Here is a 144179-nt window from a genome sequence, read left to right as displayed (position 1 = left end):
AAGGATCCATGTGCTGCTGAGAAGAAAGTGTATTCACTCATTGATGGATGGAATATTCTATATATGTCTGTTAAGTCTAAGTTATTGATTGTATTATTGAGTTCTATGATTTCTTTATATAGTTTCCGTCTGGAAGATCCGTCCAGTGGTGACAGTGGTGTGTTAAAGTCACCCAGAGTTATTGTGTTGTGGTCTGTTTGATTCCTGGAATTGAGAAGGATTTGTTTGATGTACATGGATGCACTGTTGTTTGGAGCATAAATATTTGTGATTGTTATGTCTTCCTGATTTATGGTTTCCTTAATCAGTATGAAATGTTCTTCTTTATTTTCCTTCTGACTAACTTTGACTTGAAGTCCCCTTTACTTAATATGAGGATGGAAACACCTGCATTTTTATGGAGTCCATGTGCGTGGTAGGTTTTTTCCCATCCTTTCACCTTTAGTCTGTGGATGTTTTTTCTGTGAGATGAGTCTCTTGAAGGCAGCATATTATGGGGTCTTTCTTTTGAATCCAATCTGCCAGTCCATGTCTTTTGATTGATAAGTTTAGGTTGTTAACATTCAGGGTTATTATTGAGATATGATTTGTATTCCCAGTCATTTGGGCTTATTTTTGGTTTTTAACTTGACTTGGTTTCTCCTTTGAGTGGTTTTTCTCTAAGGTAGTTCCTCCCTTTCTGACCTACGTTGTTGATTTTCATTTCCTCCTCATGGAATATTTTGCTGAGAATGTTCTGTAGCCCAGGTTTTCTATTTGTAAATTCATTTAACTTTTGTTTATCATGGAAGGATTTTATTTTATCTTCAAATCTAAAGATTAGTTTTGCTGTGTACAAGATTCTTGGTTGGCAACCATGTTCTTTTAGAGCTTGAAATATGTTGTTCCCGGCCCTTCTAGCTTTTAGGGTCAGGACTGAGAAATTTGCTGATATCTGTTTTGGTTTCCCCTGATATGTAATCTGATGCTTTTCTCTTGCAGTCTTTAAAATTCTATCTTTATTTTGTATGTTAGGCATTTTCATTATAATGTGCCTTGGTGTGGATCTGCTATAATTTTGTGTATTTGGTGTTCTGTAAGCCTCTTGTATTTGATTTTTCCATTTCATTCATAAGGTTTGGGAAATTTTCTGATATTATTTGTTAGTTCCTTTGGTTTGTATCTCTGTGCCTTTCTCAATCCCAATAATTCTTAAATTTGGTCTTTTCATGATATCCCATAGTTCTTGGAGGTTCCATTTATGATTTCTTAACATCTTCTCTGTTTGGGCAACTTGATTTTCAAGATTAAATATTTTGTTTTCATTGTCTGAGGTTCTGTCTTCCAAGTGATCTAGTCTGTTGGTAATGCTTTCTATTGAGTTTTTATTTGGTTTATTGTTTTCTTCATTTCAAGGATTTCTGTTTGAGTTTTTTTTTGAGAATCTCTATCTCTTTGTTGAAGTGATCTTTTGCTTCCTGCAGTTGCTCTTTTAACTGTTTATTGGAGTAATCATTCATTGCCTGCATTTGCTGTCTTATCTCATCCTTTGCTTCATGGATCATTTTAATTTTGTACATTCTGAACTCCTTTTCTGACATGTCTTCTACCATGCTGTCATTGAATTCTATTAACATAGAATCTTGGTGGTTAGGGAACACTCTGTTCCCTAGTTTTTTCATGTCGTTCCTGCATAGGCTTAAAGTGATCCTGTAGGTTTCCAAAACTTCTTCTTTAAGGGGGAGATCAATTTTAGCAGCACCTGGTACAGACAATATGCAGCCCTAAACCTAATAGCCTTTATGAAGATATAACAGTATTATCATAATAAACAGAGAGGCTGAGTTCAATTATTATCTACAGTATAACCAATAGATTTGTGGTGAAGTCTACAGTTTCTCATGGTGGACAAAGAGGATGGGGAGGAGTTTAGGATGTAACTGTTAATGGATAAGAAAAGAGTACTAGATTGTAAGAATAGTGAAAGCAGAATCAAAAGAAGTTGATTGTTAGCATGAGAAAAGGGTGAAAGAGACTCTGAGGGAACAGTAAACAAAAGGAAAATAGAGCTATAAATATAAAGAAATAAAAACTTAAAAATTTAAAAAGGAGAAAAAAATTGACACTCTAACAGTCATGTACTATTCAAACCTCCCAGTCTTCAGTAGCCTGATGCATGGGAGGTACCTGACAATGAGCTTCCAGTCTCCAGCAGGTGTCTCAGGGTGGGAGTTGCCCCATCTAAAGATGGCAGCTTTCTGTTTCCAGGATAATCCAAGATGACCACACAGGCTTCCAAATGTGTTTGCAAATGGGTAGCTGCAACACAGGTGCCAGGGAACGGGTGCCAAGTCTGTGTGGAGTGCAGGCAGGCCAGGGATCATGAACATGGGCCGCAGTCAGGTCGGGGGTCCTAAAGGCTCCCTGTGGTCAGGTTGGCCCATAGTCTTAACAGTTCCAGAATTGTCCTAAAGTACAAGTCCAAATCTCCTCTGAGACTCAAGGTAAACTCTCAGTGTAAAAATCTCCCTGTAAAAATCAAAAGCAAGTTACATATATCCAATATGTAAAAGTAGAGAGTGAATAGTTCCAATCCAGAAGGTAGAAAGAGGGGTATAGAGAGAAATAGGGGTATAGAAAGAAGGGACGGGACCAAAGAAATCCAGCTGGGTAAACAGGTCCCGTAGCTCCACATCCAGCATCTGGGATGCATGGCATTGTGATGTTTTCTCCAAAGTTCTTGTGTAGCTTTGCCCCCATGGCTCTAATAGTTATAGCCCACAAGGCCTTTCTCTTGGCTTGTTTCTGCTCAATTCCTGCAGATTTCCTCAGCAGACATTCCTTGGTACTGGCATCTCTTAATATGTGTCTCTGCTGCAGCTTTGGCTTTTTCCTCACATCTCCATACATGACCCTCTCAGGGGCTGTTCACAAGGACTCTGACCCTGCTGCACTTTGCCTGGTCTCCCAGGCCTTCCTTTGAAATGTCAGCGGAAACTTCCCTGATCTCCTAATTCCAGAATTCTGTATTCCTGCATTACCAGCACCATGTACCTGCCACCAAGGTCAGCAACCATCTCGAGCAGCAGTCAAACCCCCAGGGCCATGGATGCAGCAGCCTCTGAGTGCTGGGTGAAACAACGTCCTGGGCCTCCCTGGGGCCCTTTATAAGCAGGACGCTCCCATAGTCTGTTCTCAAAGGAACTTTTGCTTTTATACCCTTGAGCCTGAGATCAGTGTGCTCTTGCCAATTCCTGAGATACCCTCAAGCCATTCTTTCTGTTGTTTCTGGGTCAAGTATTTAGCAGTCTCTTTAGTGGCTATAATGTCTCAACAACCACAATTTCCTTAGCCACACAGTTTCATTCCTACTTTCCAAACAAATCTTTCTGCTCTGTTTTCTGCTCCTGATTATCACAATAAGCTTGGTGAAAAACTGCCAGCAATACCCCTGCCACGCCGTGAGGGCTGATGATATTCCTTCATCAGATTAGTCTGTCACTTTTAAACTGAGTACCATACAAAGTATCCAGACAAGGGGAGATATAGACAACTTTGAGCCAGAACAGAATACAAGTTGCCTCTAGTCCAATTTCCAAAAGAGTTCTGCTCTTCTGAAACCTTGTGAGCTCAGTCTTTACTGTCTTTAGTCCTATTTTCATGGTGGTCTTCTGAGCTCCCACCAGAATTGCCCATTAAGCTCTGCTTACTGGATCCAGGACCTAGGAATTAGATTGGAGACCCCGCAACAAATAGAAGAAAAAGTGGGCCCGGATCTTCATCATGTCAGCTTAGGTCCAGACTTCCTTAATAAGACTTCCAGAGTGCAAGAAATGAAAGCAAGAATCAATAAATGGTATGGATTCAAGCTAAAAAGGTTTTTCTCAGCAAAGGAATAATGTGAAAAAAGAGCCTAAAGAGTGGGAGAAAATCTTTTCCGCACACACTTCAGACAGAGCACTCATCTCCAAAATTTATAAAGAACTTAAAAAACTTAGCACCAAAAATACAAAGAACCCAATCAATAAATGGGTTAAGGAACTGGGCAGACACTTCACAGAAGATATACAGGTGCTCAACGAATATGAAAAAGTGCTCATCATCCCTAGTAATTAGAGAAATGCAAATCAAAACCACCCTAAGATTTCATCTCACCCCAATTAGAATGGTTATTATCAAGAACACACACAATAATAGGTGTTGGTGTGGATGTGGGGGAAAAGGCACACTTGTACATTGCTGGTGGAGTTCCAAATTGGTGCAGCCATCTGGAAAGCAGTGTGGAGCATCCTCGGAAAACTTGGAATGGACCCACCATTTGCCCTAGTTATGCCACTCCTTGGTCTATACCCAAAGGACTTAAAAGTCAGCATACTACAGTGATGCAGCCACATCAATGTTTATAGCTGCTCAATTTACAATAGCTAGATTGTGGAACCAACTTAGATGCCCTTCAACAGGTAAGTGAGTAAAGAAACTGTGGTATATATACACAGTGGAATATTATTCAGTCATAAAGAGGAATAAAATTATGGCATTTCCAGGTAAATGGTTGCAGCTAGAGAATATCATGCTAGTGAGATAAGCCAATTTCCCAAAACCAAAAGTCAAATGTTTTCTTTGATAAGTGGATGATGATACATAATGGTGGGGCAGCGGGATAAGAGAAGAATGGAGGAAATTTGAATTGTGGAGAGGGAAATGGGGTGGGGAGGGGGCAGGAGAAGGAAAGACAGTGGAATGAGACAGACATCATTACCCTGTGTACATGTATGATTACACAAATGGTGTGAATCTCCATTATGTATAACCATAGAAATGAAAAGTTGTACCCCCATTTGTGTACAAAGAATCAGAAGGCAGTCTGTAAAAATAAAATAAAAAAGAAGCATAAGAACTGGAATGTTATTAAGACAATAAATAAAGAAATTCTGCCTTTGGGAATGGCATAGCATGGATGAATATGGAGGACAGTACTTCAAGTGAAATGAGCCAGATGCAGAAAGACAAATAGCATATGATGTCACTCATGTGGGAAAGAAGGAAGAAAGGAAGGAAGGGAAGGAGGGAGGAAGGGAAAAAAGAAGGGAGGAGAAAATGGTATGTGAAGTAAAGAATGTTAGTTTGTGATTATTTTGCAACGTATGTGTGTATCAAAACATCAAGTTGTATGCTTTAAACATGATTTTTAGTTGTACCTCAGTAAAAGTGAAAATGCACCTCAGTAAAAGTGAAAATGCACCTCAGTAAAAGTGAAAATTAAAAAGAAAAAAAAAAAAAAAAGCTCTGCTTACACCTGTTTAAAGTTTTTCCAGCTTTCATTTCTAAACTTTTCAAAATTCCTCCTACAAATTCCAAAAGCTTCTGAACCACAAGTTCAGGTTAGTCACAGCAATGATCCCACTTCTTAGCACTGATTTCTCTTTCAGTTATCTTTTTTGTTACTGTGACCAAAAGACCCATCAAGAATAATTTTAGAGGAGGAAAAGTTTATTTGGCACTCGCAATTTCAGAGGTCTCAGTTCATAGACACCTGGCTCTGTTCCTTGGAGCTTGAGGTGAATCAGAACATCATGGCGGAAGAGTGTGGCAGAGGAAAGCAGCTCGGGACATTACACCAGGAAGGAGAGAGAGAGAGAGAGAGAGAGAGAGAGAGAGAGAGAGAGAGAGAGAGAGAGAGAGAGAGAGAGAGAGAGAATTTCTTTTTTAAGGTTAGGGAACTTGTACTGTGTTTATCTTTTGGGATTCACTCACAAAAGAAAAAAAAAAAAAAAAGGAAAATACAGCCTTATCTATAAACTTAGCAATGTGAGTTTAATTTTTTTCCATAATTACAAATAAAGAAGCTGATCACTTTGGAGGAAAAAAAAAAAAGGTAATTTTTCAGAATACTACAGGGTTTCTTCAATTTCCCAAAGGGCTGCTCTTACTCTTTTGTATTGAAAATATTGTCTTTAAATACTTATATTTCCTAAATCAGGCTAATGTAATATTAATTGTTAGATTCTCATTGGTTTTGCCATTGATTTGGGTAATTCTCCAACATAATTTGATTTAAAAAATTTTTAGCAGTTGAGAAGTATTTTCTTGGTCGGTATAATTAATTTCTTTCAGGAAGAGATGAACACAAAGAGATGAACACATGCATCCCTTCAAACTTCTAGAACCTGTATTCCACTTTCCTTCTGAGCTGTCAGTCACTCTTGGCCCATGTGTTTCCTAATTTGTTGACTTAATGCCTGACATCAGGGTCCAAGCCAGTCATGTTTATCCAGCTACAATGTTTTGTTCCTTGGTGGGCATTGGCCAAATCAGAGCTAGTGAGATATAATGAATGTTGGACTAGTTATTTGGGGTCAAAGACTGTCTTCCCCTGAGTTTTCATGCATTTCCAGATGATGTTGGCAGATGAGGAAGATTATGTAAGGGCGGAGCCAATACCATGGAAACAAAGTCAAGAAATGGAGAAAGAAACTGAGACTTTTGACCCCAGAGTTCCAGAGCAGCCATGCTGGGAGATCTGAAATTTTATTTTTATGTCATGCTATTTAGTTTGATTTAGGTTAAAGTAGCTGCACAAAGTTGCTTAGGTGGTTTCTCAACTTTTTCTATGATCTGAAAGTTTGTTCACATAATTCCTATATCTAGACCCAGTGGTTATTCAAAGAAGTATAATTTAAAAAAATTATATGTTAGAATTAATTACATTACATAGCCAGTTGTGGTGGCACATGCTTGCAATCCAGTAGCTTGGGAGGCTGAGGCGGGAGGATAGTGAGTTCAAAGCCAGTCTAGCAATGTAGTGAGCCTTAAGCAACTCAAAGAGACCCTGTCTCTAAATAAAATATAAAAAGGGCTGGGATGCGGTTCGGTGGTTACATGCCTCTGGATTCAATCCTTGAAAAAAAAAAAAAAAGCAATTAATTATCTTTCAGAAGTAATATATGCTTCTAACAAATGAAATTAAGTATTCTTAAGTATAGTATTGTTTCTTGGGAGAAATAGACGTTTTTATTATTCAGTGTTTTTCTTATAGTTTTGATCTATTCAATATTTTCCCTCTATGTCAATTTGGGTAATTCATATTTTTCTCAAAAAGTTGCCTATTTCATATAAGGTTAACATGCATAAATTATATACTGTATCTTTTTAAATAACTTTTTAAAAATTACATTTTTTTTAGTTGTTGATGGACATTTATTTATTTATTTATATGTGGTGCTGAGAATTGAGCCCAGTGCCTCACACATGCTAGGCAAGTGCTCTACCACTGAGCCACAACCCCAGCCCTGTATCCTTTTTAAATTAAAAAATCTCCTGTTCTACAATTGTATTTCCCTTTTTGTTCAAAAGTTGTATCCCCAATTTTGATTCTGATTTTCATTTGGAACTCTCTAATTTATCTTAATCATATTTATTAAAGGCTTATCTATTTTATTTTATTTTTTGCAGTGCTGGGGATCTAACCCAGAGCCTTGTGTTTGCTAGACAAGCACTCTACCCACTGAGCTATATCCCCAACCCCCTATTTTTGGTACTTTTTGAAAGTTAATGTTGACTTTTGTTTCCCTTTCTTTTCTTGTCTTTGTGTGTTATCACCTTATCCCTTGTATTTGAAGAAGCTGTGCATTCTCTGTTGGCATGTCTGTCAAGAATGCATATGGTAGGTCATAACTCAATCACAATTATAATAGAGAAGAAAATGATGTTGACAATAAAATAATTACAATATTGGGTTTATATTGTTTTTTCTTGAGTTGAAAGCTTAACTTTATCTGCCCTGTTGTTTTCTAATCAATGCATGAGCACTAGATATTTTCTTCTAAGCTTTGCCTCACCTGAATTCCATAATCATATTTATTGAGCACTTATTATATGCCAGGCACTGTCCTAGGCTTTTAGGATACAGAAGCAAAAAAAAAAAAAAAAAAAAAAAAGAAAATCAGGCAGAAATTCCTGCCCTTGTGAAGTTTGTATCATCATCAGGTTTTTATAGGCAACATTCTCATTGGTATCTGGTCCTGAATAGTTAGTAATTTTCATTGTCTTTAATAGCTACATAGGAGTGATTCTTAGCATATCCAGGTGTACATTTTCTCATCACTTAGCCTAGTTGATTTCTAATTTTATTCCAGTATGCTCAATAAACATAAGTTTAGGGATTTTTTTTTTTTGGCTGACATTTCTTCTTTGTCTTTGGACTAAGTCATTTTTTGTGAATGTTTGAAAAGATGTGCATTCTCTGATGGCAGGTTTGTTAGGAGTGTATTTGCTTGGCCATACCTGAGTAATAATGAATAAAGACGATAACATAAAATAATTATAGCAACGATTGACACTCATACAACACTTAGTTTTTTGTAGTGATGACCTAAGCATTTTCCTGTACTTATTCCATCAAATCTAATACTTCATTCATCAACTTTAACGATTATCAAGTCCTTACTTATCATCAGTCTTATTGGAAAAATAGTCACATGGAATCTTAACTTTGAAATGAAAGTAACAGGTTTCATCTTCTTCCATTGTAAGATGTCCTTCTCTTGCAACTCTGTTGAATGGTCTTGAGCTTCTGTTTAATATCTTTGATGAAGGGCAGCTCATTATTCTGGTGTTTGATAGAAGGAAGCATATATTAATGGTCAGTATTTCCTTCCTCCCTCCTTCTCTCCCTGTCTTCCTTTTTTACAACAATTACCTTTTGTAGTTTCTCTGGACTCTTTTCTATGAGTAAAGTGTGGTGATAAATATATAATGTGTTAAGAGGTCAGTACTCTTAGAATGTCCAATAACAATTGCACAATAGTATATTGTGTTAATTTAACCATACAGTGCAAAAAAATGCTTAAGTAAACACAACAGGTACAAGCAAATTCGTTTTTTCTCATTTGTTTATCCAGTTATTTCATCTTACTGAAAATACATGCATTTCCTCATTGAGCTGTTTTGGCATCTTTGTTTTGAAAGTCAACTCTGACCTTGTATATATAGGATTATTTCTGGATTCTTATTCCTTTCCATTGATCTGTTTGTCTTTGAGCCAATACAATACTATCTTTATTATTGTGGCTTTACAGTGAGTCTTGAAATCAGGCAGTGTAAGACCTTTAACTTTGTTGTTTTTTTAAAATAATGGTGGCTTTTATATCCCTCACATTTCCATACACATTAGAATCAATATGTCAATTTCTAGAAAATATCTATTAGGAATTATTTTGTTTGAGATTCATTGAGTCAGAGTAGATATCTTACCAATTTTAACCCTCAAATCCATGGACAAGGACTGGGGATAGAGCTCAGTTGGTAGAGTGCTTGTCTCGCAAGTGCAAGGCCCTGGGGAATCACCAGCACAGGAGAAAAAAAAGAAAAAGAAAAAAAATCCATGGACATCTCTTGCTTATTTAGGTTTTCAATTTCTCCCAGTAACAATTTTTTTGAGTGTAGCAATCTTCCATCTGTTTTGTAAAATTTAGTACCAGGTGTTCCTATTGAAGGAATTTTAAAATTTCATTTTCCACTTGTTGCTGTTAGTATACAAACACACAACAAGTTTGGCAAATTATTCTTGTACACTGTGACTTGACAAATTTACCTATGGGTTCTGGCAGTTGTTTTGTAGATTTTCTAATACAATAACATGCTGGCTATGAATAAACTAGTTTTTCTTCTTTACTTCAAATCATTAGGTCTTCACATATTTTCTTGCCTCATTGCACTGTTCCAAAAAAAAAAAAAAAAAAAAAAAAAAAAACACATATACAAATGTTCATAATGGTACTATTCACAATAGCTAAAAGGTTGAAACAACCCAAAACTGTCTATCCATAGATGAATGGGTAAACAAGAGGCAGTATACCCATTTAGTGGAATATTATTCAACCCGTAAAACAAAACAAAGCAAAACAAAGTACCAATCCATCCTACAACGTGGATGAATCTTACAAAGCCATTGTTCTAAGTGAAAGAAGCCAGACACAAGGGATCACGTACTGTCTGACTCAATTTATATGAAGTACCCAGAGTAGGTCAATCCATAAACAAAAACTGAACACCTTTATTTGACGAAAGACAAAAACAAAGTTATTTACAGTAGTTTTTTGCTCAAAATATTTCAATGGGACAGCTGTGCTTTATCCTCCAGGTTTATCTTACAACCAAACCCAAGCAGAGGCTGCCCGCTGCCCTCACCCCCAGACGCCCCATTTACACAAGCAGGGTTGCCAGACAATTCAGCAGCTTGGCTCCCTCGCCCCTCACCCCTTCCCAGTTCACTGCACTGTAGGAAAGGAAAATCCTTAGTCCAGTACACCGAGTCACCCAGACAGGTGTCCTCCAACAGTTCCATCAGGCCTGGGCTCACAGACACTCTGGAAGAGGTGGAAGCACAGCAGCTTCAGATAACCTCGGCACTGTCATGTTGACCTTCCCCAACTGGGTGGCATGAGGGTGAAGATGCTCAATTCCCTGCAGCAAAGAGGCCAGAGGGAGGCAGAACAGACAGCCTAGGAAACCTGCCCATCCACGGAGGGCAAAACTCCCTTTCTGTAAGTAACCTATTCCCAAGCCCACTGCAAGGGATGGGCCAAGTCACTCAGAGAGGTAAGGGAGCCTCCCTGAGGGTGTCAGGGATCTTCTGAGAAAGGACAAAACATATGCCTTACCATGGCCAAGTCAGTCAACTCCCAGGAACCCCTTCCCCTCACACCCAGCCCAGCAACATCAGGAACTACAACAGGTCTGGGCTCTTGGCCTGTCTTTTGGCCCAGTAACAATGTGATTCAGAACAAAAATATTTTGGCCAATAAAAATTTAGGATTAGTGTTTCTTAAGACAGATAAAGATGGGGTATACTGCCATTGAACACGGTCAACAGTGAAACAGCAAAATAAAGTGTGTGTGTGGGGGTTAAGACCAAATGTGATGTTCACTGGGAAACTCAGGCAAGGCCCCTGCAACTCCAGTCTAAAGAAAGGTGAAGCACAGACACAGCTACCAGGCTTCTGGCCCATTTCCAGCCCCATGGCAGGAAATTCTCTGCTTCCTCCAGGAATAGCTTCCTACCACCTTTGTGGGAAAAGCTGTCTGTTCTAGTTGCTAGGAGGGCTTCCTGACCAGCAGATGGCTCACTGCTCCCCAAGTGGGAGCTTCTAACATTCCAGCCCCAAATTCCAAAAGGAATTTTAAAACTCAGGCTTCAGGGCAAAGCCTTCAAGAAAAAAAGGGGAAAATATCAACAAGGAAAAAAAAAAAAAAAAGGTCCATTGCGTCAGTCTAGCTTACTCCTCCACCCCCACCCGAAAACAGTAAAAACGAGTCTCTGGTTTCATCACCCTTCTCTGCTCCATGTCTAGGTTGAGTCAGGTTCTGCTGGACTCTTCCTTGGCTGTGGCTATGCCCTTCTGTGCTTGATACAAAAGAGCCAATGCCAAATTTCTTTTTCTGCCCCAAACAGTGTTTTGGTAGACCAAAGGAACAATAAAACAACCATTAGGAATTTCTCATTATACAGAGATTTAGCCGGTCCCCCAAATAAAAATACTCCTTCCTTGTAGGCAGTCCCCAGTTGCAGTGATCATTCCCAGGGGAGGATTAGACTCCAACTTCTATCTGGACACACACTCTCATTCCCCACACCTGGGCTAACTACTGCCATTAATGCAAACCACAGCAAAACAGGAAAAAGAAACAGTTCAGCAAAAATCTAAACATTCAACCAGAGTCCGTGCTGTTACATGTGCTGGGTCCCTCTTTTCTTTTGCCCACACTTATGAACTTGGAATGTCCACACCTGGTTTGACAGAAAGAGGCCCAGTCCAGGAGCAGCATGGCCCCAGCAGAGGTCTGAATGTGGACCCAGCAGAGGTCTGAATGTGGAAGGTTTCCTGAGCCCCGCCTTGGAAAGCAGGCTGGAACAAGGGGTCCCAAGGGATTCTCCAGAGGAGCAGCAGCAGCACCAGGCCTACCTCGGATCTCTTGGTCTCATCACTGAGGAGGCCTGGAGACAGAGTCAGCAGAGAGGTGCCCATCACAATGCAGAGATAGCAGCCGGAGACTTCTGGACAGAGGAGATGATGCTTGGCAGTGATCAATAGAAAACCCTCCGTAGGGAAGGGAAGCAAACCAGGAACCCAGAACAGCAGGCTTGAGCCCTGAGCACGCCTGGTGGCAGATGCCTACTTGGGGGTCTCAGAAACTAAAGGGAAGGGAGAGAGCAGCAACAGGGGTGCGGGGTCCTGCTGCTTCTGAAGCTCCATCTCAGCAGCCCTGTGCAGCACCACCTCCACCAGCGAAGCAAGCTGCTGAAGTCCTCCTTGTCCTGCTCTGGGGTGTGGGCGGTGGTGTATTGAAGAGTCCACCTGTGCGGCTCCCAGCCTCAGCCCTGGGCAGCAGGGCAAGGGTTCTACCGGCAGTCACTAGGGAGTTGGGGGGGCTCCAGCTCCGCCTGTGGGAAGGGGGCTGCGGGCTTTCGCCCCTGGCCTGTGCCAGGGCTTGGAGCACACACACGGAGAGCACATTGGTGGGGGCAGGGCCACCTCGGGAAATGGTGACCTGATTAGGGTCTTTGCCACCCTTCCGAAGCATGTCTGGGACTGGCTGCCACCGGGGTTGATGAACCAGTTAACGTATCTGCAGCACCGAGAGGCTGGTTGTCCAGAAAGGCTCAGCTTCTGCTCCCAGGGTAGGGGTTGTAGCCAGTCCTGGAGGAACTGCACGGGTTCCCGGGGCAGGTTCCCGCGGGCTTCCTCTTGCCCGCAGGGAGAGGAGGCCTTCATCCTCAGCCAGGTCACTGCCCAACACGGTGCCTAGGAGCTGGGCTGGACCTTCGCGAGCTTTCCCCAGCGGTGCCGGGCATCCCTGCGGGCCTGACAGTCGCCCGACAGCTGGCGGAGGGCCACGGGGTCCCTTCCGTGGGTGGCAACGTGTTTCGGGGCTAGACAGAGGAAAGGGTCGTGCAATGTTGTGAATGTACTGAGTGCCACTGACTTGTACACTTTAAAGTGGTTAATTTTATGTTATGTGACTCTCACCTTATTTAAAAAATTAAACAACAATAAAAAAGATGGGAAGAGAGAGGGGCACTGATCTAACCTAAGTAATAAAAGGAGGGGGGCCAGCCCACCTGGAGTCTCCCCCCAGGGAGGAACCTGTTCCCGTGTGGCGGCTGTTCTGGGGTCCAGGCACCTCTGCCTCCTCGGGGTTCTTGGAGGCTCTGATGGCCTCTACCTGTGACCATCCCTCCTACCCCTCTGGCATCTCTGGTTGGGCTCCAGCAAAGACTCACATACCACATGCTCCTTTCACATCTCGTCTAAAACGTGGAACCTGTTTTAAATGTCCTCTTTCTAAATTAATCAATTAATTTAAAAATATTTGTTCCCTGAAAATGGAACACGAAGGACTGCGTGCAAAAGGAGGGCGGTTTGTCGAGATCAGATGAGCGAGCTGGCGACCTGGTGAGTTTCTCACTTGGCTGAAGTGCCAGCAGGATGAAGATGCAGACTGGAATTTTAATTTGTTTGCTCTTAACCATGCATTGTTTAATTTATACACAATTGACTGCTGGTCAAGTACAGAAAGCACTGGAGAAATTGATGTTGAAATACATCTTAATAAGGAGCCCGGTATGATAATACTTTCACAAGTTTATTTCAAGATGATTTAAACTAGATCTTATCGAAATTATCTACACAAAATTCTCACATAACACATATCCAGATGTCCCAAACAATTTGAAAACCAAGGGCTAAGAGAGAAAAAATAGAAATGATTACATCCAATTTGCCTTTTCGTTCATTGGGAATTAATTCTATCCACACCTGCGATGGAGAGAAAACAGCAGTTTAAAACTGTCTTTATTCTCATGCTTTAGGGACACAAAGTTTAAACTATTAATATCAGTCTAGTGGTATTTGTAGTGTTACAATGCAAACATTTTAGAGCATGTTGAAAAAAAATACCGATTAACATAGTCCAGTGAAGAGCAGGTTCTGTCTAACCTTCATACTGGAATGGGTGAGGGATAGAAAGAGACGGAAGTGGGGAAGCCATTAGTGTTTCCTTCAAGGGAGTAGAAAAGGGAAGTCCCCTTCTCTCTCTGAGAAGGAAAATCTCTCCTAATATTTTCAATTTTTATTAATTTGCCTCAATTGAAATCATTTCTTTGATTAGTTTTAAGTTAAGCAACTGTTCATGCTCGCTGACTTTTGCATTGTATTTTTCTATTAAATTAGTCTCTATGTCCATTCTTGCCTTAAAAAATTGAGTTATCTGTATTTTCTTATTGATTTATAGACACTCTTTTGATGTGCTGCATTAACCTTATTGTGTTTAAGTGTCTTCTATTTTCTTATTTGACTTCTAAATTGGATTACCATTTATTTATTTCTTTATGTTTTGTATGGAGTAAGATTTGCTGCACAAATACATACAGTCTTACTTGTAGAGGGAATCTCAACCAACAGAGGTTATTCTTAGGGAATGGAATTAGGAAGGTATGATAAGGGGAGAGTTCATCTTCTGCTTTGTATCTTTCTGCACTGTTGTTAATTTCTAAAATAGCAGATATGATTGTGCTTTGATTTTTTTATGCCAGTGGGCATGTATCAGTATTCAGCATATTGGACCACATTTTCTTCTAAATACTTCTTTGTTTAATCTTAAAAAAGAATTCGAGGACCAAAGAAAGCCCTCAGGCATGTGCCCCACTGCTCCTGCTCCCTGAGGTCACTCAGCTCTCACTAATTTATAGCCTTGGCTGATGAAAACAGGTGCTGTCTGTGAAGACTGTGACTGTTTTGGATAATTTCCTCATTAAAAAAAAAAAAAAAAAACCCCTTAAATCAATGGGATGGACAAATGCCTGTGGGAGAGTGCAAAGTGAAGGAAAGTATCTAGGGCTAAGCCAGAAGTAAAGGTGATTTATTTTTTAAAATTCTTATATGATTATTAAAAAAAATGACATTTGCCAGTAAATGGATGGATCTGGAAGCTACCATGCTAAGTGAAATAAGCCAGTCCCAAAATCACCTGCACCAAATGGAAGAAAAAGTAGGCTCAAATCTTCATCATGTTGGCCTAGGACCAGACTTCCTTAACAAGACTCCCAAAGTTCAAGAAATAAAAGCAAGAATCAACAATGGGATGGACTCAAACTAAAAAGCTTTTTCTCAGCACAGGAAACAATCAATAACGTGAAGAGAGAGCCTACAGAGTGGGGAGAAAATCTTTACCACGTGCACTTCAGATAGAGCACTAATCTCCAGAATTTATAAAGAATTCAAAAAACTTAATACCAAAAATACAAATAACCCAGCCACATAAATGGACTAAGGAACTGAGCAGACTTCACAGAAGAAATACAATCAATCAACAAATACATGAAAAAATGTTGGCCATCTCTAGTAATTAAAGAAATGCAATCAAAACTACACTAAGATGTCATTTCTCTCCAATTCAATGGCTATTGTCAGGAATACAAGCAACAATAGGTGTTGGTGAGGATGTGGGGAAAAAGGTATGCTTATACATTGCTGGTGAAGTTGCAAATTGGTGCAGCCACTCTGGAAAGCAGTATGGAGATTCCTTAGAAAACTTGGAATGGACCCACCATTTGACCCAGCTATCCCACTCCTTGGCCTATACCCAAAGGACTTAAAATCAACATACTACATTGACACAGCTACATCAATGTTTAAAACAACCCAATTCACAATAGCTAGATTGTGGAACCAACCTAGATACCCTTCAATAGATGAATGGATAAAGAAACTGTGGTATATATACACAATGGAATATTACTCAGTCATAAAGAAGAATAAAATTATGGAATTTGCAGGTAAATAAGTGGAGTTGGAGAATATCTTGCTAAGTGAAATAAGCCAATCCAAAAAACCAAAGGCCAAATGTTTTCTCTGATAAGTGGATGCTGATATATAATGGGGGTTGGGGTTGGGGAGGGTAAGGGAAGAATAGAGGAACTTTGGATTGTGTAGAGGGAAAAGAGGAGAGAGGAAGGGGCAGGGGGAAGGAAAGATGGTGGAATGAGAGAAACATTATTACCCTATGTACATGTATGATTACACAATGATGTGATTCTACATTGTGTATGACCACAGAAATGCTAAGTTGTACTCCATTTGTGTACAACGGACCAAAATGCATTCTGTTGTCATGTATAACTAAATAGAACAAAACAATAAAAAAACCCAAAGGTCAAATGTTTTCTTCCTTTATTCTGATATGAGAAAGCTAAACTACAATAAGGGTGGAGGAGGGGAAGAATAGAAATTCAGATTCGACAAAGGCAAATGAAGGGAAGGGAGGGGGATAGGAAAATGAAAGACTGTGGAATGAATCTGACACAACTATCCTATGTACATATAAGAGTACACCTTGAATCTCACCATCACATATACCCACAAGACTGGGGTCATAATTAGAATAAGATGTATTCCATGTGTGTATAATTATATCAAAATGGATTCTACTGTCATATATAACTAAAAGAACCAATAAAAAACACTTTATATATAATTTAGAAAGTACCAGAAATAATACAATGTTGGGGGTGAATTATCTGATATTTGAAACCACATATTAAACATATTCTGTAGGCGGGTTCAGTATGACTTTAAGCAATGCCACCTGGAAGACCAAGTCCAGGAACTCATAGAGGAAATGATTTTCTGAACAACATGGAACACCACACAATCTTCCACTCCAGTTGCAGTACTGGTGGCCATTATGGTGCCAGTCCAGATTATTGAGTGTTTACCACATTATCAGTTTTCAGAGTGTGGCAGACAGTTTCAGTTGCTGGGGTCAGAGTACTGACTAGAACCAATGGGGCCTGGACAACTATTTCCTCCAAAATGTTGGAGATACCATCCTTTCAGACGTTACTGCCTCTAGCTTTTTCTCCTTGGGGATTCTGGTCTTTTAGTTTTGTTACCTTAGAAATGGGATTGAGATAAGCATTTTCAACCGTGTTGATGGGATGACCTCCACAGCACCCACCGAAGTATGAACGAATGCAATGGGAGTGCACACCACTCAGTGGAAATCCATACTGTGCAGTGAAAATTCTAGTCAATTAATTGCAGGGCCAATCTATTTCTGGAGAACCATCTCCTACAATAAGAGCTCTCTTCTTTACTAAGTAAAGAATAACACACAGGACATCATGAACAGAGTGTGTGCCTTCTTTAATCACTAGTTAGAATCACAAACAACTGTTTTTTCCAGAGCTTGCCCAAAGTATCATGTTGAGAAGTTTGCCAGAATCACTTAAACTGATCTCTTCGGCCTAACTCAGATGAACCAGCATGGTAGCAGTGAATTGGTCAATATGAGCAACTACTTGGTTCCAAGTTATCTTACAAGTAAATTCAGTGTCTTCTCTTTCAATATCCTTAATCACCATAATTTTCATTTGTTCAGAACATAGGTTGCAAGATGACTAAGAGCATGTCTTAGGATAGACTACTGTGTTTAGAAGGACATTATATCCTTTTTAAAAAGTTTTTGCTTCACTGGAATCAAAATACAGGCTGTCTCTTCTTGCAGCCGTTCGGTTTCAGGCACGGTACAAACTACTTTTTGATTATTCATATCTGTTTTGGCAGTAGATAAGAAAAATAGGAATAAACTTGATCTCAGTCTTTTAGCTCTGGTTATGCCAGAATTTGTCACTGTTTGGGTGAGAACCAGCCCTTCTACCAACGCACACTCGTCAATTGTCCCACCAAACTTGTCAACTATTTCAGTATCTCTGTGATCTGCACCAGTAGCGGTGGCTTGGTCAATCGCTTTCATTGCCACAGTGCGCTTATTGGGAAAGCAGACTTTAATAGTGAGTGTTTCAGTTCAATGAAGTGCTTGCTCCATTTAACAGTTTCTCTGTTGCCCAGTTCCATAGGAAGAGACATGTCAGTCAAGATCTCCCTGCCCCATTTCAAACCCTTTTCCAGAGCCTCTGGAATGACTTAGAAATTATGATTGGATAATCCCTGTTTTGAAGAATTTTGATACAGGAATCTAAGAGAGAGCCAGCATGATGACCATGGATGTGCTGCATCTCCGCTTCTGCACCTTGAGCCTTAGACAACTCCACCGGTATTTTGGCTTCTTCGGATGTAACACTTTTGTTTCAATATGGCGGCACCTCATTTGTAATGGCCATATCACCTTTCCATTTTGGATCATTTTATTTATTATTCTTTTTGGTCCAAGACTTGTTTGAACATCATCCAAACCACTTTGGTGGTGGAAATGTTACTGACTGGCTTATTGTGATTCTGAGAAGCATCTTTCCTGCAGCCCTAGAGGATGTCCGGCTCTGGGATGCCAAATTCTCTGGCCAGCAAACTTGTCTAAGTCATGTGGGAAGGATGGGCAGGACACAATTCCAGGTAGCCATGAAGTAAAGTTATGCATTCACCTTGATTATTATTTCTTTCCAAGTATAGTTAAAATTGTCAACAGTTTAAAAAACTGTTTAAATTATTTGTTTTATTAAAAAATTTCCCCCAACGTTATTGAACTATGGTTGACACTTAAAAATTGTATGTATTTAAAGTACACAACTGAGTGAATGTGAGAGTCAGCGCTCGCGCTGCGCGCGCCGCCCGCCTCCGCCGCTCGGCGCCCTTATTCCGGCTGTGAGGGGCGGGCGCGCGCGTCCAAGCATAGAGACGGGCGTTGAGGTTCTCGGGCTAGAGCGTCCTCCAGGTCGGAGCCGAGTCCGAGCCGCGCGCTGCGTCTCCGCTGCGTCCGCCGAGGCCTCCCGAGTGTCAGGGACAAAAGCCGCCGCCGCGCCGCCTGCTCCCGCCGCCGGGGCTCATCCGCTTGCCCGCCGCCCTGAGGAGAGTCCGCTGCCGTCGCCACCCGTGAGGATCCGAGAGCCATGTCGGCCAGCAGCCTCTTGGAGCAGAGACCCAAAGGTCAAGGAAACAAAGTACAAAAATGGATCTGTACATCAAAAAGGATGGATTAAATGATGATGATTTTGAACCTTTACTTGAGTCCACGGCAAGGCCCCGGTCTTGCTCAATTGCCCAGGTGGGCCTCGAACTTGGAATCTTTCTTGCCTCAGCCTCCCTGAGTAGCCGAGTTTCTTATACATAATGGATTTGGAATAAATGCATATACTGCTATGTCAGGACTCCTACTTACCCAGTTACTACAGCCGCCTCATTGGCTTCTCCTATTCTTTGGGTGAGCTGCTTGGTCTACTGGGGTGACACAGCCATGCCCTATCTAACTTCTTATGGACAGCTTGAGCAACGCATAGCCCCACTTCCTACCAGAGTGCAATGTTGGGCAGCCAGGAGCCCAGGTAGCACCTTCCATTTCTTGGTCAGCCATGGGTTTTTAATTTCTTTCCTAGTGGGATTGACTTCTCAGCATGGGAAATAACAGTTTCTCAGGGACAGTCCACTCAAGCTCTTGGATATAGTAGCAATTATGCTTATGCACCTAGCTCCTTAGGTGGAGCCATGAGTGATGGACAGTCAGCTTTTGCCAATGAGACCCTCAATAAGGCTCCTGGCATGAATACTATAGACCACGGGATGGCAGCTCCTGAAGCTGGGTAGTACAGAAGTTGCAAGCAGTGTTCCAAAAGTTGTAGGTTCTGCTGTTGGTAGTGGGGTCCATTACTAGTAACATCAATGGCTTCCAATAGTTTGCCTCCAGCTACCATTGCTCCTCCAAAACCAGGCATCTTGGGCTGATACTGCTAGCAAGCCTGCAAAACAACAACCCAAGCTGAAGACCAAGAATGGCATTGCAGGGTCAAGTCTTCCACCATCCCCAATAAGCATAACATGGATATTGGAACTTGGGATAACAAGGGTCCTGTGGCAAAAGCCCCTCACAGGCTTTGTTCAGAATATAGGTCAGCCAACCCAGGGGTCTCCCCAACCTGTAGGTCAACAGGCTAACAATAGCCCACCAGTGGCGCAGGCAGCAGTAGGGCAACAGACATAACCATTGGGCCTCCACCATCCACCACAGCCTGCCCAAATCTCAGTCAGCAACAGGCAGCTCAGCCACCCGCTGGGTAGCACCTCGGAACTGTGGCACAGGGTTTGGTCATAACGGGGGTGGATGGTATGGAGTAGGACAGTCTCAGGCTGGCTCAGGATCTACTCCATCAGAACCTCACCCAGTGTTGGAGAAGCTACGGTCCATAATAATTAAACCCTAAGGATTTTGACTGGAATCTGAACATGGCCGGTTTTCATCATTAAGAGCTACTCTGAGGACGATATCCACCGTTCCATTAAGTATAATATCTGGTGCAGCACAGAGCATGGGTAACAGAGACGGGATGCTGCTTATCGTTCCATGAACGGGAAAGGCCCCTGTTTACTTACTTTTCAGTGTCAACGGCAGTGGACACTTCTGTGGCGTTGCAGAAATGAAATCTGTGGACTACAACACATGTGCAGGCGTGTGGTCCCAGGACAAATGGAAGGGTCGTTTTGATGTCAGATGGATTTTTGTGAAGGACGTTCCCAATAGTCAACTGCGACACATTCGTCTAGAGAACACGAGAATAAACCAGTGACCAACTCTAGGATACTCAGAGTGTCCTCTGGAAGAGGCTAAGCAGGTGTTGAAAATCATAGCCAGCTACAAGCACACCACTTCCATTTTGATGACTTCTTACACTATGAGAAACGCCAAGAGGAAGAGGAAAGTGTTAAAAAGGAACGTCAAGGTCGTGGAAAATAAAAAGCAGTTCTGCATAGACTGCAGCAACGGTTGCATCTGGCATATCCTAAGCGGAAAATTGACCTTCAAGAGAATTAGGACTTTTTTCTTAATTTCATTGACTTACAGAGACGATTGCAGACTTGCAGTTTAAGTATTGGAATTTCACAAAAGACATAGGACTTAACTGGAAAATGAAAAAAAAAAATAGGAAAAAGAAAAAAAGTAAACAAAAAATTCCTCTAGGTAGTTTAGGTGAAAAATGTCCCTTTTATTTTGGCTTCGGTTGTGATTTTCAGAGCATAATGCTTTGGTTTTTTGTCTTTTACTATGTTTTTCGGATTTTTAAGTCCGTAAGTGCATACAGTTTCTCTAATTTTTAAACCCTTTCCTCCTCCCATTTTGACATTTGCACTTGGAGAACACTTGAGTTGCAAAGGTTGGGTGTCCATCCCAGAAAGTGGGAATTTGATTTTTCCCTTCCGAACTGGAAGAACATTTTTTATGAAGAATTTTTGTCTAGGAGAATTTAAACAGTGTTACCCAAGGTTGTGTCTTTAAGGGTGGTTCATTTTCTCTGACCCTTTGTTACTCAAAGTACTAGGAGTCCTAAGAAATGTTCTGTTCTTGTACATTATACTGATTAAGTCAGGATTAATTTGATTTCAAAGCTAAGAACAGTGATAAAAACTCGTTTTCAGAAAGAGAAAAATATTTTAAAACGTGTAGGTGAATGTGAATGTTTCTTCAGTTTTCTTGTTCAGCCAATGAGGAAAGGGCATTGCCTTTCTTTTTTTTTTTTATTGTAAACAAATGGGATACATGTTGTTTCTCTGTTTGTACATGGCGTTAAGGCATACCGTTTGTGTAATCATAAATTTTACATACAGTAATGTTGTTTGATTCATTCTGTTATTTTTTCCCTTCCCCCCACCCCTCCCACCCCTCTTTACCCTCTATACAGTACTTTCTTCCTCCATACTTGCCCCCCTCCCTAACCCTAACTCTAACCCTAAACATTAACCCTTCCCTCCCCCCCCATTATGTGTCATCCTCCACTTATTAGCGATATCATTCATCCTTTGGCTTTTTGAGATTGGCTTATCTCACTTAGCATGATATTCTCCAATTTCATCCATTTGCCTGCAAATGCCATAATTTTGTCATTCTTTATGGCTGAGTAATATTCCATTGTATATATATACCACAGTTTCTTTATCCACTCATCAATTGAAGGGCATCTAGGTTGGTTCCATAGTCTGGCTATTGTGAATTGAGCAGCTATGAACATTGATGTGGCTGTATCTATGTAGTATGCTGATTTTAAGTCCTTTGGGTATAGGCCAAGGAGTGGGATAGCTGGGTCAAATGGAGGGTCCATTCCAAGTTTTCTAAGGAATCTCCACACTGCTTTCCAGAGTGGCTGCACTAATTTGCAGCCCCACCAGCAATGTATGAGTGTACCTTTCTCCCCACATCCTCGCCAACACCTGTTGTTGCTCGCAAACTTGATAATCGCCATTTCTAATTGGGGTGAGATGGAATCTTAGGGTGGTTTTGATTTTGCATTTCTCTTATTACCTGGAGATGTTGAACCATTTTTCCATATGTTTGTTGATTGCTTGTAGATCTTCTTCTGTGAAGTGTCTATTCATTTCCTTAGCCCATTTGTCGACTGGATTATTTGAATTCTTGGAGTAGAGTTTTTTGAGTTCTTTATAGATTCTGGAGATTAGTGCTCTGTCTGAAGTATGATTGGCAAAGATATTCTCCCCCTCTGTAGGCTCTTTCTTCACATTGCTGATAGTTCCTTTGCTGAGAGAAAGGCTTTTAGTTTGAATCTATCCCAGTTATTGATTCTTGCTTTTATTTCTTGTGCTATGGGAGTCCTGTTAAGGAAGTCTGCTTCTAAGCCGACATGTTGAAGATCTGGACCTACTTTTTCTTCTATAATCTGCAGGGTCTCTGGTCTGATTCCGAGGTCCTTAATCCATTTTGAGTTTAGTTTCGTGCATGGTGAGAGATATGGTTTAGTTTCATTCTGTTGCATATGGATTTCCAATTCTCCAGCACCATTTGTTGAAGAGGCTATCTTTTCTCCATTGCATATTTTTGGCCCCTTTGTCTAGTATGAGAAAATTGTATTTTTTGGGTTTGTGTCCATGTTCTCTATTCTGTACCATTGGTCTACCTTTCTATTTTGGTACCAATACCATGCCGTTTTTGTTATTATTGCTTTGTAGTAGAGTTGAAGATCTGGTATTGCAATACCCCCCTGTTTCACTCTTCCTGCTAAGGATTGCTTTAGCTATTCTGGGTTTCTTATTCTTCCAGATGAATTTCATAATTGCTTGCTCTATTTCTGTAAGGTACGTCATTGGGATTTTAATTGGAATTGCATTGAATTTGTATAGCACTTTTGGTAGTATGGCCCTTTTGACAATATTAATTCTTCCTATCCAAGAACATGGAAGATCTTTCCATCTTCTAAGGTGTGCTTTAATTTCTTCGTGTTGTATAGTTCTCATTGTAGAGGTCTTTCACCTCTTTTGTGAGATTGATTCCCAAGTATTTTATTTTTTTCGAGGCTACTGTGAATGGGTAGTTTTCCTAATTTCTCTTTCTGAAGATTCATCACTTATGTATAAAAATGCGTTGGATTATGAGCATTGATCTTGTAACCTGCTACTTTACTGAATTCACTTATGAGTTCTAAGAGTTTTCTGTGGAATTTCCAGGTTCCTCTAAATATATAATCATGTCATCAGCGAAAAAGGGATAGTTTGCGTTCTTCTTTTCCAATTTGTATCCCTTTTAATTTCTTTGGTTTGTCTAATTGCTCTGGCTAGAGTCTCAAGAACGATGTTGAATAGAAGTGGTGAAAGAGGGCTTCCCTGCCTTGTTCCAGTTTTTAGGGGGAATGCTTTTAGTTTTTCACCATTTAGAATGATATTGGCCATGGGCTTAGCATAAATGGCCTTTACAATGTTAAGAAATGTTCCCACTATCCCTATTTTTTCTAGTGTTTTGAGCATGAAGGGGTGCTGTATTTTATCAAATGCTTTTTCTGCATCTATTGAAATAATCATGTGATTCTTGACTTTAAGTCTATTGATATGGTGAATTACGTTTATTGATTTCCTGATGTTGAACCAACCTTGCATCCCTGGGATAAAACCCACTTGATCATGGTGCACTAGCTTTTTAATATATTTTTGTATGCGATTTGCTAAAATTTTATTGAGAATTTTTGCGTCAATGTTCATTAATGATATCGGTCTGAAATTTTCTTTCCTCGATTTATCTCTGTCTGGCTTGGGTATCAGGGTAATATTGGTTTCATAGAATGAGTTTGGGAGGGTACCCTCCTCTTCTATTTCATGGAATACTTTGAGAAGTATTGGAATGAGCTCTTCTTTAAAGGTTTTGTAGAACTCGGCTGAGACCCCATCTGGTCCTGGACTTTTCTTTGTTGGTAGGCTTTTGATGACCTCTTCTACTTCATTACTTGAAAATTGTTCTAATTTAAATTGTGTATGTCCTCCTCGTTCAATTTAGGCAATTCATATGTCTCTAGAAACCTGTTTGATGTCTTCGAAATTTTCTATTTGTTGGAATATAGATTTTCAAAATAGCTTCTAATTATGTTTTGTATTTCAGTCGTGTCTGTTGTGATATTCTGCCTTGTTCATTCCGAATTTTAGTGATTTGGGTTTTCTCTCGTCTTCTCTTTGTTAGAGTGGCTAAGGGTTTATCAATTTTGCTTATTTTTTCAAAGAACCAACTATTTATTTTGTCACTTTTTTGTATTGTTTCTTTTGTTTCAATTCGTTGATTTCAGCTCTGAGTTTAACTATTTCCTGTCTTCTACTACTTTTGGTGTTGGTCTGTTCTTCTTTTTCTAGGGCTTTGAGCTGTAGTGTTAGGTTGTTTATTTGTTGATTTTTTACTCTTTTATTGAATGCGCTCCATGAAATAAATTTTCCTCTAAGTACTGCTTTCATAGTGTCCCCAAGATTTTGATATGATGTTTCTTTGTTCTCATTTACCTCTAGGAATTTTTTAATTTCCTTCCTAATATCTTCTGTTATCCATTCATCATGTAAATAGCATATTGTTTAATCTCCAGGTGTTGGAGTAGCTTCTGTTTTTTACTCTTTCATTTATTTCTAACTTCAATCCATTATGATCTGATAGAATACAAGGTAGTGTCTCTATCTTCTTGTATTTGCTTACATTAACTTTGTGGCATAATATATGGTCTATTTTAGAGAAGGATCCATGTGCTGCTGAGAAGAAAGTGTATTCGCTCTGGTTGGATGGTATATTCTATAAATGTCCATTAAGTCTAAATTATTGATTGTGTTTATTGAGATCTATGGTTTCTTTGTTCAATTTTTGTTTGGAAGATCTGTCCAGTGGTGAGAGAGGCGTGTTAAAATCACCTAGTATTATTGTGTTATGGTCTATTTGGTTTCTGAAATTGAGAAGGATTTGTTTGACATACATGGATGAGCCACTGTTTGGGGCATAGATGTTTATGATTGTTATGTCTTGCTGATTTATGGTTCCCTTAAGCAGTATGTAATGTCCTTCTTTATTCCTTCTGCCTAGTTTTGACTTGAAGTCCACATTATCTGAAATGAGGATGGATACCCCAGCTTTTTTGCTGAGTCCATGTGCATGGTATGTTTTCCCCATCCTTTCACCTTTAGTCTATGGGTATCTCTTTCTACGAAGTGAGTCTCTTGCAGGCAACATATTGTTGGATCTTTCTTTTTGATCCAATCTGCCAGTCTATGTCTTTGATTGATGAGTTCAGGCCATTAATATTCAGGGTTATTATTGAGATATGATTAGTATTCCCGGTCATTTGGTTCATTTATTTATTTATCTTATTTATTTATTTTGAGACGACTTGGTTCTTCCTTGACAATCCTTTAGGATAGTTCCTCCCATTGCTGATTTGTTTCTTTGTTTTTCATCTCTTCCTCATGGAATATTTTGCTGTGAATGTTCTGTATGCTGGCTTGTTTTTGTAAATTCTTTTAGCTTTTGTTTATCATGGAAGGATTTTATTTCATCATCAAATTTGAAGGTAAGTTTTTGCTGGGTATAAGATTCTTGGTTGGCATCCATTTTCTTTCAGGGCTTGAAAAATGTTGTTCCAGGCCCTTCTAGCTTTTAGGGTCTGGATTGAAAAATCTGCTGATATCCGTATTGGTTTCCCCCTGAATGTCATTTGATTCCTCTCTCTTGCGGCCTTTAAAATTCTGTCTTTATTTTGTATGTTAGGTATTTTCATTATAATGTGCCTTGGTGTGGGTCTGTTGTAATTTTGTATATTTGGAGTCCTATAAGCCTCTTGTACTTGATCTTCCATTTCATTCTTCAGATTTGGGAAATTTTCTGATAGTATTTCATTGAATAGATTGTTCATTCCTTTGGTCTGTTTCTCTAAGCCTTCCTCAATCCCAATAATTCTTAAATTTGGCCTTTTCATGATATCACGCATAGTTCTTGTAGATTCTGTTCATGATTTCTTACCATCTTCTCTGTTTGTTCAAACTTTGTTTCAAGGTTAAATATTTTATCTTCAATATCTGATGTTCTGTCTTCCAGGGTGTTCTATTCTATTGGTTATGCTCTCTATGGAGTTCTTAATTTGGTTTATTGTTTCTCATTTCAAGGAATTTCTGTTTTGGTTTTTTTTCAATATCTCTAACTCTTTATTGAAATGATCTTTTGCTTCCTCTATTTGCTCTTTTAACTGTCGATTGGTGCGATCATTCAGTGCCTGCATTTGCTCTTGCATCTCGTCATTTGCTTCCCTGAGCATTTTAATTATGTACATTCTAAACTCCCTTTCTGTCATTTCTTCTGCCATGCTGTCATTGGGTTTCATTGATGTACCATCTAGATTTGTTTGCAGCATTTTCTTTCCTTGTTTTCTCATATTGTTTCAGGTATCAGTTGACCGCTGTGATATTGCAGATTTCCTCTATTGTCTTATAATATCCCTGAAGCTTTCTAGTATATCCTCTCTTAGCCTTCAGTAGCCTGAAGTCTTGGAGGAAGTTGATAATGCGGGGCTCCACAAGGAAGCTGACTCCCTAGGGGAGGTGGCCTTCTGGTGGGGTATATTCCCTGCTAGTGGGCAGAGGTACCTTCACTCGCTGATGAATGGTCATCCAAAGGGGAAGTAGAATGTGGGCTGATGCAAGGCCAGTTTGGGTCTGTGTCTCTGATTTTACAGTCCTTTGGGAGAACCTCACCCGACAGGGAGGACTCACCCAGTGGGGGAGGTCTCGCTGGTCCGGTTTCCCTCCCAGAGGTTCTGATCAATTCACACTACCGCCTGGGCTGGGCAGCCTTCTTCTGCAGTGTTCCCAGGGACCCGGGCCTACCCTCCCTGGGCCTGGAAGCCTCGCCCTTCGCAGATGAATCTCCTTAGGCTGCCTCTCCTCAGAGAAGCTGCCTGCAGACCTGGAGCCTTCGCTCCGCCCCTCAGTTTTGTCTGTGGGGCTCTTCCACCAAGAAGCCGCCTAGGCCCTGGGACCCTGCTCTGCACTTTTCGCCTGGCTATGCGGCCTCTCCTCTGAGCAGCCACCTGGAGCCCCTTACAATCCCAGTGACCCGCCACACGCCTTTTCCTCTGGCAGCCACCTGGTGTTTCCTGCAGTCGCTCTAAGTCCAAGTGACCCACCACGCACCTCCTTCTCCGCCAGGCAGTCACCCAGAGATCTGGTGCGTCACGAGTCCCGGGAACTCACTGTGCACCTTCTTGTCCCGACTGCCACCCGTAGCCCTGGTGCAGTCACTTCGAGCCCAAGCACCCCCGCCGCAACTCCTCCTCCTTCTCCAGACAACCCCCGTGTTCAGGAGCGGATGCTCTGGGACCAAACCACTCACCACGCTGTTCCACCGGATAGCCGCCCAGAGCCCTGGCGCAGCTGCTCCAATTCCAAGTGAACGTGCCGAGCCCGTATTTCTCCTTCTCCTCTGGGCAGCCCCCTGTGTTCAGGGGTGGTCGCTTTCAGTCCAAACAGCTCACCAAGCACCTTCTCCTTTGGGCAGCCTCCCAGAGCACGGGTGGGTGCGCCGAGTCCAAGCGCTGTGCCGAGTGGCCTCCTTTACGGCGCTCCCAGTTGTCCGCGTTCACTGCTCCAGCGGGGGAAGGGCGTCTCGCCGGCAGCTCTACTTCATAAAGTTCCCTGTTTTCGGGGCTACCGCCCCGTCTGGGACACCTGCCCAATGGGAGACACTCCCCGGCTGCTTTGAGTTGGTCCCAAGTCTCTCTATATCTCCTCTTCTTGAGTCCTGAGTCCTGGAGCAACACGAAACGCAGCCACCCTCTAGTCCGCCATCTTGAATCTCCTCCTGCCTTTGTTTTTACCATTAATCACTTCTCAATAAACGTGAGATCCTGTTGAGCATCAAAAAAAAAAAAAAAAATAAAGTACACAACTTATACATACTGTGAGATATTCACCACAGGTAAGCTAATTAACACATCCATTATCTCACATAATTATTGCTCTTTTTTTGTGGTGAGAATACTTAATATCTCCCATCTTAACAAATTTCAAGTATACAATATAGTACTGTTAACTATAGTCACATGTTTGTACCTTATATCTCAATAATTTATTTATCTCACATAACTGAAACTTTGTACTTCTTGACCAACATCTTCCCATATCCCCTTGCCCCAGGACCTGGTAACCTCTATTCTAATCTGTTTCTAATGAATTTGACATGGATGAACCCAGAGGACATCATGCTAAATGGCGTAAGTCAGATGCAGAAAAGAAAAACATTGTGTAAAATACATAGAAATAAAAAAGGACCAAAGGGGGAGAAAACAGGGAGAAGTATCTCTTATGTAGGATGAATAAGTAAAGAGATCTAAAGTACTGCTTGAAAACTATAGCTAATAATATTGTATTACATACCAAAACTTTGCTAGGAAAGTACATTAGATTTTAAGTGTTCTTCCTCAATACTTTCATAATGGCTGTATCAATTTACGTTCCCACTAACAGAGTCCAAGGATTAGTTCCTTTTGTTCTATACCCTCCCAACGTTTGCTATCACTTGTCTTTTCTATAATACCCATTCTAACATGTGTGAGGGGATATCTCAACATGCTTTTGATTTGCATTTCCCTGAAGATGTGATGCTGAGAATTTTTCATATACCAGTTGGTCATCTGTATACCTTCTTTGGAAAAATGTCTATTTAATTCCTTTGTTCATTTAAAAATCAGGTTATTTACTTATTTTTGCTATTCAGTTGTATGAATTCTTTATATATTGGCTATTAACCTCCTTTCAGATAGGTATATGATTGCAAATATTTTCTTTTATTCCATAGGTTGTATTTCATTTTGTTGATTTTTTGCTGTGTTTTGTTCCCTTTTAGTTTGATATAGTCCTACTAGCTTCCTTTTGCTGTTTTTTGACTTTTTGTTGTGAATTCCAAAACATTGTTGCTAAAGTCAATATCAAGAAGTTTTCCCCTGCACATCAGTGAGGAAGTCTGTGACTGACCGCAGAGACCAGGAAGCTGGTGTCTGTTCCAGTGCAGTGTCCTGTTGGCCCACTGAGGCAGTGCACGCAACTCTGGCAAAGGCCTCCCCTGAGGTCTGCTGACTGCCCTCTGCCAAGGGGCTGCCTTTGCCTCAAATCTTTTTTGTCCCTTCTCACCTCTTGCAGGGCAAACCTGGGTTAGAGGGTCTGTTGGAAATGACCAAGGATACTAGTCTGTGTGTCTGCCTTGCCATGTTCTGCGATGAATGGGAAATGCAGACTTCCCGAATTCAGCCCTCTGAGTGTGAGATGGACCTAAACAAGCAGGTAATCTGGACAGGAGTGGCTCAGTGTTGGAGACACTGTTACAACAGCCATGTTCTCCACTGGGTCACCAGCCATATCTGGCTAATGACCTAGACGCATGAGACCTGCCATTCACCATTTCTCTGCCCATTTGGTAGCCTCCGAGGTGGTAGCAGTGTTCTAGGGCCCTGTCTTCAGCATGTCAGGAAGCTGGAAGCAGAAGCTCCTGTAAAGACTCTGGGCAGGTGGCTTTCTTCTCCTGTTGAAAGGGGATCCTGTACTCTAAGCTTTTGACCTCATGCCTTGTGTAGTAAAAAGGATTTGAGGGTTTTCTGTTTTGGTTTTGAGAGGGTTGTGTTTTGGTTTTGTTTCCTTTTGCTTTTATTTTGGCCTTTCCTCTCTTTGTCTTTTCATGTAGATACTTGAAAGGGCAGACGATGGCTAAAGGTGTCTGTGCAGCTTGTTTATATGTGATTTGGGGAAACTTTTACCTCCGATAGGAAAAATGGCATCATGGACTCATCCAGCTGTGCTGGACGCTCACCCTCCCTCCCTTCCCCTCTAGTTGAGTACCTGTTATTTCTCCTTCAAATATGTGATTGTACTAGCTCTTTGCATATGAAAGAACTCTCCTTATTTAAATAAAAAAAGAAAAAAAAAAAAGGTGAACATACTTTCTCAAAAAAAAAAAAAAATAAAAGAACCTTTTCCTCCATGTTTTCTTCTAGGATTTTGCAGTTTGAGGCTTTACATTTAGGTCTTTAACCTATTTTTTTTTGGGGGGGGATAGGATTTATGTGACTTTTAATTTCTTGTTTTACTAATATCTTACAAGTGTAAGGAGTAAAGACAGGGAAAGGATAAGGGAAAAGAAGAAAAGTGTCTTTTGAGTTCCTTGTACTACTGAAGCATGTGCTAGAATAAGGACGTTCAGTAAATGCATCATGTCCTTATCACCACAGCTCATAATGGAGATGTGGAGAGGGACAGGGGCAGCTGTAGCTCTGTGGAAGTAAACGGGGACAGAGGGAGTCCTGTATCAACCGTGGCACATGTGGCAGACAGGGCAACATGGATGCTATACAGCTGAGTGGAAGAAGAACTGACCCTCCATACTACATCTAGGAAGTGAGGGGTGCGGTGCACACCCTTCTGGGTCTGAGTGCCTCTGCCTTTCCAGCAGGGAAGGGGACACCTGCCAACCATGCAGCATTGAGGGAAACTGGTTGGAGAAGACTCTTAGAAAGGAGAACAATTTATTTTTTATGTTTGCTGGTAATGTTGATTGACTGGACGTGAAATTATTAATGTTTTAAACTTTTGGGCAATAGCATTATGTCCTGGTGATAAAATATCCTCTACTTAGCACTCTTAAAAGGCATAGGAGAGTGAAAGCAAGGCCTCTTTAGGACCTAGACTAGTAAGAAGAGGACTACGTGGATTCTAAGGGTAAGGGGACAAAAAAGCTAATTCTGTACTACACAGGGTCTGACACAGATGAGACCTTGGCTTTTTCCATTCTTAGAAATACCCACCTCTTCTCACATCCTACTACATGTAAGGTCAGCTTAAACAGCTTGGGAAAACTATTACTGTACTTCTAAAGTTAAGGTGAAAGCTACATTCTTAATGTTTCCCGCCCCCCACCCCCAATTAAATGGATTTGAGCAAGTGGAAAATCTAACATCTAGGGATTATTTCCAGTATTTTGCTTGTTGGGGGAAATCCTTCATATTTACCACTGCTATCTTTGGTATTTTTTTTTAAATTCTTTTTCAGTTGTCGATGGACCTTTATCTCTTTTTATTTATTTATATGAGGTGCTGAGAATCAAACTCAGTGCCTCACACGTGCAGGGCAAATGCTCTACCACTGAGCCACAATCCGAGCCCCTCATCACTGCCTGTTTTTTTTTTTTTTTAACCTACAGAAAGGACATGAAATGGGCAGGGGTTAAGTCATTACATGAATCAAAAAAATGGTTGACATGCATCTAATTTTATTGAGCAAAGAAACCTAAATAGGGTAAGTTTTTTGAGAAAAAGCTGTGCGTTTTAAAGGGAAGCATACTACACCAGACCCCCCCCCCCCACTCTTTTTCCTGGATGGGAGAAAAGGCTATGTGGAATTGAGGGGGGAGTAGGGAAGAAAGTGTCCTATCATTTGTGACTCAGTTCTATCAGAGTGGAACTTGGCAGTGAGCTTAGGTTTTAGGTACCTACAGTAAGATTATACATCTGGGTACTGGTTGGGCTAGTGAATATATATGGGGTTTGCTTTTAGCTCACAGCAAATGATGATGATCACAGAGTTAGCACCTTACTTTGTATTTCCTCTGCACCAGAATCATCTATCATTGTGAAGCCTGAGCTTTAGGTGAGAAAGCTGTATTTTTGGGTAAGTGCTCTGTGATTGCTCCAGGACTTCAGTTTACTCCAATCTAAGCACTAGCTTTCCTATTAGAGAGAGTATTCAACACCAAATAGAAGACTGAAGACTTGAAGACATTATGTAGTGCTGACAGGTGTTATGATTCAGAAATAGGCTGTTTAACAAGTCAAATACTTTTTTTTTTTTTTTTTTTTTTGCGGTGCTGGGGATTGAACCCAGGGCCTTGGGCTTCCGAGGTAAGCAAGCTACCAGCTGAGCTATGTCCTCAGCCCTCAAATACATATTATTCCATCTTTAGCATTAACTTCTTTTTTTAAGGCAACAGAATTATATATTTTGGCTTGAAATGGTTCCTTCTTCTACATTTGACTTTTCCGTTTTCTTAGTAGATATTATTGTTTCCTCCAATATTTCTTCAAAACTTCCCCCTATCTGGGAGGTTTTCTTAAAGAGGCCCTTAGAAGCCTCCTCCCCTCTTCCTCTTCGGAGGTTGTGGAACTGAGACTTCTAGGAGGAAGTAGATAACTTGGATTGGGAACTGGATTCAGCCCTGGAACATTTAAGCCACTGGAGCTAAATCGTGTCTCCACTTCCAGCACTTTCCTGTAAGCTGCTACCTCAATGTCTAGGGCCATTTTGAATGGAGCTGTCCTGTATTCCCGTAGGTGGCGTGCCATCTCCCTCTTGGTGTTCCTCAGCTCATTCTGCACCTGCCCAGTGCTATCCTGGCAGCCGGTCACCTCCGCACTCTGCCTCTCCAAGGCTTCAAGGGCCCCGCGCAGGCCCCCCGATCTCGGCAGGTGCGTGCCTGTGGCTGGCGCCGGCTCTGGGTCTCCTCGCTGCTGGCTCGGATGGCCTCGGTGCTGCGCGCCGCCTGCTCGTTCAGGCTGGCGAACCTGGACTGGTACCACTCCTCGGCTGACTGCAGGTTCTCAGCGGCCAAGGGCTCAAACTGGGCGCGGATCTCCCTCGGCCTGGTTTGGCCACAGCCCGATCCACCTCGGCCGCGACCGGCGACGATGCCCGCAGCGCGGCCGGCAGTTGAGCTACCTCTTCGTCGTGCACCTGGCGCACCAAGGCCAGTTCGTCTAGCAGCGACTCCACCTTCTTCTCCAGGTCCAGGCGGGTCAGAGTGGCGCCGTCCACGTCGCGCTACCGTGCCTTCAGGACGCCCTCGGCGCCTCGGAGCTCCAGCTCTCCTCTTCGCAGCGCGCCCACCAGCCGGGTACCCCCTGGTCGGGCGGGTCTGCGCACGCGCCGAGCTTGCCCTCCAGCTGCGCGCAGGTTGCGCAGGACCGGCTCGCAGAGGCCAGCGCGGCCTCGAGCGTGCGCTCCTCCACAAACACCGCGTGGCGGTCGTGGAGGCCCTGCGGCTGCTCCTTGTTGGCGGGTGAGCGTGTACTCAAGCGCACCGCCGCCTGGCTCAGGTCCAGCCCGTCGGACGCCGCAGCCGGCGGTAGGCCAGGCCCCAGCCAAGCGATAAGGCTAAGGAGGCCACGTTGCAGGGACAGTGACTGCGAGCGGGATGCGGGGAAAAGGCTTGGTGTCCCGAGGGCCTTGGGTAGGGAGGAGGTGGAGCTGCATCGCGACGAAGCCGGGTGTGGGATCAGGGCCCGAGAGCGGCTGCGGCTAGAGCCACTGAGGACGTGAGGGGTGCACGCGGCAGACCGGGCCTCCATAACCTGTTTCAGGGAGTTGATTTTTTGTTCATGGCTTATGATAAGGGTCCAGTTTTCTTTTGCCAGTGGATACTGTAAGAGCAGAGTGGGGTGACCTGATCAGACCGTGGTAACGGGAAGACAGACCACTGTGTATCAAAAAGAAAAGCCTCTGGCTTGCTGGGCTGAAGAAGGCCCGGGTGGCCTCCATAGGGCCTGCTTTTATAACTGGGGTGGAGGAGAGTAAGCTTGAGGACTCCGTGTCCTCCTGGGATTGGCTGGGGACCTTTGTCAGCACCTGATTGGTTGCTTCTCTGGGCATGCGCAGGAGCTGCTTGATACCCTGCCCCATCCAGCCGCCCTGAACCACCCTAACAGATACCACTTTCCACATCACCATTTATTGAAGAGACTGCCTTTTTCCCATTGGGCCTCTTTGGTGCTCTTGTAGAAAAATAGCCCTTTGTATATGCTTGGGTTTATGTCTGGGCTTTCTATTCTGTTTCATTGGTAAATACGACTCTTTCTAGGCCAGGACCATACTGTTTTGGTGCCTATAGTTTTGTAATATGATTTGAAATTAGAAAGTGTGACCATTTTTTTCCTCAAGATGATGATGATGATGATGATTTTTATTTTTTTTGCTATCTAGGGATCTTTTGTGGTCCATACAAGTTTTTAAGAGTTGTTTTTTCTATTTCTGAGAAGAATGTAATTGAAATTGCTTTGAATCTGTTTGGTGGTTTTGTTTCTTTCTTTTCTTTCTCTCTCTCTTTCTTTCTTTCTTTTTGTGGCGGGTGACGCCTGCGGTCATGCCACAAAGACCAAGCTAAGACCAAGCTAAGATGGTGGCTGGCACAGCGCCAGTGGGCATGTAGTTTTTCTCTCGCTGTAAACAGGAAGATGAGCACGCTGGCTGTCCCTGTCAGACCATGCCTAAGCTACCAATAGTAATATTCCAAGACTTACTTCCCCTTGGTTACGTTTCTTATTGGTTTGTTAACTGTATATAAGTGAGTGTTCTTCTTGTAATAAAGGTCCTTTCCGTCCAAGCAAGTAGAGTGTGGTGCGTGTTTCACTTTGTGTCCCGCTGGTCAGCGACATTTGGTGGCCCATATGGGGATGTTGATCTTCAGATGCACCTTCAGGTTCCCCACCTGGTTGAACTTCTTGTTGCAGTGAGGGCACTTGTGCTCCTTGTCAGTGTCCTGGGTCTCCAGGTGGCGCATCTTGGACGTGGGGTCGGAGAAGTGGCCACCGTAGTCGCACTGGTAGGGCTTCTCCCCGCTGTGCACCAGCTGGTGCCGCTTGAGGTTGCCGCAGGTGGTGAAGAGCTTGCAGTCCTGCAGTGGCAGCGCGCCTCGCCCGAGTGCAGCTTCTTGTGCAGGTTCAGCAGGCTGATGAGCCGGTAGCTCTTGCCACACTCCTCGCAGCTGTAGGGCTTCAAGGGGCTGTCTGTCTTCTCCTGGGCCTTGCACGCGGCGGGGCCAGAGAAGGCCTTGCTGCACTCCCGGCACGAGAATGGCTTCTCGCCCATGTGGATGTGGATGTGCCGCTTGAAGTTCCCCATGTGCGTGAACTCCTTTCCGCAGTCCTCGCACTTGTGGATGACGCAGCCGTAGGCCTTGGACTCGATGCAGTCCCCATAGGTGCCGGACACAGGTGGGCCTCTGAGCTGAGCGCCTGCCCAGCCCCTGCCACCCTCCCTTGGCTCCCACAACTTTTGAGGCAGGGAGCGCGCTTGCAGCCTCACTCGGCTCACTTCCCCAGCCGGCACGCAGAGGCCACCTGCTTCCCTCGCCCCGCAACGCCCCGCATGACTAGCATGTGAGCGTGGGTGGGCACCACAACCATGGCCTCGCCACACGCCTGGTGGTGGCGGCCGCCACAGCCGCTCCTGCTATATCTGCTGCTGCTGCTGCTGCTGCTGCCACTACCGGTGGCCCCCTGGACGCTGGGTCAGCCTCCCTCCCTGGCCCACCTAGCGCTCCTGTCCAGCATACCACCGGCTTGGCCGCCCCAGGAGCCTGCGCCCCTTGGCCCCAACTACACTGCCCCCACACCAGGCACCATGGGGACGCTTCGGCTGGGCCCCCGAGTGGGGAGCACGGGTACTGTGGGTGACCACTGGCCAGAGAGTGGTGCTGGGCCCCACATAGAGAACATCGTCTTTTGTTGGGTCAGGAGGACTTTTCAGCAGTGGACTCCGGAGGGCATGGTGGTTTGGACCTCCGGAGTGAGCCAGGTGTTTTTGGGGGCTCCGGGAGGCCTCTCTCCCCTGGTTGAAGCGACGACTGTTGAGGGGGGGCGGGTCTTCGGGTGGAGCGGACTTCACCATTTTGCCTGTTGGGCACTCGTCTGGGATTGCAGGGGCTCTGGCATCTCGGGGCAGCGCCTTGAGCTTGGAGTGGCTTCACTTTCCATCAGGGTCAGAAGGAAGAACAGCTCCTTCTTAAATGGAGAGCAGAATACCCCAGGTCTCCCTGGGGAAGGTGAAGGGGCTCCCAGAAGAAGTGACTGTTTGCACCCAAGTGACTGGCACTTCAGATTCAAGCTGGTCTTCCCTTGCTGCTTCAGAGCCAGGAGAATCAGCACCACAAGGATAAGGTAAGTAAAAGACAGTTTTGCTAGCATAATTAGCTGGAAGTTTTCCCTATTTGAGAAAACAGTGGCCTTAAGGTTTAACAGAAGGCTGTCCTGAGAGACAGCGAAAAAGGTTTAACGGAAGGCTCCCCTAGTGAGGGAACTTAACAGAAGGTTGTCCCAAGAGACAGCAAAGGACATCCTATAGTAAATGAATGTGTTTAAAGTGTTAGTTGTGTTAGTATTTTTATTGCTTTTGTTTGCTTGGTTACTGTTTGTTGTTACAAATTAAAACAGATAATGGTCCTGGATATATGTCCCAGGCCTTTAAACAATTTTGTTCCACCTTTGGTATTCAACATGTCACAGGAATTCACTATACTCCTACTGGACAAAGAATTGTTGAGTGTGCACATTTAACACTTAAAAACATGTTTTATAAACAAAAAGGGGGAATAGGGGCATCATATAGATCCCCAAAAGACAAATTATCTGTTGCCTTGTTCATTTTAAATTTTTTAAATCTTGATTCTGAGGGCTGCTGGATGTCAGTCAAGAACCCCACCTGTGGTCATTGATCAAGGACATTCCTTCACCTTTTCTCCTAATTTTCTTACTTATAAAAATGAGACTCTCCAGGGATATAACTTTACTAAACAAAACCCCCACAATTTATCACTCCAGATCCTTTTGATGTTTGGCTCCTCTGCAATTCATTTGGAGTGTGCAGATATTTCAGCCTTATCTATGATTCTAGGAGGAGTTCTAAAGAATTGTACGTATATACAAAATATGTCTGCTACCTTTGAATCTATAGTCCAAGTACAAAATTGTACTAAGGAAAATGCCTTCCCTCCTACACCTGTATGTGTCAGGCCTCCCTTCATGTTCCTTGTATCCAATGCTACTACTAATGGTAGCCACCTTGCTTGTCCAGAAAGTTCTTGTTTTCTTACAGAATGTTGGAATGCAGTGCTGGAGATCGAACCCAGGGCCTTGTGCATGCAAGGCAAGCATTCTACCAACTGAGCTATCTCCCCAGCCCTCAAATTATTTTTAACAGTCTCTAAAGACATGGTCACAGCTGCCTGAAACATGTCTTTTTCACTCATGGAATTGCCTAGATTACTCCCAAGTACTCCTGAGCTTGTGGCTGACCTTTCACATGAATGTGAAACTTGTCCTAGTGGATCTACTTGCTGCTGGTTTTGCTGCTGTTGCTCTTCCACAGCTCTTCTGAAGTAAGATATGTACCCAATGTCTGGGGAATATCTAGATATGCTACCTTACTTACTGAGTTGAATAGCCCTGCAAGATCTGCTTCTTCATCCTCCAGGTCAATTTCCTGGCAACTTAGTGCCAGAACGCTCTGCAAATCCTCCTCATCTTCATCTAACATTCCCAATCCAGCATTTGCTTCTAAAACTAGTTCCAGGTCTCTTCTAAGGACTCTTTGTTCTTTTCATTGTGCTAATTCTTCTCCAGTAAGTTTTGGTCAATGCATCTGTTGGACCAATGCATCTACAGATGCTGGTCAGCTTCACAATTTGGTAGATCACCTTTAACAACAAATACAAAATAACCTTCCTGTTGTAATTGAGTCAAGAAAAGTGCAAGGTATGTATCCAATATTAATTATGGACCTGAAAGAAATCACAGGGAGACATGAGCCAGAGCCAAAGCCAAACGCCGCAGCAGTTCTGTTTTATTTTAAAAATGTACACACTTATATAGGGCCGGGAAGAGGCTGATTGGTTGGGGCATGAAATGATTGGGTGAGCCTTGTTGCTGGGGTGTCAAGCGCCGATTACCTTATAGGACCCGTCAAGAGAGAATTCAAGTTAAACCACTGTTTTCCTAATTTTTTAACTGTAAACCAGTGTTCTTTATAATTGCTTATAAATGATTTTTCATTAATAGGATCAATTCAGAACCTCTGATACTCTGAACTGTTGAACAGGATTAGTTCTAAACCCCAAACTTTCAAGGCATTGCTTATAACCTGAAAAGAAAAAAAGCCACTGTCATCCATATTTCCAGAAGGCTGCTGTAAAAATATGCCATAGTCTTCACTAGTAACTCCTCCTTCTGCCATTCTCATCCTTTCTTCTTCATCCAGCTGATGTGCAATGGAGGATAATTCCACAGGGCTAAAATATTCTCCTAGTGACAGATTATTCAGGCAACGCTGAGCACAAAGCGAGCCTTCTTGTTTTTCATGGAAGATGGACTCCATGTTTATTTGGATCCAATGCCCCCATGCTGAACCACCCCCCCTCCTGCTCTGCCCCCAACCTCATCCCTCTGTCCACCCCACCCGGCCCCACTCCCCTCAAAGTTCACTTTTATAGTAGAACATTTTGTGACCTTTTTCATCTACTCAGGCAACATTAAATATTTTCTTTCCAATATCCATTGGACATGGTGAATTCCCCCTATATAACCCTCATGTCTATTATTTATCTTTCACTGGTTATAGCATTTGTAAAGACAAGGAACTTGTTCTGTGTGTTACTCTGTCCCTGAATAGTCTCAATATGTTCTTTGAATGAAAAACCAGGAAATTAAATTGTTACATCAATTGAGTTATTCTTTTACCATGACTTTACTTGGAACTCAAAATCACTGAAAGCAGTGGTTATATTGGCACTGAACTAGAACTTCTGTTACTAAATGAGTCAGTTACTGCATTACTGTCTCTGCTCCACATCCATCTGTCAATATTTAATTTGTGATCCTGGGGCCGGAAATAGACAAAGCAAATTTCTGTTTTGCTGGTTGGGTCCTGTTAGGCATCACCAGAAAGGAGCTCAGAGGATGTCCTGACTGCTTTCTGTGGGGTTCCTTCCTGTCTGTTGCTGTTTGGTGAATGTTACCCTAGCAGGCCTCTTCACACAGTGGCTGTAGTTCTTTTTTTTTTTTCTTTTTTTGGGTGCTGGGGATTGAACCCAGGGCCTTGTGCTTACAAGGCAAGCACTCTACTTGTAGAGTATGAATTAGCAGTAGCTGATTCATATTTGGATATTTCCCCAATACACAGAGTCAGCCTCGTTACCCATTGTCCTCTCTTTTTCAGAGAAACTAGCACCTGGTGTTAGAAATGCTTCTCCTCAGAGGTCAGATCATGGTGACCTTCCTCCATGCTCAGAGGAACTAGCACTGTGTCCCTCTGCCAAGTGCCCAACTTCAGTAACCCCAGATCTTTCCTTTCTGATTCTCAACCCTTGCCCTTGGCGTGGTGTCAGCTTCTCTAAATTGTTTTCTTTTTCTCTCTTTTTTTACTTTTGGATTATTTATAACCTTTACCCTAAGAATTCTTCATAATGATTTTTCTCTGGTCATCCAACAGGAATAATTTGTCTCCCTCTTTAGAATCTAATGAAAAATCAGAGGCTTACACTGAACATTGTACTTTGCTTTATTTTAACTCAATGGTTTCCATAAACTTTAAAAAACATGATAAAGTATAACCAAGCCACTGGTTTGGGCTTGTTATTCTCTCAAGTGGAAAATCCCATGTTGTTCACACTTGTATTTCTCTTTTTCCTTAAAATTTAGGTTTTACTTATTGCAAATATTTAAGGAGTACTATACAATGTTTTGATGTACATAGTGAAATGGTTGCTACCAAGCAAAATAACATATCCATCTTCTTGCACAGTTACTCCGTTTATGTGTGCCTGTGTATGGTTAAAGCACCTAACATCTACCATCTCTCTTAGCAAAATTTTATTACAGAAGAATTAGTTGTAGTCCTCTTGTTGTTCATTAGATTTCTAGATTACTGAAAATTTGTTGCTTTTGATCTACTTCTCCCCATTCTGCCTTCCTTCCTGCTCCTTTTAACCACCTTCCTATACTCCTGTTTCTATGTACTTCTTTTTAGATTCCAGTTATAAGTGAGATCATTATTTATTTTCTGTGCCTGCTCATTTAGCATCATGTCTACCCTGTTCATTCATGTTGTTACTCATGACAATATCTCCTTTTTAAAATTTCTTTTTGATACCAGAGATTGAACCCAGGGGTGTTTAACCATCTAGCCACAACCCCAGCCCTTTTTATTTTTTATTTTGAGACAGGGTCTTGCTAAGTTGCTGAGGTTTGCTTTGAACTTGTGATCCTCCTGCCTCAGCCTCCCCAGCCGCTGGGATTTCAGGTATGAGCCACTGCGCCTCACTGATAATGTCTCATTTTCAAAGACTGAATAATGTTCCATAATATATACAGACTATAATTTCTTTTTTTTTCTTTTGTGTAGGCATGTATTTTATTGAACTTATCTCAAGTCAGTGTACAGGCAAGCCCCAGCTGCCTCCACACCTCAACCCACTCCCAGTAAGACCAAAAGTCTTCAAACATCTCAAATTGCATGACAAAAAGGCAGCTCATGGGGGATGGTTCAAAGTAAAACTAAATAGGGGTTGGGGATACATCTCAGTGGTAAAGCATTTTCAGAGTTTGCCCCAGGCCCTAAATTGATATTTGATTCCCAGGAAAACACACACACACACACACACACACACACACACACACACACACACAAATATTAAGGTATAGACTTAAAAAAATCCACATTGCATAGTTTATCCAAGCAATGCTGTCACCTCCCTTGTATAGACTTGGGAGGTTTGGGCCATCCTCCTTAGGGAGAATGGGGCAGCTATTGGAAGGGTGAGGGGCTTTCTGTAACAGTGCATCTCACAATATTTGAAATGACAATTAAAAAGAACAACAAGGTATAGTCACAGTCCTAGGCCACACTTAAGAACTTTGGGGATACTCCTCCAACTGACTGTGGTCACCTTCACCATTCCAGTTTTTAAGTCCTGAGTTAAAAGTGCCAAAACCAAAACAAATAATGACTTGCCAATCTCACCTCATTTTCTGGGCAAGTTAGATTTTGCTAAGAAGGGAATAACACATAGGGGGGAAACTGCAATAGTTCTGATCTGCATTGCTACAGGGGAGGATACGTGAAGATCATGAAAAAACAAGGGATGAAGGTGTTCCAAAGAAACCAAGATTCTATATTAATATAATCAAATGACAGCATGGTAGAAGAAATGTCAGAAAAGGAGTTCAGAACTTACTTCATTAAAATGATTCATGAAGCAAAGAATGAGGTAAGACAGCAAATGCAGGCAATGTATGATCACTCCAGTAAACAGTTGAAAGAGCAACTGCAGAAAGCAAAAGATCATTTCGATAAACAGATAAGAGATTCTCAAAAAAACCCAAACAGAAATCCTTGAAATGAAGAAAACAATAAACCAAATAAAAAACTCAGTAGAAAGCATTACCAACAGACTAGATCACTTGGAAGACTAAACCTCAGACAATGAAGACAAAATGTTTAATTTTGAAAATAAAGTTGCCCAAACAGAGAAGATGGTAAGAAATCATGAATGGAACCTCCAAGAACTATGGGATATCATGAAAAGACCAAATTTAAGAATTATTGGGATTGAGGAAGGCACAGAGATACAAAACAAAGGAATGAACAACCTATTCATTCCAGTAATATTAGAAAATTTCCCAAACCTGAAGAAGGAAATGGAAAATCAACTACAAGAGGCTTACAGAACACCAAATGCACAAAATTATAACAGATCCACACCAAGGCACATTATAATGAAAATGCCTAACATCCAAAATAAAGATAGATTTAAAGGCTATGAGAGAAAAGTATCATATTACCTATCAGGGGAAACCAATATGGATATCAGCAGATTTCTCATCCCAGACCCTAAAAGCTAGAAGGACCTGGAGCAACATATTTCAAGCTCTGAAAGAACTGGTTGCCAACCAAGAATCTTATACCCAGCAAAAGTAACCTTCAGATTTGATGACAAAATAAAATTCTTCCATGATAAACAAAAGTTAAAATAATTTACAAATAGAAAGTCAGCACTACAGAACATTCTCAGTAAAATATTCCGTGAGGAGGAAATGAAAAACAACAATGTAGGTCAGCAAAGGGAGGAACTACCTTAGAGAAAAACCACTCAAAGGAGAAACCAAGTCAAGTTAAAAACCAAAACTAAGCCCAAATGACTGGGAATAGAAATCATATCTCAATAATCTTCAATGTTAAAGACATAAATTCATCAATCAAAAGACATAGACTGGCAGATTGGATTCAAAAGACCCAACATTATGCTGCCTCCTAGTGACTCATAGGAAAAGATATCTACAGACTAAAAGTGAAAGGATTGGAAAAAACATACCACACATAGATTCAGTAAAGAAGCGAGGGTTTCCATCCTTCTGTCAGATAAAGTGGACTTCAAGCCAAAGTTAGTCAGAAGAGATAAAGAGGACATTTCATACTGCTTAAGGAAACCGTAAATCAGGAAGACATAGTGATCATAAATATTTATGCCCCCCAAATGGCACATTCATGTACATCAAACAAATCCTCAATTCCAGGAATCAAATAGACAACAACGCAATAATTCTGGGTGACTTTAACACACTGCTGTCAGAATGCATGAGAAAATGCTTTCTCCTTTAGAGTTCTATCAATAGAATGTGTTAGATAGCTTTGGATTTTTGCCAATGGAGAGAGAGAAAATTGTCTTTCATCCGCAGTTTTAATTTACTTTTCTCTTTTTTAATGAATGACGTTATCTTGTTGTTTATTAATAGCATGTTTTATTCCCTTTTAATGTGTTTGGAAAGGGTTATGATTTTGTCGATTTACATGTTAGGAAGGATAGTTCTTTGTGATACGAACTGTAAATATCTCCCTTAGTTGTCTTTTTAAAAAGTTTATGATGCTTCTTTCCATAAAAAATTGCTTTTTATGTAACAAAAAATTATTCTTCAATAAAATAAAAAAATATTAAAAGATATTGACAAAGTTCTAGAGATATATGACCTACCTAAACTGAATCAGGAGATCATACACAATTTGAAGAAAACAATTTCAAGTAATGAAATAGAAAACGCCATTAAAAGCCTACCAATTAAGAAAAGCCTGGGACCAGATGGATTCTCAGCTGAGTTCTATAAGACCTTAAAGGAGAATTAACACCAATACTTCTCAGGTTATTCCATGAAATAGAAAAGGAGGGAACCCTTCTAAACTCATCATGTGAGGCTAATATCACCTTATATCAAAGCCACACAAAGACACATCAAGGAAAAAAACTTCAGACCAATATCTTTGAGGAATATAGATGCAAAAATCCTCGAACTTAAAATCAACATACTGTAGTGACACAACTACATCAATGTTTATAGCAGTTCATTTCACAATAGCTAAACTATGGAACCAACCTAGATGCCCTTTGACAGATGAATGGATAAAGAAAATGTATACGTACACACAAACACACACACACACACACATGATGGAATATTACTCAGCTTTAAAGAAGAATGGCAATTGCTGGTAAATAGATCGAGTTAGAGAATATTATGCTAAGTGAAATAAGCCAAAGACTGAACGTTTTCTCTAATATGCAGATGCTAATTCACAATAAGAGGGGGAGATAGGGAAGAATAGATTTACTTTATATTAGGTAGAGGGAGTGAAGGGAGGGGAAGGTGTATGAGGGAAGGAATGATAGTGGAGTGAAACAGACATTATTACCTCATACATGTATGACCACATGACTGATGTGATCCTGCAATATGTATAATTAGAAAAATGAGAGATCACACTCTATTTATGTATGATCTATCAAAATGTATAAATGCATTCTACTGTCATGTACAACCAATTAGAATAAATAAAGTTAAAAATTAAAAAAATAAAAAATCTAGTAGAACTTGCTCTGCTATATCACAGATATACTTTAGTAATCCATTCATTCCTATCTTTCTCTTTTTTTTGTTTTTTAAAAAATATTTTAATTGTTGATATACCTTTATTTTATTTATATATATGTTGTGCTAAAATTCAAACCCAGTGCCTCACACATGCTAGGGAAGCACTCTACCACTGAGCTACAACCCGAGCCCCTCATTCTCTTCCTTTTTGGAATGGGAATATCTATCCTGTGTCTGTTCTCCCATAGTATTTTGGAAGCAGATAAGTTTTTCCCTAGTTTGTCAGGTTTCTCATCCATTCCTAACTTAGATGATTAAATGATAAGGTTTTGCCTTCTTAATTTGATGTTTAGTTAAAATTCTGGACTTAGAGTTGATTCTGTAATGGGTTAAGAGTTTTGGGGATGTTGAAGTGGGGTTAATTGATATGGGAAGAATATGAATTTTGGTGTGCCAGAGGGTTGGTCTATTGTGGGTGAACTGTGTCACCTAAAGATACATGTTGAATCCTAAACATCAGGACCCATCAGTGTGGCCTCATTTGGAAATAGTGTCTTTGCAGATGTAATAAAGTTAAAAAGCTAATACTTGATTAAAGTATGCTCCTCCAGTGACACATGTCCTTATTGGAAGAGAACTTTGGACACATATGTAGGTAGAACATCATGAGAAGATGGGGTGGAGGTTGGAATGATGCATGTGCAAGCCAAAAAAAATCCAAGAATTTTCAGGTAGGAAGAGGCCATGAGTGATAGTCTCTTAGAGCTTTTAAAGGGAGCGTGGCCCTGATGACTCCTTGGTTTTGGATTTCTAGACTCCAAAATTGTGAAAGAATAAATTTATGTTATTTAAAGTCACTAAGCTTGTAGGGCTTTGTGATCACTGTAGGAAACTAATATGACCCCATTTCCCCCTATCCTTATCTCTGACTGCTTTTCCTTGGAATATCACACTCAAAAATTACTGAACTTCTATCAGTTTTTAAAAATATATTTTTTAGTTGTAGATGAACTCAGTATCTTTACTTATTTTTATGTTGTGCTGAGGATGAAACTCAGTGCCTCACATGTGCAAGGCAAGTGCTCCACCACTGAGCTACAACACCAGTGTATTTTTAAATGGCTCCAGATTCTCTCTCATCTATGAGCCCTTAAGCAATCTTCTTATCTCATTTGAGTAGCATTTTCATTAATTATTACACGATCAATTCCAAGTACTTCAACAATTGATGAGCAGCCTTTAAGTGTCGCCTGAAATATAACTTTCTCCAGGATGCTGTCTTGATCCCTGAACATTATAGTAAGACTCCTGCTTCACCATCTTTTCACATCCTTTGCATCATTTAGCGCAGTGGCTCTTAATTTTGGCATATGTCAATCATCCAAGTAAATTGACAAAGTTGAAATTCCTGGGCCATGTACAGAGTTTCTTATTTAGCCGGTCTGTGTGGAATAATCTGGTTTCTTTTACTCATTCATGTATGTGAAAATCCCATTAAGATGAAGGAGCCACTCCTGGGTGTGGAGGGTATTATAACACTCACATGACTTAAGTTTTGTGTCCAGTGTGATGCAGATTCACATGAGGGCATTTGGGGTCATGATCACAATGCCATTAGCAAAACATGTTGAGGAGGTGAATCTGTCAGCAATGATGTATCTTCAGTGATGTTCTTCAACCCAATGTGAGGATACATTACCATGATAGAGGTAAGAAGAAAGCCATGTGAAGGGTTTGGAATTTCCTTATGCTTCCAGCTTGATTCAGGGGCTCCGCAGAGATCAAGGTTGAATGGGTGGTCACTGGCCAAGAATGACTGTATGGAGATAGAACATAGCTCTGTGCCACTAATGCACACACCCAGCGTTAATCCTAACATCATATGTCCATCAACGCTCCCTTCCCAATGCTTTAGGTTAGTAGTGTTAGTAGCTTCTCTAGGTTTTTGTTTTTTCAGGCAGACACATTTTTCAATAGAGTCATTTTTCAATAGAATTATTTAAAACGTTTCTTCTAACAGTTGACAAACACATTTATTAACCTGTTCTTCCGGTAATGTCCCTGACTGAAGTAAACAACTAGAAAACCAGAAGTGATTTGCAGTTTAATAAACCAAGCAAACAAAAAGTATACTGGCTTAAGGGTCTATAGTCATTTACCCCTAAATGGAAATTTTGATACAGGTTTTTTTTTTTTTTCTTTTTTGGAAAGACTGAAGGGCAAATCTTTGGTTACATTTTGGTTAAAGAGTTAGTAAAGCAAAAAATTATGAGCTAAATTAAATCCAGATGGAATGTTCAATGTAAAATATTAATTTTGTTAACTGGAGGTTTACCTCAATGGATATCTAACCAGGAATTCAGAGTGATTTTAAGTTTCTGGAAATTGGGAACTGGATTTGGGACCAGGAGTGCAGGCAGGGGAGAATTACTAGTCCTTCTGATAAAGCGGTTTACATTCTGTATTTTTTTTCATTTATTTAACATATTTTTAGAACATCATCTGTGTGCTTGCTAGGAACACAGAACTCCCAGAACTTGTGTTCAGTGTGATGCAGATTCACGTGAGGGCATTTGGGATCAGTGGTCATAGTGGTCTCATAGTTCTTTAAGAGGAAAAGTTAAGGTTTTGCATGTGCTGTGAAAGAATCGGCAAGGGGGTGTTTTGTAGGGGGTCTCTGTTGTAGATATGAGGTTTCAATCAGGCATCAGAGGATGACCTTCAAGAGTTAAAGAAGGGGTAGGTGGAATCAAACATTGGGGAAAAGATGATTCAAGCAGAGCGCTAATGAGCACACAACTATGAACAGAGGGGCAGAGGATCATGGGATAATTGGGCAATCACTATTTACTTAACATAGCCAGACACTGAAGAGAGTGCATAACTGGAGAAGAGATTTTAAAAGAATGACAAAAGAATTGACTTTATCCTGAAGATCAGATGTTCTCATCCCTCACTGCTTAATAACTGCCTGTGGAGCAAGTGATAATGAGATTCTGTTCCAGAAGTGATCATGAGGTAGGAGGTATTGGGGGCTGTGCCATGTTGGCGGCACTGGGATGGCGCCTGATCACATCGGCAGCGAGGAGGTTAATTGACATAAGCACACTCAGGTGATTTTCTCGTCCACGCACACAATGTATGCGCATGTGTTCTCGAGCACTAATTGCTCGGAGCTTCTCGCCTAATCTTTGCGTAAGAGGTGTGGCCCTGCTCTCCGCCTCCTGGGGGTGATATAAGCGTAGGCGGAACGAGACAGACACAGCAGCCATTAGCAAAAAAGCAGCTAGAGGGAAAAACATGCAGCAGTGGCAGTAGCCAGAGAAGAAGACACACGGAAGCAGCTAGACACACGCGGGGCAGCAGCAAGTAGGGGAAGCGGCGGAAGGCAGATCGCAGAACAGAGAACTGAGACGCATCACTAGGGCACCTTAGGTAGACACACCCTTAGTTCACAGGATGCAGGACACACCAGTGAGCAGTAGACCTTAAGCAAGGCGTAGCAAGTCTCTCTTCCTCTAAGCAAAGTCTGTCCTTCTCTCAAAGTCTCTCTTAAGCAAAGTCTCTCTTTCTCTCTGATAAGCAAAGTCTCTCTCTCTCTCTCTCCTCTCAAAGCAAGTAAACCTCATTTCCTCTATCCTCTATAAACGAGCAAGAAGGCAGTGCACTAAAGAGAAAGATAGAAGTGCCTCAGTTTCCACTCCACCACCCATAAGACCCGTGCAAGTTGTTGCTGCAGCCGTGACAAATAACCACGGATTTTGGAACTGCAAAGAGCCAGTGACAGGAGGCTCAATACTCAGACTTGAAGAATCTTGTATCATGGATTGGCAAATGTTTTCTGTAAGGTATAAGAAATGTACCTTTAGATAATAAATAGTTTAAGATTTGTAGGCCAAGGTGCAAAGTTGAATCTATTATGTAGGTATTCATATAACAAAGAAAAAGCAAATTTCCATATTTTTTGTTATTTTCCATAATTCATTTCCATAATTAGTTTTTTGACAAGATTAAAATATAACAATCGAATATGGGTTTTTGTAGTACAAGCCTGCCAATGAGAATGGAATTATTTTTCTTTTGAGACATTTCATTTATTTGATTGAAAGTTAGTGCTACTTCTCAAAGCCAGTTGCAAACATTCATTTTGTAATGGTGATCCATAATGAACTTGTGCATATTTAACCTTTGTAATCGTTTTTTCACACAGGTAGATACTGCTAAATACTGATATTAATTCATGAGCATACACATTGCATGGAAGTCATTTAAAGAATTCTGTTAGACCGTTCTCTAGATATTAGATTACACAGAAGCTCCTCAATTGCAAAACAGCTTATTATGGGCATAAAGACAGACACATTGATCAATGAAACAGAATAAAGAGCTCAGAAATAAATCAATGCATCAACAGTCAGCTGATCTTTGACAAATGTGCCAAGAACACACATTAGTAAAAATAATTTCTTCAATAAATGATGCTGAGAAAATTAGATATCCACATATAGAAGAATGAAACCAGATATTTATCTCCTGTCACACACACAAATCAACTCAAATTGAATTAAAGACATAAATGTAAGACCTAAGACTAGAAGGTTTCTAGAGAAAAACATACCAGAAATACTTAAATACACTGGATTGGGCAAGAAGTTTTTTTGAATATGATTCCCAAAGCACAGGCAACAAAAGGGAAACTAGACACATGGGATTACATCAAACTATAAAACTTCCCAGCAAATGAAACAGTGGACTGAAGACAACTTACAGAATGGGAGAAAGTCTTTTCAACCTATACAGTGGACAAGGGCCTGGTATCTATAACAATAAGGAACTCAAACAACTCAAGAGCAAAACAAACAAATAGCACAAACCTGATTAAAAACTGACAATAGATTTTGTTATGGTTTGGGTGTTGTCTCTCTCCCCAGAGGTTCATCTGATAGGAACTTGGTTGTAGTATTGGGAGGTGGTGGATGCTTTAAGGTGTGGGATCTAGTAGGTCCTTAGGTCACTGGGGCTTTGTCCCTGGAAAGGAGTATTGGTCTCTTTGAATGAATTCTCACAGGAGTCAAAAATGCAATATGTTGAAAATTTGTGTGGCAATACATTTGTTTTTTTCATGAACATTGTATAGCACAGGAATTACATAAAGCAGCTGACATTGCTTGTGATTCAACAAACATTTGTCATCTGAGTGACTTGTGTACTAAAAGGTTCACCCATCAGTGATGTTTTGACTTATAATTTTAGGTTGAACTCATAAAGAAACATTATTGAGTTGAAAGCACAACCTAATTTCCAAAGCTGTTCTGTGTGTGGTGGTAGAGGATGGTTCTGTGCATTCAGAAAAGCTTTAGTCCTGGGTCTAACTTCAAAAACTTGTAGTAAAAATTTACCATGACTAATATTTGCATTTTTAAACTACTAAAAAAATTTTTTTTAGTTGTTGATGGACCTTTATTTTATTTATTTATATGCAGTGCCGAGAACTGAACCCAGTGCCTCACGTGTGCTAGGCAAGCACTCTGTCACTGAGCCACAACCCCACCCCTCATTTTTAAACTCTTAATGAAGAGAAAAATCAGTATGGAAGAAGTACACAATCTGAATAGCCTATATCCACTAAAGGAATGAAGTTTGTAGGTAAATCACTGCTATCTCCACCTTAAAAACAGAGACAAAACAAAACAAAATAAAAAACTACAGGGGCAATAGAGTCACTGATGAATTCTACCAAAACAAAAACAAAAACAAACAAACCAAAACCCACCAAACCCCCCCCAAAAAAACAAACCATCATGACTAAGTTTATTTTTTTGTAGAATGGCAAGGGTGCTTTAACGTTTGAAAATTAATCACTATAATTTTCCATACTTGGAGAGTAAAAAGAAAACAGACTATCTCAATAAATTTGACAAATGATATAGCATCTGTTCTTTAAAAAATCATTTTATTTTTTCTAATTGACATATATTTGTGCTCATTTATGGGGTATGGTGTAGTAACTCCATATATATATATATATACACACACACACACAACATATAACAATCAAATCAGGGTAGTTGGCATTTCCATCCCTTTGAATGTTGTCATTTTTATGTGTTGGGACCTGCAAATTCTTGTCCTCTAGTTATGTTGGAGTATATAATTAATATACTACAGAACATTAGAACTCCTCCTTCATTATAGTTCAGAACTTACATGTCCCCTGCAGCTCATGTGTTGAAGGCTTGCACTCTAGTAGATGGAGTGGTTGAGAGGTGGCTATTTGGATGGTGGCTTTAGGAGGTGGGGTCTTGTTGGAAGCTCTCAGGTCACTAGGGGTATGCCTCTAAAGGAGATATTGTAATCCCAATTCATTCCCATCACTTTCTCTTCCTGGTCACCAAGAGGTGAGCAGCTTTGCTCTACCACACACTCCCTGCCATGGAGTACTGACTTGCCAACAAAGAACAGGACCAAGCACCCATGGTTGAACTGTAAGCCAAATAGATCTTTTATCTTTTTAAGTTGACTTTCTCAGGTATTTTGTACCAGTGACAGAAAGGTGAGCAACTCCCCCAACCATGTTTTGGTATTCATTATCCACCTTGTCAGTATTCCTCTACCTCTTCCTTCCTAACCTTTAGTGACTTCTGTACTACTCTATGTGATCAACTATTTTTTTCACAAATGAGTGAAAACATGCATTAATCATCTTTCTTATTCCACTAATTGCCTGACTTATTTCACATAACATCATTTTCTCTAGTTGCAGGAAATGACAGGATTTCATCCTTTTTATGATTGAATAATATTCCACTCTGTACATATGCCTCTTTTTCTCAAGTTTTTCCTTTCTCTTTACTTATTTTAAAAGAGTAACTAAATGATTTTGGGTTTTGTTTGGTGCAGTACAGAGAGCATGGGGAAAAGAACAAAATGGCACTTAACAGCAGTGCCAGTGCCTATCTTTTTAGGGTTATAACTAAGGATATTATTAATTTTCATGTTATCTGCTTTGCTTTAGAGCATAAATCAAAGCCATTAACTTGAATTTGGGGTATAAACATAATACCTACACAATCTTATGCAAAATGCTTTCTATAAATAGTTATTCCATTTAAAAATATTGGAAACCATATCTGTCCTAATTTGTACTTTGACTGAACAGAAAAAGAAGGGATCAACCTTGAACTACAGAGGGTTATACTGATAGCAAAGCTCTTAAAGTTGAAGATATATTCCTCTCCCTCTTTATTTTTTTATTTATTTTTTTCATATCATGTAATACTTTGTATTTTTCTTTCTTTGTGCTAGATTAAAAGTGGTTCATACAATGATAAATTGGCATCTTAGATATGATTAAATATAGGAGTGAATAACTTTTTTTTCCCTTCCCCCCACCACTCCCACCCCTCTTTACCCTCTATACAGTAGTTCCTTCCTCTATACTTGCCCCCCTCCCTAACCCTAACTCTAACCCTTCCCTCCCCCCCATTATGTGTCATCCTCCACTTATCAGCGATATCATTCGTCCTTTGGCTTTTTGAGATCGGCCTATCTCACTTAGCATGATATTCTCCAATTTCATCCATTTGCCTGCAAATGTCATAATTTTATCATTCTTTATGGCTGAGTAATATTCCATTGTATATATATACCACAGTTTCTTTATCCACTCATCAATTGAAGGGCATCTAGGTTGGTTCCACAGTCTGGCTATTGTGAATTGAGCAGCTATGAACATTGATGTGGCTGTATTTCTGTAGTATGCAGATTTTAAGTCCTTTGGGTATAGGCCAAGGAGTGGGATAGCTGGGTCAAATGGTGGTTCCATTCCAAGTTTTCTAAGGAATCTCCACACTGCTTTCCATAGTGGCTGCACTAATTTGCAGCCCCACCAGCAGTGTATGAGTGTACCTTTCTCCCCACATCCTCTCCAACACCTGTTGTTGCTCATATTCTTGATAATCGCCATTCTAATTGGGGTGAGATGGAATCTTAGGGTGGTTTTGATTTGCATTTCTCTTATTACTAGAGATGTTGAACATTTTTCCATATGTTTGTTGATTGCTTGTAGATCTTCTGTGAAGTGTCTATTCATTTCCTTAGCCCATTTGTTGACTGGACTATTTGAATTCTTGGAGTAGAGTTTTTTGAGTTCTTTATAGATTCTGGAGATTAGTGCTCTGTCTGAAGTATGATTGGCAAAGATATTCTCCCACTCTGTAGGCTCTTTCTTCGCATTGCTGATAGTTTCCTTTGCTGAGAGAAAGCTTTTTAGTTTGAATCTATCCCAGTGGTTGATTCTAGCTTTTATTTCTTGTGCTATGGGAGTCCTGTTAAGGAAGTCTGGTCCTAGACCAACAAGGTGAAGATTTGGACCTACTTTTTCTTCTATAAGATGCAGGGTCTCTGGTCTGATTCCGAGGTCCTTAATCCATTTTGAGTTTAGTTTCGTGCATGGTGAGAGATATGGGTTTAGTTTCATTCTGTTGCATATGGATTTCCAATTCTCCCAGCACCATTTGTTGAAGAGGCTATCTTTTCTCCATTGCATATTTTTGGCCCCTTTGTCTAGTATGAGAAAATTGTATTTATTTGGGTTTGTGTCCGTGTCCTCTATTCTGTACCATTGATCTACGTTTCTATTTTGGTACCAATACCATGCCGTTTTTGTTACTATTGCTTTGTAGTAGAGTTGAAGATCTGGTATTGCAATACCCCCTGTTTCACTCTTCCTGCTAAGGATTGCTTTAGCTATTCTGGGTTTCTTATTCTTCCAGATGAATTTCATAATTGCTTGCTCTATTTCTGTAAGGTACATAATTGGGATTTTAATTGGAATTGCATTGAATTTGTAAAGCACTTTAGGTAGTATGGCCATTTTGACAATATTAATTCTTCCTATCCAAGAACATGGAAGATCTTTCCATCTTCTAAGGTGTTCTTTAATTTCTTTCTTTAGTGTTGTATAGTTCTCATTGTAGAGGTCTTTCACCTCTTTTGTGAGATTGATTCCCAAGTATTTTATTTTTTTCGAGGCTATTTTGAATGGGGTAGTTTTCCTAATTTCTCTTTCTGAAGATTCATCACTTATGTATAAAAATGCATTGGATTTATGGGCATTGATCTTGTAACCTGCTACTTTACTGAAATCACTTATGAGTTCTAAGAGTTTTCTGGTGGAATTTTCTGGTTCCTCTAAATATATAATCATGTCATCAGCGAACAGGGATAGTTTGAGTTCTTCTTTTCCAATTCGTATCCCTTTAATTTCTTTGGTTTGTCTAATTGCTCTGGCCAGAGTCTCAAGAACGATGTTGAATAGAAGTGGTGAAAGAGGGCATCCCTGCCTTGTTCCAGTTTTTAGGGGGAATGCTTTCAGTTTTTCACCATTTAGAATGATATTAGCCATGGGCTTAGCATAAATGGCCTTTACAATGTTAAGGAATGTTCCCACTATCCCTATATTTTCTAGTGTTTTGAGCGTGAAGGGGTGCTGTATTTTATCAAATGCTTTTTCTGCATCTATTGAAATAATCATGTGATTCTTGACTTTAAGTCTATTAATATGGTGAATTACGTTTATTGATTTCCTGATGTTGAACCAACCTTGCATCCCTGGGATGAAACCCACTTGATCATGGTGTACTATCTTTTTAATATGTTTTTGTATGCGATTTGCTAAAATTTTGTTGAGAATTTTTGCGTCGATGTTCATTAAGGATATTGGTCTGAAATTTTCTTTCCTTGATGAGTCTCTGTCTGGTTTAGGTATCAGTGTGATATTGGCTTCATAGAATGAGTTTGGGAGGGTTCTCTCCTCTTCTATTTTATGGAATACTTTGAGAAGTATTGGAATGAGCTCTTCCTTAAAGGTTTTGTAGAACTCGGCTGAGAACCCATCTGGTCCCGGACTTTTCTTTGTTGGTAGGCTTTTGATGACTTCTTCTATTTCAGTACTTGAAATTGGTCTATTTAAATTGTGTATGTCCTCCTCATTCAGTTTAGGCAATTCATATGTCTCTAGAAACCTGTTGATGTCTTCGAAATTTTCTATTTTGTTGGAGTATAGATTTTCAAAATAGCTTCTAATTATGTTTTGTATTTCCATCCTGTCTGTTGTGATATTTCCTTGTTCATTCCGAATTTTAGTGATTTGGGTTTTCTCTCGTCTTCTCTTTGTTAGTGTGGCTAAAGGTTTATCAATTTTGTTTATTTTTTCGAAGAACCAACTATTTATTTTGTCAATTTTTTGTATTGTTTCTTTTGTTTCAATTTCATTGATTTCAGCTCTGAGTTTAACTATTTCCTGTCTTCTACTACTTTTGGTGCTGTTCTGTTCTTCTTTTTCTAAGGCTTTGAGCTGTAGTGTTAGGTTGTTTATTTGTTGAGTTTTACTTCTTTCATTAAATGCGCTCCATGAAATGAATTTCCCTCTAAGTACTGCTTTCATAGTGTCCCAGAGATTTTGATATGATGTTTCTTTGTTCTCATTTACCTCTAAGAATTTTTTAATTTCTTTCCTAATATCTTCTGTTATCCATTCATCATATAATAGCATATTGTTTAATCTCCAGATGTTGGAATAGTTTCTGTGTTTTACTCTTTCATTTATTTCTAACTTCAATCCATTATGATCTGATAGAATACATGCTAGTGTCTCTATCTTCTTGTATTTGCTAACATTAGCTTTGTGGCATAATATATGGTCTATTTTAGAGAAGGATCCATGTGCTGCTGAGAAGAAAGTGTATTCGCTCTTGGTTGGATGGTATATTCTATAAATGTCCGTTAAGTCTAAATTATTGATTGTGTTGTTGAGATCTATGGTTTCTTTGTTCAATTTTTGTCTGGAAGATCTGTCCAGTGGTGAGAGTGGCGTGTTAAAATCACCTAGTATTATTGTGTTGTGGTCTATTTGGTTTCTGAAATTGAGAAGGATTTGTTTGACATACATAGATGAGCCACTGTTTGGGGCATAGATGTTTATGATTGTTATATCTTGCTGATTTATGCTTCCCTTAAGCAGTATGAAATGACCTTCTGTATCCCTTCTGACTAACTTTGGCTTGAAGTCCACATTATTGGAAATGAGGATGGATACTCCAGCTTTTTTGCTGAGTCCATGTGCATGGTATGTTTTTCCCCATCCTTTCACCTTTAGTCTATGGGTATCTTTTTCTATGAGGTGAGTCTCTTGCAGGCAACATATTGTTGGATCTTTCTTTTTAATCCAGTCTGCCAGTCTATGTCTTTTGATTGATGAATTCAGGCCATTAACATTCAGGGTTATTATAGAGAAATGATTTGGTTTCCCGGTCATTTGGTTCATTTTTAAAATTTTGTTTATTTATTTGTTTGACACAACTTGTTTCCTCCTTTATTTGACAATTCCTTTAGGATAATTCCTCCCTTTGCTGATTTACTTCTTTGTTTTTCATCTCTTCCTCATGGAATATTTTGTTGAGAATGTTCTGTAATGCTGGCTTTCTTTTTGTAAATTCTTTTAGCTTTTGTTTATCATGGAAGGATTTTATTTCATCGTCAAATTTGAAGGTAAGTTTTGCTGGGTATAAGATTCTTGGTTGGCATCCATTTTCTTTCAGGGCTTGAAAAATGTTGTTCCAGGCCCTGCTAGCTTTTAGGGTCTGGATTGAAAAATCTGCTGATATGCGTATTGGTTTCCCCCTGAATGTAATTTGGTTCTTTTCTCTCACAGCCTTTAAAATTCTGTCTTTATTTTGTATGTTAGGTATTTTCATTATAATGTGCCTTGGTGTGGGTCTGTTGTAATTTTGTGTATTTGGAGTCCTGTAAGCCTCTTGAACTTGATTTTCCATTTCATTCTTCAGATTTGGGAAATTTTCTGATATTATTTCATTGAATAGGTTGTTCATTCCTTTGGCTTGTTTCTCTAGACCTTCCTCAATCCCAGTAATTCTTAAATTTGGCCTTTTCATGATATCCCATAGTTCTTGTAGATTCTGTTCATGATTTCTTACCATCTTCTCTGTTTGTTCAACTTTGTTTTCAAGGTTAAATATTTTGTCTTCAATGTCTGAGGTTCTGTCTTCCAGGTGTTCTATTCTATTGGATATGCTTTCTATGGAGTTCTTAATTTGGTTTATTGTTTCCTTCATGTCAAGGATTTCTGTTTGGTTTTTTTTCAATATCTCTAATTCTTTATTGAAATGATCTTTTGCTTCCTGTATTTGCTCTTTTAACTGTCGATTGGTGCGATCATTCAATGCTTGCATTTGCTCTTTCATCTCATCGTTTGCTTCTCTGATCATTTTAATTATGTACATTCTGAACTCCTTTTCTGTCATTTCTTCTGCCATGCTGTCATTGGGTTTTATTGATGTAACATCTAGATTTGTTTGCAGCATTTTCTTTCCTTGTTTTCTCATATTGTTCAGATATCAGTGGACCGCTGAGATATTGCAGATTTCCTCTGTTGATTTCCAATGTCTCTGAAGATTTCTATATATATCCCCTCTTAGCCTTCAGTAGGCTGAAGTCTTGGAGGAAGTTGATAATGCGGTGCTCCACAAGGAAGCTGCCTCTCTAGGAGTGGTGGCCTTCCGGTGGGGTATATTCCCTGCTAGTGGGCAGAGGTGCCTCCACTTGTTGACCAATGGTCATCCAAAGGGGACCTAGGCTGTGGGCTGAGGCAAGGCCTGTTTGGGCCTGTGTCTCTGGTTTTACCGTCCTTGTGGGGAAACCTCACCAGGCAGGGAAGACTCACCCAGTGGGGAGGTCTCGCTGGTCAGTTTCCTCCTAGAGGTTCCCCTCAATTTACAGCTACTGCCTGGGCTGGGCTGCCTTCCTCTGCAAAGTTTCCAGGGGCCCAGCCCTACCTCCTGGGCCTGGGAGCCTCACCCTTCGCAGATGAATCTCCTTAGGCTGCCCCTCCTCAGAGAATTTGCCCACAGGCCTGGAACCTTCGCTCCGCCCTAAGCCTGTCTCTGTGCGGCTCTTCCACCCAGAAGCCTCCTAGATCCTGGGACTCTGCTCTGCACCTAATCGCCTGGCTGCGTTTCCCCTCCTCTGAGCAGCCACCTGTGGCCCCGAACAATCGCTCTGAGTCCCAGAGACCCGCCACAGGCCTCTTCCTCCAGACAGCCGCCCAGTATGCCGGTGCGGTCACTAGGAGTCCAAGAAACTCACTTCGTGCCTCCTCCTCCCACCAACCACCCGTAGCCCGGGGCAATCAATCACTCCGAGTCGAAGTGACCCTCCCCGTTCCTCCTCCTTCTCCAGATAACCCCCCGGGTGTTCAGGAGCAGTCCCTCTGAGTGGCTCTGAATCCACGTGACCCGCTGCACGGGTCCTCTGGGCACCGCCCGGAGCTCTGGTGCGGCCACTCAAGACCAAGCGTCCCACCACGCTTCTCCTCCAGGCAGCCCCCCTGTGTTCAGGAGCTGTCCCTTTAAGTCCAAACAACTCACTACTCGCCTTCTCCTCTGAGCAGCCGCCTGGAGCGCTAATGCAGTCACTGCGAGTCCAAAGGACCCGCCGCGCTCCTTCTCCTCCTTCTCCTACTCCTCCGGGCAGGCCCCGGGGTTCAGAAGTGGTCAGAGTCCAAACAGCTCGCCACGCAGCCCCTTCTCTGGCAACCGCCTGTAGCTCCGGTGTAGTCACCCGAATCCAAGCGGCCGCTCCTCTTCCTCCTCGTCCTCAGGGCAGGCCCCGGGGTTCAGAAGCGTCGTTCTGAGTCCAAACAGCTCGCCGCGCAGCTTCTCCTCTGGCAACCGCCTGCAGCTCTGGTGCAGTCTCTCCGAATCCAAGTGGCCACGCTCCTCTCCTCCTCCTCAGGGCAGGCCCCGGTGTCCTGAGTCCACACAGTTCTCCCCGCCACTCCTCCCCCGGGCAGCCGCTGGGGCCCCAGTGGCTGCTCCGAGTCCCAGCGCTGTGCCGAGCGGCCTCCTCTACGGCGCTCCCAGCTATCCGAGTTCACTGCTCCAGCGGGGGGAGGGGCGTCTCGCTGGCAGTTCTACTTCACAAAGTTTCCTGCGTTCCGGGACCCCCGTCCCATCCGGGATGCCCCCCCAGGGGGTGAGAGTCACCCGGCTGCTTTGAGTTGGTCCCAAGCGTCCCAATATCTCCTCTCTTGAATCCTGAGTCCTGGAGCAACACGAAATGCAGCCACCCTCTAGGCCACCATCTTGAAAACCCCTCCTCTCCCTCTTTATTTACTACAGGCTACACAATGTCCTGAATAGACTGATTTTGAGAAAAATGTCAATTGCAGCTTTAATATCTTACTTTGGAAGGAACTAATGAGAAAACAAATTGGAAGGTAAGACTTCATGTTTGTTTTCAAATAAGTGATGTTGATTTTTTCTTCCTATTGAAAATGTTTACATTGGTTTATGATAAATATGTCTAAACTATTAGATAAATATATCTAAACCATTCATCTATGTAGATTCACCAACTTCTTTCTATTAAGAGTCCCCATTGACATGATGTCTTTAATGGATGATGTCTCATACAAAGATGAGAAGATTTCTACTGTCTTCTCCCCATAGACTCTTTATAAATGAAGTACTGGGCTTTACCCAAGGGCTGTAGAAGGTAAGGTTCAGATATATTTATCATAAACTGATCTAAACTTTTTTGATAGGAAGAAAAATTAATACCACTTATTTCAAAAAGTGGGAGATTTCTGCTATAGCCATGAATTCTCTAACATCTTGCTTATTAGCAAATAACTGTCCTAGTTATTTTTAGGTTCTGATGCCCTAAATATTTTTACAGAGTTTTTCTCCAATTATAGAGGTCCTCTTTATGTCCACAACAGCTGTTGTAAACTCTGTTAGTACACCAAGTGTTCCAGGGAGAACAGATTGATTCTTCTGGCCGTCGATACCCATGTTGGGAATGTGTATCATTCACCACCCTTCCTTTTACTTTGCCTTTTGTTGTACCATCTACAACTCAATTTGTGAAGATTGTTAGTTTTCCCTGCATTATCCAACTCAGCAATGATAATGTTGTGCTCCTGGTGATTAAATAGTCTCCATGTCCAAGTGAATAGATTTCCATTCTTGGGCAGTGGACCACCCTCCAGCCACCTGAGTTGCCTGACTTTCACTGGCTTAGGCTGAGGTTGGGGGAGAGACACCTCTGATTTTCTGCTTCAGTGCTGGGTGCCACTTGCTTCTAGGGAACTGGAGGGAGGCAAAAGCCTAGGCTAACTTGCTCCTGGCCAGGCCCAATCTGTGGCACTCACATGGCTCAAGGACATCACTGCCACATTGCAGTGAGCCTCATAGACCACCACATTTCCCCAGATCCTTTTTTTTTTATTGTAAACAAATGTGATACATGTTGTTTCTCTGTTTGTACATGGCATTAAGGCATACCGTTTGTGTAATCATAAATTTACATACAGTAATGTTGTTTGATTCATTCTGTTATTTTTTCCCTTCCCCCCACACCTCCCACCCCTCTTTTCCCTCTATACAGTGCTTCCTTCCTCCATACTTGCCCCCCTCCCTAACCCTAACTCTAACCCTAACACTAATCCTTCCCTCCCCTCCCAATTGTGTGTCATCATCCACTTATTAGCGATATCATTCATCCTTTGGCTTTTTGAGATTGGCTTATCTCACTTAGCATGATATTCTCCAAATTCATCCATTTGCCTGCAAATGCCATAATTTTATCATTCTTTGTGGCTGAGTAATATTCCATTGTATATATATACCACAGTTTCTTTATCCACTCATCAAATGAAGGGCATCTAGGTTGATCCACAGTCTGGCTATTGTGAATTGAGCAGCTATGAACATTGATGTGGCTGTATCTCTGTAATATGCTGATTTTAAGTCCTTTGGGTATAGGCCAAGGAGTGGGATAGCTGGGTCAAATGGAGGGTCCATTCCAAGTTTTCTAAGGAATCTCCACACTGCTTTCCAGAGTAGCTGCACTAATTTGCAGCCCCACCAGCAATGTATGAGTGTACCTTTCTCCCCACATCCTCGCCAACACCTGTTGTTGCTCGTATTCTTGATAATCGCCATTCTAATTGGGGTGAGATGGAATCTTAGGGTGGTTTTGATTTGCATTTCTCTTATTACTGGAGATGTTGAACATTTTTCCATATGTTTGTTGATTGCTTGTAGATCTTCTTCTGTGAAGTGTCTATTAATTTCCTTAGCCCATTTGTCGACTGGATTATTTGAATTCTTGGTGTAGAGTTTTTTGAGTTCTTTATAGATTCTGGAGATTAGTGCTCTGTCTGAAGTATGATTGGCAAAGATATTCTCCCACTCTGTAGGCTCTTTCTTCACATTGCTGATAGTTTCCTTTGCTGAGAGAAAGCTTTTTAGTTTGAATCTATCCCAGTTATTGATTCTTGCTTTTATTTCTTGTGCTATGGGAGTCCTGTTAAGGAAGTCTGCTTCTAAGCCGACATGTTGAAGATCTGGACCTACTTTTTCTTCTGTAATCTGCAGGGTCTCTGGTCTGATTCCGAGGTCCTTAATCCATTTTGAGTTTAGTTTCGTGCATGGTGAGAGATATGGGTTTAGTTTCATTCTGTTGCATATGGATTTCCAATTCTCCCAGCACCATTTGTTGAAGAGGCTATCTTTTCTCCATTGCATATTTTTGGCCCCTTTGTCTAGTATGAGAAAATTGTATTTTTTGGGTTTGTGTCCATGTTCTCTATTCTGTACCATTGGTCTACCTTTCTATTTTGGTACCAATACCATGACGTTTTTGTTATTATTGCTTTGTAGTAGAGTTGAAGATCTGGTATTGCAATACCCCCTGTTTCACTCTTTCTGCTAAGGATTGCTTTAGCTATTCTGGGTTTCTTATTCTTCCAGATGAATTTCATAATTGCTTGCTCTATTTCTGTAAGGTACGTCATTGGGATTTTAATTGGAATTGCATTGAATTTGTATAGCACTTTTGGTAGTATGGCCATTTTGACAATATTAATTCTTCCTATCCAAGAACATGGAAGATCTTTCCATCTTCTAAGGTGTGCTTTAATTTTTTTCGTGTTGTATAGTTCTCATTGTAGAGGTCTTTCACCTCTTTTGTGAGATTGATTCCCAAGTATTTTATTTTTTTCGAGGCTACTGTGAATGGGGTAGTTTTCCTAATTTCTCTTTCTGAAGATTCATCACTTATGTATAAAAATGCGTTGGATTTATGAGCATTGATCTTGTAACCTGCTACTTTACTGAATTCACTTATGAGTTCTAAGAGTTTTCTGGTGGAATTTCCAGGTTCCTCTAAATATATAATCATGTCATCAGCGAAAAGGGATAGTTTGAGTTCTTCTTTTCCAATTCGTATCCCATTAATCTCTTTGGTTTGTCTAATTGCTCTGGCCAGAGTCTCAAGAACGATGTTGAATAGAAGTGGTGAAAGAGGGCTTCCCTGCCTTGTTCCAGTTTTTAGGGGGAATGCTTTCAGTTTTTCACCATTTAGAATGATATTGGCCATGGGCTTAGCATAAATGGCCTTTACAATGTTAAGGAATGTTCCCACTATCCCTATTTTTTCTAGTGTTTTGAGCATGAAGGGGTGCTGTATTTTATCAAATGCTTTTTCTGCATCTATTGAAATAATCATGTGATTCTTGACTTTAAGTCTATTGATATGGTGAATTATGTTTATTGATTTCCTGATGTTGAACCAACCTTGCATCCCTGGGATGAAACCCACTTGATCATGGTGCACTATCTTTTTAATATGTTTTTGTATGCGATTTGCTAAAATTTTGTTGAGAATTTTTGCGTCGATGTTCATTAAGGATATTGGTCTGAAATTTTCTTTCCTTGATGAGTCTCTGTCTGGTTCAAGTATCAGTGTGATATTGGCTTCATAGAATGAGTTTGGGAGGGTTCCCTCCTCTTCTATTTTATGGAATACTTTGAGGAGTATTGGAATGAGCTCTTCTTTAAAGGTTTTGTAGAACTCGGCTGAGAACCCATCTGGTCCCGGACTTTTCTTTATTGGTAGGCTTTTGATGACTTCTTCTATTTCAGTACTTGAAATTGGTCTATTTAAATTGTGTATGTCCTCCTCATTCAGTTTAGGCAATTCATATGTCTCTAGAAACCTGTTGATGTCTTCAAAATTTTCTATTTTGTTGGAGTATAGATTTTCAAAATAGCTTCTAATTATGTTTTGTATTTCAATCCTGTCTGTTGTGATATTTCCTTGTTCATTCCGAATTTTAGTGATTTGGGTTTTCTCTCGTCTTCTCTTTGTTAGTGTGGCTAAAGGTTTATCAATTTTGCTTATTTTTTTGAAGAACCAACTATTTATTTTGTCAATTTTTTGTATTGTTTCTTTTGTTTCAATTTCATTGATTTCAGCTCTGATTTTAACTATTTCCTGTCTTCTACTACTTTTGGTGCTGGTCTGTTCTTCTTTTTCTAGGGCTTTGAGCTGCAGTGTTAGGTCGTTTGTTTGTTGAGTTTTACTTCTTTTATTAAATGCGCTCCATGAAATAAATTTCCCTCTAAGTACTGCTTTCATAGTGTCCCAAAGATTTTGATATGATGTTTCTTTGTTCTCATTTACCTCTAAGAATTTTTTAATTTCCTTCCTAATATCTTCTGTTATCCATTCATCATGTAATAGCATATTGTTTAATCTCCAGGTGTTGGAGTAGCTTCTGTTTTTTACTCTTTCATTTATTTCTAACTTCAATCCATTATGATCTGATAGAATACAAGGTAGTGTCTCTATCTTCTTGTATTTGCTTACATTAGCTTTGTGGCATAATATATGGTCTATTTTAGAGAAGGATCCATGTGCTGCTGAGAAGAAAGTGTATTCGCTCTTGGTTGGATGGTATATTCTATAAATGTCCGTTAAGTCTAAATTATTGATTGTGTTATTGAGATCTATGGTTTCTTTGTTCAATTTTTGTTTGGAAGATCTGTCCAGTGGTGAGAGAGGCGTGTTAAAATCACCTAGTATTATTGTGTTATGGTCTATTTGGTTTCTGAAATTGAGAAGGATTTGTTTGACATACATGGATGAGGCACTGTTTGGGGCATAGATGTTTATGATTGTTATGTCTTGCTGATTTATGGTTCCCTTAAGCAGTATGTAATGTCCTTCTTTATCCCTTCTGACTAGTTTTGACTTGAAGTCCACATTATCTGAAATGAGGATGGATACCCCAGCTTTTTTGCTGAGTCCATGTGCATGGTGTTTTCCCCCATCCTTTCACCTTTAGTCTATGGGTATCTCTTTCTACGAGGTGAGTCTCTTGCAGGCAACATATTGTTGGATCTTTCTTTTTGATCCAATCTGCCAGTCTATGTCTTTTGATTGATGAGTGCAGGCCATTAATATTCAGGGTTATTATTGAGATATGATTAGTATTCCCGGTCATTTGGTTCATTTTATTTATTTATTTATTTATTTTGAGACGACTTGGTTCTTTCTTTATTTGACAATTCCTTTAGGATAGTTCCTCCCATTGCTGATTTGTTTCTTTGTTTTTCATCTCTTCCTCGTGGAATATTTTGCTGTGAATGTTCTGTAGTGCTGGCTTTGTTTTTGTAAATTCTTTTAACTTTTGTTTATCATGGAAGGATTTTATTTCATCATCAAATTTGAAGGTAAGTTTTGCTGGGTATAAGATTCTTGGTTGGCATCCATTTTCTTTCAGGGCTTGAAAAATGTTGTTCCAGGCCCTTCTAGCTTTTAGGGTCTGGATTGAAAGATCTGCTGATATCCGTATTGGTTTTCCCCTGAATGTGAGAATGTGATTCCTCTCTCTTGCGGCCTTTAAAATTCTGTCTTTATTTTGTATGTTAGGTATTTTCATTATAATGTGCCTTGGTGTGGGTCTGTTGTAATTTTGTGTATTTGGAGTCCTATAAGCCTCTTGAACTTGATTTTTCATTTCATTCTTCAGATTTGGGAAATTTTCTGATAGCATTTCATTGAATAGATTGTTCATTCCTTTGGTTTGTTTCTCTAGGCCTTCCTCAATCCCAATAATTCTTAAATTTGGCCTTTTCATGATATCCCATAGTTCTTGTAGATTGTGTTCATGATTTCTTACCATCTTCTCTGTTTGTTCAACTTTGTTTTCAAGGTTAAATATTTTTTCTTCAATGTCTGAGGTTCTGTCTTCCAAGTGTTCTATCCTACTGGATATGGTTTCTATGGAGTTCTTAATTTGGTTTATTGTTTCGTTCATGTCAAGAATTTCTGTTTGGTTTTTTTTTTTTCAGTATCTCTTACTCTTTATTGAAATGATCTTTTGCTTCCTGTATTTGCTCTTTTTAACTGTCGATTGGTGCTATCATTCAACGCCTGCATTTGCTCTTTCATCTCATCATTCAGTGCGTGCATTTGCTCTTTCATCTCATCGTTTGCTTCCCTGATCATTTTAATTATGTACATTCTGAACTCCTTTTCTGTCATTTCTTCTGCCGTGCTGTCATTGGGTTTTATTGATGTAACATCTAGATTTGTTTGCAGCATTTTCTTTCCTTGTTTTCTCATATTGTTCAGGTATCAGTGGACCGCTGAGATATTGCAGATTTCCTCTATTGACTTACAATGTCCCTGAAGATTTCTATGTATATCCCCCCTTAGCCTTCAGTAGGCTGAAGTCTTGGAGGAAGTTGATAATGCGGTGCTCCACATGGAAGCTGCCTCTCTAGGAGTGGTGGCCTTTATATGGGGTATATTCCCTGCTAGTGGGCAGAGGTGCCTCCACTTTTTGACCAATGGTCATCCAAAGGGGACCTAGGCTGTGGGCTGAGGCAAGGCCTGTTTGGGCCTGTGCCTCTTGTTTTATCGTCCTTGTGGGGAAACCTCACCCGGCAGGGAAGACTCAACCCGTGGGGAGGTCTCGCTGGTCAGTTCCCTCCTAGAGGTTCCCCTCAATTTACAGCTACTGCCTGGGCTGGGCTGCCTTCCTCTGCAAAGTTCCCAGGGACCCGGCCCTACCTCCTGGGCCTGGGAGCCTCACCCTTTGCAGATGAATCTCCTTAGGCTGCCCCTCCTCAGAGAATCTGCCCGCAGTCCTGGAACCTTCGCTCCGCCCCTAAGCGTGTCTCTGTGGGGCTCTTCCACCAAGAAGCCTCCTAGATCCTGGGACCCTGCTCTGCACCTAATCGCCTGGCTATGCGGCCCCTCCTCTGAGCAGCCACCTGGGGCCCCGTACAATCGCTCTGAGTCCCAGAGACCTGCCACACGCCTCTTCCTCCAGACAGCCGCCCAGTATTCCAGTGCGGTCACTAGGAGTCTAAGCAACTCACTGCGTGTCTCCTCCTCCCACCAACCACCCGTAGCCCTGGGCAATCAATCACTCCAAGTAGAAGTGACCCTCCCCGTTCCTCCTCCAGGTTACCCCCTGGGTGGTCAGGAGCGGTCGCTCTGAGTGGCTCTGAATCCACATGACCTGCTGCATGCGTCCTCTGGGCACCCGCCCGGAGCTCTGGTGCGGCCAGGCAGCCCCCCTGTGTTCAGGAGTGGTTGCTTTAAGTCCAAACAGCTCACCACTCACCTCCTCCTCTGAGCAGCCGCCTGGAGTTCTAATGCAGTCACTGCGAGTCCAAACCACCTGCCACGCTTCTCCTCCTCCTCCTCCTCCTCCTCATCCTCAGGGCTGGCCCCGGTGTTCAGAAGCAGTCGCTCTAAGTCCAAACAGCTCGCCGCGCAGCTCCCTCTCTGGCAACCGCCTGTAGCTCTGGTGTAGTCACTCCGAATCCACGCTGCCACGCTCCTCCTCCTCTTCCTCCTCAGGGCAGGCCCCGGTGTTCTGAGTCCACACAGCTCTCCTCGCCTCCTCCCCTGGGCAGCCACCGGAGCCCCAGTGGTTGCTCCGAGTCCCAGCGCTGTGCCTAGCGGCCTCCTCTACGGCGCTCCCAGTTGTCCGAGTTCACTGCTCCAGTGGGGGGAGGGGTGTCTCACCAGGCAGCTCTACTTCACAAAGTTCCCTGCGTTCCGGGACTACCGCCGCCCCATCTGGGACGCCTCCCCAACGGGAGAGACTCACCCGGCTGCTTTGAGTTGGTCCCAAGTCTTTCAATATCTCCTCTTTTGAATCCTGAGTCCTGGAGCAACATGAAATGCAGCCACCCTCTAGGCCCCCATCTTGAAAACATTCCAGATCCTTTTTTAAATTGCATTCAAATGTTCATATTTGACATCTTGTTAAGTCCATAGTTTGTCTATTTGGAACAGTGTTGCAGTAAACATGAGCATGCAGATGTTTCATTGATAGAATGATTTCATTTCCTTTGGATGCATACACAAACACACACACACACCCCTAGTGGTAGGATTACTGGGTCATGTGATAATTCTACTTTTAGTTTCTAGGACTCTCCATGTCATTTTCCACAATGGCTATACCAGTTAATATTCCCACCTACAGTGTGTGAAATTTAGCCCTTCCTTTTCTGCATCTTGGCTAGCATTTTTGTCTTTTTTGAAATTAGCCACTTTAACTGGTGTGAGATGATATCTCCTTATAGTTTTGATTTGCATTTCCCTGAGGACTAGTGATTTTGAAAAATTTTTTTTTCATATACTTGTTGGCCATTTGAATGTCTTTTCGAGAAACATCTATTCAGATCATTTTCCTATTTTTAAACCAGTTTTTCTTTGTTATTGCGTGGATAACATGCAATCATCTGGATATTAACTCCATGAATAGTTTATAAATATTTTCTCCCATTCTGTAGGTTGTCTGGACTCTGTGGACTGATTCCTTTGCTGTGCAGAAGGTTCTTGGTTTGATATTACCTTGCCTATTTTTGCTTTCACTAGGTAGTGAAATCTGTGCACCTGGGATTCTATCCATCAAAAATAGTTCTTGCAATTTCAATGTCTTGAAGTGTTTCCCTTATGTTTTCTTTTAGCAGTTTCATAGTTTCAGCACTTACATTTAGGTCCTTGATCTACTTTAAGTTGATTTTTGTATATGGTGAGTAGGGGTGTAGTTTCATTCTTCTATGTGTGTATATCCAGTTTCCCCAGCACAATTCATTGAATGGTGATCTTTTCTTCAAAGTATGTTTTTGGTGCCTTTGTAAAAACATCAGATGTCTATAAATACAATAATTAATTTCTGGATTTTCTGTCCACTGCTGTATGTGTATTTTAAAATTGTTTTTGTAATATGGACAGAATGCCTTTATTTTATTTGTTTATTTTTATGTGGTGCTGAGGATTGAACCCAATGCTTCACACATGCTGGGGCAAGCACTCTGCCACTGAGCTGCAATCTCAGCCCATGTGTCAGTTTTCATACCAGTACCAGGTTGTTTTGATCACTGTAGTTTTGCAGTTTGTATTGAGGTCATGTATTGTATGAATTTCCATTTCACTGTACCTCACTGACCTGGAGAATGAATAATAGGTTTAAGAATTTTTGTTGTTTTGGCAAATGAAAGGTGATATTTCATTTTAGTGTATATTACAAATTTGAACATCTTTTCTTTTTTTAAAGTATTTTTTAGTTGTACTTAGACACAATACCTTTATTTTACTTATTTATTTTTATGTGGTGCTGAGAATTGAACCCAGTGACTTGCATGTGCAAGCAAGAGCTCTACCACTGAGCTACAACCCCAGCTCTGGATATCTTTTCTTTTGTTTATTTTTTTTATGTTTTTTCCCTCTGAAAATTATTTGCTCTTGCTTTTTGCCCATCTTTGTATTGCAGTATAATTTTATTCCTAATGATATATTAAACACATACACTCATGTATATGTTAAGTCATTGATTATGTCAGTATGTCTTTAACATGATAATATTTATAATATTTTAAAGTGATTCATATTAGTTGCTTAAAATGTGAAGCCAGGAAGAATCCAGGGGAAAAACAATAAAACATTACCACCAAAAGAGTCATTGCAAAAATTTTTGTGAATTTATTTCCAGAGAGCTAATTAATATTATTACAGAATATTTCAATCAATAAGTGGTTTTTGCTGCCAAAAATTTCTATATTGTGTCTATTTATATAGGAGTATGTTTTTGGAATTATTATGATTTCTGGTGGCATAGACTGTTACTTCTGGATCACTGTAATTTCATAAAATGTAGCACATGTTTCATGATATACGAGCCAGTCACTTTGTTTCTCCTTTTTCTTTGTTTTCTAATTTATTTATTTAAAGTGACATATAAAATCATGTGTTTATTGTGTACAACATGATGTTTTGAAGTGCATATACATTGTGTAATGATTAGATAGAGCTAATTAACCCTTGCATCACCTCACAGACTCAGCATTTCTTTGTGGTGGTAGCACTGAACCATTCTCTCAGCATTTTTCAAGAATACAATATGCTGTCATTAACTGTAGTCACTATGTTGCACAATAGAGCTCTTGAACTTATTTCCCTTAACTGACTGTAATTTTGTATTCATTGATCATCCTCCATCCACTCCCCATACCCAACTTCCCCGGTCTCTAGAGATCACCATTCTAATCTGTTTTGAGATGGACATTTTCAGGTTTCACATGAGTGAGATTCTGCAGTATTTGCCATTTTCTGTGCGTACTTCATTTAACATAAAGTTGTCCAGGTCCATTAGATTATGGCAAATGGCAGAATTTTCTTCATTTTTACGGTTGAGTAGCATTACCATTACATTTTATGTAATATAATACACTTTCTTTATCCATTTATCCTTTGATGGACCCTGAGGTGTGCTTCGGTAAACATGGAAGTGCAGGTATCTCTTTGGCATACAAACTATCTCTTTTGGATGGATTGCTGGACCATAGAAACAATGCTTCTTTTTTTATTATTAATTTCAAGATGAATTTGAAACTATTTTTGCAATGTCTTCCCCAAACCAACAATTATTTGGGGAAATTACATAAAATCATGAATTATTTTGAGAATATTTGCATATTTAGTGATTGCAGGTGGCATCCATTTGTCCATTATATTTTTGACTAGTTTTATAGGTATAAGGAACAATTTTGACTTTTTTCTCCTTATTTTGCTCTTCTTTGGATCAACTCTTGGGAACTCTTAAAACTGCGTTACTTTTGTGGAAGTATCTTCCTGCTTTACTTTTCTTGAATATTTTGTGCTGGGAAGAAGAAGAAGGAAAAAAAAAAAAAAAAACCAAAGAAGTAGAATAAGTGCATATGTCCTGCATGCTTGATGACAAGCTTTGTAAAAAGCTCTACTTGATAGCTTTGTAATCCAAGACTCCCTAGACACCATTGTGCTGGGAAAGGCCTTGATACCTGGAATGCCTGGGAAGAGGGTATCGTATTGCTACTCATACCCTGTCTTTTTAGTCATTTTTGACCAATGACATCTTTGGAAAAATCAAAGGGAAAATAGAAATTTCTAAGGGCATTTTCTTATTTTTCCTCATTTCAAATTCTGTCATCCCATATCTTCTATTCCTCTCTCAAAATTTCCACTACCCAGGGCATTAAATTGGATTATATCTTATTAGGATCTACTTCCTCTAGGTACATGGTCACCTTTGTACGTAAGGTTGTTCTGTTTTAGTCCCATGATTCTTCCTGACTGAAGCAGTAATTAAGGTTGTGTCTTTGAGGCAAGCACATTTCCTCCCCATGATATATCCAGCACTTGTTGGACCGATGCCTGATAATGCCATGAGTATGAGAATGAAGTATTTGAGTGTTCATGTATTTATGAGAAAATATCAGGAGTGTGCTTCCCACAAGGGCAGAGTGTGTGCCACTCACAGTAGGACTAATTTTGACCTTTTCACTCCTAAAGTACTGGTGTAAGATGGTCTGTGTGATCTAGAGTCTCAAGAGAGGTCATGCAGCTTTGTGTGTAGAAGTGGGCTGCCAATCAATAAAAACGTGGGGCCAAGCAGAAATAGCTTAGATCTGAGCCTTTTGGAAGGACCTATGGCTCCCAGTTGCCCTTTGCTTCCTCATCACAGAGCTATAGGACATAGCCACTGCCTACTCAGGTGGCCACCGGGGGTTTGCTTACTCATTTTCCACATCCTGGATGGTGTTAACAAGAGGCTGGTTTCTGGTTTCTGGAAGGAGCAAGGCAAGAAGACCTGCAAGGAGGGTGATGACGCCATAGATGATCCAGGTTAGATGGGGAGAATAGCCCTGTAAGGTCATCAGGAGAGGAGCGAATATTCCCCCAGTTCTGTAGAATATCAGAATGATGCCTCCCAGTATTGACCTTAGGATGAAAATGACAATGCAAAGACCTTGAACAAATCTGTATTTGTATGTTCTCATTTGTCATCTCCATTTCATTTTGGGGGACAACTGTGGCAGTTATTAAACACTCGGGCTTTGACAATCAGCTGTGAGACACTGATCTCTGTTGATTCCTAATTAATCAGTTTCATCATTATTAAGATTAGGATATCAATAGCATCAATCCTGCAGAGTGGCTCTTAAGATTAAATGAAATGTGAAGGACTTGGCACATTGCCAGGCATAAAGTCCATTTTAAAATAATCATTGGTTATTAGTGGCTTGTAAAATTTCTGTTCCAATTCATGTCTTGGACCCCTAAACAGCCTCAGTTTTATCCCCACAGTGTCAGTTAGCTTAGAAAGTCCTGTTTGTAGACCAGACAGAAAGTCTTTGAGTTCTGTACCTGAATATAGTGGGGATGAGCTCAAGTTGGTGGAGTGCACTACCTGTGTTTGCAGCAGAAAGAGCTCCAATTCCCACAGTCGCTAAAACCACACGCAGAGTTTGCATTTCTGGAGAAAGGAAGACCAGGGAGAATTAAAAAATCTTGACTGAAGAAATCTGTCTGTCCCCAACTAATTGTGAGATGATTCTGTTGTAGGCTTTGCAAGTGAGAAACAAATGATAGACAAAGCAAAACCCCTCAGAGATAATGGAATGATTTATGCACTGCAGAATACTGGGCTTAAATATTGAACACAAGGATCTAAATCACTCGCTTCAATTTTCTCTGCACATTTGAGTATTGCTAATAATGGTGGGGATAGAGAAAGTCAGGAAATATTTGTTTTATTTACACTAATTTTTTCAGATTATTTGTTTCTTGTCTAGGAACAGATTATAAAACAGATTAGAAGACATATTAAGATTAGACTCTTGCCTTACTCCTGCTGTGCTCTTTCTGTCTGTTTGAAGACAAGGGATTTTTATTTCACTGAGTTTAAGAAGCCTTTCCTAAAAATGTATTGAGTTAGGGAGGCCTTAAAAACCAGAAAGAGTCCCAGGGAGAGTATCACATACCTACTTGGAGATACAATTGCAAGACCTAACCCCTCCATGATTGTTATTAAAAGTGTAATTAGCCAGAGGCATGTGGTTAGTTCCTCTTCTAAAGAAACTGTTAGGTGCAATTGGAACTGATGTTCAGATTCATCTTGGATGTGGTCAAGACAGCTTTGTGTCTGAACCCTTCCTTAAGGACATAGGCACAGTAGGAGTAAATCCTGCCAACAGCTTGCCATAATCTGTTTCAAACCTTCATGTTAACTGTAAAGAATCCTTTGGATTTTGATGACATTCTTCTGGCATCAGGCAAGTAAGATGATTTAATTCCTAAAGGAATGAGGGAAACACTTGCTTCCTCCAAACTGTCTCTCTTACCTTGGGGCAAAAATGTGTTGACCAGAATGGAAACTCCTGCCAGGAAGGCGAACAGTATCTGGTTTGTTCGACGACCCATGTAATTCAGAGTCCAAACGGAAATGAATCTGGCTATGAGCATGATGGCTCCAAAGAGAACCTGGAACAGGAAGATATTGCTCCCCAGATGCTGCAGGTTGAGTACTAGGCCATAAAAGGACACAGCATTTGCAAATCTGAAGTAAAAGGAAAAAGAGACATAACATTTAGAGCCTAAGAAACATTCCCTAGGATTTTGAAGGAGACTCATACAGCTGATGATAATTTTGGCCCAAGATGGCATGTGGTCAATGACAATTATATAATGGAATAATTGTTTTTAAGGCGGTGATCTTAAATTACCATAAAATTATTGTGGAAGCTGATGTTCCACAATAATCTTAGATCTTTATTGCTGTAGTTTTTACTGAGGCCACAAAAGGAGATACAGCAGATACATACATAGTCCAGTAAAAGTCATAAAAACCTCCTATGCAGAAAAAGATAATTTGAAATCTGAGCTCATCATTCAATTTGAGGGCATAAAGACTTGAACATAGGGTTAGACATTAGAAATTAGGGAAGTTGTTTCTTTGCCACAGTGAGTCTCTTTTTGATTCCTGGTGTGGAGTCCTTTTTTACCTTAATCCTAGTGAGTAAGTGTACAGGTTAATTGGAAGAATTTGCCATGTACTTCCTGGTCTTAAGAGTATAATGACCTAGCCAGGTGCAGTGACACACAGTTGGTAATCCCAGTGACTCAGGAGGCCAAGGCAGGAGCATTGTAAGTTCAAGGCCAGGCTGGGCAACTTAGTGAGAGAATTACATTTATGATTTGTATATGCTGAAACAAACTTGCATACTGGGATAAATTCAACTTGATCATGGCATACAATTTTCTTAATGTTTTAAAATGCAACTTTCTAATATTTTTATAAGAATTTTTGTGTCTATATTCGTCAGTGATATTTGTCTGTATTTTTCTTTCCTCTTAGTTTTGGTATCAGGATGATATTGATACTGGCTTCAAAGAATGAATTTGGAAGTGTTCCCTCCCTTTGTATTTCGTGAAATAATTTGAGGATGATTGACATTAGTTCTTTTTAACAAAACCCTCAAGACCTCCTGGGAGAGAGGCTTTTGATTGGGAATTCAAAAGGGGCAGGGGCAGACAATTTAAAGACTAAATTATAGACCAGGAATTGTGGGGTCCATAAATGAAGGAAGGGGCTAAGCCCAAGCTCCCATGTCACATGAACGGACCCCAAAGGAGAGTCCTGGGGTGCAATCTTCCAGAGGGAATGGCAACTGCTACACCCTGCCTCCAGGAATCCTGCTCCCAAGTCTCATCCTACCGTCTTAGTAATTGTCATCATGAGGGTGGAGTTACCAGCAAACTCCAGACCTATCAGAAGGGGGGGGGCAGAGAAGATATTGAACTCCAATATAAAAATAAACAATTATTTAATTCTCCTTCAAGACTCTTTTTTTCCTTTTCTTTCCCCCATTTCTCTCTCTCTCTCTCTCTTTTTTTTATTTCCCACTCTCACATTCCTATCGTCTTTGAAATAAGTACTTTTCATGCATTAGGCTATTGAAGACTGGGAGGTTTGAATAGTACAGTACATTAGTATATTAGTAGTATATTACTAGTTTTGTTGTAGATTTGTTTTTTATTTTTATTTTATTATTTATTCATTTTACTCGCTCTATTTTCCTTTTATTTGTTTCCTTGGACTCTTTCTCCCTTTCCTCCTGGTAACAACCAACTTCTTTTGATTCTGCTTTCACTCTTCCTGTTATCTAGTAACTCTATATTCTCTCTTCTTATCTCATTACTATCTATGACCCTCCCCTAACCACTTTGTCCACCATTAGAAATTATAAAACGTATTGCAATCCTCTTGTTTATGATGAAGATAATAATTGAATACCTCATCTCTGTTTATTATGACAATACTGTTAATGTCTTAATAGGGGCTATTTGTTTTAAGGCTGCATGTTGTTTGCATTGTGTGCTGTTAATATTGATCTCCCCCCTAAAGGCACAATATTGGAAACCTGCAGGGACACTATACATCTATAGGATGGAAACTGTAATACTCGAATTCTCACTGCAAGAGGGGAAGATACACAAACAACATGAAAAAAACAAGGGAAGAAAGTACCCTAAATCAACCAAGATACTTTATTAATAGAATCCATTAACAGTACAGTAGAAGAAATGTCAGAAAAGGAGTTCAGAATGTACATAATTAAAACAATCCACAAATTAAAGGATGATATAAGAGATCAAATGCAGGCAACAAAAGATCACTTCATTAAAGAATTGAATGCAGGAAGCAAAAGATTACTTTAACGAAGAGATTCTGAAAAAAAAAAAAAAAAACACCAGAAATCCTTGAAATGAAGGAAACAAAACACCAAATTAAAAGCTCAGTGGAAAGCATTACCAGCAGACTAGATCACTTGAAAGACAGAACCTCAGACAATGAAGACAAAATATTTAATCTAGGAAATAAAAAGTTGACCACATAGAGAAGATGGTAAGAAATCATGAACAGAATCTCCAAGAACTATGGGACATCATGAAAAGACCAAATTTAAGAATTATTGGGATTGAGGAAGGCACAGAGATACAAACCAAAGGAATGAACAACCTAGTCAATGAAATAATATCTCAGAATTTCTCAAACCTGAAGAATGAAATGGAAAATTGAATACAAGAGGCTTACAGGACACCAAATGTACCAAATTACAACAGATCCACACCAAGGCACATTATAATGAAAATGCTCAACATACAAAATAAAGATAGAATTTTAAAGACCCTGAGAGAAGAGTATCAGATTACATATAGGGGGAAACAAATACAGATATCAGCAGATTTCTCAGCCCAGACCCTAAAAGCTAGAAGGGCCTGGAACAATACATACTAAGCTCTGAAAGAAAATGAATGCCAACCAAGAATCTTATATCCAGCAATACTAACCTTCAGATTTGATGATGAAGTAAAAACCTCCCATTATAAACAGAAGTTAAAAGAATTTACAAACAGAAAGCCTGCACAACAGAACATACTCAGCAATATATTCCATGATGAGGAAATGAAAACAGTGAAAGTCAGCAAAGGGAGGACCCATGCTAAAGGAAAAGTCAATCAAAGGAGAAACCAAGTCAAATTAAAAAACCAAAAATAAGCCAAAATGACTGGGAATACAAATCATATCTCAATAATAACCCTGAATGTTAATGACCTAAACTCATTAATCAAAAGTCATAGACTGGCATATTTGAGTTTTCAAAAGACTCAACAATGTGCAGCCTTCAAGAGACTCATAGGAAGAGACATATACAGACTGAAGGTGAAAAGATGAGAAAAAACATATCACACACATGGACTGAGTGAAGAAGCAGGGCTTTCCATCCTCATATCAGATAAAGTGGACATCAAACCAAAGTTAGAAGGGGTAAGGAAGGACATTTCATTTTGCTTAAGGGAGCCATAAGTCTACAAGACATAACAGTCATAAATATTTATGCCCCAAACAATGGAGCACCTAGGTACATCAGACAAATTCTTCTCAATTTCAGGAATAAAATAGACCACAACACAATAACACTGGGTGACTTTAATACACCTCTCTCATCACTGGATAGATTTTTCCAAACTAAAACTGAACAAAGAAACCACAGAATTCAATAAAACCATCAATAATTTAGAATATTCCATCCATCAATGAGCAAATACACTTTTTTCTCAGCAGCACATGAATTCTTCTCTAAAATATGCCAGAAAGCAACTCTTAGAAAAAAAAAAAGACTGCCTTGCATTTTAACAGATCATAATGGAATGAAATTAGAAATCAATGATAAAATGAGAAATAGAAACTACTCCAACACCTGGAGAATAAATAATACACTATTGATTGATGCATGGACAGCAGAAAGGAGGAGATAAAAAAAATTCTTACAGGTAAGTGAGAACACTGATACAACATATCAAAATCTCTGGTACACTATGAAGGCAGTACTACTAGTAAGATTCATTGCATTGAGCTCATTCAATAAAATAATAAAACGTGAACAAATAAATGACCTAACATTACATCTCAAAGTCCTAGAAAAATAACAGATCAACACCAAAAGTAATAGAAGGCAGGAAATAATTAAAATCAGAGCTGAAATCAGTGAAATTGAAACAAAACAAAAAATTCAAAAAATTGAGAAAATGAAGAGTTGGTTCTTTGAGAAAATAAGTAAAATTGATAAACCCTTAGCCACACTAACAAAGAGGAGAGAGAAAACTCAAATTACTAAAGTTCATGATGAAAAAGGCGATATCACTACAGACACTATTGAAATACAAAACATAAGAAGCTATTTTGAAAATCTATACTCTAACAAAATAGAAACTCTTGAAGACTTTAATTTCTGGAGACATATGATCCACCCAAACCAAATCAGGAGGATATACACAACTTAAACAGATCAGTTTCAAGCAATGAAATAGAAGAAGTCATCAAAAGCCTACCAAAAAAGAAAAGACTGGGACCAGATGAATTCTCAGCTGAATTCTACAAGATTATCAATGAAGAGCTAATAGCAACACTCCTCAAAGTATTCCATGAAATAGAAAAGAGGGAATGCTTCCAAACTCAGTCTGTGAAGCTAATATCATCCTGATACCAAAACTAGAAAAAGACACATCAAGGAAAGAAAAATTCAGACCAATATCCCTGATGAACATAGATGCAAACATTCTTAACAAAATTCTGGGAATTCTCATTCAAAAACATTAAAAACATACTGCCCATGATCAAGTGGGGTACATCCTAGGGATGCAAGGTTGACTCAGCATCCAGAAATCAATAAATGTAATTTATCACATCAATAGACTTAAGAATCATATGATCATTTCAATAGATGCAGAAAAGCATTCAGTAAAATACAGCAACTTTTCATGCTGAAAACACTAGAAAAAATAGGTATAGTAGGAACATACCTCAACATTGTAAAAGCCATGTATGCGAAGCCCATGGCCAGCATCATTCTAATTGGAGAAAAATTGAAAACATTCCCACTAAAAACTGGAACAAGTCAGGTCTGCTCTCTTTCACTGCTTCTATTCAACATCATCCTTGAAACTCTAGCCAGAGTGATTAGACCAAAGAAATTAAAAGGATATGAATAGGAAAAGAACCAAAGCTATCAGTGTTTGCTGATGATATGATTCTATATTTAGAGGATCCAAAATATTCCACCAGAAAACTTCTAGAACAAATGAATGAATTCAGCAAATAGCTGGATATAAAATCAACATTGATAAATCTAATGCATTTCTATTCATAAGTGATGAATCCACTGCAAGAGAAATTAGGAAAAATACCCCATTCACAATAGCCTCAAAATAAAAAATAAAATAACATACTTGGGAATCAATCTAACAAAAGAGGTGAAAGACCTCTACAATGAAAACTACAGAACATTAAAGAAAGAAAGGAAACCGTAGAAGATGGAAAGATCGCCCATGTTCTTGGATAGGCAGAATTAATACTGCCAAAATGGCCAAACTACCAAAAGTGCTATAAGGATTCAATGCAATTGCAATTAAAATCCCAATGATGTACCTGATAGAAATAGAGAAAGCAACCATGAAATTTATTTGGAAAAATAAGAGACCCAGAATAACCAAAGCAATCCTGAGCAGGAAGAGTGAAGCAGGAGGTGTCACAATACCAGACCATAAACTCTACCATAGAGCAGTAGTAACAAAAATAGCATGATATTGGCATCAAACTAGGCAGGTAGACCAATGGTACAGAAGAGAAGACACAGAGGCAAACCCACATAAGTACAGTTATCTCATACTAGACAAATATGCGAAAAACAAAAAAATGGAGAAAAGATAGGCTCTTCAGTAAATGGTGTGGGGAAAACTGGAACTCCATATGCAGCAAAATGAATTTAAATCCCTATCTCTCACATTGGACAAAACAAAATAGATCAAGGACCTAGGAATTAGACCAGAGATCCTGCACCAAATAGAAGGAAAAGTAGGCCCAAATCTTCATCCTAATGACTTAGGACCTGACTTCCTTAACAAGACTCCCAAAGCACAAGAAATAAAAACAAGAATCATTAAATGGGATGGATTCAAACTGAAAAGCTTTTTCTCAGCAAAGGAAACAATCAATAATGTGAAAAGAGAGCCAGCCTATAGAGTGGGAGAAAATCTTTTACACGTGCACTTTAGATAGAGCACTGATCTCTGGAATCTATAAAGAACTTCACTTTTCACCAAAAATACAAAGAACCCAATCAATAAATGGGCTAAGGAACTGAGCAGACTGTTCACAGAAGCAATATACAATTGATCCACAAATATGTGAAAAATGTTCAACATCTCTAGTAATTAGAGAAATGCAAATCAAAACTAAGATTTCATCTTTGTCCAATTACAATGACTATTGTCAAGAGTACAAGCAACAATAGATGTTGGTGAGGATGGGAGAAAAAGGTACACTTATACATTGCTGGTGAGATTGCGAATTGCTGCAGCCATCTGAAAAACAGTACAGAGATTTCTTAGAAAACTTGGAATGGAAGCACCATTTGACCCAGCTATCCCACCCCTTGGCCTATACCCAAAGGTCTTAGAATACTCCAGTGATGCAGCCACATCAATATTTATAGAAGCTCTGTTCACAATAGCTAGATTGTGGAACCAATCTAGATGCCCTTCAATTGATAAATGGATAATGGAACTGTGGAATACACAATGGAATATTACTCAGCCATAAAGAGGAATGTAGCTTTTGGAGGTAAATGGATGGAGTTGGAGAATATCATTCTAAGCAAGGTAAGCTAATCCCCCAAAACAGAAGGCCAAATGTTTCCTCTGATAAGTGGATACTGATACATAATGGGAGGAGTTGGAGGGATTAGGGAAGCATGGAGGAACCTTGGATTGTGTACAGGGAAATGGGAAGGGAGAGGAAAGGGGGAAGGAAAGATGGTGAAATGAGACAAACATTATTACCCTATGTACATGTATGATTACAGGAATGGTGTTAACTCTTTATCATGTACAACCAGAAGTGAAAAGTTGTACTCCATTTGTGTATTCATTAATCAAAATGCATTCTGCTATCATGTATAACTAAATAGAACAAACAATGAAAATAAATAAAAATAAAAAATAAATTTCATTTACTTTTTCTCCTCTAGTGAGTGTCATCCATTCAGGAGCTTTGTAGTTTTTGTGTGAGTTCTTTTATGTGTAGTACTTATTTAAATATTTTCTGTCCTTCTGGCTTAGGGATCATGAATTATTTTATCCTTATCTTGAAAAGTTTGTACTACTTCAATTGTGAATGATTTCTTTGTTGAATATAGCAATCTTGATTGACATTTATTTTATTTCAGAGTTTGGATTATGGAATGCCAAGCCCTCCTGAATTTTAGAATCTGAGCCAATCATAAGCTGTCCTTATTGGGAAAAATGGTCACAGTTGAGGATCCAAGATGGTGTACTAGAGGAAGACTGCATTCCTTTTTGCTCTGTAACTCAGGATTCAAGCAGAGGAAAATCTGTTTCTCTGTGAGACGGTCTTTGCTGCTCTTCCATCCCCTGTGATTTACCCCATCTGTCCACCAGTATCACCACCCCTGTCTGTCAGCATATCACCTATTTTTTGAGTGCAAGTTACTTACTGACTGCCACCTATCATCCCCCATTTTCCCATTTGCCTTCCTCTTGCCTGCCCATCGCCTGCCTTTCACTTATCATCCCCCACCTGAGGTCCACCTGCCAATCATCTGCTTTTAGTCTGCAGACCATCTGCAGACTGCCAGCAGATTGCCTGCTGCCTGCTATTGCCTGGAAGTCCATTGTCACACTACCTGCAGGTTTGGTTACACGTGGCTGCTGCCATTTTGGGACAACAGCCAGGACCTGCAGGACCCCTGGTCTGACTGACCATGCCCTGCCTTCATGACCCCTGGCCTGCCCACCCCCCTCATGAACTGGGCCCAGTCAGCACCCATGCTGTGACTCCCCATTTTCCAATGTTTTGGAAGCAATTGTAACCATCTTGGATAATCCTGGAAGCCACCATCTTTAGGTGGGTCACTCCCATCCCGAGACACCTGCTGGAGACTGGAAGGTCCCTGTCAGGTACCTCTCATGCATCAGGCTGCTGAAGACGGGGAAGTTTGAATAGTATATGATTGTTACAGTGTAGCTTTTTTTCCATTTTTTGAAAAATTTTGTTTTTATTTCTTTATTTTTCTTGCTTTCTCTATTTTCCTTTTGTTTATCTGTTTCCTCAGTCTCTTTCTCCCTTTTCTCATGCTAACAACCAGCTCTTTTGATTTTGCTTTCACCTATGATCTAGTACTGTATATACTCTTCTTATCTCATTAGCATTTACATCCTACACCCCTCCCTGTCTTGTTTGTCCACCATTAGAAACTGCAGAACTCATTGCAAATCTATTGACTATACTGTAGATACTAATTTAATTCATCCTCTGTTTATTATTATAATATTGTTAATGTCTTTATGGGGGCTATTTGGTTTAGGGTTGCATATTTTCTGTACTGGGTGCTGCTAATATTGATCTCCCCCTTAAAGAAGAGGTTTTCAAAACCTGCAGGGTCACTATAAGCCTATAGGGGGGAAACTGCAATACCCCAATCAGCACTGCTACAAGGGAAGATACATAAACAACATGGAAAAACAAGGGAAGAAAGTGTTCCAAAGAAACCAAGATTCTGTTCAGAATCCAATGACAGCATGGTAGAAGAAATGTCAGAAAAGTAGTTCAGAACATAATTAAAATGATTCATGAAGCAAAGGATGAGATAAGACAGCAAATGCAGGCAATGAATGATCACTCCAATAAACAGTTGAAATAGCAACTGCAAGAAGCAAAAGATCATTTCAGTAAAGAGAGAGAGATTCTGAAAGAAAACAAACAAACACACAAACAAAAAACCCAAACAGAAACCCTTGAAATGAAGGAAACAATAAACCAAATAAAAAACTCAATAGAAAGCATCACCAACAAATTAGATGACTTGGAAGACAAAACCTCAGACAATGAAGACAAAATATTTAATCTTGAAAATAAAGACAACACAGAGAAGATGTTAAGAAATCATGAATGGAGCCTCTGAGAACTATGGGATATCATGGAGGTTTGTGCATCTGTTGGGATGGATTTCCCTTCCAATTTTATGTGAGAGTGTTTTTAGACTGCAGCCTTTTCTTGGTGAAGTTTTTGGATATCAGGTTATTGTAATTTGTTTAATATATATATCCAAGTGTGTTTCATAGTATAGTTTTCCTGCTAATTGTTTTGTGATGTATTTTAGTGCACTTTGATAGTGTATATTGTGTTGGAGTTGGAGAATTCCTCTTTCTATAAGATCTCTTGAGAGTGGGGTCCTTCTGGTAAGTCAGGAAATTGTATATATAGAAGGGCATAAGGGGTATATTCTCTGTTTGCTTTTCTAGACTTGATAATCTGTATATATTAAAAGGGTGTGAGAGCAATCTGTGTTGAATCCCTTTATAGATATTCACAGTCTTTGTGTTATTTCTCTCTGCTGTTTCTATAAGAACAGATATTCATGAGTGAACCCTGAGTCCCCCTATTCATTCCTACTTGTGACGTGGTTGTCAGTTTGGGGGTTTTGTCTCCTAGTATTTGTGATATAGTGTTGCTGATGTTTGAGTGGGTTAGGTTGTATATGGAACAAGCTGTACTGTCTCCTAGATGGGTAGAGGGTGTAGCTCAGCAGCATACTGTCTACCCCATAAAGTTGAAGTGTTATACTAAATCTCACAGAAAAAGGGAAATAAATAACAGCAATAACAGTAGCAAACAATATGTGGTATTAAAATAAATACCAGGTGCCAAACTATGACATCTTCAACACTAATAACCACAAAAGCAGTAATGGTGGGATCAGAAATTAGCAACAGCAACAAAGACAAACAGCCATGAACTCAATATAGCACTAAAGTAAATACCAGATGTCAAGTATGACTTCCACAATACTAATAACTGTAACAAAATGAATGGTGGGGGCATAAAATATATAAAATAGTTTTAAATGATAGGAAAAATTCAGTCCATTAAGAGGAAAAAAATAGGAAAAAAAGGGAAAATAAGATTAGAATGTTATAAAGCAGAGAAAGAAACAGAAGAAAGGTATAAAGTGAAGGACATAAAGGAGGAAAAGTTTTAAAAATTGAAATAAAGTGGAAAGAGACAGGAAAAGAGAGAACAAGATAATTTGAGTATTGGAGAAGATAGGAGAGAGTAGCAATAGCAAAAGACTTACCCTAAAAAATACAATGAAATAAAAATATGATAAAATATGAAAAAAAATATGCACATACATTCATACACACATATGTATACATACAAATCAAACTGCAAATACAACTGGAAGAACTTAAAAATTCTTAACAAAAAATAAAAGAATTGTCCTCATTGTGATAGTTGAAACTGGACAAGAATTGATATTTACTACTTATGCCAGACTGCCCTTCCATCCATTTCTTCCTGGGGTATGCACATCTTAAAGCAAAGGTTGGGGGTTATCAAACCCTTCCTCCTTTTGTCTTGATTGCTAGAACTGGAACCAAATATGGAGTGGCCTGACTCAAAGCTGATTGAAATGACTCTTAGGCTTCCTGCTCATCATTACAAGGTAGGATGGAATGAGAAGTACAATCTAGTAGATCCAAGGTGGCAGACTAGTGGGAGCCTGCATTCCTTGTCACTCCATAACTTGGACTTCAAGCAGAGGAAGATCTGTTTCTCTGTGAGGTAGTCTTTGCTGCTCATTGATCCCCTGCTTTTTATCACAATTGTCCACCACAATCACCAGCCATATGCCAGCATATTCCCTACTTTTTGAGCGTGGATCACTCACTGACTGCTGCCTGTTATCCACCATTTGTCCATTTGCGTGCCTCTTGCCTGCCCATCACCTGCCTTTCACCCACTCATTGCCCACAGCCCCAGTGTTCACCTACTTATTGTCTGCCATTAGCCTGTAGACTGCCAATAGACTGCCAGTGGATCACCCGCTGCCTGCTGTGGATCACCTGCTGCCTGCTGTTGCCTGGCGCCCATTGTCACAGTACCCACCTGTGAGGTACTGAAAGCTTTCAGGAACACTACAGGGTAGAATCTGTACTGCTTCAGATCCATACTGTTAGATGAGAAGACACACAAACAACATGAAAAAACCAGGGAAAAAAGTGCCTCAAACAAACCAAGATGTTCCAACAATAGACTTCATAGACAACACAGTAGAAGGAATGTCAGAGATGGAGTTTAGAGTGTACATAGATTGATCTTTGAAGTAAAGGATCATATTGGAGAGAAAATACAGGAAGTGAAAGGTCAATAATGAGGCAGATTATAAAAAGGAATCAAGCAGAAATCTTTGAAATGAAGGAAACAATAAACCAAATTAAAAATTCAATGCAGAATTCAAATAATCCAGACGACAAATGGGCTAAGGAAATGAATAGACACTTCACAGAAGAAGATCTACAAGCAATCAACAAACATATGGAAAATTGTTCAACATCTCTAGTAATAAGAGAAATGCAAATCAAAACCACCCTAAGATTCCATCTCACCCCAATTAGATTGGCGATTATCAAGAATGCGAGCAACAACAGGTGTTGGCGAGGATGTGGGGAGAAAGGTACACTCATACATTGCTGGTGGGGCTGCAAATTAGTGCAGCCACTCTGGAAAGCAGTGTGGAGATTCCTTAGAAAACTTGGAATGGACCCTCCATTTGACCCAGCTATCCCACTCCTTGGCCTATACCCAAAGGACTTAAAATCAGCATATTACAGAGATACAGCCACATCAATGTTCATAGCTGCTCAATTCACAATAGCCAGACTGTGGAACCAACCTAGATGCCCTTCAATTGATGAGTGGATAAAGAAACTGTGGTATATATATACAATGGAATATTACTCAGCCATAAAGAATGATAAAATTATGGCATTTGCAGGCAAATGGATGAAATTGGAGAATATCATGCTAAGTGAGATAAGCCAATCTCAAAAAGCCAAAGGACGAATGATATCGCTAATAAGTGGAGGATGACACATAATGGGGGGAGGGAAGGGTTAGTGTTAGGGTTAGAGTTAGGGTTAGGGAGGGGGGCAAGTATGGAGGAAGGAACTACTGTATAGAGGGTAAAGAGGGGTGGGAGGGGTGGGGGAAGGGAAAAAATAACAGAATGAATCAAACAACATTACTCTATGTAAATTTATGATTACACAAATGGAATGCCTTTACGCCATGTACAAACAGAGAAACAACATGTATCCCATTTGTTTACAATAAAAAAAAGATGACAGTAGAAAAATTATAATTAATAAATGTTCTAATTTAAAAAAAAAACAAAAAACACTAATTTATCCTAATTTCCAGTTCACATGAGAGAAAACCAGTGTTTTTTGAGATAAAATTTATCTGAACATTCCAGGTAAAACTTGTTTTCATTGTTCCCTTAAATTACCTAGGTTCTTGGGAATGGAGAGGAACACTTCAGAAACCTGGTGTTCTACTGACTTTTTCTCCAAGGAAGACACAAAACTGAATTAAACATTTATTTTATGTGTATGTGTGTGTATATATATGTGTGTGTGTGGAGTTTATTTTCTCTATTTTCATAATATAATTTCTAAGTTCTATTAATGTGAGGTTTTAATTTTTATCTTCTATAATACAAGCATTTATTTTTAAAGATTTATTTCAAGTTCAGAAAATTTGAGGTTTTTTCCCCATAGATTTTGTGTTAATGTATCGCTGTTGCTTTTTAATTAATTTATCATTTTAGGATTTATTTATCTTAAATACCAAGTATTTTAAGTAGTTTTCTAATTATCTATCACCAAAGATTTTCAAAATAAATTTCAATAATTTGTTTCAATTTTGTAGCATTATAAACATAGTCTATACATTCACTACTTTTAAACATAAGTTTTGCTGATTTTTGAAATGGACAAATAAAGAATGTTTTCTCTAAAAAAAAATAAAAAATTCAATGCAGGGTCACATTACAGCCTGGGGGATGAACTTCTGCACAGGAAGCCCCATGATCTAATGATCAGGGCTCAAAGGAGCATGCCTACATCTACAAGTAAGAGGTAAATGACAGAGGAAAGTGGCAAAGAACCTGCAAGATGGTCCCAGTACCCCTGCATCCTGCACAGTGTATAGTCCTCTCACACACTGCCCAGGCCTGCCCCATCTGACCGTTGGAATTCAGCAGTGGTGATGATACTTCTAAGATTAGATTAGAAGACATGATGGTCCTCCACTGCTCCCTGGTTCCCCGTCCTCTCACTCTCATTATGTGAACTGGGAGAAACCAGCTGCCATGTGCTGAACAGACATCTGGATCTCCCACATGCAAGGAACTGAAGCCTTCTGCTGTCAGTCATGTGAGTCAGCTTGAAAACCAACTCTACTGTCCTTTTAAGTGGCTGCAGCCCTAGCCAACAACTTGACTACAGCCTCAGGAGGGACTCTGACACAGAACAATTTGGTTAAGCTGCTTCTGGTTTCTTACCCTTGGACACTTGTGAAATAACAAATGGGTTAAGTTTTGGGGTAATTTGATGGAAATAATTGATAGCTAATACAGGAAAGATCCACGTTTGATCATCTACTCCAAATCCCAACACAGCTTGCTTTTGTGTTATATATACGTATAAATGGATTGAATAAATATTTGCCAATAAACAAATGAACTCAGAGAAAAAAAAATTCAATGCAAAGTATCACCAGCAGACTAGACTACTTGGAAGACAGAAGCCCAGTCAATGAAGACAAAATACATACTCTTGAAAATAAAGTTGACTACACAGAGAAGATGGTAAGGCACAATGAACAGAACTTCCAAGAAATATGGGATAGCATAAAAAGACCCAATTAAGATTTACTGGAATAGGCATGGAGAAACAAACCAAAGGAATGCACAATATTTTTAATGACATAATGTCAGAAAACTTTTCATATCTAAAGATTGAAATAGAAAGTCAACTACAAGAGGCTTACAGGACCCCAAATGTACAAAATTACAGCAGGCCCACATCAAGGCACTGTTGGGGGCTGTGCCATGTTGACAGCGCCAGAAGGGCACCTGATCACATCGGCAGCGAGGAGGTTAATTGACATAAGCACACTCAGGTGATTTATCGTCCACACACACAATGTATACACATGTGTTCTCGAGCACTCCTAATTGTGCCTGCTCAGACTTCTAGCGTCTGGCCTAATCTTTGCGTAAGGCGTGGCCCTGCTTTCCGCCTCCTGGAGGTGATATAAGCGTAGGCGGAGAGACAGGGCAACACAGCAGCTAGTAGAAAGAAGAGCGGCAGCAGCTAGCAAAAAGAAGTGCAGAGAAGCCATTAGCAGAAAGGAAGAAGAAGAAGCAGCTAGCAGATAGAAACAGCAGCTAGCAGAAAGTGGCAGAAGGCAGATCGCAGAGCGGAGAATTGAGACGCATCACTGAAGCACCTTAGGTAGACGCACCCTTAGCTCACAGGATGCAGGACGCACCAGTAAGAAGCAGCAGAAAACTAAGAAGACATGGATATCTCTGAAAGCAAAGTCTCTCTCTCTCTCCTCTCAAAGCAAGTAAGCCTCATTTCCTCTATCCTCTATGAACAAGCAAGCAAGGAAGGAGCCCAGAGATAGAAGTGGCTCAGTTTCCAGTCCGCCACCCATAAGACCCGTGCAAATTGTTGCTGCAAGCGGTGACAAATATCCACGGATTTGGTACCCAAAGAGCCAGCAACAAGGCACATTAAACTTTTGTTTATCATGGAAGGTGGTTTTTTTTTTTTTTTTTTTTTTTTTTTTTGGTGGTGCTGGGGATTTGAATCGAGGGCCTTGTGCTTGCAAGGCAAGCACTCTACCAACTGATCATGGAAAGTTTTTATTTCATCTTCAAGTTGAAAGCTTAATTTTGCTGGATGTAAAATTCCCATTTGACATCCATTTTATTTCAGATGTTGATATATGTTATTCTAGGACCTCCTGGCATTGAGGGTCTGGATTGAGAAATCAGCTGAGATCTGAATTGGTTTCCCCTTATATGTAATTTGATTTTCTTCCCTAGCAGTCTTTAAAATTCTATCTTTATTCTGTATGTTAGTTATTCTCATTATAATGTGCCTTGGTGTGGGTCTGCTGTAATTTTGTACATTTGGGGTCCTGGAATAAGGATAGAATTTTAAGGGGTGCTAGAGAAAGAAATCAAATTACATATAGGGGGTAACCAATTCGGATCTCAACTGCTTTTTCAACACAGACCCTTAGTGCCAGGAGGTACTGGAATAACATATATCAAGCTTTAAAGAAAGTGAATGCCAACAGAGAATTTTATATCCAGTAAAATTAAGCTTCAGATTTGAAGATATTTACTATCTGTTGGAGTATTGTCTAGAAAGACTAGATCAATGCACACTTAGGGCAGGGATGATACGAAGTTCTAAATGGAAAGTTCCCCCAGTTGGGATCTATCCCTAATTGGAACTTTGTCTTATTCTGGAGAGATTAGACCAACAAACCCATAGGGCCAGGTAGATGCCAATCTCTTCTGATTATCTCAATCTCAGACACTTCTTGATAATTTTACTCATAGGGTAACCAGCTTTTCAGGGTTCAGGGGACACAGCAGGTCACAGCACACTACCACCCAGGACTAAGGCCTTCGAAGGTGCAGTCCTTGAATGTAATCATGCATGCCTGTGTGTTTTCCTGAACCTCTACAGCTGATGGAGTTAACCACCAGACTCCAAGGGAAAGTAAGTTGTACTGTATCTCTGAACTGAATTCTCCTGGTTGAAATCTTCTCTGTGCCTGTTTCAATGGCTTGAATTCTAGGCTATAGAGTAGATGCCAGCCAGGATGCTGTGGTGATCTTTTCTATGGGTTCCCGTAGCAAAAGTGTTCCCCACATCTAGTGTGAGTTTCATGAGTTGGCTTCCACTTTGGCTTGCTCCTCCCAACTTGAGATATAGCACTTTTGAATCACCAACTCCAAGTGTAGACTCAGAGTAGCTAAGTTCAGAATTTCTTTCTATTTTATGGGTGTCTCCAGTGTTTTCCTGCTGTTTCTTTCTTTATTCTTTTGTGTCACCCCTCCCCTCTGGTGACCCCAGAGCTGTTACCACCACTGGCTTGTCACTGATGTACTCTTTCATGTCCTCTGTTGAAGCATGAGTATTTATGGGTCTCTCTGAGTCTCTGACTATCCAATACTGAATTTTAGTGAATTCCCTTAATCATCTACCTCATTGAGAAGCAGTATTCCCATTGTTTCAATTATAAGCCACAGAGAAACTTTAAAGTGCAGCCTTCCTCTACTCTACCATATTTGTCCCTCGTGGCTAATATTTTTGAAAGAAGAAATGTAGTTGCATCTTCAACATTTTAAAGTTACTAAACACCAAATGGAACTTACCTGATAAAGCTCAAGCAGCTGGTTCTCATAATCACTTTGGGTGCATGGAGCAATTGAAAAACTGATGTTTTGATCTGAATTTCATCCAACTCCTTCTGTATGGTGGATTTCACATACTTCAACAACAAAAACAACAGGCATTTATAATATGTCAATGATGGGCAGTACAGGGGTAAGTACTAGAGGATGAGATAAATATGTTAACTATCCTTAAAACCTCTGCCTAGTGGGAAATGTGGCTAAGTGATCTAGCTAATGTAGGGAGAGCTACAAAAGGTGTGGGAAGAAATGGGAACTATATAGGAATAAATCCAGTTTAAATACTGCGCTTAGGAAAGGTAAAAAGCATTGATAAAAAGATTTGCACTGTAAATCAAAAACAGTGAAAAGGTGCTTTTTTAAGGTTTTGAAGTTTCTTGTCCACTGGAAAGGAGACTTGTCCATCCATTGTTAGAATTAGAGCTTACCTCTATAAATCAATGGATTTTACAAAAGCCAGGTTCACTTTATGATTTGGTTCTGAGTAAATCTTTTCTAGGAATTATAGGCACACTGCCTCCACTCATTATTGGAGTAAACAGAGTTAAAGGAGAGTAAAAGACAGGGGATTTTTGGAGTATAATTTGTGCCCAGGCCAGATATTATAGCAGATGAAGTTTGGTGAAATGCCAGGTGAAATATAATAGTTGTAAATATGTTTGGTTTCAGTGTTAGAAATTTTAGCCCTGCCACTACCATGTTTCTTAATATTTTTGGGAAGTTTGGTCAACAGGTACCTAGTTACACTTAGGAGAAATAAATTCTGATGTTCTTTTGTATAGCAGGTATCTGTTGATAATGATAACATCGTGTATTTCAGGAAAAGCTAGATTAAAGAACTTGGAAGGTTCTCACTACAAAGAATAAATGTTTGAGATGATAGACACACTTACTCTGTGAACATTACATAATATATTCATACATTAGAATGTCACATCCCTGAGTATGTAAATTTATTATGCATCAATTAAAAAGTGAAAGTAGCCCCTCTCTCTTTCAGGGGTTATCTAAAGTTTACTCAGTGTCACACATGCAAATATCAAATGTATTCAGCACAAGAGAAGGCACTTAATACTTTTAAAAATAGCAATATTTTATTTCTGATAATAAAACTACAATGAGCTGGGCACTGTGGAACATGCCTATAAGCACAGCAGCTCAGGAGGCTGAGGCAGGAGGATCACAAGTTCAAAGCCAGCCTCAGCAAATTATTGAGGTCCTAAGCAACTTAGCTAGACCCTATCTCAAAATAAAAAATATAAAGGGCTGGGATGTTGCTCAGTGGTTAGGTACCCTGGGTTCAATTCCTAGTACCAAACAACCCCCAAAGACCCCCCGAACAAAAACCTCAACCAAAACAAAAACAAAAACACCCCAACAACAACAACAAAAAACTGTAGTGATTCAGCACAGGATACCACACCTTTTTTTCCTCCTCAGCTCCAGCATATAAGTATTTTAGACCATACAGGCAATAGTTTTTATTGCAACTACTTAATTATGATGTGGTAGCACAAGACAGTCATACATAATACATGATCAAGTGGGTTTTTTACTTCCCAATATTTTATTTACAAAAACAGATGTTAGTCTGGACACAGTTTGCTAATCTCTGGTTAGTGCTGTTGTATCCTACTCCCATTTGTCATTTATTTCTCCAGCTTCTGGGAGTGTTGGTGGCTGATTGTTGTGGCTCCCTCTGTGAATTGTTCTTGGGTAAAGAGAACCTCCTCACCCAAGGCCATACCTTTATCAGTCATCCAATAACTGATAAATTCAGGAGTATGATAATCATGCTTCCTTGCTTCAAGGCAGAGAAATTCTCTTGGGCAGTCCTATTCCAGTGTTTCTTGCAAGATCTGTTGGGGCCTCTATTACAACTGCATTATGCTCTGACTTTTATTGCTGCCTAATTTCATTTTCTCTTCTCACAGATGATGTTCTGAAAGAACTCCCCAATAAATCTGCACACAAATCTTAGGTTTCTAGTTCCTGGGAAACCAGACCTTCAATAGTTGTTAATTGTCTAGTAGTAGTCAAATAAGTTGATGCTATAATGAGTGTAAGCTCATGGCCCACAAATGGTTGAGGCAGAAGACGGGAAGCAAACCTAGGATCAGCTAGCTTTCCTTTATTATGCAGCAAGGTCCATGGATCAGGCACCAGAGGGCCCATTTTCTGGGTATGGAGCTGGCCCTCAAGTTACAGGAGTCTGAGTTTTATAGTTTAATTGGAGACTGGATGTGCAGTTTGGACAGTCAGAGGCTAGTTGTACAGGTTAAAACTTTAACTTAGGAGGGTAGTTGTAAAAAGGTTGAAACTCATTATTATTTGGGGAGATAGGAGTTCAGATCCAAGGGATGAGTACTCAAATCTTTTCCCTTGTTTTACTTTCTCTGAGATCCATTGTTTCTCAGAGTTTCAACATTTGCTTTGCCTCCATTTTGGACTAATTTGCAATGGGGGAAGGTCAAAGTTCAGGGTCCAGCATTCAGTAACTGCCCCTTTCCTTTAGGGCCCACTTTTATTAGGAAAGGATTTACTGGAAGAGTTTTAATGTTTGGCCAATTTCGTTACCCTCCTCCCAGCCACACTGTCCCTCCATTTTTCTTGGAGATGTCTTGTCGGAATATTATTTTCCATAATTCAATGAGAATTTAGAGCTAGATCATCCAGTAAATATAACATGACTGATGTTAGCTGGTGCATGCAGTTGTAATTCAGTTATTAAAAATTTCACTGGTGGTAAACAGAGATGGGGTGGTGGTGAAACAGAATGCACCAGTATGCATATGATTCCAGGATTTTGAAACTTTCAAGAGAAGGAATAATCATTAGAACTTTAGAATTCAATAGCTCCTGTAAGGGGCTATAAATGCATTTAAAAAGGACAATGGAAGACTGGTGATGATTGACTACCAATATAAATGTGAAAACCAGAGGATGTATGTAGAGTAGTGTCTAAGCAGACCCTGGTCTTACACAGGTAGAGGGCAGAAAAAAACTGAAGATCAAGTCCCAGGACAAGTTTTAAGAATGATGTCAAGAAAACTTGAAAATATGAATGTTGGATGGTTTCTTTTGTGAAAGGACCTGGCCTTAATTGAGAAGTAGGACTCACGTTGAGATGAGTATACCTGAATTCAAGCTTTTGATCCTCTTTAATCCCTACCTTCTCTAGTACTATTTGGCATGAAAAAAATTGACTCCACCTCCCTGCCAAAAGCTAGTGTTATTGTCCTTGTATAATTTAAAAATTTTATTGGTGCAAATAGCAATGATACAAAATAGTGGGTTTCATTGTGGCATATTCCTACATGCACATAACATAATTTGATCAATTTCATTTCCAAGTTAGCCCCCCCATTGACCTCTTTTCCTCCACAAGATCCCTTTCTTTAACAGTCTCCATTCAATTTTTAAATGAGATTCTCCTATTTTTCCCTTTTCTCTCTCCAGCTTCCACATATGAGAGAATACATATGACTTAGAATTTCTGAGTCTGGATTATTTCACTTAGCATAATCGTCTCAAGTTCTACCTATTTTTTGGCAAATGCTAAATTGTTATTCTACTTTATGGCGGAATAAAACTATTATATATATAATAGTTTTATAAGATATAATAATATAATAATAATAATATTATAATATATAATATATTATATTATTATATAATATTATATTATATATTTTATTATAATGTATATTATATATAATATAATAATATTATAATAGTTTTATAATATATAATTATATAATATTTAATATATAATTATATATAATATATTAATATTATAATATAATATATGATTATATAATATATAAATATAATTATATAATATATAATATTATATGTAAATGTCATATATATGACATTATTTTTATCCATTCATCTGTTGATGAATACCTGCTCCATACTTGGCTTTTGTGACTTGTGCTGCCACAGACATTTATGTGAATGTTTGACTAAAGTATGCTGATATTAATTCTTTTGGATAAATACCAAAGTACTCACTCCTATAACTGGTCATATGATGGTTCTATTTCTAGTTTTGAGGAATCCCCATAATGATTTCCATAGTGTCTGCCCTGATTTACACTTCTGCAGTGTATTTGAGTTCCTTTCCCCCAGCATCCTCACCAGAACTTATTGTTATTTGTATCCTTAATGATTGCTATTCTAACTAGTGAGATGAAATCTCAGTGTAGTTTCAATGTGCACTTTCCTAGTGGCTAAAGCTATTTAACATTTTTGTTTTCATTTTTGTTGGTCATTTATACTTCTTTTGAAAACTGTCTTTAGTTCATTTGCCCATTTATTGATAAGTGATTTGCATTTTGGTGGTGTTTTTTCAAGTTCTTTATATATTCTTGATATTAATCATCTATCAGAAGAGTAGCTGGAAAAGATTTTCTTCCATTTTTTAGGCTTTCTCTTCATGTTATTATTTCCTTTGCTGTGCAGAAACTTTTTAATTTGATGCCATTCCATTTATTGATTCCTGATATTATTTCCTAAGCTGAACGAGTCTTATTGGGGACATCATTGACTGCACCTGTATTTTGGAGTGCTGCCCCTATATTTTCTTCTAGAAGTTTGCAAATCTTTTAACCTTATTTCTAGGTCTTTGATCCATTTCAAATTGGTTTTTATGCAGGATGAGATAGATCTAGTTTCAGTCTTTTACGTATGAACATCCAGTCTTCCCAACACCATTTATTAAGGAGCCTGTCTTTTTTAATTTTATTGTAAACAAATGGGATACATGTTTCTCTATTTGTACATGGAGTCAAGGCATACCATTTGTGTAATCACAAATTTACATAGGGTAATGTTGTTTGATTCATTCTGTTATTATTATTTTTCCCTTCCCCCCACCCCTCTTTTCCCTCTATACAGTCCTTCCTTCCTCCATTCTTACCACCCTCCTTATCCCAAACCCTAAACCAAACCCTAACCCTAATGCTAACCCCTCCCACCCCCCATTATATGTCCTCTTCTGCTTATCAGCGAGATCATTTGTCCTTTGGTTTTTTGAGATTGGCTTTTCTCACTTAGCATATTCTCCAATTTCATCCATTTGCCTGCAAATGCCATAATTTTATCATTCTTCATGGCGGAGTAATATTCCATTGTATATATATGCCACAGTTTCTTTATCCATTCATCAACTGAAGGGCATCTAGGTTGGTTCCACAATCTGGCTATGGTGAATTGAGCAGCTATGAACATTGATGTGGCTGTATCTCTGTAGTATGCTGATTTTAAGTCCTTTGGGTAGAGGCCAAGGAGTGGGATAGCTGGGTCAAATGGTGGTTCCATTCCAAGTTTTCTAAGGAATCTCCACACTGCTTTCCAGAGTGGGTGTACTAATTTGCAACCCCACCAGCAATGTATGAGTGTACCTTTTTCCCCACATCCTCACCAACACCTATTGTTGCTTGTATTCTTGATAATTGCCATTCTAATTGGGGTGAGATGGAATCTTAGGGTAGTTTTGATTTGCATTTCTCTTATTACTAGAGCTGTTGAACATTTTTTCATATATTGATTGCTTGTACATCTTCTTCTGTGAAGTGTCTGTTCATTTCCTTAGCCCATTTGTTGATTAGATTATTTGTATTCTTGGTGTAGAGTTTTTTGAGTTCTTTATAGATTCTGGAGATTAGTGCTTTATCTGAAGTATGAGTGGCAAAGATATTCTCCCACTCTGTAGGCTCTCTTCACATTGCTGATAGTTTCCTTTGCTGAGAGAAAGCTTTTAGTTTGAATCTATCCCAGTTGTTGATTCTTGCTTTTATTTCTTGTGCTATGGGAGTCCTGTTAAGGAAGTCTGATCCTAAGCCAACAAGTTGAAGATTTGGACCTATTTTTTCTTCTATAAGATGCAGGGTCTCTGGTCTGATTTCAAGGTCCTTGATCCATTGTGAGTTGAGTTTTGTGCAGGGTGAGAGATAGGGGTTTAGTTTCATTCTGTTGCATATGGATTTCCAGTTTTCCCAGCACCATTTGTTGAAGAGGCCATCTTTTCTCCATTGCATATTTTTGGCACCTTTGTCTAGTATGAGAAAATTGTATTTATTTGGGTTTGTGTCTGTGTCCTCTATTCTGTAGCATTGATCTACGTTTCTATTTTGGTACCAATACCATGCCGTTTTTGTTACTATTGCTTTGTAATAGAGTTGAAGATCTGGTATTGCGATACCCCCTGCTTTGCTCTTTCTACTGAGGATTGCTTTAGCTATTCTGGGTTTTTTATTCTTCCAGATGAATTTCATAATTGCTTGCTCTATTTCTGTGAGGTACGTCATTGGGATTTTAATTGGAATTGCATTGAATCTGTATAGAACTTTCGGTAGTATGGCCATTTTGACAATATTAATTCTGCCTATTCAAGAACATGGGAGATCTTTCCATCTTCTAAGTTTTTCTTTAATTTCTTTCTTTAGTGTTCTGTAGTTCTCATTGTAGAGGTCTTTCACCTCTTTTGTGAGATTTATTCCCAAGTATTTTATTTTTTTTGAGGCTATTGTGAATGGGGTAGTTTTCCTAACTTCTCTTTCTGAAGATTCATCACTTATGTATAAAAATGCATTGGATTTATGATCTTGTAACCTGCTACTTTACTGAATTCACTTATGAGTTCTAAAAGTTTTCTGGTGGAAAGGGAGCCTGTCTTTTCTCCAACATGTTTTTGGTGTCTTTGTCGAGGGTAAGATGAATCTATGGATGGGTTTATTGTTGGGTCTTTATAGTATTCCATTGGTATACATGTGTTTTGTTTCCAGTGCCACATCATTTTTGTTACTATAATTCTGTAGTAATAATTCTAATTTTAAATTGGTTATTGTGGTACCTCTAGCTCTCTTTGCTCAGAACTATTTTGGCTTCTGTATTTACATTTGAATTCTAGTACTATTTTTTCTAGCTCTGTGAAGAGTCATTGATATTTTGTTGGGGATTGCATTGAATCTGGAGATAAGGTTCATATGGTGATTTTAACAATATTAACTCTGTTAAGGAAAAGATTCTAAGATCAAGGTGGTCATCTAGGTAATAGATCAGAAACCCTGCACCTAATAGAAGAAAATGTAGGCACTCCATCATGTTGGCTTAGGAACCAATTTCCTTAAGGAATCTAAAACTCAGGAAGTAAAATTAAAAATCAATAAATGGAATGCCATCAAACTAAAATGCTCTTTATAGCAAAGGAAACAAGTATGAAGAGAGAGCCTATAGAATGGGAGAAAATCTTTGCCACCCACACCTCAGAAATGATACTCATTTCCAGGATATAAAAAGAACTCTAAAAGCTTACCACTGGGCTGGGAAGATAGCTAAGTTGGTAGAGTGCTTACTTCTCAAGCACAAGGCTCTGAGTTCAATCCCCAGCACCACAAAACAAAAACAAAAACAAAGACAATAAAACAAAACAGCTTACCACCACCAACTACAACATCATCATAACCAAGACAATAAATGGGCAAAGGAACTAAAAAGACCCTTCTCAAAAGAAGAAATAAAAGTGTTAAGCAAATATATGAAAAAAATCAATATCTCTAGCAATTAGAGAAATGCATATTAAAATTACACTGGGATTTCATCAGTCTAGTCATAATGGCAATTATGAAGAATACAAGGACCAATAACTGTTGGTGAGGATGTGGGGAAAAGGGTACACTCATACATTGCTGGTGTAGCCACTCTGGAAAGCAGTATGAAGATTCCTCAAAAAAAGTGGAATGGAACCACAAGTTATCCCACTCCTCAGTTTATATCCAAAGGATTTAAAATCAGCATACTGCAGTGACACAGCCACATTAATATTTATAGAAGCTCAATTCACAATAGCTAAACTATGAAATCAACCCAGGTGTCCCTCAACAAATGAATGGATAAAGAAATTACGGCATATATACACAATGGAATATTAGTCATAAAAATGACTTTATGATATTTGCAAGTAAATGGATAGATCTGGAGACTATCATGCTAAGTGAAATAAGCCAAACCCCAAAAACAAAAGGTCAAATGTTTTCTCTGATATGTGGATGGTAACCCACAATAAAATAGGGGGAGGGGAAGAATAGAAGTTCAGTGGATTAGACAAAGGGGAATGAAGGGAAGGGAGCAGGGATAGGAATAGGAAAGACAGTGGAATGAATCTGACATAACTTTCCTATGTACATATGCGAATACACCAAAGTAAATCTCACAATTGTGTACATCCACAAGACTGAGATCCTAATTAGAATAAGATATAAACCATGCTTGTATAAATGTAACAAAATAAATTCTACTGTCATATATAACTAAAAAAGAACTAGTAAAAATTAAAAAAAGATCAAGATGATCAGAGTATAAAGTTGAATAAAAGGGAAGTTTTTTTCATATGGAAATAATTGCTGACAGCTTTGAAAGATAGCCTAAACAGACCAATAGCTAGGAATGAGATAGAAGCAGTAATGAAAAGTCTTCCAAGAAAGAAAAGCCCAGGATCAGATGGATTCTCAGCTGAATTCTACCAGAGTTTTAAGGAAGAACTAATGCTGATGCTCCTCAAATTATTCCATGAAATAGAAAGGGATGCAACACTTCCAAATTTATTCTACAGAGCCACTGTCATCCTTATAACTAAAAGTACATAAGGACACATCAAGGAAAGAAAACTACAGACCAATATCCCTCATGAACTAAGATGCAAAAAATCCTTAATAAAACATTAGCAAATCACATTCAACCAAGTTGGCTTTTATGACAGTCTTGCAGGGATGTCTTTACATGCACAAACCAATAATGGGTGCTGAAGAATTAAGAATTAAATAGAATTAAGGACAAGAAACACATGGCCATCTCAATAGATGCAGAGAAAGGCTTCAGCAAAATTCAGCACCCATTGGTAATAAAAGGAAGAAAGTAAGGATAGATGAAACTTACCTCAATATCATAAATACTATATGCCACAAACCCAAAGCCAAAATCATAGTGAATGAGGGAAAACTGAAAGCATGTCCTTTAGAATCTGGAACAAGACAGGGACTTCTGTTCTCATCATTTCTACTCAATATATACTAGAAATTCTAATGGGAGCAATTAGATGAGAGAAGAAAATAAAAGGAATAAAAATGGGAAAGGAAGAAGTCAAATGGCCACTGTTTGCAGGTGATACAATACTTAGAAGATCTGAAAACTTTTATCAGAAGACTGCTATAACTAATAAACAAATTCAGCAAAGTAGTAGGTTACAAAGTCAACATACAAAATAAATAGCTTTTCTGTACACCAATAATTAATTTGCTGAGAAAGAAATCAGGAAAGCAATTCATTTACAATAGCCTCAAAAATCAAAAAACAACCCCCCCACACATAAAACCAAAACAAACAAAAAAAGAAAAAACAACAATAACTAAATTGTGGAACCAACCTAGATGCCCTTCAACAGATGAATGGATAAAGAAACGGTGGTATATATACACAATGGAATATTATTCAGCCATAAAGAATAAAATTATGTCATTTACAGATAAATGGATGGAGTTGGATAATATCATGCTAAGTGAAATAAGCCAAAACTAAAAGGCCTGATGTTTTCCCTGATAAGTGGATGATGATACATAATGGGGGTGGGGGAGTGCAAGGTGAGAGAATGGAGGAACTTTAGATTACATAGAGGGGAAATAAGATTGGGGGTATGAAAAATGATGGGATGAGACACATCATTACCCTATGTACATGTATGACTACACGAATGGTATGAATCTACGTCATGCACAACAATAGAAATGAAAAGATGTACCCCATTTGTATACAATGAATCAAAATGCAGTCTGTAAAAATAAAAAAAAAATTTAAAAAACCCAACCATAGAATAAATCTAGCCAAAGATATGAGAGAACTCTACAATGAAAATTATAAAAGATTGGAGAAAGAAATTGAAAAAGACACAGAACATGGAAAGACTTCCATGTTTATGGGTAGGCAGAAGTAATATTGTTTCATACTACCAAAAGCATCATACAGATTCAATGCAATCTTCATCAAAAAGCCAATGACATTCTTCACAGTACCAGAAAAAAACAGTCCTAAAATTCACTTGGAAGAATAAATGATCCAGAATTGCCAAAGTAATTCTAAGCCAAAAAAAGCTATACTGGAGGCATCACAAAGCCTGTCTTCAAATTATACTACAGAGCTATAGTAACAGAACTGTACTGGCATAAAAACAGACACATAGACCAATGGTACAGAGTAGAAGATCCAGAGACAAACCAAAACATTTATAGTCATCTACTCCTTGACAAAGTTGCCAAAAACATAGGTTGGACAAAAAGTAGACTTTTTAATCAATGGTGCTGGGAAAACTGGTTAATCAAATGTAGAAGAATAAAACTAGACCCTTATCTCTCACCCTGCTTAAAAGTCAACTAAAAGTGACCAAAAACCTTTGGAATTATACCAGAAATTGTGCAACTCCTAGAAGAAAACATAGGATCAACACTTCCATGTAGTCAATGACTTTCTCATTGGGACCCTCAAAGATATAATACCTAGAATTAATAAATGGGATGGTATGAAATTAAAAAGTTTCTGCAGAGCATAGAAAACAATTAAGAATGTAAAGAAAATGGGAGAAAATCTTTGCCAGCTACTCTTCTGGCAGTGTGAAGTCCTTGGTTCAATTCCCAGCAGTAAAAAAATATTATTTTGGGCTTTGAGCACGTACTATAATGAAATAAGACTTTCTGGGACATTGAGCAATTGTGTCAACTTATTTAGTGGGTTAGAACGATGGAATAATTTTGTCACCAGAAAATCTATTCTTTGTGTTTTCCTTTATCAACATTTTCTTCTGTAGGGCATTTCTTCTCTTTCAGGGCTCATGTGGGAGAGTCTATCAGTTGTCCCTCTAACAAGCAGTTTGTGTGATGTCTGAAATGCCTTTTAGCTTCCTTTTTATCAGTTAACACCTAATACTTTTTGGTCCTTTAAAGCTAAGGTGAACACTTCCTCTGTGTTCTCTCAAAAATTATTTTCATGTGACTTGTCATTACACCCTTTTTGTAATTGTCTCTTAATTTTTTGGGTCCCATACTAAAATGTAAGTTCCTTAAAGGCAGAGATTCTGATTTATTCCCTTATTAACATATATTAACATTCTGGCACACTGTAGATGCACAAGGATTTTTAAATGAGTTAATGAGAGTATTCTTGAATGAGCTACATCAGAATCTGGCTCCCAGTCATGAGGAGGGAAACTTTGGGGGCGGGGGGAGAAAGATTCATCCAAAGATTTTTCACAGAGGTGCAATCTTAGAACGCTCTAATGAGAACAATGTTAAATGTCAAAAGAAGTAGGGGAGGACTTATATATTTTTTACTGCCATGTCGATATTGTGTAGAAAAGTATATGACTCATATTTGTTGTACAATAAATATTTGTTGAATAACTGAATAAATGCATGGAATTAAAATAATAATTTTAATGCCATCTTTTGCATGCTTAATTACTCTTTCTCTTATTGACTTTCTTATTTCCCTTAAAAGGGACCATGGTTTATTTAAATAGTGAGAAATGCATTAGTGTACAATTAATGTAGTTCCATCAATGAATTGCAAAATCTATGTCCAAATACTTGATAAAAGCAAAGACATGTTTTTCAGTGCCTCCTCTCTACAATGATGAATTCATGGAGAATCAGGACAGAGATGTAAGATTCCCATTCAGAGCCTCTAGTCACCCCAAGGACCCAGGGACCCAGCCTAGTGTGACTATGAGGTCCTGTCATTCCATCCCAGCAACCAGCTCCCCCTTCCAGATCACCTCTGTGGTCAGGATCTCTTCAGTATTCTTTTTTCCGTTTATGTGTGCCACTCTTCTAAGTTCCTTTATGCCATTTTCTAGCTGATTTCTGACAATCAGCCACCGGAAGGACTCAACCAGCTTCCTAATTAAAGAAGACAATGAAGAAACAGTAAATACTCAACTACTTATTTTCTATACAGCCTTTAATTTGAGATTCCTTTACCTTTTCATTTATACATACTTTTATTATGTCAGTGTAATTTCTAACCAAATCTTCCTCTTCCCCTGGACTGGACTTTCACTAAGGTGAGGGACATATCTGGCAATTAATGTGTTAAAATAATTATATAGATCAGTAAGCAAGGATCAAATGGTATAAATTAATCATTTGCATTCCAACTTTTTGTTTTGGTATATAATTCACAATCGTAAATTAATGTTTTTATAGGGCACAATTCAGTGAATTGAAAGTGGTGAATACTCAGTGGTGAAAGACTAAAAGCTTTTTCTCTGAGATCAAAAATAAGGCAAGCATGTCCACTTTCACCACTTATTTTCAACATAGTACTGAAAGTTATAGACTAATCAATTAGTCAAGGGAAAGAAATAAAAGGCATCTAAATAAAAAAGAAGTAAAATTATCTGTTTGCAGATGATATGGTCTTCCATGTGAAAAATCCTGAAGATTCCAGGAAAAAGCTGTTTTAACAAAGTCAACATAGAAAGTCAGTTGCATTTATATACAATAATAACAATATGAAGAGAAAATTACAAAATAAATCCATTTACAATATAACAATCAGAATAAAAATTTACAAGTTAACCAAGGACTTATAAAATGAAAACTGCAAAAATGTTTGAAAGAAAAGATAAAACAAATAATATACATCCCATGTTCATGGATGGGAAGTCAATATCATTATGATAGCAATACTACTGAAAGTGATCTACAGATTCAATGCAATCCCTATCAGAATTCTAATAATGATTTTTCATAGCAATAGGAAAACATTTTAAAATTTGTATAAAATCTCAAAGGACTCTGAATGGCCAAAATATTCTTGCAAAAGAACAGCATTAGAGGACTCACTTTCTGATTTCAGAACTTACTACAAAGCAAAAATAATCAAAGCAATGTGGCACAGGCATACATATACACAGGATAAGATAGGGTAGAGATTCTCAAAACAAATCTTCACATGTATGGTCAAATGATTTTTTACAAGAATGCAAAGACAATTCAATGGGAGGAAATTACAGTCTTTTCAACAAATGAGGCTAGGAAAACTTGATAGTCAGTCACGTGAAGAAGAATGAAGATGGATTCTTGCCTAATGCCATATACAAAAATTAACTCAAATTGAATGGAAGAGCTAAATGTCTCAACACTAAAAAAAAAAAAAAAAAAAAAAAAAAAAAATTAGAAGAAAACAGGGCAAATATTCATGACATTGTATTTGGCCATGATATCTTGGATAGGACAGCAAAACTCAGGCAACAGCACCAAAATGGCAGGCAAAGTCACCTCATGAAAAAGTTTTAAATTTGTGCACCAAAAGACACTCCCAACATATTTAAAAAGGCAATCGACAGGTTGTCTAAGATATTTGTGAATTATATATTTGAAAGGAATTAAAATTTAGAATATATAGAGAACACCCAAAACTCTGCAGCAACAACAAAAAACAAATAATTTAAAAAAAGGGCCAAAATTGGAATAGACATTTATCCAAAGAAGATAAAGTACTTGAAAGGATATTTATTTGTATACATTTTTGTCACATGTAGAATTCTTTGTCAGCAAATGAAGAAAGAGCCTACAGAATTGCCTTAGAAAGTCAAAGATTAAATGTTTTATAGGTGGAAGTGAGGAAGGAAAGAGGAATAAAATGATGAGCTTAAGAAATAAGAGCATGAAGAGAGAGACTACCAATGGGAGAAAATCTTTGCCAGTTACTCTTTCAACATGGCATTATATCAAGAATATATAAAGAACTCAAAAAAACTTAATAAATAGCCAAATTAATCTACAGGCAAAAGAACTAAATAGACAATTCTCAAAACAAGAAATACAAGTGGCCAATAAATATGTGAAAAGATATTCAACATTTTTAGCATCAGGGACTTGCAAATCAAAACTGTATTGAGATTATGTAAACACCGCATGTCTACAACAGCACTAGTGTTGACAACACTTTGGGCAGGTTTACTAAGTTTCAGGTGGGTCATAATTCAGCTGAAATATATGGGAGCAAAGACAGCCAAGGAATGTCAGAGTAGTAAGATATAAACTACAGATTAAAAATTGTGAATAATTCATGCTGTTTAGAATCATCCATGTGATTTAATATGAGATGTTAGTGATTTAAAGCAATTAAAATAATTTACCAAGATAATATTTAGACATATTTTCCATTTCCATGGACTTCTATTTCCATTATTTTATTTAAGAAAGATAAAATACAGACCATAAGATCCAAGATGATGGACTAGAGGGAGGCTGCATTCCTTGTCGCTGTAACCGCGGTTTCAAGGAAAGGATATCTGTTTCTTGGTGAGGCAGTTTTTGCTGCTTATCGATCCCCTGCTGTTTACCCCATTTGTCTACTGTGATCACCTGCAGTCTGCCAGCATATTGATGCCTTTTTTGAGGGCAGATTGCTCACCATCAGGCACCTATCATCCGCCATTTGCCTGCCTCTTGCCTGTGCATTGCCTGCCTTTTGCCTACCCATCACCCACCACCCGAGGTTCACCTCCCAATTGTCCGAAAGGTGCCAGCAGACTGACCAAGAATGCCAGTGGAGGGCCAGCTGCCTGCTGTTGCCTGGAAGTTCTCCGTCACAGTACCTGCAGGTTTGATTACACGTGACTGCTGCCATTTTGAGACAACAGCCAGGCCCCGTAGGACCCCTGGCTGGACTGACTGAGCCCCGTATCCAGGATCCCTCAACCCAACCGATAACTCCCTGCCTCTGGGGCCCTCACATCAACTGACTGCTCCCTGCTGCCAGGAATCCCAGACCAACTGACTGCATCCTACCACTGGGACCCCAGACCGACTGATTGCACCTGGCCTCCAGGACCCCACAACCACACCAAACACACACGACCTCCAGGACCCCTGCATGACCAACTGCACCCTTCCTCCAGGACCTCCAGCTGACCACATCCACACCCTGAGCTGCAGCTCCCCATTTGCCAACACATTTTGAAGCCAGAGTGGCCATCTTGGATAATCCTGGAAACAGTAGCTCCGATCTTTATGTGGGAGCTAATCCTAAGACGCCTGCTGGAGATTTGAAGCTCATTGTCAAGTACCTCTCATGCATCAGGCTACTGAAGACTGGGAGGTTTCATTACTATATGACTGTTATGCTGTAGATTTTCTTCTTTCTCCTTATGGAACAATTTTAAGTTTTTATTTCTTTACTTTTCTTGCTCTCTTCCTTTTGTTTACCTGTTCCCTCAGAGTCTCTTTCTCCCTTTTTTGCATGCTACCATCCAATTTCCTTTGATTATACTCTCACCCTTTCTATTATCTAGAACATCTGTATAATCTTGTCTTATCCCATTAACAGCCACATTCTATATCCCTCTGCATCCTCTTTGTCCTCTATTAGAAACTGCAGACCTTGTTGCAAATCTGTTTGTTATACTGAAGATAATATTTGAATTCCTTCTGCTTATTATGACAATTTCATAATTGTCCTCATAGGGGCTATTCAGTCTAGGATTGCATAGTGTCTGAATTGCGCACTGCTAATATTGATCTTCCCTTAAAGAAAGGGTTTTGGAAACATATAGGGCCACTATGAGCTTATAGGGGGAAATCTGCAATACCCCAGATCTGCAGCGCTAGAGGGGAAGATACATGAACAACAAGAGAAAAAAGGGAAGAAAATGATCCAAACAAATCTAGATACTATATTAATAGAATCCAATGACAGTATGGTAGAAGGAATATCAGAAAAGGACTTCAGATTATATTAAGATGATTCACGAAGCAAAGGATGAGATAAGAGAGCAAAAGCAGGCAATGAATGATAATACCAATAAGCTGAAAGAGCACCTGCAGGAAGCAAAAGATCATTTCAACAAAGAGATAGAGATTATCAAAAAAACAAAAACAAAAACAAAAAATAAAACCAAATGGAAACCCTTGAAATGAAACAATAAACTAAATAAAAAACTCAACGGGAAGCATCACCAAAAGACTAGACCACTTGGAAGACTGAACCTCAGACAATGAAGACAAAATATTTAATCTTGAAAATAAAGTTGCCCAAACAGAGAAGATGGTAAGAAATCATGAACAGAACCTCCAAGAACTATGGGACATCATGAAAAGACCAAATTTAAGAATTATTGGGATTGAGGAATGCACAGAGATACAAACCAAAGGAATGAACAACTTATTCAATGAAATAATATCAGAAAATTTCCCAAACCTGAAGAATGAAATGGAAAATCAAATACAAGAGGCTTACAGAACACCAAATGCACAAAATCACAACAGATTCACACCAAGGCAGAGTATAATGAAAATGCCTAACATTCAAAATAAAGATAGGATTTTGAAGGCCACAAGAGAAAAGCATCAGATTACTTATAGGGGGAAACAAACACGGATAGCAGCAGACTTCTCAACCCAGATTATAAAAGCTACAAGGGCCTGGACCAACATATTTCGAGCTCTGAAAGAACATGATTGCCAACCAAGAATCCTATACCCAGCAAAACTAACCTTCAGATTTGAAGATGAAATAAAATCCTTCCATGAAAAACAAAAGTTAAAAGAATTTAGAAATAGAAAGCGTGCCCTGCAGAATGTTCTCAACAAAATATTCCATGAGGAGGAAATGAAAAACAACAAAGTAGGTCAGCAAAGGGAGGAACTACCTTAGAGAAAAACCACTCAAAGGAGAAACCAAGCCAACTTAAAAACCAAAAATAAGCCAAATGACTGGGAATACAAATCATTTCTCAATAATAACCCTGAACATTAATGGCCTAAACTCATCAATCAAAAGACATAGACTACAGAATGGATTAAAAAGAAAGACCCAACAATATGCTGCCTGCAAGAGACTCATCTCATAGAAAAAGACATCCACAAACTAAACGTGAAAGGATGGGAAAAAACCTACCACGCACATGGACTCAGTAAAAAAGCAGGGGTTTCCATCCTTATATCAGATAAAGTGGACTTCAAGCCAAAGCTAGTCAGAAGGGATAAAGAAGGACATTTCATACTGCTTAAGGGAACCATAAATCAGGAAGACATAACGACAGTAAATATTTATGCCCCAAACAATGGTGCATCCCTGTACATCAAACAAATCCTTCTCAATTTCAGGAATCACATAGACCACAAAACAATAATTCTGGGTGACTTTAACGCACTGCTGTCACCACTAGATAGATCTTCCAAACAAAATCCAACCAAAGAAACCCTAGAACTCAATAACACAACCAATAACCTAGACTTAATAGACATATATAGAATATTCCATCCATCAACAAGCGGATTCATGTTCTTCTCAGCAGCACATGGAACCTTCTCGAAAACAGACCATATGTTATGTCACAAAGCAGCCCTTTGGAAATGCAAAAAAATAGAGATATTGCCTTGTGTTCCATCAGATCATAATGGACTGAGAGTAGAAACCAATGACAAAATAAAAAACAGAAATTACTCCAACACCTGGAGAATAAATAATAGTGTATTGAATGAAACATGGATATAGAAAGCATCAGGGAGGAGATAAAAAAATTCTTAGAGGTCGATGAGAATGACAATACAACATATCAAAATCTCTGGGACACTAGGACAGAGGTACTAAGAGGAAAATTCATTGCATCGAGTGCATTCCAGAAAAGAATGAAAAGTCAACAATTAAATGACCTAACATTACAGCTCAAAGCCCTAGAAAAAGAAGAACAGAATAATAGCAAAAGTAGTAGAAGACAGGAAATAATTAAAATCAGAGCTGAAATCAATGCAATTGAGACAAAAGAAACAATTCAAAAAATTGACAAAACAAAAAGTTGGTTCTTTGAAAAAGTAAACAAAATAGACAAACCCTTAACCACACTAACAAAGAGGAGAGAGAAAACTCAAATTACTAAAATTCATGATGCAAAAGGAAATATCATGACAGACACCACTGAGATACAGAACATAATGAGAAACTACTTTGAAAATCTGCATTCCAACAAAATAGAAACTACTGAAGACATTGACAAATTCCTAGAGACATATGCTCCTCCCAAACTCAACCAGGAGGACATACACAATTTAAACAGATTAATATCAAACAATGAAATAGAAGAAGCCATTAAAAACCTACCATCCAAGCCCATGACCAGATGGATTCTCAGCTGAGTTCTACAAGACATTCACAAAGAATGCATTCCAGTACTTCTTAAAGTATTCCAGGAAATAGAAAAAGAGGGTACCCTACCAAACTCATTCTATGAAGCTAATATCACCCTCATACCCAAACCAGGAAAAGACACATCAAGGAAAGAAAATTTGAGACCAATATCCTTGATGAATATAGATGCAAGGATCCCTAACAATATATTGGCAAACTGTATCCAAAAACATATTAAGAGAATCATGCACCACGATCAAGTGGGGTTCATCTCTGGAATGCAAGGATGGTTTAACATCCGTAAATCAATAAACGTAATCCATCGTGTCAGTAGACTTAAGGATAAGAATCATATGGTTATTTTAATTGATGCAGAAAAAGCGTTCAACAAAATACAACACCCCTTCATGCTCAAAACACTAGAAAAAATAGGGATAGTAGGAACATACCTGAACACTGTAAAGGCTATTTATGCTAAGCCCATGGCCAAGATCATTCTTAATGGAGAAAAACTGAAACCATTCCGTTTAAAAACGGGAACAAGACAGGGATGTCCTCTTTCACCACTTCTATTCAACATTGTCCTTGAAACTCTAGCCAGAACACTTAGACTAAATAAATTAAAGGGATACAAATAGGAAAAGGGGAACTTAAGCTGTCACTATTTGCTGATGACATGATTCTATATTTAGAGGATCTGAAAAACTCCTCCAGAAAACTTCTAGACCTCATCAATGAATTCAGCAAAATAGCAGGCTATAAAAACAACACACATAAATCTAAAGCATTTTTATACACAAGTGATGACACATCTGAAAGGGAAATGAGGAAAACAACTCCATTTGCAATAGCCTCAGGAAAAAAAAAAATACTTGGGCATCAGTCTAACCAAAGAGGTAAAAGATCTCTACAATGAAAACTACAAAATATTGAAGAAAGAAATTGAGGAAGACCTTAGAAGATGGAAAGATCTCCCATGTTCTTGGATAGGCAGAATTAATATTGTCAAAAGGGCCATACTACCTAAAGTGCTATACAGATTCAATGCAATTCCAACTAAAATCCCAATGATGTACCTTAAAGAAATAGAGCAAGCAATCATGAAATTCATCTGGAAGAATAAGAAACCCACAATAGCTAAAGCAATCCTTAGCAGGAAGAATGAAACAGGGGATATCGCAATACTAGAACTTCGACTATACTACAAAGCAAGTAACAAAAATGGCATGGTATTGGTACCAAAATAGACAGGTAGATCAATGGTACAGAATAGAGGACACGGACACAAACCCAAATAAATGCAATTTTCTCATACTAGACAAAGGTGCCAAAAATATGCAATGGAGAAAAGATAGCCTTTTCAACAAATGGTGCTGGGAAAACTGGATATGCAGCAGAATGAAACTAAACCCCTGTCTCTCACCCTGCACAAAACTCAAAATAGACCATGGACCTTGGAATCATACCAGAGACCATGCATCTTACAGATGAAAAATTAGGTCCAAATTTTTAACATTTCGGCTTAGAATCAGACTTCCTTAACAGGATTCCCATAGCACAAGAAATAAATGGAAGAATCAGTAGGGATAGATTCAAACTGAAAAGCTTTCTTTCAGCAAAGGAAACTACCAACAATGTGAAAAGAGAACCTACAGATTGGGAGAAAATGTTTGCCACTCATACTTCAGATAAAGCACTAATTTCCAGAATATATGAGAACACAAAAAAACTCTACACCAAGAATACAAATAACCCAATCAACAAATGGGCTAAGGAATGCACAGACACTTCACAGAAGATGATCTACAAGCAATCAACAGACATATGAAAAAATGTTCAACATCTGTAGTAATAAGAGAAATGCAAATCAAAACTACACTAAGATTCCATCTCACCCCAATTAGAATAGTGATTATCAAGAATACAAGCAAGAATAGGTGTTGGTGAGGACGTGGGGAAAAAGGTACACTCATACATTACTGATGGGATTTCAAATTAGTGCAGCCACTCTGGAAAGCAGTGTGGAGATTCCTTAGAAAACTTGGAATGGAACCGCCATTTGACCCAGCTATCCCACTCCTTGGCCTATACCCAAAGGACTTAAAATTCAGCATACTACAGAGATACAGCCACATCAATGTTCATAGCTGCTCAATTCACCATAGCCAGATTGTGGAACCAACCTAGATGTCCTTCAATTGATGAATGGATAAAGAAACTGTGATATATATATATATATATATATATATACACACACACACACACACATAATGGAATATTACTCAGCTATAAAGAATAATAAAATTATGGCATTTGCAGGCAAATGGATGAAATTGGAGAATATCATGCTAAGTGAGATAAGCCGATCTCAAAAAACCAAAGGACGAATGATCTCGCTGATAAGTGGATGATGACACTTAATGGGGTGTGGGAGGGGGGCAAGAATGGAGGAAGGAGGGAGTGTATAGAGGGAAAAGAGGGGTGGGAGGGGTGGGGGGAAGGCAAAATAACAATGAATCAAGCACCATTACCCTATGTAAATGTATGATTACACATATGGTATGCTGTTACTCCATGTACAAACAGAAACGACATGTATCCCATTTTTTTACAATATAAATAAATTAAAAAAACCAAAATTCAGACCAGCTGTAATTGGGAAAATAAAAAATAAAAACTATACTGAGATTTCATTTCACCCTAGTAAGATTGTCAAGCATCATGGATATAAACAATAATAAACACTGGCAAGGCCATGTGGAGAAAGGAATGTTTGTTATGGTTTTGATATGGTGTCCCCCAAAAAGCTCACGTGTGAGACAATGCAAGTTAATCCCATCAGGGATTAACTGAGTGGTAACTGGAGGCAGGTGGGGTGTAGCTGAAGGAAATGATTCATTGGGAGCATGGCTATGAAGAATATATTTTGTATCTGGAGAGTGGCTGATCATTATGTGAGCTACTTCCCTCTGCCATGCTGTCCTTCCATGATGTTCCAGCTCACCTTCAGCCCTGAGGAATGGAACCAGCCTTCTATGGACTAAGACGTCTGAAATAGCACTCAAATATACTTTTCCTCTTCTACAATTGTTCTGGGTGGGTCTTTTAGTTACAGCAGTGAAAAAGGTGACTAAAATAACATTTATCAGTGGTGGGACTGCAAATTGGTAAAATAACTTTGGAAAGCAGTATGGAGATTCCTCAAAGGCTAAAAGTGGAACCACCATATGACCCAGCCGTCCCAGTCCTTAGTATTTGTGTGAAAACGCTCAAATCAGCATATTATAGTGATATATGCATTTCAGTGTTTATAGCAGTACAATTCATAATAGCCAAGTTATGAAACCAGAGTTGGTGTCCATCAACAGATGAAGAAAATATGGCTTATACACATGATGGAGTTTTATTCACCCATAAAGAAGAATGAAATTATGGTAAATGGATGGAACTGGAGAGCACAATGCTAAGTGAAATAAGCCAGACTTAGAAAGACAAAAATTGAATGTTTTTTTTTAATATGTGGAAGGAAGAGAGAAAAAAGGAATGAAATCAAAGAACCTCCTGAAAATAGAAGGAGAACAGTGTAGCAGAGGAAGGTGGTCAAGGGTGAGGGGATGCCAGGGAGAGGTACTGGGTCTTGAAATCAACCGAATTTTGCTATGCGTATGTATGAACAGATTGCAATGAACCCCATTTATATATATAATCATAATGTGCCAATTAATAAAGTATACATGTAGAAGACAGTTCAGAAGAGTAGAGGAAGACATTCAGAGGGAGGAAGTAGGGCAGGGAAAGGGGCGGTAATGAAAAATAAAATTTAGCAAATTATGTGCATTTATGAGTATGTCAAATGATCCCTGCTATTATGTATAATTTTACTGCACATATAGAAGTATAATACAATTTTTTATTTTTTTCTATTAAAATTATTTCATGGTAATTTTGTGCCTACTATACAAAAATGGTGACTGCAGAGTGCCAACCTCCATTCAAATTGCTGTTCTGTTTGCTATCTTGCATCTTGAATGGCTCAATGGGTGTTAATGGGGACATGGCTTAGGACTCTTCTGTTCTCAGCTTGGCCTCCCTTGTAAAGAATGTGGGGATTGTTCATACCTGGAGGGCAAGAAGAGGACAAACAAGGGTATAGACAGGGCCAGGTGCAGTGTGTACCAGCTTCGAATGGCAAAAGCCAGTCCTCCAAGGAGCATCTGCCCAATACTGTAGGAAGACAGTATCATAATTATTCCCAGAGTCTTCCATCGGGTTGTTGTCCACTCTGACACTGGAAGAAAACATATACATAATTGTTATTTCAGAGAAAGGGTAATTTCAGTCAATTTAGGCATGGAGAACATGAAGTCTCAAATTATTGACTTACCAAGAGAAGAAGAATTGTGCATGATAGTTGTGATATTTGTCCCAGCCCAGAAGCGCAGTAAGCAGTAAATGAGGAAGGTGGGGGCGAAGGCTGCAGATGTGTCAGCGATGCCCAGCTGGAGTAAGCACCACAGGTAAACCACCTTCCGCCCAAAACTAAGAAATATTGGAACAGGTAAGCTTATTTAAGGACAAAAAAATATGTGGAAAACAACAAAAGATAAAATAACTTGAGATTTAGGGTAAATGTTTAACAAGTAAACACTACTTGAGGTCTAGCAGAATCAGACTACTCAACAACGAAAATCACAGACATAACCTTCTCTATTGGTCAATCCGAAAGTGATGCCAGAATACTCAGCAAAGTATCAGCAGAGGTCCCTTCATTTGATATGGGGTTGAACTTTATAACTTCTGGATAGTAGAAACAGGGAGAGGTGAGGGGGAGTAGAAGGAAGTTGGATAATTGGCACCAAAGCACAGTTAGATGGAAGTAATAAATTCTAGTATTCTACAGCAAAGCAGGATGACTATAGTTCACAATAACCTTTAGTATATTTTATGAATCACTAACTGGAGCTTGAGGGCTGCAAACCAAAATAATAAGGAGATGGAAATGTTCGTTACCCTGATTTTATCAGGTCATACTGTATACATGTAATGAAATATCACATAGTACTTTATAGTCCAATATTATGCTTATGAAATTTTTAAAAATGTTTAAGGAGATGGAAATGTCAACCACACTGTCTTGATCATTACACATTGTATGTATTCAATATATATAAATACATCAAAGTTAAGTGCTTCATAAATTTGTACAACTAAAATAATTAATACAAACTAAGTTTCTTCACTGTGTTCTATTATTTCCTACTTTAGACCTGATGGGGCCATTTTACAAATCTCTGTCATGAGTATAGAAATCAGTCCTCTTAACAACTGGTCTCCTGGCTGCTACTATTGCCTTTTATCAAATTTTACTCCTAATTCAATAGTCATATCCCCACCTTTGTTAAATTCCTTACTAAGCCTTTCTTTGAGGTTTACATAACACACGAAGGTACACATATCAAATGTGTATAAGTTTAATTATTTTCACAAAACCAGTGTACCCATTTAACCAGTCCTAAATCAATAGAACATCACTCTCACGAAGAAGCCCTTCTCAGATTCTCTCCTAGACACCATTACTGCCAAAGAGATCTAAATCATAACTTTTAACACCGTATATCAGTTTGTATGCTTTGATTGTTATAAAAGTCATAATCATGTATTATATAGTTCTGTGTCATGTAATGTTTCCCCTATGTTGTTGCATGTGGCAACACTTCTTTCTCATGACTCAAAGGGAATTTATATGAATATACCACTTTTTAAAAAAATTCTACTGTTTATGGATATTGACCTGAATCTATGCTCAAAGAAAACTTGTGTATTCATATTTTTTTATTAAACTGCTTTGTTAATTCATTCTGCAATACAAATTGGTAGTGCGTAGGCCTGAAAACCAGGGAGAAATGAATTCTCTGACCCAGAAATCTGTAGAGTCAACAATTAACTGTAGTGTGCTCAAAGTCACAATTTTAAACTGAGACTACTAGGTGGTGTTTTGAGCATCTGCACTCCCATCAGTGTTCTCGTGGGAGACACACTTGGGTGACAGCCACAGCTGACTGCCTTCTTCAGAAGCTCTGCTAGGATGCTAGAAGCCACAAACTTCTCATCTCCGAGTTGCATCCTCCTGAATTCTTAATCATTACCTTTTCTGGTTACAAATGTTACCTATTAACATTTTGTCATTTCACCTGCATCCAGGTCACAGGTCCAGTGTCTTACCATCCCATCAGGGCTGCAGTGGTACTCAACCATTAGATTTTATAACGGTGATTACCCTCTGTACCTGTGCCTACACTGCATGTGTGAAATGACGATCAGTATAAAAGTATCCATACTCCTTTATCTTACAGGGTCTAGGTGGTTCAGAATATTGACAAGGCCAGGAACATACTTCTAAACATACAAATGTCTTCTCCCTCAGGTCTCCTTCTTCACTCTTTGTTGAACTCTTACTCATACACCTCACATCCTGAACTTGCTCTGGAAATTACTTCCTGAAACTGACAAGATTTACATGTCCCTTTCTCTCCTTCTTAATGTAGCACAATGAATTTTTCACAATGATTTATAATTTCCAGTTTAGTTACCAAGCACTAATATTCGATTGTAGTTTCCTGGAGTTGGAAGTAGAGGCCCGCACATAGTTCATTGCAAAGCATACAGAGCTCAGCAAGATTTCTTAAATAAAGGAATGAATATTTACTGAATATTTAATCTGACCAATAGTCCAAAAGAAAGTGAGGTGACACTCACCAGTCTGAAAGAATGCTATATATCAGAGTTCCCAGCAGTGACCCAGTCATAAACAGAGCTTGAACCACGGATCTTAATGACTGAGATCCACAAACCAGATCCCACTAGAAGAGAATGGAAGAAGCACAGTGGAGTTTTAGGAGATTTTAAGCCTTTAGTGGAAACTGAGTGTGAGCTCCCACCTATGATATATGTGATCCTCTGGAATGTGGATCCTGCCTCTATATCCAGCTTTGTCTGCAATCACTCTCCCTGGTAGCTCAGCCTGCACTTCAGCCCTCAGGTGCACCTGCCTCTCTCTTGCCTCATGACCTTCCAATATTCTGCATCCTTTGTCTACATCTCTTTATTCGTTTTTACCTTAAGGCCATCAACTCCCTTTATTCCATTAATGTATATGTATTCTTTAGCTACTACAATTTAAAACATATAGAAACATATTTTTAAGAAACTTCTGTTACCAAAAATTTTAAAACCCTGATTTTTTTTCTCATCATGTAAGTGACATAAGGGCCCTCTGCCTTTGACTTTTCTTAGCAGTCCATACTTCAACTATTACAATATCTCTCATCTTTGACCACACATTGAATCACTTAAAGAACATCAAAAACACTAATGCCTGGATTCTATGCCTGGAGATTCTGATTTATTTGCTCTCAGCATCAGTTTTTCAGTAAGTGTTGAGAACCACTTAATATAACATTTGATTACTTTTGAAATTATAGATCTTTCTTACTAAATTAAATGATGTAACTAGAGGTCTATGTTTCATTTGTTCAGTTTATTAGCTCCAATATTATATATGCCTGACTGCCTTGGTGTGCAGAAAAGCAATTGCTACCTGTTGAAGGAAGTAAGAAAGGGCTGGGGACTAAATGTATAAAGTGAGTCTTTACTTGGTATTAACTCCAGACATTTTGATCATATAAGCAGATTTAAATGAGTCTTCTTACCTTGGTTATGATGGTGGAGGGGAAAGAACTTTGGTCATACACCCAGCCATCCACACAGGGCTCAGTGTCTGGCTCGGTTGTGTTGGTGATGGTCTCATTCAGGTGAAGCAGCTGCCACTGGGGATGGATAAAGCGACGGCACTTCTGTGGTTTTAGGTTCGAGTCCAGTGGGATGGAGATCCTCAGGAGGGCATCTTGGCTGAGGGTCCCATTGTCATTACCAGAGAGTGTGTTATTGTCCAGAATCTGTACCCAGCAGCGATGATCAGGAATTGCTGCAGTGAAGTTCTCCAGTATAATATGAGGACATGTTAAGATATTGACAATAAAAAAGAGAACTAACTGAAAGATTTGGAATCTCCCCATGCCTCCAACTTGATCCAGGAGCTCATCAAAGGACATTGAGGCTGAACAGGGGATCTACCGTTATGGAGATAAATTCAGTAGGAGAAAACTCTTCCTTTCATCAAGACCTGTAATGTGTTGATCCTCATTCAACTTTCTCCTTGATGGACTCTGTCCCACTGCTGCAAATACTGGAAGGATTTCCTCAAAGTCTTTGGGTTGAGGCAGGCAGATAGTTTCAATAAAGTTACAGAAATATTTGGCAAAGAGAACTCTCCGTGTTGACAACTAAACCTGCTTAAAAGATTACTCTCTGAATGATTCTGATCTTTGAGCTTTCTGAGAAGTCAACAGTGAACTTTCAGGTGGGTGTGATATCCACATGACCTAAAATATACCTTTCAATGGTCTGTCCTGTTCAGAAGAGGAATGTTGGGATCTCAAATGTAAAGAACTTTATGATTCTACTGTGTAAAGAACAGAGCCTGGTTTTTTCTTTGTTAGGATTGAATTTTCACCAAAAGTTACTGAAAAATATTCTTAGTTAAACTAAAGGAAAACGAAATATTGAATATAAATTCTGACTTTTGGTAACTGAAATTCTCCTTCAGTTTGAGTAGTGACAGTGATTTTAAAGTTTTTGAAATAGGGAAATAAGGATAAGGAGCTGTAAGAAAGTTAACAGTACTTTTATGCCATAACTTATCTAATTAGATTTGTTGCTTTATTCAAACAGCATTTTGGACTAACTTTTATATCTGTATAATTGTGTGTTTATTCACAAATTTGCAAACAAAATATGAGTTAGCTATTACAAGGTCATGTTCCAGTTAGTGAGATATAGGCAAATAAACAATATCACAGAAAATGTTTAATGATTCCTTGGTAGATTTCATGAGAACCAGGGAGTCATCCCTCTGGAAATAAACTTTTGAACTTTTGAAGGAGGATTCTTGAGACAATGAATGATTAAAAGGACAGTTTCCATACAAGTCAACAAGTACATAATTACAGCAAAGAGGTGTGACATAACTGTGTATCTTCAGGATATTCAAAAGGTGAAGAAAATGCAGGGCAACGATGGGAGGAGGAAATGGACTGATTGAAACACCAAAACAAGCAACCAAACAAAATATCTGGAATTAGTTCTGCAGACTAGAGGTTTTTATTTTTGAACTTGAAATCCATCATCTGTGAAACAGGTTAAAATGCAGATTTCTGTCCAAGTTGCAGAGATGCTTTCAGGAAATGATTTTTTGAGAATTTAAATGAAATGTTTTTTAAGTGATACATAAAAAATATTAATGTACATATTTTTGAGTACCATTGATGTTTTGATATATTTATACATTGTATAATATTCAAATTAGGTCAAACATATGATTCCTTAAACATTTATCATTTCTTTTTTTGTTATAATTATGTTTTATTTTTACAGACGATATTTTAATTCATTGTACAGAAATGGGGTACATCTTTTTGTTCCTATGGATGTGCACAATATATATTCATACCATTCATGTAATCATACATGTACATAGGGTAATGACATCTGTCTCATTCCACAATTTTTCATACACACCTCCTCCCTCTCATTTTTCTTTATATAACCTAAAGTTTCACCATTCTTCTCTTAACCCCTCGAGCCATGTACCCCCATTATATATCATCATTCACTTATCAAGGAATATATTTTGGCCTTTTGTTTTTGGAATTGACTTATTTCACTTAGTATGATATTACTCAATTCCATCCATTTATCTGCAAATGCCATGATTTTATTCTTCTTTATGGATGAATAATATTTTATTGTGTATGTATACCACAGTTTCTTTATACATTCATCTGCCAAAGTTTATCTATGTTGATTCCACAATCAACATCTCTAGTTAGTATAGAAATGCAAATTAATACAACTCTAATATCACATCTTATTCCAATTATAATGTGTATTATCAAGAACACAAGCAATAATAGATGTTGGCCTGGATGTGGGAAAAAAAGACACACTTTTACATTGCTAGTTTAGTTGCAAATTTCTGCAGCCACTCTGGGAAGGAGTGTGGAGATTCCTTAGGAAACTTGGAATGGACCCTCCTTTTGACACACTTTCCCCACTCCTCAGTTTATACACAAAGGACTTAAAATTAGCATACTACAGTAATACAGTCACATCAATCTTTATAGCAGCACCATCTTATTAGTGTGTCTTTGTGATTTGACAGAATTTTATTAAGACATTCTGGGTCTGGTTCATCAGGGATATTTATCTTCATTTCTCATTCCTTGATGTGTCTTAGTCTGTTTTTTGTATTAACATGATACTAGTCTCATGGAATGAATTAGGAAGGGTTTTCTTTTTTCTATTTCATGGTATTATTTGAGGAGTATTGGCATTAATTCTTCTTTGAAGGCCTTGTGAAACTCCACTGAGAATTGGTCTCTGGTACATGGTTTCTCTCAGTTGGTAGACTTTTGACAGTGTCTTCAATTTTATTTCTTATAATTGGTTTGTTTACATACTGCATATTCTCTTGATTCAGTTTGGGTAGTTTATTTGTCTTTTGAAATTTGTCAACATATTCAAGATTTTCTATTTCATTAATGTAAAAATTTTCAAAATAATATCTAATTTCCTTCTGTATTTAAGTAGTGTCCATCATGATATTTCTATATTTATTCTGAATTTTAATAATTTGGGTTTTCTCTCTCTTTCATTTCAATAGTCCAGCTAAAGGTTTATCAATTTAATTTATTTTCTCAAGGAACTGAGATTCAATTTTCTCATTATTTTAAAATTGTTTCCTTTGTTATAATTTCATTGATTTCAAATCAGGTTTTTTTTAATTTTATTTTTTTTATTGTAAACAAATGGGATACATGTTGTTTGTCTGTTTGTACATGGCGTAAAGGCATACCATTTGTGTAATCATACATTTACATAGAGTAATGTTGTTTGATTCATTCTGTTATTTTTTCCCTTCCCCCCCACCCCTCCCACCCCTCTTTACCCTCTATACAGTACTTCTTTCCTCCATACTTGCCCCCCTCCCTAACCCTAACTCTAACCCTAACACTAACCCTTCCCTCCCCCCCATTATGTGTCATCCTCCACTTATTAGCGATATCATTCGTCCTTTGGCTTTTTGAGATTGGCTTATCTCACTTAGCATGATATTCTCCAATTTCATCCATTTGCCTGCAAATGCCATAATTTTATCATTCTTTATGGCTGAGTAATATTCCATTGTATATATATACCACAGTTTCTTTATCCACTCATCAATTGAAGGGCATCTAGGTTGGTTCCACAGTCTGGCTATTGTGAATTGAGCAGCTATGAACATTGTTGTGGCTGTATCTCTGTAGTATGCTGATTTTAAGTCCTTTGGGTATAGGCCAAGGAGTAGGATAGCTGGGTCAAATGGTGGTTCCATTCCAAGTTTTCTAAGGAATCTCCACACTGCTTTCCAGAGTGGCTGCACTAATTTGCAGTCCCACCAGCAATGTATGAGTGTACCTTTTTCCCCACATCCTCGCCAACACCTTTTGTTGCTTGTATTCTTGATAATTGCCATTCTAATTGGGGCGAGATGGAATCTTAGGGTGGTTTTGATTTGCATTTCTCTTATTACTAGAAATGTTGAACATTTTTCCATATGTTTGTTGATTGCGTGTAGATCTTCTGTGAAACGTCTATTCATTTCCTTAGCCCATTTGTTGATTGGATTATTTGCATTCTTGGAGTAGAGTTTTTTGAGTTTTTTATAGATTCTGGAGATTAGTGCTCTATCTGAAGTATGATTGGCAAAGATATTCTCCCACTCTGTAGGCTCTCTGTTCACATTGCTGATAGTTTCCTTTGCTGAGAGAAAGCTTTTTAGTTTGAATCTATCCCAGTTATTGATTCTTGCTTTTATTTCTTGTGCTATGGGAGTCCTGTTGAGGAAGTCTGGTCCTAAGCCGACGTGTTGAAGATCTGGACCTACTTTTTCTTCTATAAAATGCAGGGTCTCTGATCTGATTCCTGTTGGGGGCTGTGCCATGATGGCGGCACCAGGATGACGCCTGATCACATTGGCAGCGAGGAGGTTAATAGACATAAGCACACTCAGGTGAATTTTCTCGTCCACGCACACAATGTATGCGCATGTGTTCTCGAGCACTTATTGCCTGCTCCCAGCGTCAAGCCTAATCTTTGCGTGAGAGGCGTGGCCCTGCTCTCTGCGTCCTGGAGGTGATATAAGCGTAGGCGGAGCGAGACAGACAGAGCAGCCATTACCAGAAAAGTAGTAGAAGAAGACACACAGCAGCCATTAGAAGCAGACAGAGGGAAAAACACACTACAGCAGCCATTAGCAGAAGAAAAGCAGTAGCAGAAGACATGCAGCGCGGCAGTAGCCAGAGAAGACACGCCACAGCAGCCATTAGCAAAAAAGCCAGAAGAAAGAACACAGCACTGAGTAGGGGCAGCGGTGGAAGGCAGATCGCGGAACGGAGAACTGAGACGCATCACTAGGGCACCTTGGGTGGACGTACCCTTAGTTCACAGGATGCAGGACTTTAAGGCATAGCTAAGTCTCTTCCTCTAAGCTCTAAGCAAAGCCTGTCTTTCAAAGTTTCTCTCCTAAGCAAAGTCTCTTTCTCTCTGATAAGCAAAGTCTCTCTCTCTTTCCTCTCAAAGCAAGTAAACCTCATTTCCTCTATCCTCTATAAACAAACAAGCAAGAAAGCAGTGCACTAAAGAGAAAGATAGAAGTGCCTCAGTTTCCACTCCACCACCCATAAGACCCGTGCAAGTTGTTGCTGCAAGCAGTGACAAATATCCACGGATTTTGGAACCGCAAAGAGCCAGTGACGATTCCGAGGTCCTTAATCCATTTTGAGTTTAGTTTCGTGCATGGTGAGAGATATGGGATTAGTTTCATTCTATTGCATATGGATTTCCAATTCTCCCAGCACCATTTGTTGAAGAGGCTATCTTTTCTCCATTGCATATTTTTGGCCCCTTTGTCTACTATGAGAAAATTGTATTTATTTGGGTTTGTGTCCATGTTCTCTATTCTGTACCATTGATCTACCTGTCTATTTTGGTACCAGTAACATGCCGTCTTTGTTACTATTGCTTTGTAATAAAGTTGAAGTTCGGGTATTGCGATACCCCCTGCTTCATTTTTCCTGCTAAGGATTGCTTTAGCTATTCTGGGTTTCTTATTCTTCCAGATGAATTTCATAATTGCTAGCTCTATTTCTGTAAGGTACATCATTGAGATTTTAATTGGAATTGCATTGAATCTGTATAGAACTTCAGGTAGTATGGCCATTTTGACAATATTAATTCTTCCTATCCAAGAACATGGGAGATCTTTCCATCTTTTAAGGTTTTCTTTAATTTCTTTCTTTAGTGTACTGTAGTTCTCATTGTAGAGGTCTTTCACCTCTTTTGTGAGAATGATTCCCAAGTATTTTATTTTTTTCGAGGCTATTGTGAATGGGGTAGTTTTCCTGATTATTCTTTCCAAAGATTCATCACTTATGTATAAAAATGCATTAGATTTATGTACATTGATCTTATATCCCGCTACTTTACTGAATTCACTTATGAGTTCTAAAAGTTTTCTGGTGGAATTTCCTGGTTCCTCTAAGTATATAATCATATCATCAGCAGATAGGGATATTTTGAGTTCTTCTTTTCCTATTCGTATCCCTTTAATTTCCTTGGTCTCTCTAATTGCTCTGGCTAGAGTTTCAAGGACAATACTGAATAGAAGTGGTGAAAGAAGGCATCCCTGCCTTGTTCCAGTTTTTAGGGGGAATGCTTTCAGTTTTCCCCATTTGGAATGATATTAGCCGTGGGCTTAGCATAGATGGCCTTTACAATGTTAAGGAATGATCCCACTATTCCTATTTTTTCTAGTGTTTTGAGCATGAAGGGGTGCTGTATTTTATCAAATGCTTTTTCTGCATCTATTGAAATAATCATGTGATTCTTGACTTTAAGTCTATTGATATGGTGAATTACATTTATTGATTTCCTGATGTTGGACCAACCTTGCATCCCTGGGATGAAACCCACTTGATCATGGTGCACTATCTTTTTAATATGTTTTTGTATGCGATTTGCTAAAATTTTGTTTGAGAATTTTTACGTCGATGTTCATTAAGGATATTGGTCTGAAATTTTCTTTCCTCCATGTGTCTCTGTCTGGTTTAGGTATCAGGGTGATATTGGCTTCATAGAATGAGTTTGGGAGGGTTCCCTCTTCTTCTATTTTATGGAATACTTTAAGAAGTATTGGAATGAGCTCTTCTTTAAAGGTTTTGTAGAACTCTGCTGAGAACCCATCTGGTCCCAGACTTTTCTTTGTTGGTAGGCTTTTGATGACCTCTTCTATTTCATTACTTGAAATTGGTCTATTTAAATTGTGTATGTCCTCCTCGTTCAGTTTAGGCAATTCATATGTCTCTAGAAACCTGTTGATGTCTTCGAAATTTTCTATTTTGTTGGAGTATAGATTTTCAAAATAGCTTCTAATTATGTTTTGTATTTCAATTGTGTCTGTTGTGATATTTCCTTGTTCATTCCGAATGTTAGTGATTTGGGTTTTCTCTCGTCTTCTCTTTGTTAGTGTGGCTAAAGGTTTATCAATTTTGTTTATTTTTTCAAGAACCAACTATTTATTTTGTCAATTTTTTGTATTGTTTCTTTTGTTTCAATTTCGTTGATTTCAGCTCTGAGTTTATTTCCTGTCTTCTACTACTTTTCGTGCTGGTCTGTTCTTCTTTTTCTAGGGCTTTGAGCTGTAGGGTTAGGTCGTTTATTTGTTGAGTTTTAATTCTTTTATTAAATGTGCTCCATGAAATAAATTTCCCTCTAAGTACTGCTTTCATAGTGTCCCAGAGATTTTGATATGATGTTTCTTTGTTCTCATTTATCTCTAAGAATTTTTAAACTTCCTTTCTAATATCTTCTGTTATCCATTCATCATATAATAGCATATTGTTTAATCTCCAGGTGTTGGAATAGTTTCTGTGTTTACTCTTTCATTTATTTCTAACTTCAATCCATTATGATCTGATAGAATACATGGTAGTGTCTCTGGTTTTACCATCCTTGTGGGGGAACCTCACCCGGCAGGGAAGACTCACCCGGTGGGGAGGTCTCGCTGGTCGGTTCCCCTCCTAGAGGTTCCCCTCAATCTACAGCTACTGCCTGGGCTGGGCTGCCTTCCTCTGCAACGTTCCCAGGGGCCCGGCCCTACCTCCTGGGCCTGGGAGCCTCACCCTTCCCAGATGAGTCTCCTTAGGCTGCCTCTCCTCAGAGAATCTGCCCGCAGTCCTGGAACCTTTGCTCCGCCCCTAAGCATGTCTCTGTGCGGCTCTTCCACCAAGGAGCCTCCTAGGTCCTGGGACCCTGCTCTGCACCTAATTGGCTGGCTATGCAGCCCCTCCTCTGAGCAGCCACCTGAAGCCCCGTACAATCGCTCCAAGTTCCAGACACCCGCCGCACGCCTCTTCCTCCAGACAGCCGCCTGGTGTTCTGGAGCGGTCACTAGGAGTCCAAGCAACTCGCTGCGGGCCTCCTCATCCCGCCAACTGCCCGTAGCCCTGGGCAGTCACTCCAAGTCCATGCGACCCGCCCCATTCCTCCTCCTCCTCCAGGCAGCCCCCCGGGTGTTCAGGAGTGGACACTGTGAGTCACTCTGAGTCGCTGTGAATCCATGTGACCCACTGCACGCCTCCTCCGGGCAGCCACCCGGAGCTCTGGTGCAGCCAGTGGAGACCAAGCGACCCACCGCGCTCCTCCTCCAGGCAGCACCCTGGTGTTCAGGAGCGGTCACTTTAAGTCCAAACAACTCACCACTCGCCTCCTCCTCTGAGCAGCTGCCTGGAGCTCCAATGCAGTCACTGCGAGTCCAAGCGACCCGCTGCGCTCCTCCTCCTCCTTCTCCAGGCAGGCCCCGGTGTTCAGGAACGGTCGCTTTGAGTCCAAACAGCTCGCCACGCAGCTCCTTCTCCAGCAACCGCCCGTAGCTCAGGTATAGTCACTCCGAATCCAAGCAGCCACGCTCCTCTTCCTCCTCCTGAAGGCTGGCCCTGGTGTTCAGGAATGGTCACTCTGAGTCCAAACAGCTCGCCGAGCAGCTCCTCCTCTGGCAACCGCCTGTAGCTCTGGTGCAGTCGCTCCAAGTCCAAGCGACCCGCCGCGCTCCTCCTCCTCCTTCTCCAGGCAGGCCCCGGTGTTCAGGAACAGTCGCTCTGAGTCCAAAAAGCTCTCCTCACAGCCCCTCCTCTGGGCCGCCGCCTGGAGCCCCAGTGGTTGCTCTGAGTCCCAGTGCTGTGCTGAGCGGCCTCCTCTACAATGCTCCCAGTTGTCCCCATTTATCATTTCTTTCATGTTAAAATCTTTCAAAATTCTTCCTTCTAACTTTTAAAAGTATACAGTCATTGTTATCTATAATCTCCCTTCTGTACAATAGCACACCAGAAATTAGGGCTTCCATCCAACTGTATCTTGTACCCACTGATCAACCTTTCACTATCTCTCCTCTGTATTCTCCCTACTCTTTAGCAACAACCATTGTACTCTCAAATTTTTTTTTTAGGGGTTGCAAGATTGAGTTTTTAACTATCTTTTTAAAAATTGTTAATTTATTTTTTATTTTTTAGAGACTGCATTTTGATTCATTGTACACAAATGGGGTACATAAGTTTGTTTCTGTGTTTGTACACAATGTAGATTCATACCATTTGTGTAATCATTCATGTGCATAGGGAAATGATGTCTGTCTCATTCCACCATTTTTCATACGACCACCCTTTCATTTTCTTCTACATAATCTAAAGTTCCTCCATTCTTCTCTCACTTCCCACCCTCCCCACCCCATTATATATCATCCTCCACTTGTGAGGGAAAACATTTGGCCTTTGGTTGTTGGGATTGGCTTATTTCACTTAGCATGATATTCTCCAATTCCATCCATTTTTTTCCCTCTTTTCTCTTTTTTTTTAATTGTAAACAAATGGGATACATGTTGTTTCTCTGTTTGTACATGGCGTAAAGGCATACCATTTGTGTAATCATAAATTTACATAGAACAAGGTTGGTTGATTCATTCTGTTATTTTTTCCCTTCCCCCCACCCCTCCCACCCTTCTTTTCTCTCTATACAGTATTTCCTTCCTCCATACTTGCCCCCGTCCCTAACCCTAACACTAACCCTTCCCTCCCCCCCATTATGTGTCATCCTCCACTTATTAGCGATATCATTCGTCCTTTGGCTTTTTGAGATTGGCTTATCTCACTTAGCATGATATTCTCCAATTTCATCCATTTGCCTGCAAATGCCATAATTTTATCATTCTTTATGGCTGAGTAATATTCCATAGTATATATATACCACAGTTTCTTTATCCACTCATCAAATGAAGGGCATCTAGGTTGGTTCCACAGTCTGGCTATTGTGAATTGAGCAGCTATGAACATTGATGTGGCTGTATCTCTGTAGTATGCTGATTTTAAGTCCTTTGGGTATAGGCCAAGGAGTGGGATAGCTGGGTCAAGTGGAGGGTGCATTCCAAGTTTTCTAAGGAATCTCCACACTGCTTTCCAGAGTGGCTGCACTAATTTGCAGCCCCACCAGCAATGTATGAGTGTACCTTTCTCCCCACATCCTCGCCAACACCTGTTGTTGCTCGTATTCTTGATAATTGCCATTCTAATTGGGGTGAGATGGAATCTTAGGGTGGTTTTGATTTGCATTTCTCTTATTACTGGAGATGTTGAACATTTTTCCATATGTTTGTTGATTGCTTGTAGATCTTCTTCTGTGAAGTGTCTATTCATTTCCTTAGCCCATTTGTCGACTGGATTATTTGAATTCTTGGTGTAGAGTTTTTTGAGTTCTTTATAGATTCTGGAGATTAGTGCTCTATCTGAAGTATGATTGGCAAAGATATTCTCCCCCTCTGTAGGCTCTTTCTTCACATTGCTGATAGTTTCCTTTGCTGAGAGAAAGCTTTTTCGTTTGAATCTATCCCAGTGGTTGATTCTAGCTTTTATTTCTTGTGCTATGGGAGTCCTGTTAAGGAAGTCTGATCCTAGACCAACAAGGTGAAGATTTGGACCTACTTTTTCTTCTATAATCTGCAGGGTCTCTGGTCTGATTCCGAGGTCCTTAATCCATTTTGAGTTTAGTTTCGTGCATGGTGAGAGATATGGGTTTAGTTTCATTCTGTTGCATATGGATTTCCAATTCTCCCAGCACCATTTGTTGAAGAGGCTATCTTTTCTCCATTGCATATTTTTGGCACCTTTGTCTACTATGAGAAAATTGTATTTATTTGGATTTGTATCCGTGTCCTCTATTCTGTACCATTGATCTGCCTTTCTATTTTGATACCAATACCATGCCGTTTTTGTTACTATTGCTTTGTAGTAGAGTTGAAGATCTGGTATTGCAATACTCCCTGTTTCACTCTTCCTGCTAAGGATTGCTTTAGCTATTCTGGGTTTCTTATTCTTCCAGATGAATTTCATAATTGCTTGCTCTATTTCTGTAAGGTACGTCATTGGGATTTTCATTGGAATTGCATTGAATTTGTATAGCACTTTAGGTAGTATGGCCATTTTGACAATATTAATTCTTCCTATCCAAGAACATGGGAGATCTTTCCATCTTTTAAGGTTTTCTTTAATTTCTTTCTTTAGTGTACTGTAGTTCTCATTGTAGAGGTCTTTCACCTCTTTTGTGAGATTGATTCCCAAGTATTTTATTTTTTTCGAGGCTATTTTGAATGGGGTAGTTTTCCTAATTTCTCTTTCTGAAGATTCATCACTTATGTATAAAAATGCGTTGGATTTATGGGCATTGATCTTGTAACCTGCTACTTTACTGAATTCACTTATGAGTTCTAAGAGTTTTCTGGTGAAATTGTCAATATTTTTGATTGTTTCTTTTGTTTCAATTTTATTGATTTCAGCTCTAATTGAACTATATCCTGTCTTGTACTACTTTTGGTGTTGTCTGCTCTTCTTTTTCTAGGGCTTTGAGCTGTGGTCTTAAGTCATTTATTTGTTGATTTTTTTCTTCTTTTGTTGAATGCGTTCCATAAAATAAATCTTCCTCTAAGTACTGCTTTCATAGTGTCCCAGAGATTTTGATATGATGTGTCTTTGTTCTTGACAAACTTCTAAGAATTTTTTTATTTCCCTCCTGATGTCTTCTGTTATACATTCATTATATAATAGTGTATTATTTAATCTCCAGATATTGGAGAAGTTTTTTTTTTATTCTGTCATTTATTTCTAATTTTTATTCTTTCATTTATTTCTAATATTCAGCCTTCAGCAGCCTGAAGTCTTGGAGGAACTTGATAATGCAGTACTTCCAAAGAAAGCTGCCCCTTGCCCAGTACTGGGTCCAGGGCTGGGGGCTGGTTTTGTGTGGAAATCCTCTCACTGGGCGGGCCTGCTCCGAGAATCTGGCTGTAGACAGGGCCTGCCACAGGAGGGAGCCAGCCACAGCAGGGAGCCAGGCTGCTTGGAAAAGCCTCTCCCTGTCCTGCCTTGGTCCCAGAAGCTGCCTGCAGGCCAGGGCCGCTGCTGGGTCCAGGGCTTGGGGTTGGCTCTGTGTGGAAAAGCTCTCACTGGGTGGCCTGCTCCGAGACGTTGGCTGTGGATCGTGCCTGCTGCCAGAGGGAGCCAGGCTGCTTGGGGAAGACTCTCGCTGCCCTGCTCCAGGAAGCCACCCACTGTCTGGACCTGATGCCTGGGCTGAGCTTCACCCTGTGGGAGAGACTCACCCTGCGGCTCTATGTTGGTCCAAGTCTCTCAATTCCTCCCCTTCTTGAATCCTGAGTTCTGGAGTGACGGGAGATGCAGTCACCCTCTAGTCCACCATCTTGGATCTCCTCTACTTGACTTTTGAAATTGAGGAGGGTTTGTTGTGCATAGATGCTCCATTATTTGGGACATAAATATTTATAATTGTTATATCTTATTGATGTATGATTTCCTTATGAAGTGTCCTTCTTTATCCCCTCTAACTTTAGCTTGAAGTCAACTTTATCTGATATGAAGATGGAAACCCCTGCTTGTTTATCCAGTCCATGTGAGTGATATGTTTTTTCCCAACCCTTTGCCCTCAGCCTGTGGATGTCTTTTCTTAGGAGGTGAGTCTCTTGAAGACAGCATGTTGTTTAGTCTTTTTAAAAAATACAATCTGCCAGTCTGTGTCTTTTGACTAAGAGTTTAGGCCATTGGAATTCAGGGTTATTAGTGAGATATGATTTGTATTCTGGTCATTTTGGTTTATTTTTGTTTTTTTAACTTGACCTAGTTTCTCCTTTGATTAATCTTTCCTTTAGTGTAGTTCCTCCCATGGGGGTTTTCATTGTTTGGTTTTTTAAAAAAATTTCCTCCTCATAGAATATTTTGCTGAGAATGTTCTGTAGTACAGGCTTCCTACTTGTGAATTCTTTTAAATTTTGTTTATCATGGAAGATTTTTATTTCATCTTCGAATCCAAAGTTTAATTTTTCTGGATGTAAAATTCCCATTTGACATCCATTTTATTTCAGATTTTGATATATGTTATACTAGGACCTCCTGGCATTGAGGGTCTGGATTGAGAAATCAGCTGAGATCTGAATTTGTTTCCCCTTATATGTAATTTGATTTATTTCTCTAGCAGTCTTTAAAATTCTATATTTATTCTGTATGTTAGTCATTCTCATTATAATGTGCCTTGGTGTGGGTCTGCTGTAATTTTGTACATTTGGGGTCCTGTAACCCTCTTGTAGTTGATTTTCCATTTCAATCATTAGATGTGAAAAGTTTTCTTTTTTAAAATTTTTATTTATTTATTTATTTAAATTTATTTTTATTGTAAACAAATGGGATACATATTGTTTCTGTTTGTACATGGATTAACAGCATACCATTTGCATATTCATAAATTTACATAGAGTAATAATGTTTGATTCATTCCATTATTTTTTTCCTTCCCCCCACCCCTCCCACCTCTCTTTTCCCTCTATACAGTCCCTCCTTCCTCCATTCTTGTCCCACTCCCACCCCCCATTAAGTGTCATCATCCGCTTATCTGTGAGATCATTCCTCTTTTGGATTTTTGAGATTGGCTTATCTCACTTAACATGATATTCTCCAATTTCATCCATTTGCCTGCAAATGCCATAATTTTATTATTCTTTATAGCTGAGTAATATTCTATTGTATATATATACCACAGTTTCTTTATCCATTCATCAATTGAAGGGCATCTAGATTGGTTCCATAGTCTGGCTATTGTGAATTGAGCCGCTATGAATATTGATGTGGCTGTATCTCTGTAGTGTGCTGATCTTAAGTCCTTTGGGTATAGGCCAAGGAGTGGGATAGCTGGGTCAAATGGAGGGTCCATTCCAAGTTTTCTAAGGAATCTCCACACTGCTTTCCAGAGTGGCTGCACTAATTTGCAGTCCCACCAGCAATGTATGAGTGTATCTTTTTCCCCACATCCTCTCCAACACTTATTGTTGCTTGTGTTCTTGATAATCGCCATTCTAATTGGGGTGAGATGGAATCTTAGTGTAGTTTTGATTTACATTTCTCAATTACTAAAGATGTTGAACATTTTTTCATATATCTGTTGATTGCTTGTAGATCTTCTTCTGTGAAGTGTCTGTTCATTTCCTTAGCCCATTTGTTGATTGGGTTATTTGTATTCTTAGTGTAGAGTTTTTTGAGTTCTTTATAAATTCTGGAAATTAGTGCTCTATCTGAAGTATGAGAGGCAAAGATATTCTCCCCCTCTGTAGGCTCTCTCTTCGCATTGCTGATAGTTTCCTTTGCTGAGAGAAAGCTATTTAGTTTGAATCTGTCCCAGTTATTGATTCTTGCTTTTATTTCTTGTGCTATGGGAGTCCTGTTAAGGAAGTCTGATCCTAAGCCAACAAGGTGAAGATTTGGACCTACTTTTTCTTCTATAAGATGCAGGGTCTCTGGTCTGATTTCAAGGTCCTTGATCCATTGTGAGTTGAGTTTTGTGCAGGGTGAGAGATAGGGGTTTAGTTTCATTCTGTTGCATATGGATTTCCAGTTTCCCCAGCACCATTTGTTGAAGAGGCTATCTTTTCTCCATTGCATATTTTTGGCACCTTTGTCTAGTATTAGAAAATTGTATTTATTTGGGTTTGTGTCTGTGTCCTCTATTCTGTACCATTGATCTACCTGTCTATTTTGGTGCCAATACCAAGCTGTTTTTGTTACTATTGCTTTGTAGTATAGTTGAAGTTCTGGTATTGTGATACCCCCTGTTTCATTCTTTTGCTAAGGATTGCTTTAGCTATTCTGGGTTTCTTATTCTTCCAGATGAATTTCATGATTGCTTGCTCTATTTTCTGTGAGGTACGTCATTGGGATTTTAATTGGAATTGCATTGAATCTGTATAGCACTTTCGGTAGTATGGCCATTTTGACAATATTAATTCTTCCTATCCAAGAACATGGGAGATCTTTCCATCTTCTAAGGTCTTCCTTAATTTCTTTCTTTAGTGTTTTGTAGTTTTCATTGTAGAGATCTTTTACCTCTTTGGTTAGATTGATACCCAAGTATTTTATGTTTTTTGAGGCTATTGCAAATGGAGTTGTTTACCTCATTTCCCTTTCATCTGTTTCATCGCTTGCATATAAAATGCTGTAGATTTATGCGTGTTGATTTTATAGCCTGCTATTTTGCTGAATTCATTGATGAGGTCTAGAAGTTTTCTGGAGGAGGTTTTTGGATCCTCTAAATATAGAATCATGTCGTCCACAAAGAGTGACAGCTTAAGTTCCTCTTTTCCTGTTCGTATCCCTTTAATTTCTTTAGTCTGTCTAATTGCTCTGGCTAGAGTTTCGAGGACAATGTTGAATAGAAGTGGTGAAAGAGGATATCCCTGTCTTGTTCCCATTTTTAAAGGGAATGATTTCAGTTTTTCTCCATTAAGAATGATGTTGGCCATGAGCTTAGCATAAATAGCCCTTACAATGTTCAGGTATGTTCATACTATCCCTATTTTTTCTAGTGTTTTCAGCATGAAGGGGTGTTGTATATTATCAAATGCTTTTTCTGCATCAATTGAAATAACCATATGATTCTTATTCTTAAGTCTATTGACATGATGGATTACGTTTATTGATTTACGGATGTTAAACCATCCTTGCATTCCAGGAATGAACCCCACTTGATCGTGGTGCACAATTTTCTTAATATGTGTTTGGATACGGTTTGGCAATATTTTGTTAGGATCTTAGCATCTATATTCATCAAGGATATTGGTCTCAAATTTTCTTTCCTTGATGTGTCATTTCCTGGTTTGGGTATGAGGGTGATATTAGCTTCATAGAATGAGTTTGGTAGGGTACCCTCCTTTTCTATTTCCTGGAATACTTTGAGAAGTATTGGAATGAGTTCTTCTTTGAAGGTCTTGTAGAACTCGGCTGAGAATCCGTCTGGTCCTGGGCTTTTCTTGGATGGTAGATTTTTAATGGCTTCTTCTATTTCATTGCTTGATATTGATGTGTTTAAATTGTGTATGTCCTCCTGGTTCAGTTTGGGAGGAGCATATGTCTCTAGAAATTTGTCAATGTCTTCGGTACTTTCTGTTTTGTTGAAATACAGATTTTCAAACTAGCTTCTCATTATGTTCTGTATCTCAGTGGTGTCTGTTGTGATATTTCCTTTTGCATCATATATTTTAGTAATTTGAGTCTTCTCTCTTCTTCTCTTTGTTAGTGTGGCTAAGGGTTTATCTATTTTGTTTACTTTTTCAAAGAACCAACTTTTTGTTTTGTCAATATTTTGAATTGTTTCTTTTGTCTCAATTGAATTGGTTTCAGCTCTGATTTTAATTATTTCCTGTCTTCTACTATTTTTGCTGTTATTCTGTTCTTCTTTTTCTAGGGCTTTGAGCTGTAATGTTAGGTCATTTAATTGTTGACTTTTCATTCTTTACTGGAATGCGCTCCATGCAATGAATTTTCCTCTTAGTACCGCTTTCATAGTGTCTCAGAGATTTTGATATGTTTTATCGTCGTTCTCATTGACCTCTTAAGAATTGTTTAATCTCCTCCCTGATGTTTTTTGTTATCCATGTTTCATTCAATAACATATTACTTAGTCTCCAAGTGTTGGAGTTATTTCCTTTTTTTTACTTTGTCATTGATTTCTACTCTCAGTCCATTATGATCTGATAGAACACAAGGCAGTATCTCTTTTTGATTTCCTAAGGGCTGCTTTGTGGCATTACATATGGTCTATTTTCAAGAAGCTTCCATGTGCTGCTGAGAAGAAAGTGTATCCGCTCACTGATGGATGGAATATTCTATATATGTCTATTAAGTCTAGGTTATTGATTGTGTTATTGAGTTCTAGGGTTTCTTTGGTTGGATTTTGTTTGGAAGATCTATCTAGTGGTGACAGCGGTGCATTAAAGTCGCCCAGAATTATTGTGTTGTGGTCTATGTGATTCTTGAAATTGAGAAGGATTTGTTTGATATACAGGGATGCACCATTGTTTGGGGCATAAATATTTACTATCATTATGTCTTCCTGATTTATGGTTCCCTTAAGCAGTATGAAATGTCCTTCTTTATCCCTCCTGACTAACTTTGGCTTGAAGTCCACTTTATCTGATATAAGGATGGAAACCCCCGCTTTTTTACTGGGTCCATGTGTGTGGTAGGTTTTTTTCCCATCCTTTCACCTTTAGTCTGTGGATGTCTTTTTCTATGAGATGAGTCTCTTGCAGGCAGCATATTGTTGGGTCTTTCTTTTTAATCCATTCTGCCAGTCTATGTCTTTTGATTGATGAGTTTAGGCCATTAACGTTCAGGGTTATTATTGAGAAATGATTTGTATTCCCAGTCATTTGGCTTATTTTTGGTTTTTAAGTTGGCTTGGTTTCTCCTTTGAGTGTTTTTTCTCTAAGGTAGTTCCTCCCTTTGCTGACCTCCATTGTTGTTTTTCATTTCCTCCTCATGGAATATTTTGTTGAGAACATTCTGCAGGGCACGCTTTCTATTTGTAAATTCTTTTAACTTTTGTTTTTCATGGAAGGATTTTATTTCATCTTCAAATCTGAAGGTTAGTTTTGCTGGGTATAGGATTCTTGGTTGGCAACCATGTTCTTTCAGAGCTCGAAATATGTTGGTCCAGGCCCTTGTAGCTTTTAGGGTCTGGGTTGAGAAGTCGGCTGCTATCCGTATTGGTCTCCCCCTGTATGTAATCTGATGCTTTTCTCTTGCAGCCTTCAAAATCCTATCTTTATTTTGAATGTTAGGCATGTTCATTGTAATGTGCCTTGGTGTGGATCTGTTGTGATTCTGTGCATTTGGTGTTCTGTAAACCTCTTGTATTTGATTTTCCATTTCATTCTTCAGGTTTGGGAAATTTTCTGATATTATTTCATTGAATAGGTTGTTCATTCCTTTGGTTTGTATCTCTGTGCGTTCCTCAACTCCAATAATTCTTAAATTTGGTCTTTTCATGATGTCCCATAGTTCTTGGAGATTCTGTTCATGATTTCTTACCATCTTCTCTGTTTGGGCGACTTTATATTCAAGATTAAATATTTTGTCTTCATTGTCTGAGGTTCTGTCTTCCAAGTGGTCTAGTCTGTTGGTGGTGCTTTCCATTGAGATTTTTATTTGGTTTATTGTCTCCTTCATTTCAAGGATTTCCATTTCTTTTTTTTTTTTTGTTTGAGAATCTCTATCTCTTTGTTGAACTGATCTTTTGCTTCTTGCAGGTGCTCTTTGAGCTTATTGATATTATCGTTCATTGCCTGCATTTGCTCTCTTATCTCATCCTTTGCTTCGCAAATCATCTTAATCATGTATAATCTGAAGTCCTTTTCTGACATTTCTTCTAACATATTGTCATTGGATTCTATTACTATAGAATCTAGATTTGTTTGGATCATTTTCTTCCCTTGTTTTTTCATGTTGTTCATGTATCTTCCCCTCTAGCGCTGCAGATCTGGGGTATTGCAGATTTCCCCCTATAGGCTTATAGTGGCCCTATAGGTGTCCAAAACCCTTTCTTTAAGGGGAGATCAATATTAGCAGTACCCAAATCAGACACTATGCAATCCTAGACCAAATAGCCCCTATGGGGACAATAACATCATGTAAATAAGGGACAAAGCGACTCTGAGGGAACAGGTAAACAGAAGGAAAAGAAAGCAAGAAACGTAAAGAAATAAAAACTTAAATATTTTTTAAAAAAGGAGCAAAAAGAAAATCTACTGTATAATAGTCATATACTAATGAAACCTCCCAGTGTTCAGTAGCCTGATGTATGAGAGGTACCTGACAATGAGCTTCAAGCCTCCAGCAGGCATCTCAGGATGGGATTTGCCCCACCGGAAGATCGGAGCTACGGTTTCCAGGATTATCCAAGATGGCCACTCTGGCTTCCAAATGTGTTGGCAAATGGGGAGCTGCAGCTCACGGGTGGACGTGGTCAGCTGGAGGTCCTGGAGACAGGATGCAGTTGGTCCGGCAGTGGTCCTGGAGGTCGGGTGTGTTTGGTGTTGTTGTGGGATCCAGGAGGCCGGGTGCAATCAGTTGGTCTGGGTTCTTAGTGATAGGGCACAGTCAGTTTGTCTGGGGTTCCTGGCGGCAGGGAGCAGTCAGTTGATGTGAGGGCCTCAGAGGCAGGGAGAGATCAGTTGGGCTGAGGGATCCTGGAGACAGAACTCAGTCAGTCTGGCCAGGGGTCCTACAGGGCCTGGTGTTGTCTCAAAATGGCGGCAGCCATGTGTAATCAAACCTGCAGGTACTGTGACGGAGAACTTCCAGGCAGCAGCAGGCAGCTGGTGCTCCACTGGCGGGCTGCGGTCAATCTGCTGGCAGCTGTCGGAAGATCGGGAGGTGAACCTCGAGCGTTGGGTGATGGATAGGGGTAAGGCAGGCGATGGATAGGCGAGCGGCAGGCAAATGGTGGATGATAAACGCCTGACAGTGAGCAATGTGCTCTCAAAAAAGGCGTGGATATGCTGGAAGATTGCAGGTGATCACAGCAGACAAATGGGGTAAAGAGCAGGGGATCGATAAGCAGCAAAAACTGCCTCACTGAGAAACAGATATCCTCTGCTTGAATCCGGTGTTGGGGAGCGACAAGGAACGCAGCCTCCCTCTAGACCGCAGCCTCCCTCTAGACCACCATCTTGGGTCCTCTGAAAAGTTTTCTGATATTATGTCATCAAAAAGATTCTGCATTCCTTTGGTTTGTATCTCTATGTCTTCATCTATTCCAGTAAATCTTAAATTTGGTCTTTTTATGTTATCCCATATTTCTTGGAAGTTCTGTTTATGGTGCCTTACCATCTTCTCTGTGCAGTCAACTTTATTTTCAAGAATATATATTTTGTCTTCATTGCCTGAGGTTATGTTTTCCAAGTGGTCTAGGCTGATATTTTGCATTGAATTTTTAATTTGGTTTATTGTTTCCTTCATTTCAAAGATTTCAGCGTGATTCCTTTTTATAATCTCTGCCTCATTATTGAAGTGATCTTTCACTTACTTCCTGTAATTTCTCTCCAATACCATCCTTTACTTCAAAGATCAATCTAACTATATACCCTCTAAATCCCATCTCTGACATTCCTTCTACTGTGTTGTCTATGGATTCTATTGTTGGAACATCTTGGTTTGTTTGAGGCACTTTAGTCCCTTGTTTTTTTCATGATGTTTGTGTGTCTTCTCATCTAGTGATATGGATCTGAGTCAGTGCAGTTTCTACCCTGTGTCCTTGAAGGCTTGCAGGACTTCACTCTTAAGGGGGAGATCAATATTAATAGCACCTAATGCAAACAATACACAACCTTATTAAGGCATCTACAGTTTTGTCACAGTAAACAGAAATGATGTGTTCAATTTTTGTCTACAATGTAAACAGTAAGATTGCTAAAAGCATTTACCATTTCAAATGAGGGACAAAGAGGAAACAGAAGTAGTGTAGAATGTGATATTTATGACGGAGAAGGAGAAAAGATAGAAGTAAAAATTTATAGTAAGAGTGAAGGAGGAATTAATAGAAATTGACTGTTAGCATGATAGAAGTGAGGTAGAGAATCCAGGGAGACAGATAAGTGAGAAAAAAAATGTACAAATTGAAAAAAAAGGAAAAAAGTAAAAATATAAGAAGAAGTCCATCACTTTTAAAATCAGCCTCACAGAAAGTCTCAGGACATGGGCAAAATGCAGACAACTTCTCAGTCAGAACATAACCCAAATGGTGTCTACTCCAAATTCCAATTCTCTGAACCCTCTTGAGCCCTGTCTATTCTGTCTATGGTTTTATTGGCATTTTGGTGTTCTGCACTCCTACCAGAATCAGTCATTCTGCTTATAGCAATCTAAAATATTTCCATTTTGTACTACTAAACATCTCAAAATTCCTCCCCTAAAATCCAAAAAGCTCCCAAAACTTCTGAAATAGTTGTCACAGTAAAGACCTCACTTCTAAGTATCACTTTCTGTTTTAGTCAGACTTTTTTGCTACTGTGACTAAGAGACCTGAGAAGAACAATTTTAGAAGAGGAAAAGTTTGTGGCTCATAGTTTTAGAGGTCTCAATCCATAGACAGCATGTTCCATTTCTCAGGGTTCAATGTGAGGCAGAACATCATGGTGGAAGTGTGTGGTGGAGGGAAGCTGAGAGGGACTCCATTTGCCAGATATAAAATATATATCCCAAAGACATGCCCCCAATGACCCACCTTCTCCAGTCATACCCCACCTTTCACTATTTACCAATGACCATTTTTCTATATTTAGAGGAGCCAAACAATTCCACCAGAAAACTAGAACTCATAAATGAATTCAGTGAAGTAGCAGGATATAAAATCAACACTCATAAATCTAATGCATTTTTATTCATAAGTGATGAATCCTCTGAAAGAGAAATTAGGAAAACTATCCCATGTTCTTGGTAAGGCAGAATTAATATTGTCAAAATGGCCATACTACCGAAAGCAGTATACAAATTCAATGCAATTCCATTTAAAATTCCAATGATGTATCACATAGAAATAGAGAAAACAATCATTAAATTCATTTGAAAGAATAAGAAACCCAGAATAGCTAAAGCAATCCTAAGCAGGAAGAGCAAAGCAAGGGGTATCACAATACCAGACCTTCGACTATACGACACAGCAATAGTAACTAAAACAGCATGGTATTGGCACCAAAATGGACAGGTAGACCAATGGTACAGAATAGAGGACACAGAGAAAAACCCACATAAACACAGTTTTCTCATACTAGACAAAGGTGCCAAAAATGTACAATGGAGAAAAGATAGTCTGTTCAACAAGTGGTGCTGGGAAAACTGAAAATCCATATGCAGTAAAATGAAATTAAGCTCCTATTTGTCATCCAGCAAAAAACTCAACTCAAAATGGATCTAGGACCTTGGAATTAGACAAGAGACCTGTACATTATTGAAGAAAAAGTAGGTCCAAATCTTTATCATGTCAGCTTTGGACCAGACTTCCTTAACATGACTTCCAAAGCACAAGAAAGAAAAGCAGGAATCAATAATTGGGATAGATCCAAATTAAGAACCTTTTTCTCAGCAGAGGAAACAATCAACAATGTGAAGAGAGAGCGTATGGTGTGGGAGAAAATCTTTGCCACAAACGCGTCAATAATATAGAGCAATAATATCTGGAATCTATAAAAAACTCAAAAAATTTTACCTCAAGAATGCAAATAACCCAATCAATAAATGGATTAAGGAAATGAGCATATACTTCACAGAAGAAGATCTACAAGCAATCAACAGATATATGAAAAAATGTTCAACATCTCTAGTAATAAGAGAAATGCAAATCAAAACTATGCTAACATTTTATCTTACCCCAATTAGAATTTTATCAAGAATGCAAGAAACAATAGGTGTTGGCAAGGTTGTGGGGGAAAAGGTACACTCATACATTACTGATGGGGTTGCAAATTGGTGCAGCCACTCTGGAAAGCAGTATGGAGATTCCTTAGAAAACTTGGAATGGAACCACCATTTGACCCAGCTATCCCACTCCTTGGTCTATACCCAAAGGACTTAAAATCAGCATACCACAGAGATACAGCCACATCAGTGTTCATAATTGCTCAATTCACAATAGCTACATTGTGGAACCAACCTATATGCCCTTCAATTGATGAATGGATAAAGAAACTCTGCTATATATGCACAATGGAATGCTATTCAGCCATAAAGAAGAATAAAATTATGGCATTTGCATGTGAATGGATGAAATTGGAGAATATCATGCTAAGTGAAATAAGGCAATTAAAAAAACCCCAAAGGCCAAATGTTTTCTCTGATAAGTGGATATTGATACATAATGGGGGTTGTGGGGGGTGGTTAGGGAAGCATGGAGGAACTTTGGATTGTGTAGAGGGAAATGAGGGCAAGGGATGGGGCAGGGGGAAGAAAAGATGGTGGAATGAGGCAAACATTATTACCCGATGTACATGTATGATTACAGGAATGGTGTTACTCTTTATGGTGTACAACCAGAGAAGTGAAAAGTTGTACTCCATTTGTGTACAATGAATCAAAATGCATTCTGCTATCATGTATAACTAAATAGAACAAACAATGAAAATAAATAAAATAAAAATACAAAATAAATTTCATTTACTTTTTCTCCTCTAGTGAGTGTCATCCATTCAGGAGCTTTGTAGTTTTTGTGTGAGTTCTTTTTTGTCTAGTACTTATTTAAGTATTTTCTGTCCTTCTGGCTTAGGGATCATGAATTATTTTTATCCTTATCTTGAAAAGTTTGTACTAATTCAATTGTGAATGATTTCTTTGTTGAATATAGCAATCTTGATCGACATTTATTTTATTTCAGAGTTTGGATTATGGAATGCCAAGCCCTCCTGAATTTTAGAATCTGAGCCAATCATTTTTTAAAGCCTAATTTTAGAGTATAATACTGGTCTATTAGCAAAAAAGAATGCCCAGATGTAAGTGCACTCAGATACATATATAAAGTGAATGTATAAAGAGGACATCATCTCAAATCACTGGGAAAAAGAAGTAGTCAATAAATGTTATAGGGATAAGTAAAGTAATATCCCTGTTTTACTTCATATACGATGATAAATTCCATATGTACCAAAGATATTTTTAAATAACACAACCATTAAATAAGAAAAAAATTGAAAAATTTTTTCTTTACAAATCCAGAGTTAGCAAGAACTATCTAACATTTCATGACTCAAAATCCCCAAGTCATAAATTATTTCACTGTTACTTTTTGTTACACAAAAATCATTTTTTATGGAAAAAAGCATCATAAACAAACTTTTTAAAAAAGACAAATAAAGGAAATACTTACAGCTTATATCACAGAGAGCTATTCTCCCTAGCGTGTAAATCAACAAAATCATAACCCTTTCAAAACATAGAAAAAGGAAATAAAATGTGCTATTAATAACAAGATAATTAACTTCACTCATTAAAAAACGCCATGATGAAAGTCAATTTTCTCTCTCTCCATTGGCAAAAATCCAAAGCTGGCTAACATACTCTATTAATAGGACTCTGGAGGTGAAAACATTTTCACATGCATTCTGACAACGGTGTATTAAAGTCACCCAGAATTATTGTGTTGTGGTCTATTTGATTCCTGGAATTGAGAAGGATTTGTTTAATGCACATGGATGTGCCATTGTTTGGGGCATAAATATTTATGATCATTATGTCTTCCTGATTTATGGTTTCCTTAAGCAGTATGAAATGTCTTTCTTTAGCCCTTCTGACTCGCTTTGGCTTCATGTCCACTTTACTTGATATGAACTATTAATTGAGCTCATTAGCATGTTATGGTGTTTTTGGTGAATTCACTTTTGGGTTCCCCATGCTTATTTGACTGGCATGCCTGAGATAAAATATTTCTTGGAAGCTTCTTTTTATTTAAAAAAATATGAAAATAAGTGCCCTGTGAATGATTTAAATATTTTTAAAATTTTATTTGTTCTAATTAGTTGTACATGACAGTAGAATGCATTTATACATTTTGATATATCATCCATAAACAGAGTGTAATCTCATTTTTCTGATTGTACATATTGCAGGATCACATCAGTCATGCAGTCATACATGTACATGAGGTAATAATGTCTGTTCAAGTCTACTATCATTCCTTCCCCCCCGCTTCACTCACCTCCACGTAAGGTAAAGTAACTCTATTCTTCCCTATCTCTCCCGCCACTGTGAATTAGCTTCCACATATCAGAATTTGGTGATAATTTTTAAACTGCAATGGCAAAGTTAGCTTATAAGAACTTTTGACCCTTTATCTACGTATCTCTCTCTTTCTGCTTTTTTTCTATTCACTGAGGAAAATGTGTGTGTGTGTGTGTGGGGGGGGGCATTTAATATTCCTAAATTGGTTTCTTACATGCTAAACTAGAGGTCTTGAGTAGCAACAACAGCAAAAGATAAAGTACATATGAACTTCTGACTGGAGATAGATAAATTTTGATACAATGGAAAATATTTTAAAATTTAAAGGAAGTTCTTTCTATAATGCTTGAAACCTGCAACAAATCAAAACAGGAAAGAAAGCTCAAGAGAGGCATCCCAATGGGTGGGTATAGGAAGTGTTCTTTGCCTTACTCATTGAAGGATTATATTTGATTACAGAGCATGTTAGTGCTATGGTGAGAATGCAATAAATCACCGAATCAATCTTGATGCAGGAGATGGAACCATCTTTATTCACCAGCAGGCCATCCAGATTTATCAACTGGTAGGATGAGGGCAAGCTTCAAGTTTGCACTTTTCGATCCCCTCCAGGGGTTAGAGCACACCTTTTATACCATAAGTAAAGCATGTAAGTACATCAATCATAAGTGGCTGTTGTTATGATTCGAAACCATAAACAAAAATCATGAGATCTAAAATCATTAGCAGAAGGGGAAGTGGGTAAAAACAACCCTTCTTGAGTACAAGTTAAAGAATGGTTATTAACATCTAGACAAACATTAACATTCTATGTTGTTAGGGTACATTGCCCAAGAAAAATGGGAACCAAAAAGAGATCAATTTTACATTGTATAAGAATTGCCATTTTGTGTTGCCAAACATGTTATGCCAAGTAACTGTCAATGGGTACAGAGGCAGGGGTTTTTGATAGGAGAAACTCTTCTTGTATTACATGGAGTCTCAGGATAAAATGCTATCTGTTTGATCATTGCCCATATAGCCTGGCCCATAACATTAGATTAATAGGACTTACCAACTAGATAGTTCTCCAATGTATGACCTTCTGACTCTTTATAAAATCAATTTCCATTTGCAGGGGTATTCTCTCCATGGGTTAACTTTTAAAATAGAGAAAGTCACGATCTCCAGTTTGCACAAGTCTCCACTTTCAACCTCTTTGCTATCACTGAACTTTTGCTCATGTGGCCCAATTAATGGTGTTTTCTATTAAATTCTACATCTGTTTGAACTGAGTCATACCATTGGAAGTCTAAACCACAACTATCCAAGTCATAGTCGCATCTCATTTAAGTGCTTCTGAGCAGAGATTGAAGTGACCAAACATGATCTGTGCTGAGGTAACCACAGGAACCAAGTGATCTGCCAGTTCAGGCCATGGCGATCACGGACCTGGCTCACACAGGAATTCACATGTGCTAGACTCAATTCCCATCAGAAAGGCAGAACTTCTCATTTTAAATGCAGTGTCTTCAGCCTCCCTCTACATTGCACACTGGACTTCCTACTCCATAGAGTTCTCAGATATGGGTCAAACTCACTTCACTGGGTGAAACTGGCACTTGGGATGGGAGCCCATTAAGCAATGAAAAGAGGAGGCTATTAGATCTTGAGATACAAAGTTTCAGGGACTTCTTATCCACTAACCAGTAAACTCAGATGGTGCCACCCTTTTTAGAGGGCTCCCTTGTCAGGTTGGTGAATGAATCATTGCTTTGAACTCTCCTGGACAGTGGTGACACCTCCCTTGGAAATTTCTGGTGTGAAGGTGCCAAGAAAATGGCCCATTTGGGGTGTACCCTATTAAGAGGAAAAATTCTGTGCCTGTTATGAAATTTATTATTTCAATAATCTTGAATTCAAAGGTCAGCTGCCTGGAGGTAGAAGAGATATGGGCACAAGCTGATAAGCTTTAATTGGGCTGTTTTCAGTCACTAACTTCATTTGTTTACCTTGAAGCTTTCTTACAAATCCTTTTGATGTTTAAGCCTATAAAATAAATGTGCAGAGCCCCTTCTGGGTTGCCTGTCTCCCACGAGGACTTTGGTTGGTCTGCCGAGTCCTGCTTTCTCTATATTTTGTGTGTGCTTGTCTTTTTTATTTTTTTCCTCAATCCTCTCACTGCCTACTGAATAAATGCTGCATGGGCCATGGCAGTTGGCACTTGAACAGGGACCTGAACACTCGTGGTGTTATGGAAATCAGGTGAGAAGCCCAAACGGTACTGAAAGAGTGGGAGAAACCAAACTTTATTTTACACCGGCAGCGCAGAGGAGACCAGCGCTCCAGATTCTGAACGCCCCTGGACCAGTTTTTCACAACATTTATAGGTGATCTAATGTCATAAATTTTCTGGTCTAAAATGACACTTAGTTGTGCACAAGGTTTCCAAAAACAATATATGGAAGTGTGTTTACAAAACAGAGTGTGATAAGGAGACTGGCTTCTCTCACAAGGCCTTTGGGAAAGCTCTAGCCTTGGGCCTAGAGCCTTCACGGGGACCTTTACACTTCAAAGGGAAGTAGTTAGATCCTAGGGAAAGTCCTTTACAATCCAAAAAGGAAAGACTGAATGGTGCTAATTAGGTTTCCTGAAAACCAGCTAGTGGGCAAGGGGAAGGGAACTCGCTCCTTTTCCTGGGCACTAATTTTTACAGTGTCCTTAGTTTATTTTGTATCGAGGCCTGGGTCAGTGACCCACTACAGTGGGAACGCGCATTTTTTATTTAGGTGAGTAGGACACTCCTCCAAAAGAGACGTACTATTAGATGACTTTTAGAGGAAGGGGAGGAGTGAAATTTTGTATGACTTGGTGTAAAAAAATGGGACAGTCTAACCGGAAAGGTAGAAAACTTTGTGCTGCAATGCTTAAAATATGCCAAAATCATGGGGGAGCCCCACAAAGAAGGTGCAGCTGGCACAGTTTTTAGAACTTGTTAGTGAAACCTACCCATGGTTTCTGGAGGGCGGACCATGGGTTTAAAATCTGGGAGAGACTTGGTAAAAAGCTGCATGTTAGGTATGTGGCTGGAGATTTGGACAAGATTTCCATGGAAACTTACTTTGTGGTCCTTAATATGAGATTGTCTTGATCCATCTTAGGACAGCATAAAACAGTCAGCTTCTGACATGATTTCTGGCTTTAAGAATGCACTCAAAAGTTACAAACAGCTAAGAAAAGTCTTCAGCTGATCATACCTCCCTCGCCTCCTTTACCATACCCTTTGTATCTGGAGAACAGGTGAGAAGAGGAGGAGGGGATGAAGACAGTTGGTTCAGACAGGGATTTGGGATGAAGAGAGAAGGGATTTTGAAGAGGATTTTAGAGAGGACTCTGAGGAGGAAATGTTATATGACAGTTTCTGCCCCTGTACTTCAATGAATGACTTGGGCTACATTAAAATTCAATGTATCTAAATTTGTAAAGTTATCGCTCTTCAGCAGGTTCTCTGGGCTGAAAGAGCAGCAGGAGAGGACATTGGAAGCTTTTGGTTATATCCAGTCCTTGAATGACCTGATCAGAACAATTCTGAACAGGAATGAGCCAATTCCTTTTAAAACTCTTAAGGAGCTTTACGTCTGCCTGCTCTATACGTGGGCCTACAACTCCCTTTGTTCAGAGTTTGTTAGAAACTCTTACTAATGAAGACTTACTGCCTGATTGATTGGATCATGTTAGCTAAAGCTTGTCTCTCAGATAGTGATTTATTTATTTATTTATTTTTGCGGTGCTGAGGATCGAACCCAGGGACTTGTGCTTGCGAGGCGAGCACTCTACCAACTGAGCTATCTCCCCAGCCCAGATAGTGATTATTTATTGTGGAAATCTCATTGGATGGAATTAATGTGGAACAGAAAGAAATCAAGCTCATGTGGTTATTACTCTGGAGATGTCGACTGGAACTGGACAACTTGCTGATTTAGGGCATCAACTAAATTTTGACTTACAAATCTCTTTACAAACAAGTGCATGTGCTAAAGGGCATGGAGAGAGGTACTTACTAAGGGAGAGAAAACTCTGGACATCTCTCAGATCTGCCAAGGACCTGATGAACTTTATACAGATTTCGTGGGGCTATTGTACCAAGCAGTTAATCAGTAATAGGAGACCCTGGTGAATTATTAGTTAAACAGCTGGCTTTTGGAAATGCAAATAAGACCTGCCAGGAGGTCCTCTGCCCTCACAGAAAGAAATGTATGGTGTCAGAGTTCATCCACTTCTATGCAGAAATAGGAATTGCACATTCTCAAGGAATGGCAATGGCTGAGGCTTTGAAAGGTTTTCAGTTCCTGGACTGAACAGGAGTGTTTTAACTGTGGCAAGCCTGGACCCTTAGCCAGAGATTGCTGGCAGCTGCCAGGACAAAGGAATAAGCTAGATCTGTGTCTGCATTGTTGCTGTGGCCAGAATTGGGCCAACAAATGCAAATTAGTCATGTGAAGAGACAATCTTTGTCCCTCCAGTCAGAGAATGGGAGACAGGGCCTCCCCTGGTCCAGTCAAACAGTGGGAGGGCTATCGCTTATTCCAGAGTAGTAGTATATTACAGCCCCACATCTCTCTGTCCTAGACCTTTACAGGGCCACAGCTGGGAGCACAGGATTGGACCTTGGTTCCACCATCAAACAGATATTAACCCTGGAGATGGGGCCTCAGGATATTCCTACTGGAATTTATGACCCTTTTCCTTCTGGCACAGTGGGACTTATATTGGGAAGAAGTAGTTTGACTATGAAAGGACTTCAAATTGATCGATTGGATTTTACTGGGGAGATAAAAGTTATCACTCAAACAGTTCCATTGTTCAAGTACAACCAGAGAACACCATACCTCAAATTCTTCTTTTACCTTATCATTCAACAGGAAAAATTTTATTGGAAAAACTAAGAGGTGATAAAGGCTTTGGGTTGTCAGACAGGGCATACTGGGTCAATTAGTTAAGCAAGAGTGACCCCATCTGGATAATGAGGTAAATTGAAAGATATTTAAGGGCATGATTGATATCACAGCAAATGTGTCTGTTATTGCCACAAGGCATTGACCTAAAGGATGGCCATTACATAGGGTCCTTGTCGACTTAAAAAGTACAGGTCATATTTGTCAGCTTGCACAGAGTGCTCAGTATCTTCAATGGCAGGATACTGAAGGTAACAAAGGACTTTTCAAACATTATGCCCTTGAGAGCTTGCCAGTAAATTTATGGGGCCATGATGTATTAAGCAGCATGGGAGTTTTATTAATGAGTCCTAGCTCAGTGGTTATTTTTCAAATTCCTAATCAAGGATTTATTCCCACTAGGGAGTTGGGAAAAACCAACAAGGAAGTTGTTCACCTGTGGTGCAATTCTCTCAAAAAGGACAACATGGATTGGGTATTTACCTAATTTGCCTTTTTAGTAAGGACATTGATCTCTTCTCTGGCCCAGAAAATGCAGAAAAAATTAATTGGTTACCAGATAATGTCTGGGTTGATCAGTGGCCCCTTACAGGGGAGAACCTTCAAGTGGCTCATATGCTAATCCAAGAATAGCTTCAAGTTGGTCATATCAAACCTACTTTAG

At 39.2% G+C, this 144179-nt stretch overlaps 1 protein-coding gene, 1 long non-coding RNA gene and 3 pseudogenes across 7 annotated transcripts; 2 read left to right on the top strand and 3 right to left on the bottom strand.

The window, feature by feature from the left end:
• Positions 1 to 18785: 18785 nt before the first annotated feature.
• Positions 18786 to 21395, top strand: LOC306638805 (YTH domain-containing family protein 2-like; annotated as a pseudogene). The gene is made up of 2 exons: positions 18786 to 19038; positions 19140 to 21395. The product of its transcript is annotated as a YTH domain-containing family protein 2-like (transcript).
• Positions 21396 to 32252: 10857 nt separating this feature from the next.
• Positions 32253 to 33604, bottom strand: LOC306639655 (alpha-internexin-like; annotated as a pseudogene). Its single transcript has one exon. The product of its transcript is annotated as an alpha-internexin-like (transcript).
• Positions 33605 to 37134: 3530 nt separating this feature from the next.
• LOC306638826 (ataxin-3-like) lies at positions 37135 to 38405 on the bottom strand (annotated as a pseudogene). The gene is made up of 2 exons (XR_013766795.1): positions 37988 to 38405; positions 37135 to 37809 (listed from the first exon to the last, which is right to left on the bottom strand). The product of XR_013766795.1 is annotated as an ataxin-3-like (transcript).
• Positions 38406 to 58124: 19719 nt separating this feature from the next.
• LOC306638856 lies at positions 58125 to 88047 on the top strand. Of its 2 annotated transcripts, none has more exons than XR_013757571.1 (3): positions 58125 to 58519; positions 82175 to 82251; positions 87232 to 88047. It is a non-coding gene; the product is annotated as an uncharacterized lncRNA (long non-coding RNA). The 2 variants fall into 2 exon arrangements; XR_013757572.1 differs by lacking the exon at positions 87232 to 88047 and having other exon boundaries at positions 58125 to 58241; positions 58395 to 58519; positions 82175 to 82472.
• On the bottom strand, positions 67803 to 114657 carry LOC306638810 (steroid transmembrane transporter SLC22A24-like). Of its 2 annotated transcripts, none has more exons than XM_079102181.1 (10): positions 113988 to 114657; positions 113035 to 113138; positions 110663 to 110817; positions 110398 to 110566; positions 99917 to 100040; positions 88054 to 88169; positions 71506 to 71720; positions 70529 to 70637; positions 69899 to 70102; positions 67803 to 69002 (listed from the first exon to the last, which is right to left on the bottom strand). In XM_079102181.1, exons 1-10 carry the CDS (start codon positions 114387 to 114389, stop codon positions 68942 to 68944), a joined length of 1659 nt encoding a protein of 552 aa, XP_078958307.1. In that variant the 5' UTR covers positions 114390 to 114657; the 3' UTR covers positions 67803 to 68941. The 2 variants fall into 2 exon arrangements, with proteins under 2 accessions (XP_078958307.1, XP_078958308.1); XM_079102182.1 differs by having other exon boundaries at positions 69899 to 69971.
• Positions 114658 to 144179: the final 29522 nt, after the last annotated feature.

This window comes from Sciurus vulgaris (genome assembly GCF_902686455.1).
Source record: "Sciurus vulgaris genome assembly, chromosome: 11".
NCBI classification, from domain to species: Eukaryota; Metazoa; Chordata; class Mammalia; order Rodentia; family Sciuridae; genus Sciurus; species Sciurus vulgaris.
Note: the sequence above shows the minus strand (reverse complement) of the source record. Positions and strands in the feature narration are given on the sequence as shown.

Excerpts from the sequence above, each read along its gene's own strand:
- LOC306638810 (XM_079102181.1), bottom strand. The coding sequence starts at position 114,389 with ATGTCCTTTGATGAGCTCCTGGATCAAGTTGGAGGCATGGGGAGATTC. Across the intron at positions 71,721-88,053 it reads AGCTGCTTGAGCTTTATCAG|ATTTGCAAATGCTGTGTCCT; the intron begins GTAAGTTCCATT and ends CTTTTACTTCAG. Across the intron at positions 69,003-69,898 it reads ATCCAGGATGTGGAAAATGA|CACAAAATATTCAAGAAAAG; the intron begins GTAAGCAAACCC and ends TCTTCTTCCCAG.